Source organism: Mesocricetus auratus, unplaced genomic scaffold (genome assembly GCF_017639785.1).
Source record: "Mesocricetus auratus isolate SY011 unplaced genomic scaffold, BCM_Maur_2.0 Super-Scaffold_15014, whole genome shotgun sequence".
NCBI lineage: Eukaryota > Metazoa > Chordata > Mammalia > Rodentia > Cricetidae > Mesocricetus > Mesocricetus auratus.
In genome coordinates, this window is record NW_024429186.1 from 26254124 (window position 1) to 26398302 (window position 144179).

At 41.6% G+C, this 144179-nt stretch overlaps 1 long non-coding RNA gene across 1 annotated transcript; it reads right to left on the reverse strand.

Annotated features, from left to right (window-relative positions):
• Nucleotides 1-34606: 34606 nt before the first annotated feature.
• Nucleotides 34607-99542, reverse strand: LOC121139282. The gene is made up of 4 exons (XR_005876196.1): nt 99497-99542; nt 83559-83634; nt 58497-58686; nt 34607-34883 (listed from the first exon to the last, which is right to left on the reverse strand). It is a non-coding gene; the product is annotated as an uncharacterized LOC121139282 (long non-coding RNA).
• Nucleotides 99543-144179: the final 44637 nt, after the last annotated feature.

Sequence of the window (144179 nt, forward strand, 5' to 3'; positions counted from 1 at the left end):
TTATACTTGGCAAGTAGAATTCAGCCCCAACCTTGAATAAATGGGGCAGAAATGAGTCCAACATCTAGATTAAGAGAAATTCCACCAGGTGGTCTCATCCATTTTTTATTAGTCCAAATGTGTTTTGCATGTAACAAGCCATGCTCCTATTAACTTCCAGGCATAAAATGGAAACATTTAGGGCAAGCTGTGGACTGGCTGTCAGAATTAAAGAAACTACGGCATTTTGAAATACCCGAGACAGAAAGCTGGCTCTGCTGGCACCAGGAGCTGTCAACAGCAACTGGTCAGTGGGATTGTACAGGGGGCCGGGCTGACCATCTGAGTTCCAGACTTTACAGTCACTCCCAAAGGAGCTATGGTTTTTCCTCACCAGCATGACAAGGAGACAAACGTTCTTTCTCCTCTTTCCGATCATTGTCAGAGCATTCTAGCTAGACATTCCATGGGGCAATAAAAACTCACCATTTGTACTTTTCATCTCTATAGCGAATTTCTTATGGAAGTGTGCCAGAATTTTTATAGAAATAAGGAAGACTGATTGACCTACATCCAGGAAATGAAGCAATGGTTTCATTTATGGGCCATATGTGAAGCCTGCCCATTTCAATATGAATGTCTATCTACAGACAGTCAATAGAGCCCCAAGTCCAAGGATACTAGGGCAGAAATGTTTTGTCAAGACAGCTGAGGAAGACTACTAATCTCAGGCTTCCCTTCAAAAGCAAGGAAATCCCAGGCCAAACCCACTGAAATATCCCTTTGCCACACTGTAATTTGGGACTTGATAATGATGGCAGGTGAGCTTGGAGAGTGACTGTATTTATGAGCCTTTAGAGTAAGAACTTGATATATTTTAATGTGCATTAAACCAAGAATAAATTTTCAATATGATGGAAGGTCTTAGAAAAATGAGAACTTATACCTAAAGAAAAATAGAAGGCAGGAATATAAACTGTAAAACTCTATTTAGAAGACGGTTACACTCACTACTATGCCACCAACACCACCCAGAAGAACCTATTTGAATAATAATTTTCAACCAGAAATTGTATTCCCCAGCTCTGTCATAGATCCAAAAAGGGCACCTTCCATTTTTCCCGACATTAAGGTATTATCCTGTGTAACCATTCAGTCAGTAGCTAGTGTGGCTGGAATCCAAACTGTTCCCTCATGGGCTCACATTTTGAATGCCTAGTCCACAGCTTGTGGAAACCTTCTGAAGACTGTGCCTGCTGTAGCAGGTGGAGCCTGCTTGGTAGAAGAGAGTCAGCAGGAGTGAGCCTTTGAAGATGATACCTGCTTCCCACATGCTTTCTCCGTTTCCCAGTCTTCTGCAATGTAAAAGCCAATGCTACACATTCCTGCCAGCATGTATTGGGGTGTTTCCAGCTGTCATGCCTGCACAACCATGATAGACAGATCTTCTGAAATCATGAATCAAAATAAACAAACCCTTCCTTCTTGTGTTGCTCTGTCTGGTATTCCATCACAGCCATGCCCTTCCAAACTGGTGATTCTAGAAGAACATTGATTTCCAACTGACACTAGTTAGATTATCACAAGTTTAGGATGGAAACAAAACACTGTATATGGTGTAAAAATAACTATAAGCCTTGAAAAAAAGATTCTGGAAAGGCTCTAATAGTAAGGTAAGAATAAGAATAGAAACAAGAATTATAATAGTACTAAAATTATCAATAAGAATAAACATGAGAGTGAGTCTTTAAAGAGGCATGAAAAAGACATTTCCATTCACATTGTTTGCATTGTGGTAATAAGTTTTGTTCTAAGTATAATAATATGTTTACCACTGAGGTATTTTGGGAGCCTTCTGCCTATACGCTAACATGTTTAAAACATTGTCTAAAATTTCCAAATACTTGTGTTCATAATGTAATCAAGAGTTTTAAGGATCTCCCTGGGAGGTGGTGGCGCACGCCTTTAATCCCAGCACTCAGGGGACAGAGGCAGGCGGATCTCTGTGAGTTCGAGGCCAGGCTGGTCCAACAGCTCCAAAACAATACAGAGAAACCCTGTCTCATAAAAACAAAAAAAAGAGTTTTAAGGATCTCAGTGAAGTCTGCAGGTATTTGGAGAAGTTCATTTCATTGTATTATAGGCTTTTTATCATGCTCTATAATAAGTAAATATCTAGAATGATACTTATTATTTCTGCCTTAAAGTCACTGATAGGTTCACAACATCAATAAGTTAGACATGAAGCAAACATCAGGTAGCTAATTTAAAATGTGTTCCTACAAAGATAAGCCTTCAGGTGTAGGGGAAAGTTCACATACTCAAGATGGGATGTGGCCAGGGATATGTGGGACAGGTGGGAGATAAAAGGAGAAAGAAAGTAAAACTCTCTCTCTTGGATCCTGGCAACTGTGGGGACAATAGAGCACCTCTCAGTAACTGATTTTTATATTCAATATAGTATCTTAGACCTCCTTTTCAGGCAGCATTATTTCTATCATCATTCAGGTACTAGAACCCATTTATTTAGTAGTTATACAACAGCTCTACTATAAGGTTTTGTAAGCATTTGACAGCCCCTCTCAGTAGGACTGGTGGAATCCTACTTGGCCCACATGGATGAGGATGCTTCCCTCATTTCTCCTCTCCATCTGCAGGAAGACACGACACTCTATTTCTGTCTGGGGTTTTATTATTTCTATAATATTTCCAAAGTTAGTTCTGTGTAGCTAAATGTATCTGCTTAGCTTTCCCTATCATAATGATCCCCATCATGCTGACTTCCTGGTAAAGATCTTGTCTTTACTGATGCTGAGGCATGAATTGGGGTTTATGGTACCAAAGTGTTCTTTCTTAGTCTATACTCAAACAACCTTCAGCAGAACAAACTTAAACTCTCAACTTATGTGCCCTGCACAGGCAACAATAAAGCTACGCTGACCAGGCAATACATTCAAGTGCTAATGGATCTCATATGTCACTTCTCTTTGATTGTGAGCTTTTATTTCCTGTTATCTTGAACATTCCTCCTCAACACTGTAGCAAGAGTGATTCCCTAGATCAATAGACTCACACTGCCTAGTTTACTAAATCTCAGCTCTGTAAGAGTTCAGCATCTACACTCCACATAAGAGCAGTCTGGTGGAAAGGTAACAATAGTACAATATATGGTTCTGATTCAAGTTCATCATAAAGCAATACAGTTTTTAATTGTTTTACTTTGAAGGTTATAATGTAATTACATTATTTCCCCTTCGCTTTCCTCCCTCCTAACCAAACCATATACTCATAAGTCTTTCTATCTTTCAAACTAATGGCCTATTTTTTTTTCATTAACTGTTGTTACTATACACTGTGGTGGTTTGAACGAAAATGACCCCTGTAAGCTCCATTGAATGCTCAGCCTCCAGTAAGTGGGAAGTTTTAGGAAGTTTAACCAGACGAGAAGGTGTGGTCTTGTTGGAGGAAGTGTGTCACTGGGGGTAGGCTGTGAGATTTCAAAAGCTCACTCCTAGCTCAGTGTTTTTCACTCATCCTGCTGCCTGTGGATCAGAATATAAAGTTTTTAGCTACCACTCCAGTGCTATTCCTGTCTGCTTCCTGCCATAACAATTATTGGACTAACCTTCTGAAACTAGAAGCAAGCCCCAATTAAATGCTTTCTTTGTAAGAGCTGCATTTGTCATAGTGTCTCTTCACGGCAATAGAGCAGTAACTAATACACATGCATATGCATATATGTGTAAGTATATGTGTATGCATATACATATTCCTAAATAGGAAAACACACCCTGCTCTGTCTGTATAGCATTACTTTTACTTGTTTCTCAGAGCTGACCATTTGGTATTGGAGAACCAATCTGTGTGTTCTTCACTGGGGAAGACTATTCCTCCCTAGTCTCAGCATTTCTTAGCTGCCTGTAGTCCTTTGTTTAGGATTGAGTTCTTGTGGGCTTTCTCACATCCTTGTTAGCATGCTCTTGTTTAGCACATGTTTAGGCAGTCATGTTGGTGAGACTTTATGGCTTTAGCTCCCAGCATTCCTAGGAGACGCACTCTCACAGCAAATCCCCTATTCCTCTGGCTCTTGCAATCTTTCTTCCTCCTCTTCCACAATGATGCCTGAAGCTTAGGAGAGAGAACTGTATTACAGAAGTATCAACTTGGGCTGGGATCCATTTTGATTGGTCGTAGTCTTCTGTGATGCCCTTCACCTTTTGCAAAGAGATGATTCCTTGACGCTGGTGAGAGCAATGTTGTTTTCAAAAGTGTATGGTTCATCTAAATTGCTTTCTGTGTATAAATGACAAATTTCTGTTTCTGTGCTACAGTTTAGCCAAAGTCACACATGTCTGGGAAACTAAGAGGTCGGAATGAATTTTGTTGAGCTTTTGACCCTCACATGGCCTACAGATTAATGGCATGAATCAAATTGTGTCCTTTAGCCACATCTTTTTCTCCTGGGCCGTGATTAAAAACTAGACGGACACTTAAGTGTGATCATGCAATGATAAAACTTTAGTGAATTAAGTCTTCAGACTGCTTTATGAATGGAGAGTGGAAGACAATTAAAAAAAAACATGGATATAGAGTAAAACTCTTAAGCATGTGGTGACAAGCCATAGAAACAACCATGAAATGATTATAGTGACCCAGCTAGCTGATGGATGCTAACTGGAAGGTTCATAGATATTTTTACCCAACAGTAATAAAAGTCTTGATAAAACTGAAATTATAACTTTCTTTTCTTTATAGGAAAACTATGTGCCTGGTCCCATCAGTAGACAGAAAGTTTTGCTGTGTGCTTCTGGCTGAGTTATTTTTTTAAATGAAACAAGTAGTTGCTCACTGAGCCAGTATATTACCCAATCTCTGATTTCTTTTAATCAATGTCACACATTTTCTTCCTTCCTTTTTAGGTAATAGCACTCTGTTTCTCACAAGGATTACTTTGGTTTTTTAATAATTTATTTTATATATAGCACTACAATTTACAAATTATATGTATATGTTTTACATTTTTTAATCTAAGCATTTTTAAGTTACCTCATTTTTTAAATGTATGAGTGTTTTGCCCACATGTATGTCTATACACCACATGTGGGCCCGGTGCCAACAGAGACCAGAAGAGGGAGTTACAGACAGTTGTGAGTTACCACGTGGGTGCTGTGAATCAAACCCAGGTCCTCTTGAAGAACAGACAGTGCCTTAACAACTAAGCTGTCTCTGTAATCCCAAGATTCACATATTTAACGACAGAATGATTTGATATAGTTTCAAACAAAAGAAAATTTTCTTCCCACTGGAGCAATTTAAGATGGTTTTTTCCCCTTTTATTGATAATAGACTTTTTCCCACATAATGTATCCTAATTATGGTTTTCCCTCCCTCAGCCCCTCACAGTTCCTCCCTACATTCCCTCCTGTCCAGATTCTTTCCCTTTCTGTTTCTCATTAGAAAAGAACAGGCTCCTGAGGAATAATATAACATAACAAAATAAAATATAATAAGATTAAACAAAAACTATCTCATCAGAGTTGGACAAGACAAACAGAAGGAAAAGAAACCAAAATAAGCATAAGAAGCAGAGATCCAAATATTCACACACTCAGAAATCCAATAAAAGGCCGGGCGTTGGTGGCGCAAACCTTTAATCCCAGCACTCGGGAGGCAGAGGCAGGCGGGTCTCTGTGAGTTCGAGGCCAGCCTGGTCTACAGAGTGAGTTCCAGGACAGCCTCCAAAACAATACAGAGAAACCCTGTCTCGAAAAATCAAAAAAAAAAAAAAGAAATCCAATAAAAATACTAAACTGGAAGTCACAATATATACACAGAAGACCTTGTGAAGACCTGTGCAGGCTCTATGCATACTGGCTCAGGCTCTGTGAGTTCATATGAGCTTAATATGACTTTTTCTAGGGAGATCAAATATATTTAATGACTAGTCATATTTTAATCAATGAAGTCAAAAATAAAGCCTGAATTTTACAATCACTACCTCAAAGAAATAGCACATGTTGGATTGTTTTAGAAAAGAACTTTGTTTCTTGCTACACTTTGTGATGACTTATTCTAATCCACTTCAAACACAGAAGAGGGATATCAGATATAAAGTTTCATACCTTCTAGAAAGTTCCGGAAGCCCCTGAAGCTAAAACTCTTAAGAGCAAATCGTCAAAGCCTTAAATAGCTCATCTTATTCTACCCAACATTCTCATTTTGCCCCACTAGTAAGCATTAAGAGAAGGCTCAATACCAAAGCATATATTTCCAGAACAAGGGAGAAAGCTGGGTGGGTAAAGTATTTTTAGATCAAGCATGAGGATGAGAGCTCAGATTCCCCAATAACCATATGAAAGCCAGGCATGGTGGTAAACACTAGTCCAAGCAGTGGAAGAAACAAGGCATTCTGGGACCAATCTAATGGAAACAGTGGATAGATGTAGGGACTAGTCTAGTCTCAGGGCTAGTGAACAGACACTGTCTCAATAAAATAATGTAGAGAGCAAAAGAAGTAGATACCCAAAAGCAACTTTTGACTTCCATATGCAAACAAAGATACACACAAACACACACACACACACACACACACACACATGCGCGCGCATGCACACAGGTTTCCATGACAAATTAGCATAAGGCAATGATTTTGGCCTAGATCAGGCTCCAGTAAATAAATTGTGTGAAATCCAGGAGCAAAGATGCATTCACATAAAAATTCACGTTTCATTAGATGAGCTCTATTGGGTAAACGGAGCATGCTGAGCAGTAAGGAGAAGGGGAAGGTGGTGAGAATATGAGGAATGGGATGGTCATGTGGGGAGACAGATGCAGTTGAAGAGCAACAAAAGAGATCTTAATAAAGAGAATCACTATGGGGTTAGTGAAAAACCTGGTGCTATAGTAATTCCCCAAGTATCTACAAGGATGACCCTAGCTAAGACTTCTAGCAGTAGTGGAGAGGATTCCTGAACTGGCCTACCCTTATAATCAGATTGGTGAATACCCTAACTAACATCACAGAGCCCTCATCCAGTAATTGGTGGAACTAGATGCAGAGATCTACAACCAAGCATCAAGCTGAGCTCCAGGAATCCATTCGAAGAGAGGGAAGAGAGAGCATATGAGCAAGGGAGGTCAAGATCATGATGGAGAAAAAGGAGGAGAGGAAGAGAGGATGGGAAGGAGGAAGAGAGACAAGTGTGGTGATACCCATTTATAAGCCCACTGCTAGGGAAGCAGAGATGGGCAGATCCCTGCACCTCAATGACCATATAGTCAACTTGGTGAACTCCAGACCAGTGAGAAAATGTGGCTCAGGAAACAAAGTATGTGCAAGAACCTGAGGATCAACATCAAGGTTGGCGCGCACACACACACACACACACACACACACACAGTACTGAAATGAGAAGAAGTAAGTTGACTGAAACATGTTGAAGACGGGAGAGTACATTGAAGGAGTGGGAAATAAAGAGTGTGGGAGAGAGTATATACGACCCCAGGGAGGATAACCCATTACCACCTACAGCCTTCCATTATTACACATATAACAATATGTTATAAAAGTTAATTTACGCTTCTCTCTCTTTGAGTAGACAGTTTCTTAAGTACACTATATCTTATTCATGGTAATAATTATAGCTTCCATTTATTGAGCTATACCAGGCGCTAAGCTAGCTACTTTGCATACATTATCTCCAGTATTCACAACAACCCTGCCAGGTAAGTATTATTAACATAATTCTACAGATGAAAAAAATCACCTAAGTGATTTATTCAAGTCTAAAAGCTAGCTTGTGGCAAAGCCGGTGTTTGAATCTGTTCTGAAATCTGACCTTTTTCACTTTGCCACATCATCTTAACCTTATCTCGATTACTCATTGCTAGTTCTAGCTCCTTTCATGAGGCCTGAGCATGTAAAGCAAGCAAGGATACTCAGTATAAGTGTCCCTAGTACTGAATTGGAGTGAATCAAATGCAAGCCCACACAGTAGGAAACTGAACTCCAAAGACCACAGCTTTGGGGGAAGAGGACTTTGAAACCCACTCAAGAGGCCAATGAACTCACAAGGCCATAGCTCTAGGGAGGCTTTGCATGAGGACAGATGGCAGTGATAGTTGCTTTCTCTCTCAGGAAGAACAGAAAGTATGGTAGAAACTGTCAGGGAAGGGACTGTACTTAATAAAACTAAATGGAAGCTATGGGGTTTCCTGAAAGCTAATGTATGACACAGTGACACAGCTGCATATCGTGTTCTGAAAAAATTAATGGGATTTTAAAGAGAGAGGCTGCTCAGTGTGCTTGCAAAATGGAGATACAGAAGAATGCATTCCGGTGATGAGGAGAGTAGAGCAGAGAGCAAGAGGAGGATGGCACTGTTGTAATTGCCTGTAATTTTTCCCCCTCCTCCTCCTGACTTTAATTAGGACACTTGCGAGACACACACATTTGTAAGAGTGACAGAGCTAATTGAAGAAAACCACATGTCTCATCAACAACCAAATCAGGAATAATAATCAAAGCAGCAGAAGCAAAATTGGGAGCCATGGAGCTGTCAAATTCAGAAGGAACTCAAATACAATGAGGCATGTAATTTAGAAAAAGTGAGAGGGCTATGTGGAAGCATTAAAAATGAGACATGAAATAAAACAGTTAACTCAGTGCAAACTGAAAACATTCACTCCCACAATCTGGTCACAATTAAATTGTGGTCAGAAATTCATCCTGCCCTTTCTGCTTGCTCTGGGATAGGGGAGTGTTATTCCACCTCACTGCCTAGAATGTCCCAGTTAAGTGAAAAGTCATTTCCTCCCTCCCTAAGCTGTTTTCTTAGTCAGGGTCACTATTGCTATGATGCAACACCGACTAAAAGCAACTTGGAGAGGAATGAATTTATTTGGCTATACTTCTACCTCATTGTTCATTTCTGAAGGAAGTCAGGATAGGAACTCAAGCGGATGAGGAACCTGGAGGCAGAGGCCCTGTGGGAATGCTGCATACCAGCTTGCTCCTCATGGCTTGTTCAGCCTGCTTTCTTAGAGAACTTAGAACCACGAACCCAAGGGACAATGGACTGGACCCTCCTCCATCAATCCCTAATCAAGAAAATGTTTGCCTACAGCCCAGTCTTATGCATGCATTTTCTTAATCAGTGTTCCCTCTTCTCAAATAACTGTAGTTTGTGTCTAGTTGACATAAAACCAGCCAGCATAACTGTTCATTCATTCACCCCATTCTTGTCACCACACTGGTCATTTCTGTCCCCAATGGAGCTGGAAAAAGATAGGCTTTTATCCCTAACTCTTACTATTGCTTGCATTCAACTGTCATTGCAGAGTCTTCCTTCATCCTCATTGTCCACACTTAAAAGATGAAGTAGCAACTCCAGTATGGAAAAGATTCTCCTTACTCTCCTAGCTTCTTAAATCACTAGCCATGTGTTCCGTGATCTCCCCATTTACATTCAGCTTCCCTTCTCTCAACAGCTTCCTTTCCATTGCAGCCAGCAGTGTCAAGGCTGGGCTCCATTCTCATCCTGAACCCAGTATATGGAGGGGGAGTAATATTTCCTATAAAGATGTGCAAATGATTTGAGCTGGCCAGCCAGAACCTCAGCACACTCAAATAGCTGGAAGGAGGGATGCTTGCTCTTCTTGTGTAGTGAATCACGAGGCTGTTCACAAGTGATCTTCCTACCGCAGGGAGGTCAGAGGATGATGCCTGGAAGAAAGAAGCTTCCAGAAAGACATAGAGAAGATGATTATATAATGCTCATCACATTATTTAAATGCTGACAAAATTGGCCATTTCTGATGTTTTTCTTGCTTGCAAACAGTATTCTAACCATTCATTGATGTAGCCATAAAGAAAATATCAAAGGAGAAAGGATAGTATCTGACACAGAGGAGCTTATTTTGAGTGTTGGACACACGGTCCTCTTAATACTATAACATTTTCAGTATCACTATTTTTTCTCATTTTATCAACCTAGAAATAGAGAATGAAGAATTTGCATAAGTTTTTCAAATTCTAACAGAAATGAAACCAGAACCAGGATAGCCTGTAGAAGCTCTTGCTCTCAAAAATCTATTGTAATGGTAACGAAAAAGAGTCTATAAGAATCTCATTACTAAATGTATTGCATTGGTCGATGAATAAATAGAGAAAAATGGAGTGATTCCCTACTTCATTCTTCTCAGCAGACCTCTAAATCTTCCTGAGAATTTCATTTAGGCCTTTTTGTCAGGTCTAGTCCCTCACATATTGCTGTGGTCTGAACTTGAAATGTCCCCTAAAGGTCCATATACTCAGGCTCGGTTGCCAACTGATGAGATTTTTTTAAGGTGATTGGCTATGAGGATTCTCATTTCATCCATGGATCAATCTATTGTTGGAATTAGTCTTTTGGCATTATTGAGGGCTTGCAGAGACTTAGAAGGTGGGCCTGACTGAAGTAAACAGGCTGCTCCCTGTCTATTGTACTTGCAGCCTCACTCCTCATGGAGGAAGGTGTGTCTTTAGAGTGTCATGTCCCTACCACCATCCTATCTTCCTCTCTCCACTTCTTGGTGGATGTGAGGTGAACAACCTTTTCTCTCATTGTGACACAGCTACCATGATGTTCTTCTTCTCCACAGGCCCACGGCGATGGAGCAAGCTTACAATGGATTAAATCCAGAAGCCAAAATGGCTCTTCCCACCTTATCTGTTGCTCTATCAGGTCTGTATAAGAAAAGCAAAAAGTCTGACTTGCACACATTTGATATCACAGATTTCCAGAAGTCCTCTGTAAGCACAACTCTGCAATTGATGCACAAGGTTCCCAGTCACCTAAACATGTATGCATAAAAGGAGGTGTGGTCTCTAGCTGAGAAAGAGACCATTCAAAGAAGTAGAGGGTGTTCCACTGAAGTGTATAAACATCCGAAACTAACCACAAAGAGTTACAACTGTGCTACTTTCCAGATCTGGCATCATGACCAGTGCTAAACAGTCATGCTCTGATGCTATCACTGAGGTCAAAAGCTTCTAACTAATTCTTAAACTTTCTTTGCTCACCCATATCACCTGTATTTACACCTGCTCCAAAATCCCCATCACTTTCCATTTCATACACACCCCATCATGCAGGAACTCCAGACCCTGCTGAGTACCACCACGCTACTCTTCAAATGTGAGGCATCATGAAGGTGTGAGCATGAGCTGGGACAAGGAATGTGAACTTTATTTTCCTCTAGGCCATCTCTGTTAGGATGTTTGCGTTTATGTAGACTCACACAGGAAGATGGGAAAGGAAATTATATACAAAAGTTTTGAGAGAATTTTCACAAATTTAACACTGATTTGAAAAATAACAAAGAGAGATTACGCCACCGCCGCTCAGCATCCTTTAGGTAGCTGTTAGGTAGACTTCACCCACATCCCTGCCACCCGAAGCTCTAAAGTCACCTCTTAAATATTTTCACTCTTCCTCTGATAAGGCAGATATCGCAGCAAGAGTGGAAGGGAACCACCCAACAGCTTTACTCCATCACTATGGGCATAAAGAACATAGGTAAAAGAACTTAAGGATGTCCCTAATGAAGTCTGGGAAGATAATTCAGTCACTAAAGTGAGAAACTGAGTTTGGAAGGCCAGTACCCTTGTAAGGTTCAGGCACAGCTGGCCACAACGCTTCTGCAATCATGCAAAGGATTGCTGGGGAGATAGTTCAGTAGATAAGTAAGACTGGCTACATACATCTCTAAGTTAAGGTCTTCATCACCCATATAAAAGTCAAGTGTGGTAGTCAACACATCTGTAACCCCAGTGTTGGTGAGGAATAGGGAAACAGGAGCATTGCAGGGGCTTGTTGGCCAACCAGACTAGCTGAAAATGAGCAAGGTCCATGTTTAGTGAGAGATGCTGCCTCAAAGAGACAAGGTAGAAAATGAGAGAGGAATTTGCACAACCTCCCCCTCTGGTCTTTGCACAGGTGTGTACACACACATACACCATGCTCCATATACTTTCATATGTTTTTTTGTAGGTGATGGTATCCAAACTCATGATGTAATACTTGTACAGTAAGCACTTTATTCATGGAGCCATCCCCCCAGCCTTTAGAGACAGCTCTTCCTTTTAGAAACCTTTAATTTTACTATAGGCATATACGTATTTTCTGCATGTATGTCTGTGCACTATATACTGTGTGTGTATGTGTGTGTGTATGAAGGTGAGAGAGAGAGAGAGAGAGAGAGAGAGAGAGAGAGAGAGAGAGAGAGAGAGAGAGAGAGAGAGAGAGAGACCCTGGAGTTACAGTTATAGACAACTGTGAACCACCAGGTGGGTTTTGGCAATATAACCCAGTTATCTGCAAAGCTAGAAGCAAATGGTCTTAACTCCTGGGCCATCAATCCAATCAATAGAGACTGTTTTTAAGTGCTGCAAAAAGGAAATAATTAAAGGCATTCTCATGATGTGTACATATAAGGAGATGTAGCAAAAGTGACTAAAAATATTCATTTATCGTGCACATTCAAATGTACGCATTTACTTTAGTATTCAGTCTGAGACAATTTCAGATTAAAATGGTGAATAATTACTAATTATGATAGGAAAGTAAAATTAAACCAGGTTTAAAAAAGCAAACCACGACACATGCTCATCCTGCATCTATATGTCTCAACCTAATAGTTCAGAACTGTAAGGATTGTAGGGAGGAAAGATAGGAGGAAATTACTATACTAATGCAAGTAGCAACGGTGGTGATTAGTAGCCTAGACACACAAAAGTAAAAAGGGAGGAAGGAAACAATATATGATAACAGGAATAGCATAGGTTTTCAACTGTTTAGCCAAATTTTAAACATACATTTTCTGTTACACAAACAGGAAAAACACTAAGCAGTATTGCTCACAATCAGATGAATTAATAGAGAAACTGTCACATGGTCAGGCCTATGGTAGCAAGCTCCTACTCTCTGGTACCAATTTCTGCCCTAGCTTTGTTTCTGTTTTCTGTGATGAAACTAATGGCAACTTGAAATTGAGGGGGTGCTTCATTTTACAGGTTACACTCCATCCCTGAGAGAACCCAGTACAGGAACTGAAGCAAAGGCCATGGAGGAACGCTGCTTGTTTGTTTGCTTTATGTGGCTTGCCCAGCCTGATTTCTTATACAATTCAAGACCACCTTCCCAGAGGCAGTATCATCCACAGTAGACTGGGCCCTAGACTGGGCCCTATATCAATCATTAATCAAGAAAATGCCCAATGCCCACAGAAATCCACAGGCCAATCTAATGGTAGCAATTTCTCAATTGAGGTTCTCTCTTCCCAATTAACTTTAATTAGTGCCATATTGACAGAAATTAACAAGTATGGGACTGTTGCATATACACACACATGCACACATACTAAAGCAAGATATAAATCCTTCTAAATTTGTTCCTGGAAAAACAAAAAAAAATTGGAGAATTTGAAAAAAAACAAGTAAGTTGCAACACTGTGGAAGAAAGAAAATGTGATAATCTGCAGACCCAACATAGGCTTCTCAAGCCTCTCAGTATACCAGTGTGATCTACTTACAAAAATTTATCTGATCAACTTTATTCCTGTTTAATCTAACCCTTTTGCTAGCATGGGAGATTCTGAGTCTGTAAAATCAAAACAGTTAATGCTATATTGTTTTCTTACAGAAATAGGTTAAGCATGAAAGACAGGAGGAGAGACAGTTTTGATTTGCTAATGGCTATATTCTTTCTAAGAAACAACCGTATTTGGTTTCAGCATCTTTTTTTTTTTTTGTTTTTTTTTTTTTGTTTTTACGAGACAGGGTTTCTCTGTTTTGGAGGCTGTCGGTCCAGCCTGGCCTCGAACTCACAGAGATCCGCCTTCCTCTGCCTCCCGAGTGCTGGGATTGGTTTCAGCATCTTTTTAACACCAGGGAAGAAATGAAAAATGGAGAAGTTTCTGGGTCTTAAAAAGAAGACTCACAGCCTTGTAATCAATCATATCATCATAAAGTCACTTCTTAGTATTATCTGAAAAAGTTACAAATTTCCATTTACAATATAATATACATTTATATTTTTCAATCAAAAAAGTTACACTTTTGTTCTAGTTGACTTCTCCTTTTTCAAAACCCTAAACTGCCCATCCTTATTTTGTCTAAATGCTAAATTAAGAACAAAACCCAAAACTTAACAGTTTCTTAATAATATAATTAACACACAATACAAAGCCTATATCTTGTTGGTCAAATAAATGAAAAGTCAAGAAAAATGTTTGTAATTGGTGTTTAAATGCAATTTCCTGTGTTAATAGTACATACTTGGAAATCAAAAGAACTGTACTTTAATAATGTAAGATATTGCTCACCATCCACCACCTGAGGACCGCATTCTTGGAAATGTGATAGGTCACCTAGCTTCCTATTCAGGTACACATTAAAGGCTTCCATATATACAAATGTAGTTAACAGTTCATCACAGGAACAATCTGTTTTCTGCACCACTGCCTCTAACTGATATGAAATCTTTAAAGAAAAAAATTCTTTGAAAACATAGGACTATAAATAAATGAAAACATATACCTAGGAAAATTGAAATATATATATTTGTACTACACACACATATATAATGTATATATATACATATATATTACAAACATTCCTCCAACTCATGATGCTAGACCAAATCAGAATATAACTTGACTTTTTTTAAAGTAATGACTGTGGTAAGGTCATGCTCCAACTCCAGACACCTCTTCTGAAATGCAGGCTCAGAGTACAGCAGTGACAGGAGGAGACAATGAAGCTTAACTCAATGTGATAGGTTCAAGCTAAGTTTCTATTTGGGGTTGGCACTGAACTTCGTAGGCTGGGGGCCACAGAGATGGCTCACCGGTTAACAGCACCTGCTTCTCTTGCAGATGACCTGAGCTCTGTTCCCAGCACCCACACTGGGTGACTCACAACTGCCTGTAACTCAAGCTCTAGGCAGAGGCTATACCTTTGGCCTCTATAAGCGCTGCATTCACATGTTCAAAGACTCTCTCAGGTATGCATGCAAGCACATGACTGAAATTTTCTAAAACCTGTTAGAATGCATAGAGTGGTTTAAAACAAAGTTTCTTTTTAAATATTCATTGGGATATTCAAGGAAAAACAAAGGATCAAATAAAACGCTCAACCCATTCACTGTAGAAAGGCTACTCATAGATTATTTATTGTTTTTCCACAGAATACACAACCACCAATGACTGCCAAGAAGCAGAGCCTCCTCCTTGCCTTACCCAAGGCTCTCTGTAAATACTTTTTCCTTGATAGTAGAATAGTCCCACCAGAGGCCAAGGATATAAAGATAGAAAATCAAAAAGGAACAACTCAGAGTCAGCCACCTACCAGCTCAATTCATTTCCTCCATGATGAAGTGAGGCAGCTTCGGGGCAAGAAGTAATGATGCCCCCATCCAATCAAAACTCCAGGGAAAATCAAAACAACCGAATGTGATTATTGGATTGGAGCTGGTTTTCAGCAGTATCTTTCAAATTTAATGTTCTTATCCACAGGGGAACACAGAGAAGCCTCTTGAGGCACAACTCCTTTCCTCTTTCATCCCAAATGAAAATACCACAGTGCTAGAACTGGAGGGAGGTTTAACTCAAGCATAAATTTTAGGAGACACTTGGAAAAGTTCTACCAACCTACTTTGATATGCATGAACTATATTATTTGAGACTATTTTTCTTCCCTCTGTCTTTTTTAATTGAAAATAGATTATTCTATCATATAACATATCCCAGCATGTTTATCCCTCCCTCAACTCCTTCCAAATCCCCCCCACCTCCTTTCCCCCCCCAGTTCCACTCTTCCTCCATTTCCCTTCAGAAAAGAGCAGGCCTCCAAGAGACAAAACCAAACATGACAAAACAAGATACAATAAGACAAAGCAACAGTTCTCATATTAAGTCTAGGCAAGGCAACTCAATAGGAGAAAGGAGTCCCAAGATGAGACAAAAGAATCTGAGACATGCCCATTCCCACCGTTAGGGATACCATTAAACCACCGAGCTAACAGCCATAACATACATGCAGATGACCTTGTACAGTCCCATGTAGGCCCTATGCTTATCACTTCAGTCTCTGTGAGCCCATATGAGGCCTGCTTAGTTGCTTCAGTTGGCCATGTTCTCCTGGTGTCCTCTACCCCTCTGACTCCCACAATCTTTCCTCCCCTCTTCCAAGGGATTCCCTGAGTTCTGACAGGAAGGACCCAATGGAGACCTCCAATTTAGACTCTCTCTGCACAATGTCTGGCTGTGGGTGTCTATACCCACTCACAACTGCTGCTGTAAAGTCTCTATGATGAAAACTGGAAAAGGCACCAATCTGTGAGTATTGCAGACTATCATTAGGAATCATTTCACTGATTCATTATTTTTCAGTCATGTTTGTTTCTACCTAGGGTCTTTGGGCTATTCACTCCATCCAGGCAATGTAGAGCATGGGCTCTCTCTCATAGCATGAGCCTCAGGCTAAACCAGATATTGGTTGGCCACTCCCACAAGTTCTGTGCCATCATTGCCCCAACACATCTTTCAGGCAAAAGATTTCAGGTCAAAGATTTTGTGGCTGAGCTGGGGTCCAGGTTTGTCCTTGTATAACCTTCAGAGTCCTTCTCCATGCCAAAGAGACTAGAACATAGGAGTAAAGTCTCCATGAAAACACCAGCTTGGCCTCTCCACATTCAATGATCTGTGTGAATGTTGCCCTCCACAATGGGGTCCCACTGTCAGCTTTCAGACAGTTTCGGTCCTAGCATCAGCCTGGGTTGTTAAGGAATCTCCATGTGAACCCCTCAGGCAACAACTCAGCTAAATGCAACCCAGTCCCACCACTGGAAACTTTGCCTGGATACAAAAGATGACCAATTCAGACTCCCTATCTGCCATTACTAGGAGTCCTTGAAGTGGGTATGGGAGTATATGGGCAAGCACTTATAAATAAGTGTGTGTGTGTGTGTGTGTGTGTGTGTGTGTGTGTAGAGGCACTCTTGCATGTATATGTGTCAATTAGGAATCAAGAAAGGTTAAAACATACAGTTCCAGACAAGACACCAAAGATGTCTTGATAAGAAAAAGCTCCACCCAATATTTCACCATTTTAAACCTTTATACTATCAGAATAAAAAAATACAAATGAAGTTGGTGCTACAATCATCATCATCATTTTTAAAACACACATTCATTCATTCCTTCTAAAAGATTCTCTATTGATCTCTTACAGCTCAACAGTGTGTCCCTGGCATTCTATTTTTAAAGGTAAATAAAAAAATTGTATGCTATTACTAAAGAAGACAAAGACATTTCTGTTTTCCCTTCCTAAATAGGAACTCAATAAATAGCTACCAACTGCATGAGCAATCATGAGAAATGTTGAAGGGAAAATTCATAAAAGGTAAAACTCTTCATGCCATCCTTTGGAACAATACTTAGCAAAATAAACCCTCCCATACATCAAATAGAAGTCTGTGGTACTGCCTTTCCTTAAGTACAAGCAAAGAAACTTGATGACAGTATAAAAGATGTAAAATACCTCTGCAGATTCGTGTATATGGACATGGAGTCGTCAGCTGGGGGTGCTATTCTGAGAGGCTGTGGAACCTTTAGGTGGCGGGGTGTACATGGAGAAATGGGTCAAGGGAGACAGATCCTTGGGTATGTATTATCCCTGGATGCTCTTGGAATGATCTTTCTGCTTCTTGACCAACCAAGATATGAAGAGTATTTCCCTGTATGTGTTCATGCCACCATCAATTCCACCATGCCCTCTCTGTCTTCCCACCCTTTAAAACCATGAGCCAAAATAAGGCTTTCTTCCCTTAAGTTGCATCTTTAGAGATATTTTGTCTCCATGGCAAGTAACTAATACAAACAATTGAACCAATGATATTACAGAAAGCTCCTGTAGGCCAGATTAAAACTATGCTGAATACAAAAAGTGAATACCATCAGGAAGTAGGATGACTGGTCTCTACTGCTTCTTTGGATATAGACAATTAATGACTCCAGCTACAAGAAGGAAACTACCAAACAATGAAGTCATTGAATTTTCCCACAAAGTGAGAAGTTTCCAGGTAGAGTGTCCAGATGTGAGGCAAGTGTGGAAGAACTTTATCCTTCTGCAAGACTGTCCTTAACATAAAGATCCCTAGGCTTTTAGCCTCGTGCTTTCAAGGTGGCTGTTGTAGCTCCAGTGATAGGTGCCTTAAACACCACTTCATAGTAACAAAACTGGAATCAGTCTCATCACCATTCATGAGCTCATCAGAGAAAACCCCTCCCCATATCACAAAATTTCTTTTGTGTGTGTGTTACTTAGAAGGTGCTCTTAAGCTTATGCCTCAAGGTATGGCCCGAGGAGGACCAGGCTGTGCTGCCTACATTCAACAAAATAGGTTTGTCCTCTAAGGTTGGAAAGTAGTCCATCTGTCTTTCCTGGGGAAGTCAGAGGTGGGGTAATGAGTTCCTAAAAACAAAGAATAGAGTCAGAATCAGGGTTAGACAGTGAGTAAAAGCAATTGGCCGAATTCTGAGTCTCTTTAGAGAACCTATAATAACATCAACATGTACCTTGGTTCTTTTTGTGCCTAAAAGAGCCCCAATTTGCTTAGTGTCTTAGTTCCTTTTGAGTCACAGTGTCAAAAATACCTGACAGAACAATGTAAGCAAGGAAAGATCTGATTTGGCTCACGGCTTCAGAAGTTTCCATCTATCATGGCAAGGAAGGTGTGGTGGAGCAGACCCATCCATGGTGACAGGGATAGCAGGCCGAGGTCATTCACATCTCCACCAAGATGCAGAGAGAGAAGCCAGAACCACAGGACAGCTACAACCTTCAAAGCCTGCCCCCAGTGGCCTTTTTCACCAGTTAGACCACCAGCTGGGAACAAGAGCTCAAAACATGAAGTTGTGGAGAACGTGCCAGATTCAAACCTTAGTACTGAGACCCATGACTGTTATTGAGATGACTGAGTGGACGTTATCCTCACCAAAATTTATAATCTATACAATAGAAATTAGGAAAGGAGTCACATTTTAGTATATTTATATTTGTATTTATAGATGCACACATATATACATACACATGTGGTATATACAGATACGGGAGGGCATTATATACATGTGCATACACATGCACAGAATCACACACACAGGTTTACATCATGTATTCTCAAAAATTCATCAAAACCTTAAACAATTCCATGGAATTATTGTAGAGAAAAGGCCTCCCTTGCTAGGCACTTACTCAATTATTTGACAGGCTGTGAGATGGCTTCAGTCTGTTTGCCCAGAGACTTCCCATCAATAAGCACCACTGAAAATAATTACAGCTTCATTTAAATAAGTGCTAAAGATCCCAAAGCTAACAAAGGATGGAATTAAATGCAATCTTGGCTCCCTTTCCTTGGGTTTGCAAAGAGTACTTTCAACCAGTGCCCAACACCCTGGAAGCCCTCGTTTGGTCTGAAAACCATTAGACCACAGTTATCAGCTAATGAGGCAGCAAGTGTTTGGAAGCAGCTTTAACTACCTCAGCAGATCCAAGTTCAAATAAGGCAAATTAGTAGTAAAATCAAATTGGTTTAAACTGTGAAGTTGGTGTGAAGACTATTCCCCTGAAAAGAAGTAATGGGTCAGATTACTACACTGGGCCACAGGAGATGAGATCAACTTGCAGGAGAAAAATAAAATGCTACTCCTAATGAATTTCATTCTTTAGAAGGTAATGCATCCCATCTTGATTGTCTAAAGGCTTCATTCATGGGGAAGGGGGTGGGAGACGACACCCAGACAGGTAAGTAGCTTTGACTCCTCCATCAAAGAGAGCAAACTAGAACATTTAGGGAAATGAATGTGGATGTAGAGATTACTTATTATGCAGGAATGGCAGGTGCAAAGTGGGGACATCTAAATTTTCTGACCATGTTAGGAAGAATTCCAAAGAACTAATGGGAGAGAGAAATCTGCTCTATCTGTAATACTCATTAAAATCTAGACGTCTGCTTTTGAGGTTTGACTAGAAGAAATATAAGTATTACTTAAATGTGATACTAAGGGCAAATGGTAAAAAAGTATCAACATGGATTGAAATTTGTAATAGATCCATGTCTATTGCCATGCACAAAACTTAAGTTCAAATGGATCAAAGACCTCAACATAAATCAAGCCACACAGAACCTCTTAGAAGAAAAAGTGGGAGGCACCCTTGAACGAACTGGTACAGGAGACCACTTCCTGAACATAACACCAGTGGCACAGACACTGAGATTGACAATTAATAAATGGGACCTCCTGAAACTGAGAAGATTTGGTAAGGCAAAAGACACAGCCAACAAGACAAAAAGGCAGTCCACAGAATGGGAAAAGATATTCACTAACCCCACATCTGACAGAGGGCTGAGCTCCAAAATTTACAAAGAACTCAAGAGGCAAGTCTCCAAAACACAAAAGGATCCAATTAAAAAGTGGGGGACTGAACTAAATAGAGAATTCTCAATAGAGGAGTCTAAAATGGCTGAGAGACACTTAAAGTGTTCAACATCCTTAGCCATTAGGGAAATGCAAATCAAAATAACTCTGAGATATCATCTTACTCCTGTCAGAATGGCTAAAATCAAAAACATCAATGACAGCTTATGCTAGAAAGGATGTGGCTAAAGGAGAACATTCCTCCATTGCTGGTGGGAGTGCAAATTTGTACAACCACTTTGGAGATCGATATAGAGATTCCTCAGGAAAATGGGAATCAATCTACCACAATATCCAGTAATCCCACTCTTAGGTATATACCCAAAAGATGCACATTCATACAACAAGGAAGTCTGTTCCACTATGTTCATAGCAGCATTATTTGTAATAGCCAGATCCTGGAAACAACCTAGATGCCCCACAACTGAAGAGTAGATAGAGAAAATGTGGTACATTTACACAATGGGGTACTACTCAGAGGGAAAAAACAATGGAATTTTGAAATTTGCAGGCAAATGGACAGTACTAGAATAAATCATCCTGAGTGAGGTAACCCAGTCACAAAAAGACAAACATGATATGTACTACTCACATACGGATTCCAGACATAGATCAGGGGAGTGCTACCCTGCAATCCCATTGCCAAACCTTCATCCAGTGGCTGATGGAAGCAGAGGCAGACACCCACAGCTAAACACTGAACTGAACTCCTGGAACCCAGTGACAGAGAGGGAGGAGTGATGAGCCAAGGGGTCAAGACTGTGCTGGTAGAACCCACAGAGACAGTGGACCTGACAAGGAGGAGCTCTTGAACCCCAGACTGATGGCTGAGAGGCCAACATGGGACTGATCCAGAATCCCCTGAATGAGGCCTTGGCAATCTCTGGAGCCTTGGGTAGTAGATCAGTGTTTACTATGACATATGAATGAAGTCTGGGAGCCCATTCCACACAGAGGGAACCTCTCTCAGCCTGGACACAAGAGGGAGGGCCCTGCCCCAGATGAAGTGACAGACTTTGGAGATTCCCCCATGGAAGGTGTCACCCTCCCTGTGTAATGGTGTGGGTATTGGGTGGGGAGTTGGGGGTGCTAGGGAGGGGTAAGGGAGGAGGTGTGGAAGAGGGAGCTGGGATCGACATGTGAAGCAAGCATGTTTCTAATTTAAATAAAAAGTATATTGAGGAAAAAAGAATGAAAAATGAGGTAAGAGGAAATAAAGTTACCATGTTATCCAAAAAAATCAGCTTCACATGTAGTGATTTGAAAACTCAAACTCATGGCCATTCACTGTATCCAGCCCATATAATTTCCCTGTTTCATTCAGATGTCATCCCTTACATTCGAATTTCTTGTCAATATACACAAATCAGTGTGTTTCACTTATACAGTTTCATCTCTTCAAAAATCAAGATCTGACAGGGTCTCTGTACATGACAGAAATCAGCAAAACTGAATGGTTTCTAACCCCTTGTCTGAGATTGTTTTCAGGAATTGAGATGGAGAGTGGCAGACCAAAGGTCGACTAGAATCTGCTCATAGATGATTCAGTATGAGAAAGTGAAGGGAAAATGTGTTTCAGAGAAAATATGCCCTGAATGTACTTTTCTCTAGATTGCCAATCTTATGAGGATCTCTGAAGTAGCCTCAGACTGCCCCACACTAAGACACAGACACATAATCTCAGCATTCTCTCATCTATCTGTCTTAGCAATCACTACAGGGATGAGCAAAAACCTTGAGGCAATTGTCTTGTGTCTTACGATAGCACTTAGTGAGGGATACTTCAGTGAGCCCTTGATGAGCAGGTGTGGAGGAATGGGGTCCCTAAAAAGGGAGATTTCTAGAGGGTACAATTGCACACACTACTCTCCTCTTAAACAGGCTTGTTCTCTGCAGTTCACCAAGACCCAGCAAACTCATATGACTCATATCCCGGGGCCATAGGCATACACCTCTACAGGAACTCATGCTGGATCTCATCTTCATCAAGCATTTCCACAAACTCAAGGCACTACCTTTAGAAATGAAATGTCTTGCAGGTGGGATAGATTATTGGTCAAAGGTTTTGTGGCTGGGCTGGTGTCCCAGTCCCTCCACTGGAAGTTACATGGTTACAGAAGATGACTGATTCAGGCTCTGTATCCTCCATTACTAGGAGTCCTCACTGGAGTCACCCTCATAGAATCCTGGGAGTTTCTACTGTACTAGGTTTCCACATCACCCCCCAAATGCCCTCCAACTCCAGTCATCCCTTCCCATATTCCCTCTAAATTGTACGAGCCAGAGGGGTTAAGGACACCAGGAGGACACTGCCCACAGAATTAACTAAGCAGATATAAGGGGGCCCACAGAGACTAAAGCAGCAGTCATGGAGCCTGTATGGTTCCACACCAGGTCCTCTGCAAATTATGTTATGATTGTCAGCTTGGTGTTCTTGTGGGACTCCTAACAGTGGGAGTGGGGAGAAGTCTGACTCTTTTGCTTACCCTTGGGAGCATTTTTCCTCCTAGTGGGTTTGACTTACCCAGCCCTGATATGAGAGTTTGTACCATGTCATGGTGAGTTTGTTATGCCATCTTCATTTGATATCCCTGAGAAGCCTACTCTTTTCTGAAGGGAAACAGGAGGAGTTAATTTGGGTGGGTGGTGGGGTTACTGGAATGAGAGGATTGAGGGGAAACTATAGTCAGAATGTATTATATGAGAAAATTTTAAAAAATTTAAATACATATTAGTATGCTATATATAACAGACAGCATTGTTATTAGTATGCATAAATAAAATGGTTTGCTCTGAAAAGAGAGAGAAAGACTGAGAGAAAGAGAGGGAGGGAGGAAGGAAGAAGGAAGGAAGGAAGGAAAGAAGGAAGGAAGGAAGAAAGGAAGGAAGGAAGGAAGAAAGAAAGGGAATGTCACCTTCCATTTTCCTAGTTCATTTTTCCTTGCTTTTGGCCTTTTCATATTAACACTAAAGCTCCACTTCTGTAGTCCTGAGACCCTGGAATGATCATATTCATTTGGCATTGCCATTCCTAAAATGCCTCTTATATTCATTTGACCCTCTGGATTCAGACAACATAAGCACAAAATTTTGAGACCAAATACTAAGTTCTACCTCTTGCCCTCTCCCACATGAAAGGGAAGACAATGTATGTTTCCCTGGTAATAAACATCACCGTCTCTTTTACATGCAATGCTTGTTTGCTCTAAGTATGTTAGTGTGTAGGTGTTAAGATATGCATTATATGAATCATCTATTACTACAAACAAAAGGTACTTCACACTTCAACAGCATAAACAATAGACACTTAATCTCATAGTTTCTGTACTTCAGAAACCAAGCTCTGTTGGGGAAGTCCTGTTATTTGCCTGTGCATTTGTCAATAAAGTACTGTCTGGCCAATAGAAAACCTAGATAGGAGGGACTAGGAGTCAAGGAGGATTCTGGGAAGGGGAAACACAAGAGAGTCAACATGTGACGCCATGGGGGTAGGACGCCGGGAACTATTCTCCGGTAAGAAACATACTTAGATTAACAATTATGGGGTAATTACTTAAGGCAGAGCTAGCCAGTAAGGGACAAGCAAGGCCAACAGCTTCATAATTAATATAGCCTCCTGTGTGTTTATTTGGGACTAATGCGGATCTGGAACCAGGCTGGCGCGGCAGAGCCCAGGCGACTGGCGGGGGGAATAAACCAAAGCGGCTAGCAAAAGAAAAAGCTTCTCTTAACAAAATGGTGTCAGGAGTGGGATCATGAATTTCCATGCAGAATGACAAAAGCTTTAAAGGAATTTTAGAAACAGAAGAACAGAGAGAAGCACAGATTTTGGTAGCAGCATTTTTCTCAGGTGTTTTGCTAGCCACAAGCCGAGATTCACACGGCTCGCTTACAGGAGTCTTCCTGACTCGGCATAAAAAAAAAAAATAAAAAAAAAAAAAAACAAGGTTGTTTTAAGAGACTCTGCTAACGATTTAAAGGGGTGTACGTACAGCTGGAAGTGGCAGCTTTTGCTGGAGGTCAGCATGGACTGAGGCGGTAAGCTGGAATCACGCTTACGCCCGCCATCTTGAAACGGCAGTTTAAAACAGCCGCGGTTTTACAGATAAGACACTTGGCCAGAAAAACATAAAGATTTACAGTAAAGTCAGACTTGGATAAAGAAAAACTTCTAAAGGTTTACAGTGTGTTTAAAAAAATATATGTGAGATTGAGAGAGAAACTGAAACGACAAAGTGGTAAATAAATACAAAAGCCGGCGTTGTGGTGGCGCACGCCGGTAGGATTGCTCCAGAGGCAGAGGCAGGCAGGTTTCCAAAGAGAAACCCTGTCTCAGAGAAAAATAAATAAAAGTGAAAGAAATAAAGTAATAATAGATAAATAAATAAGCCACGTAAAGATGGAAAATACACAGAGAGTCTGGATACTGTACGCTATTGTGTTTTTCATTTTTTTGCTTGCTCAGGAAGAAACTGCTACTAAAGTACACTTGCTTATAAATGCTGCTAAATTAATACAACTTATATCTTTTGAAAATACCTTGACTTCAAAATTTAAGCATAAGGATATGTTACTCGGAAAAGGAGTTTTTATTTATGTTTCTACAGAAAATGAAAAGCTAAGGATTCCTTCCAGGCTTTTGTGGTTTGACGAACCAAGACCCCCGGAAGCAGTGGACCAGGTGTTCCAACAATCGAAACAGCGAAGATGATGCAGTCTTACAGACCCCGAAAATATGGACTTACACAGGTTTCTGAGTTTTGTCATGATCCCCATGGTATAAACAGCGCCCCCCTTCCAGCAGGAAGCAGTTTGGAATGAGCGACGTCCCAATTCCCATCTTGTTTATAAATCTTTGTTTTCATTTAAATGGGGTTGTTTATAATTGGCTAATGATCACAGCCGATCTCTTGTTAATGGTAAAAAAGGGAATTATGGTATGGGTATTGTTTTTCATTTATTGATACAAATTCAAGGTCAATTTTATGATGCTTATATTTCTCCTCTTGATTAAGTATTGTGCTTATACTGATCTTTTACAACGTAATGCATAATTGAATACAGACTATAGATAGTTACTTATAATAGAATTTCTAGTTACATAAGTTAGGTTTCTAGATATACAGAAATATATTTGAGATGGACAGTCTTCAAACCTCTCAAAGACCTTCAGAACATGGCATTTAAAATGGTTTAGGGTTTGTCTTGAGAAATGTCTGCTCCTGGCAGCACCAATTACGTCTGAGAGGAAGATGGGCATCGAAGAAACTCGTTATAAAGTTTGCTTTCAACATGGCAAGATTAGCCATTTGGGCAAGAAACTGCTCTTGCCTAGATTGTTTGACTGTTGTTGTATCATCTGGACATGCAGGACCCACAGGAAAGTGACTACTGAACTCAGTCTTACAGGGTTCCTGCTTGATGAAGAGTCTACGAGACTTTCTGCAGGACAAAGAAAAATGACTGACAGACTGCCAACGCACATGGACAGTTTGAAATTTCCTGCTTTGCTGAGAAATCTTCTGGACACATTGTGGCCTATGGGCTGAAGATGGATGCCCCAACGTTACAGAGGAACTTCAGGTGACTGTCCAGGCAGTAAGATGTCTCTGTCAATCCTAGTATTTATATATTATCCTTCTGTGGTCTTTGATGGAGTTGAAGACAGATAGTTATAACTATAGTTTTCCTTAGTTATGATAAAACATAAGCAACATATAGGACTTTGGACTCACAAGGATGGGATGGATGATATTTTCTTTAAATCTTGCTAAAATATTGTAACTATGTTCTTACTTGATAACTGTTCTGTCATATACAATTTGACTATGTTAAAATTAAGACCTTTCTTTTGTTTAAACAGAAAAGAGGAGATGTTGGGGAAGTCCTGTTATTTGCCTGTGCATTTGTCAATAAAGTACTGTCTGGCCAATAGAAAACCTAGATAGGAGGGACTAGGAGTCAAGGAGGATTCTGGGAAGGGGAAACACAAGAGAGTCAACATGTGACGCCATGGGGGTAGGACGCTGGGAACTATTCTCCGGTAAGAAACATACTTAGATTAACAATTATGGGGTAATTACTTAAGGCAGAGCTAGCCAGTAAGGGACAAGCAAGGCCAACAGCTTCATAATTAATATAGCCTCCTGTGTGTTTATTTGGGACTAATGCGGCTCTGGAACCAGGCTGGCGCGGCAGAGCCCAGGCGACTGGCGGGGAATAAACCAAAGCGGCTAGCAAAAGAAAAAGCTTCTCTTAACAAAGCTCAAATACTCTAGAGGATTCTGCCTCAAGGTCTCTCATGAAACTGAAGTCAAGTTGTCATCTAAGGACACTTTCTCTTTTGAAGACCCAACTGCTAAGGGATCTGTTTGTAAATTCACTCACTCAGCTAAGTACTGATAAGAGCCAGTTCCTCAAAGTTGGTTCTTACCTCAGTTTCTTCCTACATACTGACAATAGTTTCCTTCTGTCTTTCACCATAGTTCATCTAAAAACATGGCCAGTAGCATCCATCAATGCCGGTCAGAAGCACATGAACTTGAGAGTTCAAGATAGACAGAAATCGTGAAATTTGGTTACCTAAATAATTTTGCTCATTAAATACAAGTGACCAAGTCTACCCATGATGCAATTAGGAAGAAGGGATGACACAGGGCCATGAATAACAGAGTAATAGGGTCCCCAATGAGCTTCTCAGAGTATCTGTAGCATATGGACCCAAAAATAAGTTGTCTGTCTAGGTGGGAAATAAAAACATCCATAAGCATATTAAGTGGTGAATTGCCAATTTTATGTTGATAAGAGGAAAATACAGTAATTTTCATTTATAAGATAAAACATATATGAACGTCAAATGGAATGGAATGTGTATTGAGTAGCTATGGAATTCAGTGTATTGAATAGCAGGAGTCACTCAGGGAAGCCTGCACAGAGGTGGTATGCCTAGAGAAGAGCCATTTGGAGATTATAGCAGCGATTCTATATAAATAGAGACACGTGACATTAAAATAATCCTCCATTTGCAAAAATTAGCAATGATAAGAAATACAAATGTGACAGAGTATGTGGTTAAATATCAAAAGTTGGCATCACTACATTTATAATTGTAATCACTGTCTTCTTCGTATAACCTCTTAAGCGCAGGATTGAGGAATAATGCCAAAAACATAAATATAAAACACAAATAATTTTCAAAACTAGATTTTATACTTGAGTCACCACCACATTAAAGTATGGATTCTATACATTCATCTCCAAAATGACATGATCCATACCTATCAAGATGCAAACAATAAATAGTTACTGAGAAGTTTGCCATGTGCCAGATACTATGGATAAGTGCCTGGTATCTCACTTTGAAAAGAAAAATGAACAAGAGTGACTCCCCTGGTCCTCCATCATCCCGTCAGCCCTTTCTCTTTCTCCCTGTCTCTCTCTCTCTCCTCTCTCTCTTTCTCTCTGTCTCTATTTCTGTGTCTCTCTATCTCTCTGTGTCTCTCTATCTCTCTCTGTCTCTCTGTCTCTCTGTCTCTCTGTCTCTCTGTCTCTGTCTCTGTCTCTGTCTCTGTCTCTGTCTCTCTCTCTCTCTCTCTCTCTCTCTCTCTCTCTCTCTCTCTCCATCTGAGACAGAGCCTCTTTCTTTCCCCAGACTTTCAGCTTCCTCTCCAGAGAGTCCAGGCCAATCATTCGCACCTCGGTGTGTTCTTCAGTCACACCTAAGATGCTTTCATCATGAACCTATTACTGACTGCTCCATGAAAGACATTTTTTCCTATAAAACACATTTCAGGCATCAGTGGGCACATAGGAGCCATATTTGGCATTTGGGGGATCAAGGGAGTGGTATTTCAATCCTGAAATGAAACCATATGGGGAGTTACCTACCCATCAGGCTGGCCTTGGACTTGACCCATGTAATGGGTATTTAGTTAATAAAGAAGGCCTTTCAGTTACTTTGACCTCTTGATCTAGCCCAAAGGGGACACTGTTTTCCATTCACTAATGGGGCAGACTAGCTTCTTCCTGCCCCAGTCAGAAATGTGTTATATTTTGTTTCTCTTTAAATCCCTAAATTTGGCAAGAACACAGTTGTCAGAAACTCCTACTGGTAAGAAGTGAAGACAACCTGAGCGATTGAAGAAGAATGCATTGTTTTTCTTCATCGCAGGGAAGCTGGTAAGGATTGCATGGCAGGCCAACCAAAGCCCTCACTGTGGCTACAGTTGCTGCCTGTGAATCTGGGCTGACAGAGACTTCCAAGATCCCCATTTTTTCCATTGGACAGGAGACTCCCTACCTATTTGTATCCTTCCCAGAGTCAACTTTTCTATTCTTCTATTTGGAATAGCTGAGTTTTGTTCCAAGAAAAGAACAAAATGAAGAAAAATATCTGCTTCTGCCTGACTTCAGGGCACTGTCAGTATACATCTAATGATCTTCAACAACCTAGTGGCAGAAGCAAAGGTTTACTCACGCTGTGTATATTTGTTATTGAGGACTTCTTACTTTATCATATCTATAATTAAGACTGAGTATGTACAGTCTGGGGAGATGTCCCAGTCCAGGCAATAAAAGTTTTCTGCAAAGGTTGAGGCCCTGAGCTTGGATTCCCATGAAAAACCCAGGTATGGAAGTATACAATTATCACCCCAACAGTGGAGGTCAGAGACAGCGAGGTCACATGAGCTCACTGGACAGCTGGCTGAGCTCAAAACTTAGTGGGTTCAGTAACAGACCATGTCTCTAAAATAAGATGAAAACATCTGAGAAAGAGATCCAACATAGACCTCTCCAGCCTCTATACACAATGTGAGCATGCACTCATATAACATATGTAACACACACAAACACATGTAACATACATACAAATACCTGTGTATATAACATACAGAAATGTATGTCCATTTGTAAATTAAGGAATCTGTCGATCATGAAGGCCCTTTCTGGGCATGCACAACAGCACTGAACTTGGGTGTATAAGATTTTTTTTCTATTCTTATCCTAAGTTATTTCAATTCTGTGAGGCTCAAGTATATCTTTGTTGCTGGTTTATCTGAAGAAATCACCATGGGTGGCAGAGTGCAAAATAAAACTCGTTATTTTAATTTGATTTTATATCTTTTAAGATAGGAAATTTGAAGGTGGCTACCTCCAGCATACCCAGAATGCAAAGCAGAGTAGTTACTTTGATTCCACTGTTTGGATCAAATTATTTTACAACCTATTATTTTGGATTAATTCCTGTCTGTTAGCCCTAGTTTGTCTTGCCAAAATGGTTCCCCAAACCTGAAAACACAGATTCATAACTGGAAACATGTACATATGTCCACACTCTTTGTTTGGTTGGTTGGGTGGGTGATTTTGTTTTGGTTGGTTGGTTGGTTGGTTTGGTTAGTTTGGTTTGGTTTGGTTTGGTTTGGTTTGGTTTGGTTTGGTGGGTTTGATTTTTTCAAGACAGGGTTTCTCTGTGGAATAGACCTAGCTGTCCTGGAACTTCCTTTGTAAACCAGGTTGGCCTCGAACTCACAGAAATCCATCTGCCACTGCCTCCAGAGTGTTAGGATTAAAGGTGTGTGCTGCCACCACCCAACTCACACTATCATTTCTAGGTAATAGTCCTCACCTTGACTTGTATAGTTTCCAAGCTCCTCCCAAGTTGGAAGGGGAGGTGGCAGCAATCTCACCCTTTTTTCAACAGCAGAGCTTCTCCACTCCTCTGTAGAAGTTAATCATCATACAGTGTGTAAGAGGATCCTTTACAATCATCCTCGTGTTTTCCTAACCAAGGAAAAGAAAGGCTGAAAGAAACTTGGGGAGAGGAGAAACTGCATCTGGTAGCCAGGTATATTGAGAAAAAGAATTGGCTTTTCTGATTGCCTACTATGTGCCAGATACTTTGTTTTCATTTTCATGTTTCAAGAGAGGTTCTCTGTGAAGTATGTTTATTTAACTGTCCATTGGTGTGTGACAGTCTTCAGAGAACCTCAGATAGCACTGTTCTCCCCTCTTAGGGTCACATGGAAATGATTATCCACTCACAAGTGCATTGGCCTTGACTACCTTATTTGGAGAAAGGAATGAGTGCAGAATGTTAGTAATACTAGAAAGAGGGAAGGCATTGTAGAATTTGTAAGAGATTTGTAGTCATGAATTTTTGATTAATCGTAAGCTAATGCTGCCTGCTTCTCATAAAAATTCACATTTCTATTTATAACCTAGAATAACCCAGACTTCTGCCAAGGGAATCCAGGGTACAGCTAACAAATATAAATCAGTAAGAAGACAGTCTGTGTTACAGTCCCTTTCAGTCAGTATAAGAATGACCAAGGAAAGCACAGCTCAAGACAATTCTCTACAGTCTAAGAATCACTGAAATGTGGCATAACATTCTTTTTCCATATGTAACTGTGTCAGATACTGTTTTAAGCATGCCAAAATGTCATATTTAATAATAAAATAAATAGTAGTATTTTCACAGATTTATAGATAAGAAAATTGAGAACAGATATTAAACTGACAGTGTCCAGGGTGCTACATGCTTGTGCTAGGATTAGGACCAGTCATTAGGACTAGAATATCTATACACTGACCTACCTACTGCAAAACATAAACACACCAGCACTCAAAACTCTGTGTTTACAGGTCTGTGTGTCTGAATATGACAGAAGCAGAGATCTGAAAACTAGGACAAATATTTAGGTGCCTGAGAAATATGCCTGGCCTTCCTAAAATCAAGAGTTAAATTCAACAGCCAGAAAATTAAGAGACCATCACAGAAACCACAGAGAAAGTATTTTGTTTTGGTTTTCATGCTTTAGTGCAAAATAAAATAGAGAATTAAATAAATCCTAAAATGGGCCAAAAATTAAAGATTTTGTAGCAAGGGGTAAGCAAGGAAGATGAGACCCCCTTAGGACTGAGAAGAAAAGCAAATCAAACATATTTGAAGACAGAATAGAGAAACTAAGGAAGATTCTCCTTCCCTAAGAATACTAATCTTCTCAGTGTGTAACTCAGGAAACAGCAATCTGAAAACACAAGGATTTGAAAAGCAAATATAGTAAGAAGAGTTCAAATGCACAGGTAACACATTAATGGTGTTTGTAGCTTGCTTGTAGTTCTAGAGAAGTCTCTGGGATCGAAAGGGTCCATTCATTGCCTTATTGGGAATGTTCTTACTCCATTAGGTCACACACCTGATTAAATGATATTCTTGTAGTCCCTCAACATGCTCATCCATATTGCATTCTAAACACTTATCCTTATACCCACAGATAGGTGTAGCCTCTCACCTCTCATCAGAGAAGTTTCCTTTGCAGCAGATGGGAACCATTGCAGAGAGATACAACTGATGAAAAGGCAGAGAACAACAGACTATGTGGTTTGTAATGCAACATTTATAACGCAACCCCTACACCTAAGCTTCTGAGATCAACACAGAAGAGGAGTCCAAATGACGGCAAGAGCCAGAGAAGCAAATGGGGCAAGATAGTGTCTTCTACAAATGGCAGGGAGCTGTACTCATGAAATTTTGACAATGTAGTGGTCCAAACTAGACCTGCAGTTGATACGCCAAGTGGATAGGGGAAATCTCATACAGCACCACCCACAAATAAGAGTTACAGACAACTGATGGCTGCTGAGAAAGGGACAATCAGTCTTTTCCAGAAACAAGCCCCTGATAGGCTATCCAAACCCAGGTGATCAGCTCAAAACATACAGACACATGACTGACATTAACTGGACTCACATGTTTCTGCACTCACACATGTTTACAACAATAATAACTGAAGAAAAAGTGATCAATAATTTGAAGGGTGTGGGAGGAATGAGAATAGGAAAGAGGGAATAGAAATTATGTAAATACAGTATTCGTGTTTGAAATTCTCAAAAAGAAATTCATGCATATACTGTAGGCAGATTTATCTGTAAAAAGCATGGGATGAAAATGGCACCACCAGGCCTGGCTGTGATGGCACACACCTTTAATCCCAGCAGTCGGGAGGCAGAGGCAGACAGATCTCTGAGTTCAAGGCACCCTAGTCTACGGACTGAGTTCCAGGACAGCTGAGGCTACACAGAGAACCCCTCTCTTGAAAAACCATAAAAAAACAAGATGGAGGGAGGGAGAAGAAGGAAGGAAGGAAGGAAGGAAGGAAGGAAGGAAGGAAGGAAGGAAGAGAAGAAAAAGAAAGAAGGAACAGAAAGAAGGAAAGATGAAATCCCAGCACCAAAGTCAGTATACAAGATTTTACATCCAACAATATTTCATTCTTGACTCACAAATTTACATGCCCATAAGTCTATCATATGTCATCCTCATGACATCTAAATTATCCTACTTCCCAAGAAATTCAATCAACTAATATATATATATGTATATATATATATACTTGGTGGATTATCTACAAAGCATGAACATGAAAGTTATAATCATACATGTTACAGAAATATAGAAATATGAAGTAGGATTTGGATTCAGATGTCCAAACTGTAAAACCCCTGCTTTCAATATTCACCACACTGCCTGTCGTACAGACTTCACTGTTTAGCACTTACACCAATGGTTCAGACTGTGCCTCTCACGGCTCATAAATCTATCTACACTTTGTAGGGCAATCAATAAAAATCCCTCACAGTTCAAGGCAAGGAGATTAAACAGAAGAAAAGAACGGCTATCATAATCCGCTTATAACTCTCATGCAGAAGAACTCACAGGGTCTATGGCATGTAGTGGAGAGAACAGCTCTTGCTAGGAAGATGCATTCACAAGGTGACCATCAACTGGCATCTAGGATTTGAATCTCAAGATGGCCCCCATCATTCCACAAATTGACAAGAATAACTCACTATGCCTGCAGCATGTGCACACATGGCATGGCTTTTTCTGGATACCCGTGCTGCAGTGTAAAACTCTGGTACTCACCCAGGACAGGGGCGGGGGGTAACTCAAATGAGCAGCCTCAGACTTCCTTGGTAGAAACCTTACCATGACTTTTCAACATGAGAGTTAGATACAAACTATGTGTCTAGTCTCCCCCAGACGCCATCCACACACTGCTTCCTTTGCTGATTTAGCTTCATGTGCTTTCTGTATAACAAATTAATTTCCATGAGTGGCATTGTATTGTGAGTTCCTTAAGTCTTTCCAGCGGATGATGCAAAGTAGGGATTGTCTTGAAGGATCTACAACAGACCCTTTATCACACCTCTGCTGAAGAAGCTCTTGGGAAAAGATGGGAAAAAAGGACCTGGAATTTGAGAATCTAGAAATTCCTGGGTTTCCCTTTTCCAAGAGCCATTCAGGGTTGTTTATGTGCGTGTTGTGCTATATATTGTGTCTACAAGAGAAGATCCTGTTAGCTAAAAGCTCAAGACTCATCCTCCATCCCCTCCCTTCTACCCCTCTCCCAGTTTACCCAGGAGATCTTAACTATTTTCCTTTCCTGAGGCCCTCCATGTATGTGCCACTTAGGGTACCCTTTTTTACCTAGCTTCTCTGGGGTTGTGGATTGTAACCTGGTTATTCAATCCAGTCCCTATGGTGGGATGCCTTGCTCAGTCTTAATACAGAAGGAGGGGCTTAGTCCTGACTCAACTTGAAATGCCAGACTTTGTTGACTCCCCATGGAAGGCCTTGCCCCCTATGAGGAGTGGACCCGGAGAGTGGGAAGAGAAGAGTCTGCAGAGCAGGAGAAGGGGAGGAAGGGGAGACAGGGGTTGGTATGCAAAATGAAAAATAAAATTTTTAAATCAAATTTGAAAAATCACAACTCATTTTCTTAACTGTAAACTAAGGTTTTGTTGACACTCTATAGAGGCCAGAAAGCATAAAAATCCATGTCTAGGACCAGTCCTTGAATAGTCAGGCAACATAAGTGCTCTAAAAGATGGCTTCAGAGTGTTTAGGAACCACTGCACCCTCTGGGACAGAAAGACTCTCCATACACAAAAGCTGCTTTGCCTGCACTTTGCGCATCTACTACCAGATTGGCAAGCCTTTGTCAAAAATATTTCCTTTCGACGTAGTTAATTACGGTATCCTAGTTCTGTAAAGCATCTTGAACAGGACCCAGTGAGAAACTGAGGCAACAGATTCTGTTATTTATTTCATTGAAAATTTTATTGTTGTGCATGTGGCTGTGTGTGTATACATGTATTTGTGTGGTATACACACCTTTAAAGAAGTGTAAAATAAAGAAATTAGCAAATTTAGACAATTAAATATTTCTTATAAAAATATTTCCTTTCTTGATAGCAAAAAGTATTCCAGGAGTTTCCTTTTCTTCCACACCCCCTGATGAAAATAATCATGTATCTAGATTTGTATTTCTAAAAGCAGATACATGTGTCCATCTGCAGTATCTCCGGCACCAGAACACCTCCTAGGGAACAAGATGGAGCAATGAACAGCAGAGCCAGAACCCTGCAGAGAATGAAACTCTATCTGCAAGGAGTAGGAGACTCTACAAACATCTTCCACACAAATATGAAATTGGAAGGAGCTAACAGATAAGCATCTACATTCAGAGTTTGATTTCTTCATGAGTGCTGTTGCATTAAGATTTGATGTTATTGCTTTTTGTGGAGAACTTTTTTTTTAAATCGGTTTTCTGTACTGCAATAAGGTTTGCATGGAATTTATCCAAACCAGGCTGGAATCAGTGCCTTGCCACATAAGATCCTTGCCTAATAAGTGAGTTTGTGTATCTTGAATGCAGCAGTTGACGCCAGAGAATTTCTTCCTGTTGGCTTCTCTGGAGTGGGGAGATTAGGTAGGGGAGAGGAAGAAAATTGGGGAGTTGGGTTTATTACTCCCAATATGCTCTGTGCTGTTGTGCCTGACTGCACATATGCCTGGGACTCACAGCATATGGCCTGGGGGCCATCTGTGGCCCGCTTAGCAGCTGTCTCCACCATATTTTGACATAAAAGCCATTATATTTCTGGCTGGCTAATTGCTTTTTATTAAACAATTGTTGGAAGTTGGTTGATAACTTTTATGAATTTAAAATGAAAGCCTCGCTGAGAACTTCTGAAAGCAAACAGTGTTTGGTCCACCTGGGAAAATTTCAAAGGGCTGGTGTTCCATCTGCCAAAAAGAACTCATATCGCGCATTTACTGAGAAGCAGAGTGTTAGCTGTTTCATTTTTCATAGTACTAAGTTCTCATACAAATTCCTGAGAAAAAGAAAAGCAAAATTTTCTCTCTTCAAGATCTATAGGGGAGATATAATAAGCATCCTTTTCAAGTCTGGGAATTATTTCTGCAAGTGTAGTGGAGTAAGTTTAATAAATACTAACCCAGGAAATCTGTTACTTTTTGATATAAATTCTTATTGATTGTTTTAGCATTATTCTACATTTAAAATTTTTTGTTGAACAAACATTATGGGACAAGAAATACTAACTTTTGAAAACAAAATGAATATAATTACACAAATTATGAGCCTTCTTTCTAGTAAAAATGTATTATTCAAAAATAAATACTAAGAATTCTTGACATACATCACAGGTAATATGTCAAGAAATTTAAAGAAATTCAATATAATTCATTTTACAGATGTTTTCAGATAAATATTACTTAGTCCTCAAGTAAGAAGACTGAATAACACCATGGATCACACATGAATTATCCTAAGTTTACCTGGTAATCAAGGAGAAATCTCTTGGCTAAATGGGGCAGGGAGTTCTTTAAGGCAAGAAGGAGAATCTCTTATAGCAAGCACTAAAATTAGACTTCTAATATCCCAGAGAAAAAGTGAAATGGAGATGTTGACTCCCCTGGTGTTACATATGCAAGAGATGGATCTGTGGTCTGTAGGTCATCACGCTGACAAAAGGCTTAGTTTCTAAAAGAAACATTTCAAAAAGGCAGAGAAAGCAGCTACATTCACAAGTTTTCAAAAGTAAATGCTCAGATATTTTTTAATGGAAAGCAGTTTCTTATTTTCAACAGAAAAAAAATCAGCTTCTTGTCTCTTAATTCTTCTTTTCCTTGACAAATCTAATTTTCAAATGATTTGTATTCATGTTTCCTTGGGGGCCTATGCTCCAGCTCCAATCCACTGAAGATAAAAGTAAATGCAATGAACTATTTTGTCAATTGTTATGTCTAATTGTCATTCTAAAATAGGGGGAGAGAAAAGGACAGGAAGAAACAAGAGGTGACTGGAAGAGAAGGGAGGAAAAGATTGAATCACAGAAATGAAGATGTAATAGATCTCTTTCCATTAGTATCATTTTACTCCCAGGATGATCATCAGCTCTTCCCCTAACTCCAGCTGAGATCTTCCAATGTTGGCTACTAGGGAAATCAGCAAGGAGAGTGAAAAACTCTTTGAAATTATTCCTCCCCAACTTAAAAGTAATTTTTCAAATGGCTGTTGAGATTATCATGCCAGGCATACAGAATTCCATACCCACCCTTCTTTTTAGGCTTTGTCCACCTGAAATAACCCATGCCCACTCCCATCTACAACACTGATTAGTTCCTTTTCATCCTTTGGGGACTAGTTTCCAGGCATTTACTCTGAAATACACTTTCAAAGTACTGTGTGCATTCTGGGTGTCATAGGGCACCTGAATCCACAAACAAGGCACATTCTATGTAAACTTGTGCATGGCAGGAGTAGTTGAAGACCACCATGCACTAATGAACGTTGCTGATGAACTAATTCCACAAAGAGGTTGTGGAGCTATGACCAAACATAAAAACAAAAAAACAACATCAACAACATCCAGCAAGCAATAAGAAGGCAAATGTTAGTCAAGTAGCAAGAGTTAAGAGAAAGACTCTCCTGGAAATTGCAGGGCTCATCCAGAAGGAAGATTATGATCCTGCATTATCTCATCATTCCTCAGAAACTGTGCACAGATAAGAAAAAACGCTTTCATCCTGCTGGTCTACCTTCTCGGTGTAAGCCTTGGCAGAAGAAGAGGGGATGGAATGCAGGTAGGCACTCAGAGAGGAATGGATACCAGTTCTGTAGAATTGTCTGAGAGTGCCAGCTGTACCACCTGGCAACATTGTAAGAAGGGAGATGTATATGCTACCCGAGTGCACTAAGCAGATTTTCTATGTACTGTGCCTTCCTCTGGGAAGGAAAAGGCCTTTTCCCAGGCACTGTGAGGTTCTGAGAGCTTTTATCCATCTTCTTTATCTCTTTCACTCTGGAACAGCACCATATACCCAGATTGTTCAGGGGCTTTTCCCTCTGTTATATAGAATCACTTGTCTTCGTGAGTTTTCATTCTTGAAGATGCAAGGCCTAGCATATAGTAGGCACTTTAAAATACATTGTTTAGTAAGTGAAGAATTATCTCTACAATTCACAGAAGTATCCTAGTTTCCAGAGACTGCAGTCTAGATTCCCTGCTGCCTCCCAAAGCCTCTCATCTAAAAGACACTAGCCCAGGGAGCCGGAGTAAAGGCACGTGGTCAGCTGACTGTTGTGCTTCCCTCACACTCTTCTCCTCTTGGTCAAGACTCCTTTATTCTATAGGGCTTCACTATACTTCATTAACATTAATATTGTTTCTAACCTTCCCTCAGCTCTCTTTGGGCTTGGGAACGTCGGTTCCACTACCTAATCGCTCTTAGTGTTAATCTTTCAAAATGTCCACCCTAAACTTTTTCCCTCTTTAGCTTCAGGCCATTTTGTGCCTCTTCTGAGACTTAATCATCTTTCCCTTTGCCTGGTTTTGCTGAGAGAAGTAGATGAAAAATTCAGAAGGGCTTTAGAAAAGAAGTGAAAAATTCTGCATCAGGAATAGTCTTATAAACAGTAAAGGGGTCATTCATCACATGTTCTCCCTTTACACTGGGAGTTGGGATCCTTCTGGTGGTCAATTTGATGTCAAGCCATGGGCTGGGGTGTAGACAGATCTGAGTGCCAACCTGACCCCAGAATAAAATTAGATCAGAGTTCTGGCCATTTCTTCTAATGACCTACCTGTCTTGCAAAAGACAGTAGCTTCATATCAAGGTCACCCTCCCTTCAAGTCAATAAGCAAAGGGAATATCAAATCTCTAGGTCCCTTTTTGGTAGAGTTAAGACCACAGGGAAACATGAAGAGGTAAGAGATTAAAAGCTCTGGTTTACAAGCATTTCCATCTCAAATGTTTCTGGGCATAAAGCAAAAGCATTTTGCTTACTCCAACGGCAACTTCATTTAGGCTACTTGAGTCTGGAAAAAACGATTAAGCAAACCATCACAAAAGGATATGACTGTTACCACGACCTAGGTGCCACCATTATTACTAAATGCTTGAGTTGAGACACTCAGGGGCATTTGAGAATGGGACAGAGTAGGGCCAGTGATCAGATGTGAACCATTCAGTCAGGGAGCAACTTCAGATTGCTCACAGTCTGATTAGCAGCTCAAAGAATGAAGTTCTAACTTTATATTCTGTGCCTCAGTGTGAATCATGATTGCCCCTTAAAGTGTCCCTACCATGCATGTGGGAGGAAAATTAATAAGCTCAGGGAATGACTGAGATGACTCCAGGAAAGCAAGAAAAGAGTCTCTCAAATAGAACTTCTGAGGTCAGGACAAGAGGTAGGTAATAGATATCAACATTCTTAATCATGCTCAAGAAGTCCATCCCAGAATAAAAAGGGAAAGAGTCGTGAGCAGCAATTGTGGGGGAGGACCAGAAAGAACCAATGGAATTAAAAAATTAGTTGCTTCCACTTTTATCTAAAAGTCCGTGTCAATGGTCTTGATGAACAATGCCTCAAAAGAAACAATGGCCATACGCAGGGACTACTGTATTTGTTACTGAATTTCTCTTCCCCCAAAAGATTGCTAAAGGCTGCACTCTGAGCTCACCTTCAAGGAATGCAACACAAAAAGTCAATTTCAGAACAGCAGGGCATGGCTTCTGACGTCTGATAGACAGCCTAAATGCATTTTATCTTATCAGTCTTGCCTCGCTCCCTCTCTCTTCATTTTTCATTATTCCCCATCGCAGCCGTCTTATGCTCTTCTTCAACTCCCAGATTCCCACCTCGCTCATGAAAGATTTTAAGAGACAAGCATGTTTTTTATTAAAGTCATATACAAAACAACACTGTGTCTCTCGCCCTCTGGCAAGGATACATATTGGTTTGCTTTGTTTGCCAGGTGGGGATTGGTGGCATGGCTTTTCATGGTTGTTGTTTGTTTTATCCCTATCTGGATGCCAAGATAATTAAACCAGATATCTTCCCATTAGCTAATGAGCTTTACAAACAACCATGCAAATCAGGGTGGTAGGTTTTTACTTTCTGTGTACTTTGAATATGAATATTTTAAAATGTTTTCAGACCTATATATCTACAGAAAAATAGTTTTATTCTTATTTCTAAATTATTATTAATTGTATATGTGTTGATATGTGCATGCTCACACACACTTATATACATGTAGTGTCCACAAAGGTATCAGTTCTCACAAGAGCTAAAGTTAAAAGTAATTGTTAGACTCCCATCAGATTTGGGTCCTCGGGAACAACAGTGCTAACTTTTCACTAATGAATCATCTCTGCAGCCCCCAGAAAAAATAATTTGGGATGTGAAAAAAATTTAATTAAGTTTAGATAAGTTAAAAAATTGTGATCAAAGAGCTCTGAAAGGAAAGTGGAGTGGGGAAATAACTAAATTAATTACCCAAATTATATAGAAAAACAGAAAATTGGGGAAGGGGGATAATATAGCCCAAGTAGAAAAAGAAAGGGGAAGAGGGTAGATGGAGGGATATGGAGAAAGAAGGGGAGAGAGGATGAGGGGTTTAGGAAGAAATAAGAAAGAGAAGGAGGAGACATGGGAGGGGAGGGAAGGATAAAATGATAGGAAGAAAGAAAAGGAAAGAGTGAGAACACACGAGAGGAGAAAGTAGCATAACCGAGACACTGTTACCAAATTACCAAGCAACACCTCAGGTGCATTTTCTTACTATCTTCCAGCCAAGGGTTAATTTAATCACTGTCATCATGAGTGAACAGCAACAAAGCTAAGCAATGTCTTATTAAATGTGACATAAAATAGATACTGTGCCATTGTTGACTAGTTTGTTCCCATAAATAGCTGGAAAGAGAAAAGATGCGCATGGATAAATGTTAGGATCACAGGTGTGAAGTCGGACCACTAAGGCTGAAATCACAGTGATACTGTTTCCTAGGTTTGAAATGCAGCCCTCCGGGCCTTAGTTCCCCACGTATAAAACTCGATAATAATATCTCCTTCCTCACAGAGCAGAATTAAATAATAAATTAATCTCTGACAGCTCTTTGCAGAGCTCCTGGTGTATACATGTGCACATTCAGGCATGGCACCACTCGGCACATGCTTGCTACTGTCATTGCCATTGTTAGCCCTTCCAAATGTAAAATTCTTGAGGATAAGGACATGCCCAGGGAACTCTGAATAAACAAATCATCAGAACCATCACAGAAACATCGACCTCTACCGAGTCCCACGTACACTAAATTGGAAGAGTATTTCTCACATGTAAGGCAGGAGTGTGCACGAGCATTTGTTCTCCGTAAATTGACTGAACAGAGAATTCCTCTACCAGATTGTCTCTATGTACAGAAATAAATCATTTCAGCAACCTCATCAGATAATGAGCCATTTGTTGCATGAAAGAATTTGCCAACTCGGAAACAATGAGATGGGGGGAGAGACAGAGAACATTTTAATGAGAATCGTTTTTAAGAAAATAAGTACTTACCTGGGTACTTTTTTTAAAAAATGTAACTTTTCAGAATGACAAGTCACTGATACCAACATGAGCTATTGCTCCATGCTGGCTCCTATTTTCCATATAGATGCCCCATGATGCAGTAGAGTGTGGTATAGAGGCTCTGCCTGTGTCTAGAGCATTCTCCAGCTGCTGTCCTGTTTGAATTCTTTCAGGACCTTCTGTCACCCTGGTCTTTTGTTCTCATTTGTTTGTTTAGGTAGTGTTTATAGAACACAGTGTTACTAGGGCTGAGGAAGACACAGAAATGACAGGACATTGTAAACTACCCTAAAGGAGAATATATAATATTATTACAATATTATGTCTCATTCTACATGATAGATACTCCTTCCTCAGCTCTCAGCCCTCCAATCCCTCTCTCTCTCTCTGTTTCTCTCTCCCTCTCTCTCTCTCTCTCTCTCTCTCTCTCTCTCTCTCTCTCTCTCTCTCTCTCCCCTTCCTCCCTTCCTCCCTCCCTCCCTCCCTCCCTCCCTCCCTTCCTCCCTTTCATTAAAGGAAACCAGAAATTCAATTATCCAAACTGGTTTAAATTATTTTTAATGGAATCAAGCAAGCTCTGAATCAGGAGTTCTCCTTTTAGCAAAACATATGAAATTTATTTTAATGACCTTGATACTTATAGTTCAGCTGTGTAGAAGTGATTTACTTCATTATTGTTTCCTCTAGCATTCCAAATAGATGGGGCTGTCAGAGTAATTACATCTGGATAAATGAGAAATTGGTTTATCATAGTAAATAAAAGCCAAAGCAGTTAGCCAACACTTCAGTGTGACTGTATCATAAAAGCTGAATCCTAAGCAAAGCTTGTGGTTTGTGTGTAATAGCTTTGGAAATGAAAACTGCCCTTCAAATTCTCATTTTACAAATTGGTATTTGACTCATCATTTACCTCAGATAATAAAGACACATATTTAAGAATTAGGATATAGAGAGACAAAATAAGAGGAAGTGTGGTAGTTTGAATGAAAATGGCCCCATAGGATCACAGGACTGGCACTGTTGGGAGGTGTGGCATTGTTGTAGGTGTGTCCCTTGGAGCAGGCTTTGAGATCTCAGATGCTCAAGCCGGGCTAGGGTCTCATTCTCTTCCTGCTGGATATAGGACTCTCAGCTACCTCTCCAGCACCATGCCCTGTCTGTATGAGCCATGCTTCCTGTCATGACAATAATAACTAACCTCTGAACTGTAATCCAGCCCCAGTTAAGTGTTTTCCTTTATAAGAGTTGCCATGGTCATGGTGTCTCTCTTTAGCAATAAAACTAACAAGATAAAAGTGTTACTTCCCCTACCTGATGATAAGGTTGATGTCTACCTTATTAGAACCTTCACCCAGTGACTGATGGAAACAGAGACAGATACGCACAGCTAAATACAGAACTGACCCCCTGAAACCCAGTGACAGAGATGGAGGAGTGATGAGCAAAGGGGTCAAGACTGTGCTGGTGAAACCCACAAAGAAAGCTGACTGGACAAGGGGGAGCTCTTGAACCCCAGACTGATGGCTGAGAGGCCAACTGGGGACTTATCCAGACTCCATGAATGTAGCGTCAGTGAGGAGGCCTCAGAAATCTCTGGGGCCTTGGGTAATAGATTAGTGTTCACCATGGCATACAAATGAACTTTGGGAGCCCATTCCACATGGAGGGATGCTCTCTCAGCCTGGACACATGAGAAAGGACCTAGGTCCTGCCCAAGGAAGGCCTCTCCCTCCCTGGGGAATTATGTGGGGATTGGGCTGGGGACAGGGGCGGGGTGTGGGAAGGACAGGGGGGCGTGCAAGGACAAGGGAGGAGTGGTGGGAGAGGGGCTGAGATTGACATTTGAAGCATGCATGTTTCTAATTTAATTAAACACATATTTTTAAAGTGTTACTTCATGCAACAAACATGGCATGAATCTCATCACCCCAAAGAACTACATAAACTACATGTATAACTAGGTTCATATCCTGTAAAGAAAGAGAGCAGGATGGCATATGCTAAACTTTACAGTCTATCAAAAAAAACACAGAAAAACAAAAAACTCATGGCACCATTATAATAGCAAGCCTACCCAAAAATATGGATATAGTAAGACCCTTCTTACTTTTGTTTCAAAACTTTTGAAAAGACACAATTAAAGAAAGTTTGATGATAATAAACATGGGATGTGTAACACATACAGAAACAAAGCATGGGGTATTGAAAGCACAAAGACAGTGAAGAGTATTTTAAGGGAGATTCAAGTAAGTGAGGGTTATACATTGTGATTCCCAGAGCAGTCACTGAGGATTAAAACAACAGTGGCACTTACATCTCAGGAGTAAGGAACAGCTGTCTAATTGGTCCTAATGGCCATCATAATAGAAAGGAATTCATGTACTACTGTAAACCTAGTTAACTACCAGATATTAGTGAGGTTATGGACCTCTCCTAAAGGAGAATCTACTACTTAGGATAATTTCTAGCTGCATTCTAAGCATTTATCCTCACATCCAAAGATACATGTAGCTCTCGCCCTTCATCAAAGAAGCATATTTGTGCAAAAGGTGGAGACCATTACAGAAAGAAATAACTGGTCCAAATGTGGAGAAAAACTGACCGTGAGGTGCCCAACCCCAACTGTTACATGTATAACACTACATGTGTCAGGGAACATTGCAGAAGAGAGAATGGAAAGACTGTAAGAACCAGAGAGCAGGGACATCTGCTTCAAGGCAGTGTCTTCTGTAATGTGATAGAGAAGCTACACCCATGAAATCTCAATGATACAATTGCCTAAACCATTCCTAAGCAATAGCAACACCATGTGATATGGCAGTGTGGGTTGGAGAAACTCATAAGGTTCTATGCCAGACCCTGCATAATAACATACAGAGTTTTTAATCATTCCACACAAGAAGCTGAGTTGGGTTGGAGAAACTCATAAGGTTCTATCCCAGACCCTGCATTCCACAACACACAGAGATTTTATCATTCCACACAAGAAGCTGAGTTTTAGTTAAGAAACAACTCTTCTATTTTTTATGCCAGATTTATGCAGTTCATATTATTCACAAAACAAATTCATTTATCATAATTAAATATAAGTAACTTCTCCCACTCAAAATATTCTATTGATAAGGGCTCAGTAGGTAAAATCACCATTAGCCTATTTTCCCAAAGACTCATCTAGCATGTTTACAAGGAAACTGAATCATTTATATCATCTTTTCCCTAGGTGCATCCCTTTAGTTAGGAAAGAAATAGATCACATGCCCCATATATGCATGAAATAATTCTGACCTAAACATAGAAAACTATTAAAATTTAGTTATACCTGAAAGGAAAGCCTGGGGAATGTAAAACATAGGGAAAATTTTAGAACTATATAATTCTTTGATACTTTCTCAGTATAATAAATCTATTTATAAATTTGCTGGTTTTGAAAAGATGTGAGGTTTCTTGTTTGTTTCTCTGTTGCTATGACAAACCATTGACCCAAACCGACTTGGGGTGGCTCTCTTTGGCTTACAGATTACACCTTATCACAGAAGGAAGCCAAAGTAGTAACCGGAGACAGGAACTGACATAGTGCTTCCTGGCTTGTTCAGGTATCTTCCTTACATAATTCAGGACTACCTGCAAGGGACTAGTATTATCCACAGTACTGGGCCTTCCTGTATCAATTGTCAGTCAAGAATATGCTCCACAGATATTCCTATAGGTCAAATTGATGGAGACAATGCCTCAGCTGAGGTTCTTTCTTCACAAGTATGTCAAGTTGACAACTGAAACTAATTTTGAAACATGCCATGACTATTATGGAGGTAACTAAATGATTTCTGATTGGATTTGAGGTCTACCACAGAAGAGAACTTATAACTGGTATTATATCTCCAGACAGGATTCCATGGGTGGTAGAGTGTCACTGGTACTAGAGGAAATCTATTACTGTTATTTTGTTAAATATCCATAGTATCAAACTTTTTTCTGAAATATTTTTATGTTTATACACATAGACTACTTCATTGAAGAAGAGTGACTTTTGCACAGAATGGCAGCAACTCATAAGCTGTTGAAAGTGCTAAAAATAAGTCACTGTCAAGCGCTCAGCTATATACAGCACATGTAGGCTTAGGGAACATCACAGAACAGGGGACATCAAAACAATCTGAAAACTGGATGTTGAAAAGTAGTGTTCTATGACATCTGTTCAACTATGTTCATAGCAGCATTATTTGTAATAGCCAGAACTTGTAAGCAACCTAGATGCCCCTCAACTGAAGAATGGATAGAGAAAATGCGGTACATTCGTACAATGGAGTACTACTCGGCCAGGGAAAAAAAAAAAACATTGGAATCTTAAAATTTGTAGGCAAATGCCGGGCGTTGGTGGCGCACACCTTTAATCCCAGCACTCGGGAGGCAGAGGCAGGCAGATCTCTATGAGTTCGAGGCCAGCCTGGTCTACAGAGCGAGTGCCAGGACAGCCTCCAAAACTACACACAGAAACCCTGTCTCGAAAAAAAAGAAAAAAAAAAACAAAAAAAAATTGTAGGCAAATGGATGGAACTAGGAGAAATCATCCTGAGAGAGGTAACCCAATCACAAAAAGACAAACATGGTATGTACTCACTCATATATGGATTCTAGACATAGAACAAATAACTTCCAGCCTACAATCCACACCACCACAGAAACTAGAAAACAAGGAAGACCCTAAGAGAGTCATCCATGGTCCCCTGGAGAAGGGGAAAGGGACAATCTCCTGAGCAAATTGGGAACATGGGGGAGGGGAAAGGGAGTTAGGATAAAGAGAAGGGGAGAAGATGAGGGGTGAGGGGACATGAGGGAGCAGGAAGATTGAGTCAGAGGAAGAATAGAGGAGAGCAAGTTAAGACATACCGTAATAGAAAGCACTATTATATGTTTAAATAGAAATCTGACACTAGGGAAATGTTCAAAGATCTACAAGGATGACATCAACTAACAATCTAAGCAATAGTGGAGAGGCTACCTTAAATGCCCTTCCCCAATAATGAGATTAATGACTGCCTTATATGCCATCCTAGAGTCTTCATGCAGTAGCTGATGGAAGCAGAAGCAAACACCCATAGCTAAACACTGAAATGAACTCCTGGAATCCAGCTTCAGAGATGGAGAAGTGTTGAGCAAAGGGGTCAAGACCAGGCTGGTGAAACGCACAGAAATAGCTGACCTGAACAAGGGGGAGCTCATGGACCCCAGACTGATAGTGGGAAACCAGCATAGGACTGATCCATACCCCCAAACATGAGTGTCAATGAGGAGACCTCAGCAATCTATGGGGCTTCTGGTAGTAGATCAGTATTTGTCCCTAGTACATGAATGGAACTTGAGAGACCATTCCACATAGAGGGTTACTCTCTCAGCCTAGACACACAGGGGAGGGACTAGGCCCTGCTCCAAATGATATGACAGACTGTGAAGATCCCCCATGGAAGGCCTTACTCTCCCTGGGGAGCAGAAAGAGGATGGGATAGGGGGTTAGTCGGGGACAGGGGAGGAGGGGAGGTAGAGGAAACTGGGATTGACATGTAAGCAAACTTGTTTATGATTTAAATAAAAAAGCAGTGTTGCAAAGCAATGTCTTCTAAACACAGCAGTGGCACTCATAACTACCTGCAGCAGACCTGCATAAGATTAGACCTAACCACATTCCATCATGGCTGTGGGAAGGGCACATGAGGACCACCAATTATGGAGGAATATTGTCAGTTAACGGTTGCTAGGAGAACACATAACATTTTCTTTAGTGGTGTAGCCACTGGTGCGTTGCCCATACTCCAGTAACTGAATCCCCCCACCCACATTCATAAAAGAAGAACTGATTAAACTTGCACATAAACACATTCACACAAACAAACAAAGAAGACATGAAAGTAAGAGGAAGATTTATTAGGGAAAAGAAAGGGTATCAGCAGGAGATGCAAAGTGGAGGAAAGAGGGTACAGAAGACCAGAACTCACTATACACATATAGGAAACTGTCAAAGAATAAAACAGAAAACCACTATGGACAACCATCCTTTGAATTAAAGATCACATAAAAATAAAAATGCTATACTGTTTTCAAATGCATTCAATCTTAAAAGAATAATTTAGGAAAATTAGTGAGTTATTAAGTCTATGGTGAGTTAGAATGAGAAGACGTAATACATCTGGATAAAATGCCTAGTATTTCAAAGAAAGCTAGCACCTTTGTCAACATGTAGCCTTAGTAGAAGCATAAGAAATAAGGTTTCAAACACTGGACTCTTGGGGTTAATCCACTGTAACAACCCAGGCTCTTGAAATATTCTTCCTATCCTCATTTTCCCCAAGCATTACATACATGGAGTTTTTTCAGTGCTGGGAATTGAATCTCTGACCTTACACATACTAGGTAAACACTCTTCTGCTGAAATAGATCCCCAGCCCTCTTTATCCTTCAAGATGAAATCTCTGTAGCATAAGCCAACCTGGAATTTATGATCTTCCTGCCTGAGCCTCCTCTGGAATAGTTATGATCACAGGTCACCACCACCAGGCCTGGCTAATAAGGATTCTTTTAGTCTCTTCTTAAATATGGATATTGAACATGCTTCCTATTCCTTTGTCCTAGCCTGGATCCCTTGTTTTACAACCTATAGGTATATAACTACAAAGTTGTCATTACCTACAACTACGCTGAATATACTTTTCCAAAGAAATTGTTTGTTTCCCTCTTTGCAGAGTTTAACCTTTAGCTATTTCTGCCAAGGTCACACTCATATTCGCATTCATTCCTAAAAGGCAGAGAATGCCATTGTTACAAACAACCATCAGTGCATCAAATTAAAAGTTCTAGGACTTCTGTATCCTAGTTATTGGTAGCATGACTTTAAGAAAATGTTTTAACAATGTGTAAAAGATAAGAATAAATAAAAAACAATGAGAACCCAGTTTACATATGTAGTTTCATTTTTGTAAGTCCTTAGACTGTTCTCTCAAGATATAACACATTTTCAATGCAAAATAACTACGGAAATTGGCAGTGTCCACATGTGATTCCATGAGGGCCTATAACTCTACTAGAAGAGAGACCTGAGTTTCAAATTATGTTTTCATTAAATGTTCCTGTAGGATATAGTTCCTTGTAAGTGCTACAAAGCTTAGCATGTTTTATTCTTTAAATAAGAACTTAAGCAATGCAAGTTAAAGTGTGACGATTGTTTGAAATATGCTAAAAATATCATAATTTTGGAAACTGTGAGTATATCTGAAAATGCTGATTTAATGTCCCTGAATCTCACAGAGGAATTGAAAACACTGATAAACTTGTTTGTTTTTTCACTGTGTGTTTTAATTCTAAGTTGTATAGTTGTTTACAGAAGCACATTTTGTGTTTTTTAAAGAAGATCTAAATATTCCACTCCTTTAATAAAAATAGCATACTTCATAGAATTGTTATGAATATCCATAGAAATATTTGTGCAAATATATAGTGTCTTCTATGGCCATTATTTTCTCGAAATAGATGGATGAATAGCATGGCAGTCATGATCACATTATTATCCTAATTAACACTATTTCCACAAAGGTCACATGGAAGCTAGCCCTAGTCTTCTAACCCCTAGAGCTCAGCAGGAGAATCCCAGATAGGTCCTGAAATAAAATTAAACTTGATAGCATCATCTTTACTTGCTTGATTCCCTATCAAGCCAGTAGCCATTATGACCTATGCTTCCAAAACACTTGAGAATTGACAAAGCAATTCCCTATTGCTTTGGGATGAGGGTTTCAATGACCTGGAGTTCCAACAAAGGAGTTGCAACCATGCAGGTAAATCCCTGGATGGAATCACAACATCTGCCAAAGGCACCTAACGTCATCACTAAAGGAGCCAAAATAGGGCTTCTGTGTCTTGGAATGATTCCCTTCTCACTAGAAGAGCACTGACAATGACAAGACAAGCCCTCTCTGAGTCAAGAAGGGATTTTGCTAAAGAGAGTACTTTGTTTCAAAGGACTTCTCTCTCGTGGTATGAATACCAAAAGCAAAGATGGTCTGGGAGTAGGTGGGAACACAGGAAGAAGGATCAGGAAGGAGAGTGGAGACCTGGGAAAGCATTGTTGTCTTTCTCCCTCTCTCCCTCTCTCCCTCTATCTATCTATCTATCTATCTATCTATCTATCTCTCCCCGTCTCTCCCTCCCTCCCTATGTGTGTGTGTGTAAGAGAGAGAGAGAGAGAGAGAGAGAGAGAGAGAGAGAAAGAAAATGAGAAAGAGAAGGGTGTGTGTGTATGTGAGAGAGAGAGAGAGGGAGGGAGGGAGGGAGGGAGGGAGGGAGGGAGGGAGGGAGATGAGGGGGAATAAGTATTTGTTTAAACTGAAGAAACCTCATCTTTCTCCTATTTCCAGAAAAAAAAAGTTTGTGCACACATACAATAAATACACCTTCTCCCGCCCTCTGTTAATTTCTAGTGTCCCTTAGGCTCAATTAAAGTTCACTTGCATTATCACTAATGTGAAAATGAACTCTAACCATAGAAATTTAAAGAAATCTACTCATGTTAAGTATTTTTGTGAGTTTGGGGTATTGCAAAGAAGACTTAGTGTCATTGCTGAGTGCCGGGATTATTTTACCATTACTCTTCTGCTCCCAAAGTATTCTACAAGCCTCCATATGCATCTCTCCTCCACAATGCATAGCTCCTTTAAAATCTTAAACACCCAAGAGGTCAATGCACCCAAAACTAAGAATTCTCAACATTGTTCAGGATACTCCTTTCTCAAAAAGTCCATTTAAGTGTTGCCATAAAGCCAATTGGTTTGTTGTTTCATTTGCACAATGGGATGAATAAGTAAACAAACATGAATAATTCAAAGACCCTTGACTTTTCCCCATGTCTCTATCCAGGCACCAGTCAAGAACTTCCTTTCTTCTCTACACCTGGCTGCCATACAAAGGAAACTACAAAGACACTTCCAGGCTCCCCTAGATAGCTCAACAACTGCCACACCTGATGACCCTACTCAGCTCTAATAAACAAGATAGAGTGGTGGTCAAAATCCATAAGTGACAGGTAGGATTACCTCTGCAGAAGGAAAATGGTAAAAAAAAAAAAAAGGAGTTAGGAACTGGTAAGGACCCAGAGAGCAACCATGGGAGATATTGTCTTAGGTCAACAGTAAGAAAAGACAGAAGGGAGCTCCAGTTCCTCCTTTTTCTTTTCTTTTCTAAAAACTATTTTTGTTCATATTTTCCCTTTTATTGAAATAGATTCTTTTCTCATACAATATATCCTTATTACAGTTTCCCCTGCCTGTACTCTTTCCAATTGCTCTCCACCTCCCTTCCCATCTGGATCCACTCCTTTTTTGTCTCTTATTAGAAACAAAAGGATTCTAAGGGATAACAACAAAGCATAACAAAACAAATATAATAAGATAAAACTAAAACGATCACATCAAAGTTGGACAAGGCAACCCAACAGAAGGAAAAGAGTCCAAGGGAAGTTCCACACAAGAATCAGAGACCAGTCATTCACTTACTCAAGAGTCTAATAAAAACACTAAACTGAAAGCTGTAATATATATATATATATAAATATATATATATATATGAAGATTACCTGGAGCAGACCCATGTGGCCCTGTGATTGCTGCTTCCATCTCTGTGAGTTCCCATGACCCTTAGTCAACTAATAAAGAAGGTCTTCTTCTCCTGGTGTCCTACATCCCCTCTGGCTCTTACATGCTTATTGTTTCTTCTTTCAGAGTTCCCTGATGTCTTAGACAAGGATTTGATGGAAATCCCATTCTTTAGCCTGTATTCATTACCTTCATTAAGCTACAATTTTTGTCTCCTGGGAGTAAGAAGAAGTTTAAAGTACCTTTGGAGCTACTGATCTGGGACCCCTTGACACATAGAATCTTTACCATCAGTAAACACCTAGAAGTGAAAATGAAAAGGGCTCTAGTTAAAAAGTGGGGTACAGAACTAAATAGAGAATTCTCAAAAGAGGAGTCTAAAATGGCTGAGAGACACTTAAAAAAGGACTCAGCATCCTTAGCCATCAGGGAAGCACAAATCAAAAAAACTCTGAAATACAATCTTACTCCTGTCAGAATGGCTAAAATCAAAAACTCCAATGACAGTTTATGCTGGAGGGGATGTGGAGAAAGGGGAACACTCCTCCACTGCTGGTGGGAGTGCAAACTCACAGAGCCACTTTGGAAATCAGTATAGAGATTCCTCAGGAAAATGGAAATCAGTCTACCACAAGACCCAGTAATTCCACTCCTAGGTATATACCCAAAAGATGCACATTCATACAATAAGGACATCTGTTCAACTATGTTCATAGCAGCATTATTTTAATAGCCAGAACCTGGAAGCAACCTAGATGCCACTCAACTGAAAAATGAATAGAGAAAATGTGGTACATTCATACAATGGAGTACTACTAAGTGGAAAAAAAACAATGGAATCTTGAAATTCACAGGTAAATGGATGGAACTAGAAGAACCATCATGAGAGAGCTAACCCAGTCACAAAAAGACAAACATGGCATGTACTCACTCATATATGGATTCTAGACATAGAACAAATGACTTCCAGCCTACAACCCACACTGCCACAAAAAAGATAGGAAACAAGGAAGACCCTAAGAGAGGCATACATGGTCTCCCAGAGAAGGGGAAAGGGACAAGATCTCCTGAGCAAATTGGGAGAATGGTGGGTGGGGAGAGGGAGATAGGAGGAAGAGAGAGGGAGAAGATGAGGGGTGAGGGGGACATGAGGGAGCAGGAAGATTGAGTCAGGGGAAGAATAGAGGAGATCAGGATGATAGATACTGTAATAGAGAGTCATTATAGGTTTAAAGAGAAATCTGGCACTAGGGAAATGTTCAAAGATCTACAAGGATGACATCAACTAACAATCTAAGCAATAGTGGAGAGGATACCTTAAATGCCCTTCCCCAATAATGAGATTGATGACTACCTTATATGCCATCCTAGAGTCTTAATTCAGTAGCTGATGGAAGCAGAAGCAGACACTCATAGCTACACACTGAAATGAACTCCTGGAATCCAGCTTCAGAGATGGAGGAGTGTTGAGCAAAGGGGCCAAGACCAGGCTGGTGAAACACACAGAAATAGCTGACCTGAACAAGGGGGAGCTTATGGTCCCCAGACTGATAGCTAGGAAACAAGCATAGGACTGATCCAGACCCCCTGAACATGGGTGTCAGTAAGGAGACTTCAGCAATCTATTGGGCCTCTAGTAGTAGATCAATATTTATCCCTAGCATACAGATGGGTATGGGATAGGGGGTTGGGGAGGCAGAGAAGGAGAGAAGGGATAAGGAACTGGGATTGACATGTAAAAGAAGCTTGATTCTAATTTAAATTTAAAAAAGAGAAAGAAAAAAACCAAAAAAAATGGAAAGGCTTGTCTAGGAGATTTTCTTCTCAGAGAGAAACTTTTCTTTTCTGAAAGGCACAGATTCACCAACAAAAAAAAAATGCATGGGGTAAATAGAATGAATTCATGTCTTTCTTGTTTTTTCTAATAAACCTAAAATTAACCACAACATCTCTTGTCTAGCTTTGCTAACTCTTATCACATGGGCAACCAAGTACCATCCCACCTTTATTATCAAAGCTAAATCAGTATGAAGTTCAGTCAATAAAACACTTGCCTTGCAAGTTTAAGGACCTGATTTGTGTCTCAGAAACCACATAAAGATGCTAAGCAGGGTGTCCCAAACTTGTAACCAGGACTGGAAAGGCAGAAAGACATGTAGACTCCTTGAGCTGGATTTCCACTAGTCTAGACTAATTTGGTGAGCTTTAAGCCAATAACAGACCCTGTTTTAAAGTATATAAATAGTGTTCATGAAGATGACATCTGAGGTTTTCCTCTGGGCTCCATGGGCACAATAAAACACACACACACACACACACACATACACACACACACACACAGGCAGAGAGAGACAGAGAGAGAGAAAGAGAGAGAGACTTTCAAAAGATAAATACAACACAGCAGTGCTCTTCTTTGCAGAAATCTTGATGGTGAACATAGAAACCACAGAAGGAGCACAAGTCTGAGTGACAACTAGCATGATAAAATCTAGAAAGTAGCCTTTCCACTCAGAAAAGCACATGTTCAGATCTTAACTCTTATAGACATTGCCCTGATAAAAATTACATAAATAAGTCATTAAATCTCCCCCACCTCCTTTTTCTCACCTGTAAAAAAGAGAGAAAATGACTATCAGTCATTTGGGAGAAGGGATTAGAGGCATGCAAAGACTTTAGAAATATGGTCAATAAGAGATAGATAATACTAGCATCATTGCTACATTCTTAATTTAATACTATTTTAAAGTAAGAACAGAATAGGCTATTAAGTATTCGGGACACACCTGCCAATCTTAGAGATAATAAAAGGGAAGAAGGAAAAAATAAAGGCTTGGCATGAGGGAGGGGTGAGTGGGATGGTACAAGGAACAAACTTCTATGAAAGTTCAACATTTGGGCATCTTACCCCCCAAATCCTGGGGCTATAGAGGACAGCCAACGTAGCCACATGTTGGTCCAGCAACATCCATCAGCTCTAGACCTGTGACTGCTAATGCTGCCTGGCTCTCTCCCATCAATTCCACTGCTTCATTTTAAATACATTCCTTATTGAGGATGAGGACAGCTTCTCCCCCAAAGAATATCCCCATGACTCTCCACTCCACTCTTATCACCTTGTCCACAACTTTTATTCCCAGCCTAACTCCTGAATAGGAAGTGATGCAAGAGAATGAAGAATAACAAAACTGGTTCTGCGTGGCCTTTTCTCCCCGCCCCCCCATAAGCTGTGGTGGAAGAGAAGAAAGGCTCCTGAAAAACACAGAAGGTTGCAGAGCTGAGCACATCAAGCAAGTTAGAAGCATCTGCACGGTCAAGCAAGTTAGAAGCACCTGCACGGTCAAGCAAGTTAGAAGCATCTGCACGGTCAAGCAAGTTAGAAACATCTGCACGGTACTGCGGCTTATTTGGAAACTGGTGCTACACACTGTGTGATTGCTATGGGAATAAAGCCAGAAACCAGTGTTGTTTTACAATAAATTTTCACATGCACAATCATATTTACATACCCAGAAGAAAAAAATACATTCTAAGTATAAAGACAAAGAACCCTTGTAAATCCCTCCTTCTTTGGTTAGTGACATTGTTGTTCTTTGTTCCGGAGTCTCCCAGAATGACACTGGAAGAAAATCTCCAGGTTGGCTGAACTATCATTCTCTGCTTTTCTGCCAAACTCTTTTCTTTAAATTTGCATGCCTTGGAATAAACTTTCTTGTTAGGTATATTTCCACCAAAACTGAAAAGTCTGGAAGTTGTTTTATTCTTGAGCAGTTTTATTCCCTCCCAGTTGCTTCCTTATTATCCCTACTGAGAATTTTAGTGTTCTCTCTATTAAAACTCAATCTGCTGCCTTAGAGGTTAATGATTAACTTTAATATGTCTGTGCCTTTAATTGTCATCAAGATTCTGGAATTAAATCAAATGTAACCAAAAGAATAGAACTAGAACAACTGGGCCCTAGTCCCAGTGCTACCAATAAAGTGTCCGACCTTGGGAAAGCTTTCAACTTCTCTGGAACTCCATCTATAAAACAAGAAGGTTGGAAGACAAGGTATCTGTGGCTCTAAAACTCTGAACTCCTAGAAACAAGGAGCCCTCAAATTTTAACATTAACTAGTTGGTGAGAATAATTTACTTGTTACTTAATTCAGTGCTAACAGACAAGAACTCAGTACACTGCTTTCCCTTAGTTCACAACTGGCTTTTGGGAAAGTAACAGAAGAAAGTAGATTCTTCTCTAACAGAGCAGTGAGGTTCAGAGAAGCCAGCTGTGGGGGGAGGAGGGCAAGAACAACAGATGATGACAAGATGAATGAACTATCACTCAGCCCACTGACTCCTCCAGGAAAAAAAAAACAGCAGTAAGAAGGGAAAATGGCAAGATGCCAAGTTGTGGAGTCCAGTCCCAATTAAAAATAAAAACAATGGAATCTTGAAATTCACAGGTAAATGGATAGCACTAGAAGAAACCATCCTGGGTGAGGTAACCTGTTGGGGGAAGTCCTGTGCATTTGTCAATAAAGACTGTCTGGCCAATAGAAAACCTAGATAGGAGGGACTAGGAGTCAAGGAGGATTCTGGGAAGGGGAAACACAAGAGAGTCAACATGTGACGCCATGGGGGTAGGACGCTGGGAACTATTCTCCGGTAAGAAACATACTTAGATTAACAATTATGGGGTAATTACTTAAGGCAGAGCTAGCCAGTAAGAGACAAACAAGGCCAACAGCTTCATAATTAATATAGCCTCCTGTGTGTTTATTTGGGACTGATGCGGGGCTCTAGAACCAGGCTGGCACGGCAGAGCCCAGGCGGCTGGCGGGACGGCCCCTCTCAAAGAAAAAGCTTCTCTTAACAGTAACCCAGTCACAAAAAGACAAACATGGTATGTACTCACTCATATATGGATTTTAGACATGGATCAGGATAGTGCCAGTCTGCACTTCCACTGACAGAGAGTCTGGGGAACAGGAAAGAACCTAAGAGAGATATGCATGGTACCCCAGAGAAGAGGAATGAAGCAAGATCTTCTGAACAGATTGGGAAGGGGTGGGGGTGGGAGCTGGGAAGAAGAGAAGGGGAGAAAAGGAAGAGAGAGTAGGTCATGGGGGAATAGGAAGGTTGAGTGGGGGGTAAAATGGGGGAGATCAGGATGAGAAATGCCATAAAAGAGGGAGTCATAGGTTAGAAGACAGATCTGGCACCAGTGAGACCTCTAGTGATCTAAAGGGATGACACCAACTGGCAAGTTAAGCCACCTTAAATGCCCATTCCTGATAATGAACTTGATGTCTACCCTATATGCCATCCTAAAACCTTCATCCAGTGACTGATGGAAGCAGAGGCAAACACCCACAGTTAAACACTGAACTGAACCCATGGAACCCAGTCACAGAGAGAGAGGAGCGATGAGCAAATTAGCAAAGAATGGGCTGGCAAAACCAGCAGAGACAGCTGATCTGAACAAGGGGGAGCTCTTGGACCCCAGACCGACAGCTGGGAGGCCAGCATGGGACTGATCCAGACCCCCTGAGTGTGAGTGTCAGTGAGGAGGCCTGGGCAACCTATGGGGCCCTGGGCTGTGGATCAGTGTTTATCCCTGGCATACAAACAGACTTCGTGTGTCCATAACACAAAGAGGGATGCTCTTTCAGTCTGGACTCTTAGGGGAGTGCTTGGACCCTGCCCTGAGTGAAATGACAGACTCTGGATATCCCCTATGTGGAAGGAAGTGGTGGTAGGGTGGGAGGCTGGGGTGAATGGTGGGGGGGGCAGAGTGCGGGAGGAGGGAAGGGAGAGGGAACTGGGATTGACATGTGAAGCAAGCTTTTTAAAATTAATGTAATAAATAAAAAAAAAAACCTACAAAACACACACCTGAGGTTCAGGGAACAGTGCAGAAGATGGGGCAGAAAGAGTATAAGAGCCAGAGGAAGAGGGGCTTAGCTATAAGATTGTGTCTTTGTAGCAGCAGAAGCTATGACCCATCAAGTCTTAGCTATAAGACCACCCAGATGGGAGCTGAACAAGAAGCACACCAACAAGCATGCCAAACTGGATCAGGGGAAAACACACAAGACTCAATCCTACACAAAGAACCACCGGCAACTGAATAAAGCCGGGTGTGGGAAGAAGTGGCTCTTCCCGGGGAAAAAAGCACCAACTGGTTGTTCAGTACCAAATGATCAGTCCAGAAAACACATATACAAGGGGCTCAATAGGACCCCATAGGTTATATTTAGGAATATGTATACATATATGAATGCATATATGCCTGCAACACAAATGGTGAAAAAATAGACCATGAATTTTAAGGAGAGCAGGGAAGGGTCTATGGAAAGTTTAGGGACAAAAGGGAAGGCAGAAATGTTATCATTAAAATAGAATCTGAAAAACAAAAATCACTCAGCAAAAAAATTTAAAATGGAATGAAGACAAGATTGGAAATAATAATGAAGCCACACAGAGCTGAGTGAGGCCCTGGCAGGTGGGTGTCATCCATCACTGCAATGCATTCACCTAATTCCCTCAACTTCATCTTGCCTTCCCTTAAAAATACCTCATGATATAGAGAACAAAAACAAATAAACAAACAAAAAAACAAAACTGGCCCTCCAGTAAAGGCTTCTATGAAAAAGAAAAAGAAGCCGGAGAGGAAATAAAACTTCTGTTTGAGGAAAATAAATGAGGAGAATGGCAGACTCATTTAAAATTGACTGTGGCTGCTGCACCTGCTAAAAGCCAGCAGTTTGCAAACATTCAGATCTGAGAGGGAAGCACCTTGGGTTTGAGAGGCATCTGCAAGCTGGAGGAAAGCTGAGGTATACACCGGGCTTGGGGTTGTTGCTTTTATGTGTGCTTTTGAGTTTCCCTAATGGAGTCTATTTTTAAAATGTAGGAAATGGGCACTGAACTTTCTGGTTCAACGGTTGACAGCCTTTGGCAATAGAAGGCTCTCTCCCTTCCACTGCCTGATTTCTTTATGGAGGCAGAGGTGATGCGAAAGGCCGAGGTCAGTGTTGCTTCACCTAAGAGCTTTAGCAGGTGTGATGCTCTAGAAGTCAATCAGATGTGGTTTCTCTTCTACGAAGTGAGATAAGTAAGACTCGAGAATATGGATCGGTTGCCTGTAAGCAGGGTCAATTCTACTCAAAGCTCATATGTAAATGCAGAGTTAAGTAATGACCCTTTAGAAAAACATAGGATTGACCTTAATGTTCTGGGTGGATTTCAAATAACTAAATTCCCTTAGCTCCTCTTTGCCTTTTCCAGAGATGGGGGAGGAGATGAATTATTTTGGAAATTACAGTATGTGGGAGAATTCCATTTTAACTGTTATGTGACTTCAGGACCCTGTGCTCATATAATAGGCTGAGTTCATGAACCGCCTCTCTCAGGTGTATTGCCCTAATTTACAGTAACAATGAACTACAATTCTTAAACTAAGATGGCACCTGTATGTATATGTCCATGAATATATACATGCTCCTTGCAGATTAGAGAAGACTGATTGCATTGTAGTTGAGCAAATATTCTGGGATTCAGGATTTGCTCCACCCCTCCCTGCAACAAAAGACTTCTCCCACCTGAATGAGGAGCTTGGCTACTGAGATTGTGAGAAGACTCTATCTAACATACCTTTGAGGCCTATATTTAAATGTGCTTGCCTAGTCTTTTGTGGCTGCTTGTGTGTGTCTGACTTGCTTCTTGAGAAATCCTGGCCTGAGGTAGCCACTGCTCCTTCACCCAAGTCACAGAAGGAAAATCAGCAGAACAAACTTGAACATCTACAGCCTGGAGCACAGCTGCTGTAGTCAACGGCACTGACCTGTGAAGAAAATAAGCAAATGTTTGTTGTTGTAAGTCACAGAGACTGGAGTGGGGTGGGGCGACCATTGTGAAAAGTACTTCAGCAAAACCTGACTTGCACAAAGAATGCGTCTACAAAAATACAGAGAGAAACAATATAAACAACTTCAAATTCCATGTTAGACACCCATGTTTTTAGACTTCTTAAATGCTTCATTGCCATGTATTTATTCTAACAATGAATTTCACTATGATTTTCATGTACATATACACTTCTTTTTTTTAATTATTTACTATGCATACAGTTTTTTCTTTTTATTTATTGTGCATACAGCCTTTTGTCTGCAAGCCAGCAGAAGGTACCGGATCTCATTCAAGGTGGTTGTGAGCCACCATATGGTTGCCGGGAATTGAACTCAGGACCTCTGGAAGAACAGTCAGTGCTCTTAACCGCTGAGCCATCTCTCCAGCTCCATATACACTTCTTATTTATGCCTCCTGTTACTCCCTACTTCACCCTACCACTAAGACTTTGTCACTTGTTAGTCGTTTCAACCCTTAAAATTAGTCTTGATATTCCAAAGGAATTGCATTGATCTCTTCATAGTCTTACACTTTGCCTCTAAACACTGCTCCTCAGTCCTCCCATCTCTACAGTCTTCATATTACAGAGAATTGGTCAGTTTTCCAGGCCATGGATCCAGCAAAAAGAATGGTCCTCTCCCGTGGTAGAAGCATCTTCACAGAGGGGGAGCATGATGGCTGTCTCACAATAATGTTCCTCTGTGTCACATTCTCACACATGCAAGAGTCAAGAACATAATATTCTAATCAAAACCAGGAAAGTCATGTAATCCCTGACATGAAGTCAATTTATAATCTCCTATCTACTCTGTGCACTCATATTCTCTCTGTGTCTCTCTTTCTCTGTCTCTCTCTGTGTCTGTGTCTGTCTCTCTGTCTTTTTCTGTCTCTTTCTCTGTCTCTCTGACTCTCTGCCTCTGTCTCTGTAATGCAAACCTGGTATCTTCCTATGGCTATGAGGAAAGCGATGCAATGTGCTACCAATTAACAAGGAAAACTCTCTCCTGTTTCCCCTCAAAGTTCAGATTCCATTAAGCAATGAGTACTTGGCCATCAATAATTAAGACCTATCCCTGGGAAACATTCCCACCAAAGAAGCTAACAGCGCTGCCTTCTGAATAATAAAGCAGAAAAAGATTTTTCCAAACCACAATGATTTTCTTTTTATATTTTTGCAATCCTCCAAGGAAAAAGAAGTAGCCATTTTATCAGACCCCACAGCAATTCCATCCCTCTAGGTAGCACAATTACCACAAAATACTCTGTAGCTTTGCCCAGAGTCAGTCAACTACAAATAATATATCGCTTTTTGAAATAGGTGGCATAATGGCCTTTGGAATTAAAAGTCACTTGAATTTGATTCTAAGAAAGAAGAATGTGTGTCCTTAATTTCCTTATCAGAGGATGCATCACCACTACCCACTATGCTCTGCAAACAGGGAGAGGAAGTACATTGCTGATGTCTGTTATGCACAAAGAATTCCAGAATCATGGACGGTGGAAGCATCTTCTGCCTTAACCTGTTGACTTCTTAATTTACCTGATTCATAAAAGCATGGAAGAGTTTTGCAAACCAAGAGCTGGAGAGACAGCTCAATGGTTAAGAGGACTGCCTGCTCTTCCAAGGGACCGGAGTTCAATTCCTAAGCACCCACATGGTAGCTAACAACCATCTGTAACTCCGGTCCCCAGGGAGTCTGATGTATCTTTCTGGTTTCCGCAGGCACCAGGCACTTGTGTAGTGCACATAGACACCGCAAGCAAAACATGCTACACAGAACCTAATTGTTGGAATCATTTTTGCAAACATAAAAACCACAGTGTAGCCCACCACCTCAAGCATCAAAAATCAAATTCTGAGTTCTTAAGCCAACCACATGCAAAGGGCAATTAACTATGGGTGCTGCTAGAGAAAAGAGGCAAATAGAAGAGAAAGCAAGCACTGTGTCAAGAACACGCCAGAAGATTTCACCTTCAGCTGTGGTGAAAAATGATTAAGTGAACATGATTGAACTGGACAATTCACCTTAACCATAATCCATGGCTGTCATTTACCAGACATCTGGTCTTAGAGGTGTTTGTTTGTTTGCTTGTTTGTTGAAAAACAAACTTCTTTAATGCAATATATTCTGATCACTGAAGAGTTTTCCTTGTTAATTGGTAGCACATTGCATCACTTTCCTCGCAGCCATAGGAAGATACCAGCTTTGCATTAGAGAGACAGAGGCAGAAAGTCAGAAAGACAAAGAGACAGAAAAAGACACAGAGACAGACACAGACACACACAGAGAGACAAAGAGACAGATGCTCCCGAACTCCTCCCAGATGCTCCTCACCTCTTCTTCCAATCTGCTTCACACATTTTCTTTTTCTCTTTAGATAAGAGACACCAAATAAAAGAGAGAGAGAGAGAAAACACAAGAAACACACATACACAAACAAAACCCATAAAAAAACAAAATTGGAAGTCATGATACATAGAGGAAAAACCAGTAAGAAAAAAAAAGGTCCAAACAAAGCAACATGAGACAAAAAGTCTATAAAAATACCACAGAGTTTGTTTTGTGATAGCCATCTACTGCCCTTAAGTGTGGTTAATAGGCCCAGTGAGATTCCATTGGAGAAAACTCATCCTTTTCTTTGCAAGAGGATGTCAGCTGGAGACAGCTTAGAGAGACTTATATTTTTTTAAGTGAGGGGCATAGTATTAGTAACTTTTGCATCAATGTAACCACAGTGCCTGACAGGAACAGAATAAGTGAGGAAAGACTTAACACTAACTCTTGATTTCAGAGAGTCTCAGTCCATCATTGCAGGAAACCACAGTCTTACTAGGGCCCATACTTTGGACTATCATATGGGGTTCTCTCTGGAATGTGATGGAGACTGACTCCATAACTTAGGGGAGGAAATGCTATCCAGTATCTTAATGGATGAACAAAAGCTAGCCAAAAACAGAGGGTCACCAAGCAAAGAGTACCTGGAAGTGTGAGGATGCTAAAGTTGTCAAATGACACTGAGAAAGGATTTCCTTGCTGCCATTTTTCAATATGTTTTGTCCCAAAGAAAAAGTAGTAAGAATAAAATCAATAACTAGGGGGTTCACTTTTATGCTTATACTGCAATTAATTTACTAAATCACTATGAAACCAATTTCACTTAATACCTTAATAACTAGGTAATTTTCCCATTAGGAAGCCAGACCTACAGACAGACACATTTCAAGGTGATTGAGATGATGGTGGTCACTCAGAATGGCCCCTAATGTCAGAGAAAAACATAAACAAAGGGAATAGGAAACTATGGCACCAAAACAGATAAAGTAAGTTTTCCCAGTTCAAAAATACCATTGCCACACATTTAACCAACTAGATATTCAGCTGCACCAATGTCCTTCACTTTATTTTGTGTGTGGGGGGGTGCCATTGGAGGGTCTCACATAGTCCAAGTAGAGTTTGAATACCCTATGTAGCTGAGGAGGTCTTTACCTCCTGAGTCTCCTGCCTCAGCCTCTCAAATGTTGAGACTACAGGTGTATATTACTGTCTTAGTTTTATTCCTATTGTTTTCATAAATACCATGACCAAAAGCAAGCTGAAGAAGAAATGGTTTGTTTCAGCTTCTAGTTGTCATCCATTGTGAAGAGAAGTTAAGACAGGAACTGAAGCAGAAGGCATGGAGAAATATTCTGACTGGCTTGCTTCCCATGACTTGCTCAGCCTGCTTTCTTATACCCAAGCCTATGTGCCCAGGGATGGCAGCACTCAAAGTGGTCCTGACCCTCCCATATCGATCATTAATCAAGAAAAATGCCCCCACGGGCTTACATACAGGCCAATCTAACAGAAGCATTTTCTCCATTGAAATTTTCTCTTCACAGGTGACCCTAGCTTGTCAATTTGACAAAAAGTGTATGAGCACAACCACCATGCCCTGCCCTTCTATCTGATAGCAGAGAATAGAGTAAGTAACACTAATCATGTACTCCTTTGGGTTTTCTTCATTTTAATCAGTAGGTTTTAAATTAGATTGTTTTTAATTTAAATAAAAATTTATATTAAAAAATTAGTAGGGCATTACTCTCCAATTCTAAGCTTTTGGGCTTCTCTTTAATCCCTATCCCCTTCCCCCCATACCTGAACGTATGGGTGTTGTCTTGGTTTGTTTCCTGTAATAAAATATGATGGCAAAAGCAACCTAAGTGAGAAAGGGTCTATTTTAGTTCTAATTTATGATATAGTCCATTATGGTGGTGAACTCACAGTAGCAGAAGTTTGATGTCATACCATATCCACAACTGGGAAAAAGAGAAGGATAAATAAAAACTTGTTTGTGTTCATCTCTTCTCTGTTTTATATAGTCCAGGATCCCCTGCCCAAAAAGTAATCCCACCACAACAAGAAGGGTTTTCCCACATCAGTTAACATAATAAAAGTAATTCCTAGACTGTATGCCCAGAAATCCACCTCCCAGATGATTCTAAATTCTGTCAGGGTAACAGTTAACATTAACCATCACAAGTGCTGTCTTGGATCATACAGAATTGTTTATAGAAGACATCAAGAATGAATGTGGCTGTTTGAAGGAGGAACCACAGTTTTTTTAAACTGACTTTTCCTTTCTCAGCTTCTCCACTAATGTCACTAAAACAGTAGAGACTGAGCACTCTAAACACTCATTAAATATAGTACTCAGTCCCCACATTTCTATTCAATTAGTTGACCATAACACTCATCTTCAGGTACTAGGGTTTAAACCTAAGTCAGCTGGGCCTTCTAGCAAATCTCCGGATAAGGGAAAGATACAACTGGTGCCTAACTTTGCCCCCCTTAACTGTGCCTTGACAGAGACCACAACCTAAGAAAATGCCGAGACTGACAAACAGCCTTGGCACTGTCAACTACTGAACAAATGTCAATAGCTAGTGAAGTCCAGATTTCGCCTTTTATAGAGAGAGGCAGGAAAAAATTGCTTACAGCACTATTGAGTCTATTTTCTGTTATTGTAATGAAAGAACCCCCAACTGACACATTTCCTGACTCGTTGGGATAGTTCAAGTGTAAGCAGCCAACACTAATGCCTGAAAGCACACTATGGAGCTAGTCAGGTAAGAACCATCAATATACTAGATTCTACTGCCACTTCTGAAACAAAATCTTATTACAACTAACTCCAGACCACCATCCCTGACACTTCTTGGTCAGATCCCTTGCCTTGTAGCTCCATATACCATTACTGTAACTAGATTCGTACTCTACAGTGGTTACAAGTAGTTGGTGGAAGATGGGTCCCATACACGTCTTCCTACAAGTGAAGCTTAAGTTTTTTGGCACTTTCATCCCCTATGTATTTATAAGGTAAGGTTCACCCATGCATAGGTAATGGGCTGCTGTGTCATCCAAAAGGACTGTACCTCATCTGGTCAATCCTGTGACCTCTCCAGACCATTCTTTGTTCACTAATCTCCAGCCACTGTATTTGACATGATCCCTGGGGAATGCCTCTGAAATCTAAAATTCTAAACTGGATTCCTATTCTGGCAGCTCTTTTCATACATTACTTTCCCTTGATGTTCCTGTAAATGGACTTGGAAAATAATAGATAGTGTGTAAGATGTTAAATGTGTAAAATTGGCAGAAGTTGATGATAAATGGGTTGGGAGAACACAATAACATGAACCAAGAATGGTACCCAAGTTGTGGGTATGGATATCAGTAAATATAATTACTCAAGGGGAAAATTAAACTTGAGGGAACAATTCAGAAAGTACCAGCCCTCCCATTTACAAATATGCTGGGTTTTAGAAGCAGGTGGGCCATATGGAATCAATCTGCAAAGAACAGAGGGTGTGGCTATAGAAGACAGAGAAAGACAGACTGGAAGGATACATTTGGGAATTATCAACTTACGGGTTATAAATGAATCGCGACTTATTCTCATCTGCCTGTATCTTCTACCTCAATGAAGGGCACTCCAGAAGTTCACCATCCTACCATCACGCTGAACCTCCTTCTGAACCTCCTTCTAAGCGAAAGTATACCCAGCTACCAGGAACCAATCACGGCAGTCACTAAGAACGGCCTCCTGGATTACACCCAACTTTACTTCAGCTGCCTTCATTTGGCTCTCACCATCTTTCACCTGGAAACCCCCAATCTGTCTCTCATCACACACAAGCACACCGGGAGAGAAAGAGACACACAGAGAGACAGAGACACAGAGAGAAACAGACAGTAACAGAGAGTAAAAGGATTTATGCTAATCCTTGGAGTAAAGACTGTCAGCAACTCCACATTACAAAAAAGATGAGGTCTCATTGTCAAATTAGATGCATAAGAGCTGATCTCTCTGTGGGTCTCCGACTATGTCTCACAATCTGGTTCATCCAAAATAGGTTCAGCTTAATGGAGACTATACCCATTCCAGTCTTTATTTTATCTTGCATAGATTCTGTGAAAAGGATGTTGAGCTTCAACCTACATACAACATATATCAGAAAGGGAGGATTCCCTTCTCAAACATACACTAGAAATGTGGTTGCCACAATTTGCAAAGTGCCCATTTATATTCGTAGACAAAGCAATTTTAAAGTAGTGGTGTATTTCTTTTAAATGAATAAATGTGCTTTTAAAAAAACCCATTCAGTAAAGGCATAGTGGTCCTCACAATGAGTTTCTACATGATACCCTTGGGTCCCTCTTGTTTATTATCCATCTGCTTCATTTTGTTCCCGTCTGTGCAGGTCTTCCTCAGCTCAGTGAGTGTTCTACAGTGTTTGCATGTAAATGCAGAGGTCTTTAAGAAACCTTGCTCCAAAGATCAGGAAGCAGCAGTCAGCCTAAACCAATCCATCCTCGGGGAGACAGTGGGAGGTAGAAGGCTAAGCACTTGAACTGGAAGCTATGAGGTAAGAATGCAAAGGTTAAGCCTCTTGAATCAAAGGCTTTGCTCTCTTATCAGTTGAGACAACTTGCTTTGATGATGCTACACAGACACATCAACCCCCTAGTTATTTCTTGCACTCTATTGAAACTTCTCATTTCCTTGCACTGGCTAATGATTGAGCTTAGTGCGGGCTATGAAACATCAGACTGTATTTATCTTCAAAAACCTGATTCATAATAGTTATGATTTAATGGCTCAAATGCTCTGAGGCCTTGCTATTGCGCATGTTAAGGGGCTGAATCTTTACAATTACTTTATGGAACAGATTCCATTGCCACCTTAATTTGTGCATAGAGAAACTGAGGCTAGATTTAATCAGGTCACCAAGACCCAAGCTGTTTCAAGGGACAAATAAAAATTTTTAAAGGGATTAAAACATGCTTAGTTAGTAGCAAATATCTTCAAGTGAATAAAATGAGTGAAAAGCCTGAAGCATAAAAACTGCTGTGGTGAGAGAAGAAAGACAATAATAATAATTCTGGGGTGATGAGGATACTACTGGAGGTAATAATAAACTTCTGGGAATAGAAAGACACTATCATCGCATTACGCTGGGCATGGCACATTTCATAGCACATCTAAGGTGAAGAATCTAAACAGAACTTTTTCTCTCCCAGAGACAAAAAAAAATTCAGTGTAGTCTCTAAGTAGCACTTTGCCTATGGCTATGAGGATGAGAAACTAGAAGGCAAAAATCTCAGATTATATGCTGTAAACTGCTGCTGTAATAAACTATGCTAAGGTGAATTGAGAGATTCACTCGGAATCAAATAGTCGTTCCCTTTCTACTGTATGCCAGGGTCTGTGCTAGACACAGAGACTGCATAAGGGGAAAAAGAAAAACACAAATTGCGTACAAAGATCTTTTAAAAGGGTTTAGGTTCAGCTGACCTGACAAGGGGGAGCTCTTCAATCCCAGACTGATGGCTGGGAATCCAGCATGGGACTGATCCAGACCCCCTGAATGTGGGCGTCAGTGAGGAGGTCTAGGCAATCTATTGGGCCTTGGGTAATAGATCAGTATTTATCCCTGGCATACAAATGGACTTTGGGTGCCCATCCAACAATGAGAGATGCACTCTCACCCTGAACTCTTGGGGGAGGGTCTAGGCCCTGTCCTGGATGAAATGACAGATTATGGACATCCCCATGGAGGGTCTCACCCTCCCTGGGGAAATGAGAGGGGTTGGGGGGTTGGTGGGAGGGAGGGTGTGCGAAGAGGGGAGGGAAAGGGTGAGGGACCTGGGATTGACATGTGATGCAACCTTGTTTCTAATTTAAATTTAAATTTAAATTTAAAAATAAAAACTTTAAAAAGGGTTTAGGTTAGTCCCTTAAAAAAAATGAGGTTCAGGGGATGGCTCAGTGGATACCATGCCGGCTGTGCGAACAAGAGAAGCTGAGTTGAGGTTCACAGGATCCATGTGAAATCTGAGAGTAGCAGCTCAGATCTGTAACACCAGTGCTGGACTGGGGGCTAGGGCTGAGTTGCCAATTTAGCCAAATTAGTAAGTTCCAGGTACAGTGAGAGACTCTGTTTCAAAAAACTAAAGTGAGTCAGACTAGAGAGATGGCTCGACAGATAAGAGGGCTTGCTGCTCTTATAGAGGACCAGAGTTCTGTTCCTATCACACACAACCAGCTCACCACTGCCTGTAACTCTAGCTCCAGGTGATCCAACACCCACTTCTGACCTCCACATGTGCCTTCATATGCACATGCAAGTGCACATGTGTAATCGCACATATACCACATACACAAATTAAAAATTAGGAAAAGGCTATAGTTACATGCATTTAACAGCACATTTAAACTATATTTTGCTTTGTTTATATTCGTGGGTGATTTTGAAACTTAATCAAACCTTTAATTGGAAAACTAGTAGAGGAAACAATAGAGAGAAGGAACAGAGAGAGAGAGAGATCAAGGGCAAATGCCTGGCAGGCTCTACGAAAGAAATATTCAGCTCCTCTGAGAAACAGCTTGAGAAATAAGATGAGCAGCAGAAAACCAGAGAATAATTCATCTAGATAAAGCCACAGGGCAACTACATCTCAGATGTAACACACTGGTTGCTTCCATAGCTGTTCTTGCCCTTCTCAAATTAGAAAGCTCTTGGGACCAGGCGAAGCAGGGTGAGTCCCCATGAGTGATTTCCAGAAAACTTAGATGTTCTCAGCACATCTGTAAAAGCAGTTCCTTCATCTCTAATTATCATCTCTGAACTTGCCAGATGAGACTCCAGACCCTACCCAGTCTTAGAATACAAGAACTCTGTGAACCACACAGGACCATCTTTCATATTATATTCCAATTATGCTTCTAGAATACTTGCTACTCTTGCAGAAGATCTGGGTTCCGTTGCCAGCACCTTCATGGCTGTTCACAATGGTCAAGCAGCTTTCTTTCTCTATAAGGTGCTACATTGTGTTCTCATAATGAGGAAAAAAATAGAGACAAAATTTAGTGTAGACAACAAAAATCTGCTTGGTGTTACCAGGTTTTGTTTTTCTTTTATCTTAGGTTTGGTGTGTGTGTGTGTGTGTGTGTGTGTGTGTGTGTGTGTGTGTGTGGGTGGGTGGGTGTGTGGGTGGGTGTGTGTGTGTGTGTGTGTCTGTGTCTGTGTCTGTGTCTGTGTGTGCATTGATTTTCTTTATACTTTCTATAGCCTTTGAGTAAGGCATTTCTGCCAGATAATGACCATCTAATGTTAAACAGTTCACCTTCTCCAGCTGTTATGCACTTACCAGAAGTGACATTTTATGCATGCAATAGTTATTGTTTATTATTTCTTATTGCTTAACGATTTCTCCTTTGGAAAAAATAAGTATCTGTCTCACCTCAGGAAAAGTGGAGCTTATTAGAAACAAAGTGAATCCTGACTTCCTTGAGGAGTCAGGATGGCCTGAAGAAGTTAACTTACTCCAAAGTAAATGTGGGCTATTTTTTACAGGCAGATATTGGCGAGTTTAGCAGCTTACAAGAGACCACATAATCACATTCAGTCCTGGGGTACTTTCCCAGTCACATCCTCACACATTCTCACAGTGCTAGACTGAACCGCTAACTTTACTGCGTAGGCAGTCTCCCCTCCTCCACTGGAAAACGATTCATTCATGTCCACCTTGAAGAAGGCTGCGATGCCTTTTACTATAGGGCTCCAAGGAGATGACAACAATGACTTTAAGCACATTTAGAGCAAAGTGCATAGCACATTAGAGAGGCACAATAACTACCTAATGCCAGTAAACATTTTCTATGGAGAACCAGATGGTAAATATTCCAAAGTTTGCCAGCCATATAGCCCAAACTGAAAACTTTCAACTGCTTTGCTAGTATACATGCATTGTAGCCCCAAAGGAGTCACAAATGATATAGAAAATGGGGTGGGGTGGCCCAATTAGACCCACTCACCAGATTTTGTTCACCATGGTATAAAGAATTAATACATTAAAGAATTCATTTTTCTATATATTAAAAATTCCAGCTACATTAAACTCTCTTCTTTAAGCCAGTAAAGGTTATATTTTATTTGTATTTAATTAAATTTTCTACTGAGAGTATAAATTTATATTGGCCCGCCTTTTCAAGGGTTTTATTGATTTTTATTTTATGTTTATAAGTGGTTTGCCTACACGTATGTATGTGTGTCATGTGTGTACAGTGCCTGCAGAGGCCAACAGAACAGAGGGCATCAGAAACCCTGGAACTAGAGTTACAAACTGTTGTTAAGATGCCATGAAGATGCTGGGAACAAAATCCAGGTTGTCTGCAAGAACAGGAAGTTCTGTTCACTGCTTCATCGTCTCTTCAGCCCCAGCACCTACCTTCCTTGAAAATCGTATTCAAAACATAACTGTTGGAACAAGAAGTTATCTGCAACTGATGTCTGCTGGCAAAGGAAAAATTGGTTTCCTCCAACAGAGTCTCACTGGGTATATTAACTACACTTGACGGTAGGCCCCATGCCTAGGCGTACTCAGCCAACACTGAGCAAACTCAATGATCGACCATGGATGGCTGTGGCTGCCGACACCCTGAGGACCTAGGAGCAGCTTCGAGGAACCTCAGAGACCCATAAAAGCCCCAAGGGAGATGTGGAAGAGGAGGAGTCTGCAGAGCCCTCAGCATCTCCAGAACAGCTGAAAAAAGGGGCGGGTCTTATGGAAAGACACTTTTCAATCGAGGACTCATGAAACTGGAAGGAAAGACGGTGGAGCAGAGCCACGTGCCTCACAGAGAACAGCAAAACTGGAGACGTGGTGCCTGATGGAGAACGGCAAACTCGGAGACGTGGTGGCAAAGGGTATGGGAGCCATATGAAAGTGTGGACATAGCTGTTCACCCTGCTGGCAGGAGGTGGGGCACAGCATTGCCCACAAGCTGGTCTTGCCCAGTGAGCCTCGGGATTCTGCCTCCGGAAGCCCCGCCTAGTCACAAGATCACCCTGACTCTGAACAACAGCAGGATATCCAGGTCGAGTCTCCGTGGTGGTCCAGTATTTCTGGTACTTCAGAAAGAGAAACCTTGAATCAGACCCCATTGCAAGGAGTATTTGTATGTAAAGCAGTTTGGGCAAATATACATATACATATGCATATGCATATGCATATATATACATATACATATACAATGGGACATACTACAGTTTGCAGCTGGATGAATAAATATTGTGATGGAGAAGTGGGGAAGATGGAGGAATGGGGTGAGCATGCACTGTGGAGGGAGGTGGAACTAGAGACAACCACAATGACAAGTGAGCGAGAAGGCTGCAGTAGACAGGGGGGGGGCATGCCAATGCCAAGTAGGGCTATCAGCACAGTGTGCAGCAGCTTGCTTGTGCAGACTCGCCCACCCTCACCCCCGACGCGCTGCCCAGCCCCACAATTGCCCTGGCTCTAAACAATGACAGGATGTCCAAGATGGAGAATGTTCATTTTCTGGATTGGGCCTCCTCAAAAGATCTCCATGGTCCGTGCTGCCCCCCTGGGTGCTATGTTGCTGTCCATGGTCCCTGCTACCACCCAGGACCGTATTGATGCCCGAGGGCCATGTTGGTGTCTGTGGTCCTGATGAACCCAGGGGCTGTGTGGATGCCCATGGTCTGTGCTGCCACCAGAAACCATTCTGAGGTCTGTGATCCATGCTGCCACTAGAGGAAATGTGGAAGCCCGTGATCTGTGCTGCCTTTGACTGTAAAGAGCAAAGAAGCTTCATCTGCAGTGGTATTGATGAATGCAGACTCACAATTGAGAATGAGAGACACAGAAAGCTTCTGTGATTTCTCCCCCCACTCCCTCCACGACCTCCCATCCCCCCAAAATAAACAGTCTATGACAGGAAGTCATTGAATAGAACTCTTAAAATTTGTGATAGGGCTGCTGAAGTATAGCTCTTCACAGTTGATGGTTTCTGGAAGGGGTTTGGGTGGGGAAGGATTCAATTTTCTTTAAGGGGCTGGCCATCGGGAGTTTGACCACGCTCCAGTGCAACACAAATTGGACTTTGTATATTTTTTTTTACTTTTTTCCTTCTTTTGGTGGGGAGAGAGGTCACAAGGGTAGGAGCGGACCTGGGAGAACTGGGAAGTGTGATTAGGATGCAATGTGTGAAATTCCCAAATAATCAATAAAAATATTATGTTGGAAAAGACATTTTTCACTAAAAATAGATAATTGTTTTCTTCACCTGACTCAGAATCATTATTGAAGAAGTGGTATTTACAATGTTGTAATTTACTCTCATCCTTTGTGAGTTTGGGACTGGAAGGCCCTTGAACTCATACTCAGGAACTTGATCTATGAGAATTCCCCAGCATTATGATATAGTTATGTGAACATATACCTTCAGAGCTCATTAAATAAAAAGACAGATAAATAAGCCACTTGAGCTGACATGCAAAATGCCAAAGCTGCATTACTTAAACACTGGAAGTTTGGTTTATTTTTCCTTCCACAGTTCTAGAAGCTGTGAATCCATAACCAACATGGTCAAGTTTTGAAGAGGGTATTTTCCCTGCTTTTCAAAATGCCCAACCTCTTGCTTTATCCCCACACAGAAGATGGAGAAGGGAAGGGAAATTCCCCTTGTAAGGTCACAGTATGGCCTGATAAGGGCTCCAACATCATGACCCAATTTTATCTTTATCACTTCACTAAAGACAAAAAATCTCCAAATACAGTTAAACCAGGAGTATCAACATATGAGAGGGGTCACATATTAGTCCCTGGAACAAGCTTACCCCCAGAAGGGACCCTTCGTGTATCTTTTGGCAAAGGAAGTCACACAGCCATGCTTAAAGTCAAAGGATGGAAACTTTTTCATATTCATGGAAGGAAAAGAGATGTGGGAATGCTGAAGCAATACCTACCCAGAAGCACCAGCAGGTTTTATGCATATTTGTGGCATAATTGTCTATGCCTCACAGAAAGATCCCTCTTGAACCATGTGGAGAATGGAATAGAGCTTTACAATCCAAAAAGGTTGTATTTGGGGTGACTACATGGTTCATCAGGTAAAGATGCTTGCCACTAAGCCTGAATATCTAAGTTTGATCTCTAGAATACACACGATAGAAAGAGAAAAGGTTTCTAACCTCTACTCTCTCTCTCTCTCTCTCTCTCTCTCATGCACGCACACATGCATGCACACACACACACACACACACACACACACACACACACACAAATTAAACCTTTAAAGGCTATCTTGAAATTCTTCCTATAGTCTAAGGGAAGAAAAACCTCACTATAGAGCTATGGTGGTAGGAATGAAAGAAACCAGTGCTTAGAGACTTTCACAAAGTATGCCCACTTTGACTTCCTTCTGCAAAATGAAGACTCAAGAAGTACAAATACTACAAGGTCAGTCAGACAAAAGTCTCAGAAATGTGCTTGCAGCTACAACTAGAGGTTCCAGATCACTACAGTTTGGTTCTTTGGATTGAAAACATGTTTAATTGTCTAGAAACACAAATCTCTATATGTACTTAAACTGAAAACATGCTTAATTAGCTGCCTAGAAATTTAAAATATATATATTTATATAACCAGAGTACATGGAAACGGTTTGGGTTACTCTCAAACTGCTATTATGAATACCATTTGCATAGCGATCTTTAGTCAAGGGGACACTTTATGTTCCTGCAGGACAACAGATACAACTGCCTACACACATTTCTCTCTTTTTCATGCTTTTCGTAATCTCACTCCACCAAAACAAAAACAAAACAAAACAAAAAAAGATGATGGAGGAAGACACATCAATATCATTCGGAGAACTTCATGAAAGCGAATCCCCAAGCATTATCAACTCAAGATGCAGCCCATGTATTATAAAAGCACTTTGAAAATCAAATTGAACCTTTCATGCAAGTTAAAGAAAGCTACAGGCTAAACATATCCAAGGAAAGAATGCTTTAATGAGGTGGAAATTATTTGCAAGACTGTTTAAAAAAGAGACTATCCAAAGGCTTGGAATGTTCCCTTCTTCTGGCTCTGCCCTAAACCAAACCGTGTGCTCTGGTTTATCTAGATGCATGGTCTTCTTCATAAATTAATATTTATAATTACAGTTATATGGTTTGATCTGGGGGTGGAGGCCTGACAATGGCACCAGAACCTATGCCAGGTGCATGAACTTGCTTTTTGGAGCCCTTTCCCTATGGTGGGATACCTTACACAGCCTTGATACAGGGGAGATAAGCTTGGTCCTGCCTCAACTTGGTATGCCAGACTTTGTTGACTCCCAAGGAAGGCCTTACTCACTCTGAGAAGTGGATGAGGTGGGAAAGGGGGGAGAGGAGTGGAGGATGGGAAAAGGGGAAGGAGGTGAAACTGAAGTTGGTATGTAAAATGAAAAATAATTTTTAAATAAAAAATGTCATTAATGTTTATATAGTAATCTCATCAGAATTTAGTTAAGGTAGTTCTAAGAAGTTAATCCACCCTTCTTGTGATGAGAATTCTGCTGCTCGCCTATACAGACACCTTCATTTGGATTCTCCTGTAAGCAAAGCCTGGGGAAAAATATAACCTAAGTCATTACTTTCAGAGATAATCTCAGGAACAGAAATCAGAGAATGGGAAATACGATCTAAGAATAGATAGGAAATGCTGCGTGGTAAAAAGCATGTCTCTAAAATCTACAGAGGACTTCCATGACTTGGGCAAATGGGTCTTAACATGAGCTGAACTCAAGGAACCCAGTGACAGACAGGTAGGACTGACGAGCATAGGGGTCAAGACTGAGCTTGTTTAACACCCATAAACAGCTGACCTGACAAGGGGGGAGCTCTTGAACCCCAGACTGATGTCTGGGAATCCAGCATAGGACTGATCCAGAGCCCCTGAATGTGTGTGTCAGTGAGGAGGCCTAGGCAATCTATGGAGCCTTGGGTAGTAGATCAGTATTTATCCCTGGCATACAAATGGACTTTGGGTGCCCATCTCACAAGGAGAGATGCTCTCTCAGCCTGGACTCTTGGGGGAGGGCCTAGGCCCTGCCCTGGATGAAATGACAAACTATGGACACCCTCCATGGAGGGCCTCACCCTCTCTGGGGAAAGGAGTGGGGATTGGGAGAGGGGAGTATGGGGGGTTTGGTGGGAGGGTGTGGGAGGAGGGGAGGGAGAGGCAGCTGGGATTGACATGTGAAGCAACCTTGTTTCTAATTTAAATTTAAAAATAAAAAAAGACTTAAAAAAAAGAATTGCCCAACTGAAGGACAGGAACCTGGAGCCCTTATCTACTAGATCTCAGTCACTATTCGGTGACTGTCCTCAAGGTGTTCTCTCTATTTCTATCTCTATCTGTTCTTTACTTCTCTTGGCACCAAGGAAGTCCCTGACAGAAAGCAGAGATACATGGATTACACTTGAAGCATTCTTAGCCTAGTAGACCAAGATCATCTTGGCTTGAATAGAACTAACTACCCAGGGCAGCAAGGGCTGAAATCAAATGTGGTATAACGGGGTGATGACTTAGGACCAAAGATACTGGTATGCTGGGAAAGGAGAAAACCTTGAACCTCAGCCCTCATAGTGCCGAAGTAGCCAGCAGGCATGAACATGAAGACATTTTTTGTCTTAATTTTCAAAACGTTATATCTAATCTTTAATTTGGAATTTACCTCTTCTATCATCAAAGTTGCAACTGCAATTACCAAGTTATCCAACTGGCATGAAGCAGTGGCTACAAGAGCATGTCAGCCAAAGAAGCTGAGCAATACCAAATCCACAGGTCTAATTAGAGTAAAACAATTCCTAAAACCACTTTCTCTTTGAGCTGGGAAAAAAAATAGAGGTTACAAGATGAAACGGAAACCCGAGCATCAGCAAAGCACGGACAAGAGGCAGCAAATGATTGTCGGACACCCGTGCGGCCTGAAGACGCACTGGAAGAACTGGGAAGATATGAGGGAGTTTGGCTCTCCTTCCTTAAGTCTCTCCAGTGAACGTTAATCTGTGTTTACCCCCATAGGCTTGAAAAGAAAGCAAATCAGAATTCTAATTCCACCATTACTACCTGTTCCTCATGTGACCTCGAGCCACGTGGTCAATTACTCTAAACCTCTAAGATCTCATCAGTAAGAGATAATAATTTATAATATCCAGAACCCTGATGAAAATTAAAAGAACAGAAGGTGTAAAACACTTTGGACAGAACCAGAATAATTGTATGTCCTTGACAAATGGCTGCAAGGGCTGTTCTGACACTGAAAACCACAAGCTGTAGGACACCCAGGAAGTGCTCAGCATGAAGTCCGGGCCAGTGCTTCCTAAATATTGGTTCTCCTTTCAGCCATGTTTCACAAAAGTTGAGAACTTGCCCCACAAAAAATGCTGTAACATTAGGCAATGATCCCTACTCTGAAGTAAGAGTTAAAAGATGAATAGTGTGAAGGATGTTTTTCTCTAGAAAATTCGCAGCGAATGAGACAAACTATTTTCCTAGCAAAGCTATGTTTAAGGTTGGAGGTAAAATGGTGGAGCTCTGACCTCCTGTCTTGTCTTGTTAAGCTCAGCTTTGACCTTCTCACACACCAGGACACCATTCCACACAATGAAAGCAAGCATCATGTCTGTTTGCTTCTCCATGTTTATTTGATTGGCTTCCCCTGACACTGGGTAACTTTACTTCACTTCAAGCTAGTACTTAGTAAATAAGACTTGCTATAAAAATTTTAAAAAGAGACCCATTATATGAAATCATGGATAATAGCACCATAACACAGTCTAGTCAATATAAGATGCCCTTCTGTGTTGTGCCCTCATCTTTTAAGCCCAATGTATTTCCCTGCTGCTTCCACTGACCAATTTCTATGTCAATCAGGGTGTAGATGTCCACCACCCTTCTAATCTCTAATAACCACAGGAAAAGTGACTACTTGTTCCCAGACAGCAATCATTTCAAATGATAGCCTCCAGACTCAGCAGGTTCTAAAAATGTAGATTTTAATTGACTTGATTGAGAAATTATGTGAGTTCATCAGAGGATTCTGACCTCTATTTGCTTCTCTGGTGGCATTCCAGGAGAATGGACATGCCCGATGTATAAAGCAGCCACATCGTGTTGAACCAGACAGGAACCCACCAAGACTGTTGCAATGACTATAGCTGATCATACACACCTCCTTTGCTTTTGTAAGTCAGAGATGTTAGGAAAGTGCCTTTAATTTTAGGCACCTGTGTGTGTGAAAAAAAAAAAACAGCCCTCTTGCACCAGAGTTAAGCTATACAATGAAATTTGGATTCTGTTCCCTGGCAACCTGCTAGCTCTCACACCATAAATCTGAATCATAAACTTCTTTCCTCTTCTATATCCAATCAGTGTCTAAAGTAATTAACCCAATGTATTAACATTGCATAGTTTTCCTTTCTTTCCCACCCCAACTTATTTCAGATTCATCTTACCTCCTAGTGGGTCCTTTTATCATGACGCATGACCTCAATCTCTAACTCTCCACACGTTCCCTCATGTGGTCACCAGAGCAGCCTTCCTGAGAGTTAAGCTTTCTCTTATTGCTGTTTCCTTGGAAGGAATTTGGTGTCAGTTCATTCCTTAAAGGATAAAGACTAAATGTAATCTGATAAACAATAATCTGATCTCACCTGTGACCCCTTACTTGACCTTCCCGGAAGAGCATGAATGTGAACTGCTTACAAATCATTTATCTCTTCCTCTGACATGAACTGATTTTCCTCCCAAATCCCATTGCTTATCTGCAGTTTACTCATCACCTGCCAACCCACGGCCATCTTCACAGCTAGGGCATTGTGTCATTTTTTTTTATGCCTCACATTTGGTTTTGCAGGTAGCAACCCTGGAGTACCAGTACTGTTATTTGAGAAGAATCACTGAACAAGTGAAAAGAATAAATCAAATGCCTGGTACCAGAACAATATATTAACCAAGCCATATTCTCCTCTTTATTACTACCACTCATTATTAAAACTCTAATAAACAGGGTCATTCCCATAATCTCAGTTTTCAGGTTCTATAATCAGACTTCCAAGTTCAATTTCTGGCTCCTTCACTTGATAACTCCATAGCATTGGACCATTTACCAAAAAAAAAAAAAAAAGTCTGTATGCCGGGGATCCTTCCTCATCTCTGAAAGAGTGATTATAATGACAATTTCTCCCTCCTAGGGTCACTATGAGGTTAAACAAACTCATCAGTGTAGACGCCAGCATGGGGCATATAAATAGCATTTGGCAATCTTGAAAAGTAATAGTATGCTAAACAGGAATTTTTGTGTGTAGTCAAAACTAGCAACAAACGTCTGTACAAAGCAGCTGTACAAACCCCACATTTTAAAACAGATCTGCCAACACCCGGGGCACAGTGACTCCCCCAGAGATCATGAGCCTAAGCCACATTCTTCTACCTTCAGTCACCACCATAAATCTCTCTTCCTTCACAGTCCATAAATGATAGTGCTGGAGGGGGCATGCTGGGAGGAAGCAGAGTCATCAGCGATGGTCCTGGCTTCGTCATGGTTCCTGGAGTCTTTGATAAAATTCTAGGACCCCACATCCAAGGAAATAAACAAATGGCTTACTGGACAATAGTTAAGGTGGTACAGAATGGGTGCCAGAGGGGGGGTGTGAGCATTCCCTGACAGTTTTCAGAGGCCCACACCAAGTTCTCTGTGCTTATCATACACAAAGAGTTACCTTCAGTGAGAGGTAATATTCTCTTTTTAAAGATTTTTTTAATTATGCATTTTACATAGATGAGTGCTCTACTTGCATATATGCCTGCATGACAAAGGAGGGCATCGGATCCCATTACAGACTGTTGTGAATCACCATGTGGTTGCTGGGTATGGAACTCATGATCTCTGGAAGAGCAGCCAGTGCTCTTAACCTGTGAGCCATCTCTCCAGACCCCAAAAGGTGATATTCTTAAAGTGTTTAGTGCCTACTTAACCCTGTAAAATTTTTCCAAAGAGGCCCATTCCATCAAGGTGAGAAGGGCTGTGTGGCACAATGCCTGAGAGCAAAAGAATGGCAGCTCCTCCTCCCTAACATCCTGCAACAGCAATCTCAGCATCTCCCTCCTATGAAAGAACACCGAGCAGAGGCAGAAACCTGAGGGCCACCAAAGGAAAAGCTACTTTCCTAGAAGGGTGACTGAAACATGGCCCAATCTTAGGCACCTAGAAGAGGGGTTGTCCTCCCTGGACAAACCTACAGATGTAGAGGATTCCTGGGAGCTTGTCTCACTCAGTTCACCAACCATGAAAGTCATTGAAAGAAGGTGGAACCACACTATCCCTCCCAAGCCTGACATGCAGAATATTAACATGAAATAAAGCCTGATGCCACCATCTCCCTCCAGACTTCCAAAGCCCTCCAATGCGGGCAAAGTTAATCCTTCAAAGGGTAAGAAGTGGGGGCATATCTATGAAAGCAATTCTCAATCAACCAAGTGCAATGACAGATGAAAGTGCTTTAGAACCCAAGCAATAGATTAGAATGTGCCAGGGAAGGATAGGGGAGGGTACTATCTATAAGATTTGAGTCACATTAAAGACCCAAATTTAAATGGAGCTCTTTTTTAATATCTATAAATATCTAGGAAACTAAAGAATCTGTCTTCAGGATTTGTGGGACTTTTATCATTGCACAGTTACAGGTTTAGAGAGAAAAATTGTTTCATGTTTATGCCCCAAAGAGTAATTACAATGAGAATTACATCCTAGAGAAAACTGCATGTTGACAGCAGGGAGACCAATATGCCCAGGCCCAAGGCTGCACATAAGACCAAAGAAGAAAGATGAAGTCTTGAAAGTGTCTACCCCTAGAGCTCTATGTGGAGCAAATTAGGGAAGATCAAGGTGGGAACTAACCTGGGAAGGCCAAGGAAATTACCAACAACAGAGCTGGAGGGCTCCCCCCACTAGTTCTAATTGACAACAGTAAGGGACAAAATAGGTTGACTGAGTTTAAAGGCACAGTGCTAATGCACATTCCTGGAGCCACTGGGGGTCTGCTGGGTCTTACCTTAGTGGAGATAACATTATCTTTAAAAATTATTATTGCCTCCCAGTTACTTCCTGCTTCTCTGGTTGCCTCTGTTACCATGAAGTAAAAAGTTAAGTCCCATTGTGCTTCCTTCCCATGTGGTGAGAAGGTGATGTAGGGAGGGGCTTTCATCCCTGCATTGACGCCGGAAGTCCAAGCCAAACAGGTAGCTCTGAAAACTCTTTGTCAGTTCTAAAGAGGGTGAGCAGGACTCATCCCCTTTAGGCTAAACAGCTGTGCAACTGCCACAGGCATTTGCTAAGGCTTTCAGAATAAAGTAAGAATAGTGTGATAGTGTTAGACCTCACACTAGAAAGCTGTTCCCACCCCTACACACACACAGACAGACACAGACAGCAGACACACAGACAGACACACACACACACACACACACACCACACCACACCACACCACAACACACAGCAGCAGCTTCTTTCCAAGAGAATAGCCTACAAAGAATCAACTCTGTGGGTGATTCCAAAGTGATCCTGTACACTGGCAAAAACTCCTGAGACAAGCTATGCAGGTGCCTGAGATGTTGCCAGCCAGCCCTGACCATAGGAAAGGAAGTATGGGAACTCTTATAGCTGCTAACAATCTCAACACGCCCTGAACAAAACCCCACCCTAGGGCAACTCTTCACTACCCTCCAGTGCACCACATCTGCAAAACAGTCATCAGGCTTGCCTCCCTTGGGATGGAATGTCATCAGGAGGGGTGTGCAGCTGAGTACATCCTGCCACAGGATGCCCTCAGAGAAAATGGCCATGCAACAGCAAAAGAGGAGGCGCTTGCTTTTCAAGTGAGTTGCATCCGAGAAATGCCAGCCTTCCACCATCTGCGATGCCCTGGGGTAAGTTGTGATGTCAATCAAGATGAATTCAGCTAGAGGGCAGTTACTAGTGCACCTGGAAGGAACATCAATCCCAGGTGGTCATTTGTCACCTCTCTCCCAAAATATACTCTCAGAACAAGAGAAGACCCAGGTTCTCAAATACTCCCCTCGCTCACAGATCATCCTCCTACCCCACTCAAATTTCCAAACTTTTATATAACATCCAATTAAAAAGTAATTTAGAAAAAACAAAAGCTTAAGAAAGTCCCCCCAAAAAAATATCACCCTTACTATATTACCCAGACTGGCCAATGGATTTGCTGCCTCAGTTTTATATTAGGTTAATTATGAGTAAACACATGTGTGCATAATATAATAAAATTAAAACATAGAAAAAGCGGGTCTACATTGGTAGAAGCTGGGGAATCAGTTGCTTGGGTATAAATCCTAGTCCTATCTCTAGCTGCAAGTGGGTATGCTCTACTAGGTAAATGGTTGTTCAGGAAGTTGTTAAGAAATAGACTAAGGGGCTGGAGAGAGAGATCAGTGATTGAGAGAACATACTGTTCTTACCAAGAATTGGTACTTGGCTCCCAGTTCCATGTCTCCATATCCAGGAGCTTCAACAACTCCTGGTTTCCATGGGCACCTGCACTCATGTGCACAAAGCAACACACAGACATACTCACACATACACACAGCTAACGAAGTCTTTTTAAATGGCAGAGTAAATAATATAGGTCAAATTTACGTGGTGGGACCTAGCACATATAGAGTGAACACCTGAAAGTTGCATGTTGGTGTTATCAGTTGCATTTTTCTGTTTTATACAATATGCAAGATTTTGCTTTTCCGTGTTGCCTGTGAAGCCCTCTATAGGAATTGTCACTGCTCATGTGTCCCAGACAACACAGAAGTGTCTGCTTTGATACCACTCTCAAAAGAAGGCAATGACATTGCCAGTACCTTCCTGCAAGAGGTTGATGAGACAGCATGGCAGGGGCCAGCTTGAATACCTGAAGGGGCAAGGGAAGGTTGTCGAGGTCTCAGCCGTGCCAGCCTCACAGCTGTCCTCAATTACCACAAACAGATGTTGGCAGCTCAACTCATTAGGAATGCAATCCAATCACCTTGGCAGTCGCATCCTCTTATTGGAAACTCTGGAGACGAAGTTCCCAGTCCCCGATTCCAGCAGCCATGTCAGTGAAGGTCATTTTCCAAGCAAAGACTTCATGTGGCAAATCTCCACAGGGACGAGAGCAGTAATTCTCAAGCAGGGTTGACTGAACTCCCCCCACACGATGTTTGGCAAAGACTAGAGAAGTGTTTTGGGTGTCGAACCCTGAAGGAAGAAATGGGTGCTACTGGTATGGGTCAGATAGCCCCTTGATGCTGCTAAATCGTCCATAAGGCACAGAATGGCAACCCCACCAAAACAATAAATAAAAGAAAATGCAATGAGTGACATCTACCCCTAAATGTCACCAGTGCTGAGATTAAAAAAAAATAACAAACAAAAAAAAACTTAGTTGGAGGGAGCCCACATAAGTTAAGTACAGACTTAGATTAGAGGAAGTGTCTGGTCTGAATGGACTGGGAAGTGTTGGGAGTCTGTAGCCGAGATCAGACATGAGCAGATGGGTTGTATCCTTAAGTAAGTATAATGATATGCATTTTCCTCAGAGTGAGTAGAGAGGAAAAAGCAGTTAGAGGATGCACACTTCCTAAATAGGAGCTACTACAGTAATCATCCCAACTCTATATCACCTAGAGGACAATGAGCCCTGTGGGAACCTCAGACTTAGACAATCTAATGTCCCACTGAAGGGGATATGTAGTTCCTCCTGGTGCTATGTGGATAATTAGTTGTCATTCTTCACAACAATTCTAGCCCAGCATTCCTCAGTCCCCCTTTCCCTGCCTACCTGACCCTGCCTCCTTCTCATCTTCTGCCAATCTTTGCTTGCTTCCTTCCTTTATCAGAATCTCGATGCTCTAGCTCACAGTTCTGTACCCATGGCCCAGTGCGGTGTCTGTCACACTAGATAGAAGGCAAACACCTGCTGGATGGTGTCTGATGGAATAAGGCAATGAATAAACCCATGTGGATCTTGCCCTGGTTCAATTGTTTGGTTTTCATTGCACCCAAAGCTTCTAGTTGAAAACTCTTCTAGTTTACAATATGCCAAGGCACTTTTAAATCGGACCGTTTATCTTTAAGATAGGAGCTATTGGACTTGTTCATGAATCAGGACAGAAAGCCTGGAGAAGATTGCAAAAGCCCTCAATTGTGCTGTTTGAAGAGCAGAGGCAAAAACGAAGCCGGGGCCTAACTTGAGAATCCTCTGCCTTTGTCATGGAGTACACTAATCACATGTCTAGAAGGTACATGTATGCCTGTGGTCAAAGCTCCCATTGAGCTGATAAGCCAAGGTATGAACCATTTGAAATCAATAGCGTGTAGTCACAAGGCAACTTCCCAGCAGTGCTTGGAGAAGTGTTTCCAACTGCAAAAATGCAGAGAGAACTCGAGTCAAGAAAATGGAAAGAGGTGAGATTCCTCTGGAAAATGTTTGCTGCAGCTAATTCTGGTCATGGGCATTGAAGTGAACTTGGCAGGGTTTGAGTGACAGTTCCAGCTTCCCCTGATGAACTGGTCAAAGCTACTGACAATGCCTGAATCAAGGCTGTCATCAATTCAATGCTTATACCTAGTTACTGTGTAACCAGCAAAGGGGTGGCAGCATCAGTTAAACTTATAGGTGATTTGGAAGCCAGGTTATGACAGCCATCCTAATTTCTGAGATGCTAAGATGTATAAAGTTAAGCCTATTAAGACCATGATACATTGAACATAATCTCTTGAAACATCAGTTTTCTTACCTACAGACCAGGGTTATAATGCTCAAGCCACATGGTTATTATAGACAGGTCCACCTGAAACATTTGCGGGACCCAGGGCAAGAATACCAACAGATGCTCACTTACCACATATTTATATTTATAAATTACCAAGTCAAGTCAATAAACTATGAAGAGATTAACCTCTTATCTAGACAAATACATCTTTATACCAACCTGAAGGCCAGACTCAGATTAAAGATCTCCAGGGCCTCAAAGTTGTATGCTAGCACATGATAGCACTGGCAGTGCTGGCCTTGCTCCTGCCTGCTTCACCTTCAACTATCATTTCTGTTTTTGAACTGTTTGAGACCTCACACATCTACAAATGGCCAACTTGGTCCAAGACTTTACTACAGATGCTTCCAACCTACAAACAACTGTTTATTAGTTGCTCCTTGGGCCTGCAGATATACAGTCTTACTCTGGCCAAGAAACTCAGGCAAGTCACAAACAAGAGTATTTGGACAAAGAATTCCAGAGGTCCTCTAACTGGATGGAGGTATAGGCTTGGCATGAATAGACTGAAGACCTCTGGATGCATGGTGTTGGATACAGGTAAAGAAAAGCAGTTAGTTACTGAAGCTAACCTTACCTTATTTCCAAATTGGATGGGCTCAGATGATAATAATAGGGCATAGCTTGTCAGCAACCAGTGTCTAGTTGAAGCTCTGCACCACAGGAAAAGAAAATGAGAAACTACACAGATCCCATGGATATATCAGCAACTACATATTAGCACCTGTAGCATGACAGAAAGATGGAAGGTTATGGGAATACAAGAAAGGAAAGGGCCCCTCCTTCATACAGTCTTGGATCTGACTGACCTCTCTCGCTTACTCAATCAAGAGTTTCAACATAGGGGGATAGAGATATGCTTCTAGAGAGATGTTCCATAGTTAAGAGCACATACTCTTTTGCAGAAGACCCAAGATCAGCAGCCCTCATGATCTGATTCAATGAGAAAGGGTTTCTCTGTGTAGACCTGACTGTCCTAGAACTCACTCTATAGACCAGACTGGTCTCAAACTCAGAGATCTGCCTGCCCCTGCCTGAGTGTTGGCTTTAAAGATATGTGCCACAACCTGTCATAACTAAGGGTATACAGCATCTGGCTTTGCTCATTGAGACCCATACACAATTGTTTTAGTAAAAGATGTTCACCATAGGGGCTAAGGAGATGACTCAGTGGGTATGTGTACCTACTGTACAAGCATGAAGACACCAATGCAATTCCCAGCACACACATCAAAAACAAACGAAACAAAAAACCTTGTGCAGTCTCATATCGCATGTGCCTATAATCACATCATGGAGACGGATGAAGACAGTAAACTCACTAGAACTTGCTGTCCTGCCAATCTAGCTGATCAGTGAGTCCCAGGTTCAGTGTGAGATCTGTCTCAAAGGAATGGGGTGGAGAGTGATTGGGCATAACACCTACCATCTTCCTCTGGCATCTACATACATTCAGGGACATGCACGTTCACATATACACATATGCATACAACACACATACTTTTTAATTTTTTCATACTTTTTAATTTTTTTTTTTTTTGGTTTTTACGAGACAGGGTTTCTCTGTATTGTTTTGGAGGCTATCGGTCCAGCCCGGCCTCGAACTCACAGAGATCCGCCTGCCTCTGCCTCCCGAGTGCTGGGATTAAAGGCGTGCGCCACCACCGCCCGGCTACTTTTTAATTTTTAAGGAAAAAGAATTACCACATAGCCAATGGGAAGCCCCTCTACACATAAACTGCATCCCCTTTCTAGAATAACACAAACAAAACTAGCATAGCAGTCAGTGAACCATGCTTGGGCAAAAGTCATATGTCATAACCTCTTTGTATGACCTAGCTATAGCAAAATTATTTTGATTTTTTTATTTTACCCATAGTTTGTCCTAATTATATTTCTTCCTCAAATATAAACCTGCCCAGTACCCTTATTCTCAAATGTCATTTAAAGAAAAAAACTTTCAGTAAGGAAATGAGCATACTGAAATATTTTTCCTCTGTTTCCTCAATCGTATACATCACTTCCTTTTACACAGTGTAACTCCAGAAGCCCCTGAGTTGCTTACACAGCTGTTACTGAGGTGCTGTGGTGAATTCCCCCCTTGTCATCAGCCCTGGCACTCTCCAAATGCAGTGTGGTGGTCCTTCCTCCTAATCAATAAATTCACTAATTTTGCTTCACCAAGCCTTCCTAAAACTCTTTTGGGTAACATTAAAAACCACGGCTGTCCCCAAGTAGAGAGACTGCCAAGGTTCTGAGGGGGGGCTCATCAGGCTTCACAGCCATGGATGCCGAGCTGAGTTCCCCGCTGCTGGTCGCACACATATGTGACCTATGGAGAGTACACATTCTCCATCTGTGTTTTTATTTAATTAGGCGAACTGAAGATAAGTCTAAAAAGGAGATTTTGTTCAGACCTGGGAGGTCCTGGCTTGGCATCCAGGACCTCTCATTCACCTGGGAGGCACCACCTTAAGAGCACAGCACTTGGGGAATGAAGATGAGCCCTGTCAAGGACTCAATCCAGCAACACAGTTCCCAGAGTATGTAAACAGTGGAGACCTCAACCAAGATTTTGGTGGTGAAAACGAAAACCAAACTATGGCAGGGAAAGGAATTTTAGAGCATGAATAATTGTAGGCCTTGAAAGGTACGAGGATTAAAAAAAATGATGAAACTACATTTTCTTGGGGGGCTAAGAACAGAAAAGTACTACAGGCAGAAATGGGGACATTTTGAGGAAACCTGGTTTTCAAGGAAGAAGATAAAGTCAGCTGGCTTGAAGTGATAAGTGCATAGTCTAGGTGTTCAAAGTCATTCAGTGAATGTGCTAGATAGTTCCTCTTTCTCCGCCCCTGCCTGCCTCTAGCGTCCTCCAGAAATCGTCCCTATTGGCACCACCACAGTGTCCCTGGAAGCAGAGAGACCATTCTTTTAATTCCATAATCTCCAACTAGACATTATTTTTCAGTCTGTCAGTAAAGCCAGTCATTAGTGTATTACCAGGAAAACTACTCTTTTATGATACTCCTAAAGTTTAAACTAGGTTTTAGGGCCCACACTAATAAAATGGATGCATAATATTTGCTTATCTCCCCACCCTGCCCTTGTACCAGCACCTGGAAATTCTGGGTAGTATAACAGTGTCGTTCCTGAACTTTTCAAAAACCAGAACCAGAAACTAGAAAACTCTAATACAACAGTGCCATCTAGTGAGTGACCTGTTTCTTTGCAAAAAAAAAAAAATGCATAGGCACAAGCAGACAAACAGGACCAATACAAATCATCAGGCTTCAAAATAACCCTCGCATGTCAGGTTAGACTGTCATGTTTGGGAAGAAATCTTCACGTACCTCATATAAATAAGAGAAATTGGTGTTGAGTCTGTCTGTGGTTTTTCTAGAGTCAAATGTTAGAATACTGGAACCTAACACTGATTAATGATAGGGTCATCAATAGATTCTAATCTCCTGGGGCTGAGCTCAATATCTTCTCTGTGATCCTGCTTTGATGAAGCTGTAGCTCAAACTGAAAGACCACACACCTGTCCTAGACTATGCACAGTGCCTGGGTAAGAGTGTCCACTCATGGGAAGTACAGTCTGAAGGAGGCATTTTAGGGAAAAACATTGAGTTTAATTAACATTAGTTCTTGTCTACTCCGTTCCTTGCCTTTATCTACATGTTTCCCCAAAGGAGAATGAGAGACTCGCCGAACTTCTTTGAAACCAAGCATTCACATTTTCCGTCAACAAATGTTGAGTGCATGTGCTGAGTACCATTTCAGGTCCAAAAGATGAACGAAGTTCCTTCATGATGAAACAAATGCAATAAGAAGGACTCTTAGTAGGAAAATAACACTCAATCATGGCATGAGAAATCGTGGTCTGATTTAGCTATGAGAGAGTAGAGCACCTCTCGGAATAAACTTTTATTTCACTAAAAGAAGATCAAGAACAAATACTGACACTGAGGAACATTCTCACTACTTACCTAGCTGTTTGTTGCCTAACAGAGTCCCCTCATAAAGGTAGGAGCTGTCTGAAGTAAAGGAGAGGTGTTTGCCTGCCCAATCCAGCATCTTACCCCCTCGGCCATGGCCCCCTTACCAGCATCCTATGCCTCAACCACAATCCCAATGCCAGCATCCTATCCTCTGGGTCAACCCCACAGCAGTCATATGACCCCAGCAACCCTACCATCTCCATTCAAAGTCCAGGTTCCATTTCAGGGCTTAACCACACTGACAGATGGAAAGTACTAAACTAAGCGTGTCCTCTAGCTTTCCCCCTCCTCTTCACACCCAGTTTCCCAAAGAGACCTTGAAGCCTTTCCTCAGGATGGATCCATGTCCTTAATAAGATGGCAGCACTGTCCATGTTCTGCTATGTCTTCTTTAGGATTTGTTGCCCATCATGTGGGCCTGCTTCTCCTTGCATTCTTCCCCGAACTTCCCATTACCCAAATCTCAGCTGCCTGCCAAGATCTACCAGCCTGTTTGTGTCTCCAAAATCCTACATTACAGTATCCAAAAAAATTACTCTTTTCTCAGAAATTTTTATTTCAAGCCTCTATAATCCCACACTCTTGCTGGATGGTATAAGTTAAGCAGATTTCTTTTTGAAGAGTTTCCCAGAGTCCTCAATATTCCAATAAGAGTATAAAATTATAATATAGTGCCTGCTATGTTTCACAAAATTATTTGACCATAGAAATGCTGCTCTGTCATTTTTCATGGTAATTCTCTTTACAAAAAGTCTAATTTTAGATCTATCTGTGCCTGCTCTTACTTCAGACCTTCCCAGGACCTTGTTATCTTATGATGCTTTTTCTACTGCATCAAAGCCTTGGTCTGCTTTGATGACATAGCCAAATGACTAACACTATCCTGTCTTTCAACTCTCCACTCTGCAGATGCATATACCACAGCCTCCAGAACACTTTGGCACCATTCATTTATTTTGTGGTTTTTCTCTTTTTGCTTTATCACGGACCCCTGTAGAACATGAATCTTGTCTTACATGAGAGTTTCCAGGGCCAGTCTTTGGGGCTTGCACGTGTGGCACACAATGCTAATGCAGGAAAGGAAGACAACAGGGAACAAGTTGAGAGCAGAGTGAATCCTGAGTAGAAAACATATAGCCCAAACTAATGAAGATGACTCAGTCCATAATGTACTTACATAGCACTTGCCTCACAAGTATGGGGACCTTAATTTGACACACACACACCAGTACCCACAGCAAAAAGCCAAGCATGCTGGCATGCCTGTAGCCCCGGTACTAAGAAGGTAGAGACAAGAGGTACTCTGGAATATGCTGAGCAGTCAGTAATTCAGATTAAACCAATTCTATCGAATACTTAGGTATAAAGATATGCCAAATAGCCTCAAATAAGACACAAGCATATTTGTAGCTGCTCAAAAACTCTAACCATTAGGGAAACGCACATTATAAAATAAGAAAACTAAAACCAGACCTAACTTGGAATTCAAGCAAAAAATAATATTTTTTTAAAAAGGAGACACTGAATATTACAATCACTTAGTAAAGTCACGCTAGCTGTCTGGTTATCAAAATGCGAGTCGCTTCCGTAATTGTTTCTACTGTTAATAAATTCCATCCAGTTCGAGTAAGGCTATCAACATGCTAATGTGAATTTAGATTTTGAAAGAGAGAACTAGGTGATAGTCACAAATAGGTGTCTGGATTTCTCCCAATTACTGCCCCCAATTATATCCACACCTATTGCTGACATGTTTAATCTCTTTCTCCAGGCCTTACCGACAGCTCACGAGGAGGAAGAATGCTAGCTACTGCACTGCTCAGCAAAGTGTGGGTCCAATTTAAATAATTAGAAGCCCATTGCATTCCTTCTCTCTCTCTTGGTAAATGTACTTGAAAGGAAACTGCACGCCTGGGCTTGATGCCTTTAACTTGTCCAAGGATGACTTATTGACCTTCTTTAAGTCTTTTTTTTCCTTACCACCTCCTCTCTCTCTATGTGTCCTCTTGGACACAGAGGATAATTTAAAGCTAGTGGATGATAATCAATAAGTCAGGGTCATCTCTATTGGCTGACTTAAAGGTCTTTGATTGAGTAAATCATTAATTTCTGCTGTCTGTTTGAGCCTTCCGGTTAACCATGTGACCTGGCTGAACCTCTTATATTCTCTAAGTAGATGAGGACAGGAGCCCCACAGACGTTTCAGCTGATGAAGTGAACTAAAGTTCACTCAGGCTTGGGCACTGTCTCCAGTTTCTCGACAAAGTAACTTCCCCCAATCTCTTCAAGTAAAGTTGCTTCCCATTTGGCAAAAGCTTAAGCCATAATTTTATGGCTTGACATGGAGACATTCACATGTGTCATTCTCATCGATTACATGCCCGCTCATGCCAGATTTTGTAGGGTGCAAGTAAGTCTGCGCACTCTCCACTGTTCTGGTTTTTGTTTGGAGCACAGTTCCACTGCATTTGTGACAGATGACGATCCTCTGCTCAAAAACCCCTGCTTCCGTATATTCGAAACTCTTGGGAATCCACTCTTCACTGCTGACTCGCTCTGGGAGTAACACCATCAAGGTGAGGTGTTTTTAGGATCTGCATTTTTAACAAGCTGAGTAACTCTTGTGCACACAGATATTTGGGGTCTCTGGTCAACAAGAGATATAAACAAGTAAAGAATGGCCTTGGTTCTCAAGTGAAGACTTGAGCAGGGGATGAAAAAAGCAGCAGGAACTGTGCTTCAGGAAGAGGGAAGAACAGAAAGACATTAGGGACCACTTGAGGTGTCCATCACCTATGAAGGTGACTAAAGGGTAACAGGCAGGAGGGAATGATAATGTTCCACCAGCAGAAGCAGCAGACACTAAAACCCCTACAACAGGAGTTCAGTGTCCTCAGGAACCTGTAAAGAGCGCAATGAATAAACACCTCAGATGCACACTTAAGACGGAGGCACAATGAGAGTTAATTATATGGGAGTTGGGGGTTAAGCCAGAAAGGTAATTTGTGGGTGAATCTGGCCTGATGTTTAAGAATAATTTATAAAAGCATGTATTAGAGAAGTGTGGGGGGAAAAGTGGAAAGATGATCAGAAGTGTCCAACAGCCAATTCTGTCTGTGACTACTTCATGCCATGTAATTTAGAATTTTAACATGGTTGTGTGGCTAAGACACTGTCTATCCGGTTTATTCACAATAAAGTTACTACTTTCGCTTTAAAACCAATAGGTATCATGGGAATGGCATTTTTAGAGTATTCCTTAGTATACTAGTATGCTAATACTATTTTTTCTCAATATTTGACCACTAACTTTAGCATCTGTATGTAGAACATTCTTGAAAGAATTACTAATAAATCACCATTGTTACCTAATAGTGACATTGTAATTCCCTCGAATCTCTACATTTACTGAGTGGAATTCTTCCATAACAAAGAAACTAAGCTCAGTAGAAGAGTACTTGGCAACATGCTATAAGGCCCAGGTTTAAGCTTACGGCAAATACATGTGCAAGTGTATATACACATATAAAAGTGTGTGTGTGTGTATGTAAGAAAAAGAGGAGGACTGAAGAAGTTAGCTCAAAAAACACTGGCTATTCTTCCTGAGGACCCCAGTCTGATACCCAGCATCCACAAAGTGGCTCACAACCATCTGTAAATCCACTTCCGGGGAATCTGTGGTCTCTGGCCTTCACAGGCACTGCACTCATGTGGCGAACACACATACATACATGGCTAAGCATCCCTACACATAAAATATGCATAAGTATTCTTTTCAAGATTTAAAAGAAGATCTGAATGCTCACTGCTACTGAAGCATTATTGTTCCCTGGTCCTATAAGCAGACGTAATCGAGAAATAGAAGTGATATTCTAATCCATGCATGCACACTCATACCTATTCCTTTATCAGTTTTCCTAACTATGCTCTAAAAATTATGTGCTTGTATTGATGCTTCCAGTTCCAACCAGAAGGTTGATTCTAGCCTCTCTTCTCCTTATCTACATATTCACATACTTGCTTAGTACTAGTATGGATGAATGGTTCAGTTATAGAATTATTAAACCATAGTCTAGTAGCAAAAAAGATCACCTAGACTATATCTTTGTATACAATTCATTTTTACCATAATAACATCTAATCAAAATGTCATTTTCCAAAGTTACATACTGTAGTTTATGTTTTCCCATTCACTTCACTGTTAATGACAATTTTAATTTGCATATAATTGATATTATTTGATCCTGTTTTAATCTATTTTGCCCAATGCCAAGACTCTGATTGGTGTATACTTTGAGAGGTATGTAAGCCATCATTGTTCATAATTTCCTTTTGACCAATTTAGAGATACAGACATCTAGAAGATTTCGAAGACAATTTGGGCATTATATGTGACTATAAAATATTCCTTTTTACTAGTGAAGAGTTGAGTTATGCAATTTTATTCAGGATTAGAATGTTGATTTACTTTACTCTCTGCCCAAACATGATTATGTCTCTTCTCTTCTTCATCTTTGTGTGTGTAGGCCAAACATCAATGTGAAGTATCTTCCTCCAATTTTCTCTAATTTCCTTTTTTTGAGACCAGGTCTCTCATTGAATCTTGAGCTATTTTGCCTAGACTGGCTGGCCAGTCAGTCCCTGCGATCATCATGTCTCCACAATTCCAGACATGCAACCATCTGTGACTCCAGTTCTAGTGGAGTTAGACCCTCCTTCTGGTCTCCAAGGGCATCAGGCACAGGCATGCATGTAAGAAATGCACACAGGTAGACAGACGACAGACAGACAGACAGACAGACATTATTAGAGTTATTTGCAGGTTATGGTCCAACTATTCCAACAAACGCTGTCTCCTGATGAAAAGGCCAAGAATCCAGTAGTTGTTCAGTCCACAAGGCTGACTGTCTCAGCTGGTCTTCAGTATATGCCAGAATCCTGAAGAAGTAGACTCTAATGCAGGCGAAGGAATGAACTTGTCAGTGAGAGTGAGGGGAAACAGACAAAGATCAAAAGCTTCTTTGTTCCATATCCTTTCTATAGGCTGCCTGCCACCAGAATATGTGGCCTAGACTAAAGGTGGGGCTTCTCAAATCAAAAGATCAAGATTCAGGGTGAGTCTTCCCACTTCAAATAATTCCAAAAAGAAAACTCCTTCACAGATGTATCCAGGCACTTGGCTTTTAGTTAATTCCAGACGTAGACAAGTAGACCACCAAGAATAGCCATTACACTATCACAGTCCAGTTAAGGTGGGCCCTAGATTTAAGATGGGTGGATTAATAAGAAGAGAACATATTGAAAAATAGAGAGGGAAGAAGGTGACATCAGATGTAGATATGACAAAGGTCAGAGTGAGGCAGCAAAGAGATGTCAGAAGGCACCTGCAGGAAGAAGGGAGGAAGAGTCTTCCAAAGGGCTATCAGAGGATCATGGGCCACTGATGCTTTAATATGGAACTTCCTGCTTCCAGAACTGAGAGGCGCTCTTTCTCTGTTCTTTTAAGCCACCTGGTTTGTAGTTGTCTGTTGTGACAGGCCTAGAAAACTAATACCTTAAGGTCTGTCCAGAAATACCTAGCATGTGCATGGATGCCATGTGCCTTCAGAATACACTAGAATTATCCTAACATTGCAGGATGCAGAAAGCCGTGGCTATTCACAGTGGATGCAATCAGATGAGCAAGAAGCTCTAGACTCTGCTGGGGGTTCACAGAAACAAGCAGCTGGCAGGAATCCAGGCTTGCCTAATGTCACTTCTCATCACTTCATTTCCCTTCCATTAGCATCAGTGGAGGACATGACTTTCATGTTTATAGTCGAAAATACTAAAAGAATGAACTTTCACTGGTTAAATTACTAAAGCCCCCATTGCCTTCTTTCTAATCATCTCTCCTCTTTTCTATGGTTTCTGGGCAGGTCCCATTTTTTTTCATATTTACTCTCATTTCTTCTTCTGCATCAGACAGATGGAGAGACAGCTGAAATGTCTGAGAAGTCAGTCTTGCTCCCCACAAGCAACAGCTGTTTCCACAAAACAGCCCTGTAAATATCACCATACGATCCATACATCTTGAAATGGGGTTGGTCCTATATCAGATCTCACAAGTGAATCATCAGTAGTATAGGAATCCAGGACACATTGATAACCCCTGGTCTTTCCCAACCCTCATCACTAGCTGAACATCCTGGAAGGCAGGAACAACGGGTAAACTTAACATTAAACAGTCCCCCAATCCTCCCACATAGGCCCTTGTTACAATCATTCATGACTGAGGATCATTTTACCTACTGTGATTCACGGACCATTAGCTTTTTCCAGCCTTAAATCTCAGTTCACTGAAGAAAAACTATTTCCCCAAACTACAAGTTCTGACAAGATGGACTTGGTTTTGTTGTCTTAAAAACCAAAGCTTTATATTAATCATTATTCCAGGAATGTAATAGATAGAATTCCTCATGGAAGACAATGATCTGACCTAGCCTGTTACTGCTGTATGTGAGGGTGGATTCTGGCACAGGTCCACACAATCACAGTCATATGCCACTGAATGGAACAGATACACTCTAAGAAATGCACCATTAGGTGATTTCTATTTTTGGATTTTGTTTTAAGGATGGTTTTATTAAAATAACTTTTTTTCATTTATTTTACATACCAACCAATTTCCCCTCACTCCTCCCCTCCTATCTCTTTCCCATCTACCTCCCTCCCCTTCCACCCCTCCTCCATCTCCATTCAGAAAAGGACAGGCCTCCCACAGGAGGCTGAGCAACCTGAGTCAGGACTGAGCTCCTCCCCTTACACTGAGGCTGGGCCAGGTAATCCAGCGTGGGAAGCAGGTTACCAAAAGCCAGCTAAGTGCCAGTCCACTTTTAGAAGCCTTACTAAGATATCAAGCTACATGATTGTCACACACATACAGAGGGCCTAGGTTGGTCTCTTACAGTTGGTCCACCATCCATGAGCTCCCACAAGCTCAGGTCAGCTATCTCTGTGGGTTTCCCCATCATGACCTCCTGGCTGGTACAATTCCTCCTCCCTTTCTTCCACAAGATTCTTGGAGCTCAGTGAAGTGCTTGTCTGTGGATCTCCACCTCTACTTCCATCAGCTACTGAATAGAGAATCTCTGATGGCAACTAGGGAAGTCACCTCATTGGGTGATTTCTTCACAGTGTACGGTCACACACACCTAGATGGTAGGCACCTGCTGACCAAGTCTATAACCTACTATTTCTAAGTCCATGGGGGAAAAAACAGCACAAGAGTAAATGACCGAAAGGGAAAACGATGTGATCAAGACATGGTATCTGAAGCACATACTCTAAGAACGTTATATCATACAATAGACATATGCAGCCATTCTTCTTGCTACATTAATCATAATATTAACAAAATGGAACCAGGATAGATCTCCAGCAACAGATGAATGGAAAATTAAAATGTCACACATGTGCAATGGAGTTTTATTTGGCTATAAATAAAAATAAAATTTGCAAGAAAATAGATGGGTCTGAAAATAATTATGCCACTCAAGGTGATGCAGATTCAGAAAGACAAATACTGTATGTTCTCATTCATGTGAGGATTCTATCTTTTAAAGATATAGAAATGATAGATAGGTAGGTAGGTAGATAGATAGATAGATAGATAGATAGATAGATAGATAGATAGATAGATGATAGATACATAGATAGATGCATAGCTAGATACACAGATGATAGATACATGTATAGATGATAGATAAATGGATGACAGATAGATACATAGATACATGGATGACAGATAGATGGATACATAAATGATAGATAGATGCAAGTATGAATATAAGTCATGAAACTTAAAAATGAGACCCAAAGAGGAAAAAGTATTGAAGAGGAGGAAGATGACCCAACACATATGACATATATGAGGGAAGATATGAAGCTACTGGGAATGGAAGGGTACAAGGAAGGACAGATAGATGAGGGAGAAAGAAAAAGGAGGGAGATCAACAAAATAAATTATATTTTAAAATTCCAAAATAAAATCTAATACATAGTATGGCCTGTGAAGACTTATCAGCCTGACAACCTGAGTTCAAAATGCAGAACCCACATAAAAGAGCAAACTGACCCTGCAAAGGGATCCTAGGAACTCCATGTTCATGTTGTAGAACATGCATGTTCACACATGTCCATAATAAAAATAAATATGTACATAAAGGCATTGTAAACAGAATAGTCTGCTAACTGTGTAACAGGAGACTTCACACAGTAAAAATTCCTTTGAAAAGGAATACATGCTAAAATGGAAATATAGCAGCTTACATAAATCAGTAAGAGAATTTGTTATCAAGGACAATGCATTTTATGTAGTTGTATGTGCTATATATTGCATGACAGACCATGAAACAGGCATGGTTACATGATCACCACCACTAACACATGACAGCATACTTTACTATGACATTGTGGTGTCTTTGTCTCTAGATGTTAGGAATTTTTCACCTCTATTTAATCTTATAGGGTCATATCATCATACAAGAGATCTGTCAGTTACTGAAACGTATTTTGAAGCACTTGATTATATTTCAAACATCTCTCTTCCTTGTTAACATAGTTAGTCAAGAATTGAAATAACAGTAAGAGAATTCTTCCTCCCCTTCACACTTCACAGAAATGTAGCCATGTGGTTCCCAAGATTATACATACTTAAGAACCTTTTAAAAGACTTGATGCCCAGTTCATCAGCCAGAAAAGTTGACATCTGGGCAGGCATCCATACACCTGAAAAGCTTCAGGTAATGTCAATATGCAGGAAAGTTTGCAGTACATAACAGTTACCATAGCTACAAGTCTTACACCAAGAATCTCACCTGATCACATAAGCTAAACTGAGTCAGACCTGGTTAGTACTTGGTTGGGAGACAAATTGGTTATCACAATGACCAAATATTTAGAACCTACCATGGCTCTCAGACTCTGAAAAAAATGTGGCCAATAATTACTCCCTATCAAGAATAGATTTTCAAAGACAAAGGGCTTTGAGATTTCTAGAAAAAGACATTATGCAAATATCAGCAATTATTATTGCAAGTTGGCAGGTGTCTGGGACATATATTTCCTTCTCTTTAATCATCCAAATGAGGCCAAATATCCCAGGGATGTGGAATCAACCATCATTATGCCTAATGGGTACCAAGAATCCAAATGCAGGTGTTGTGAGAGGTTGCAGAGCAATCACTGAGTTTACTTCACTACTGGGACAACCTTCAGCCTCCTGCTTTATTTGCAGCACCCCCCCCCCACCTCCTGCAAGGTTCTGAATCCAGAACTATTCACTTACAGGTCAGCAATGTGTGTTGCAGAACAAGCGACTTTTTCTTCACTGACTGATGAGTAGAAGAAAATAAATAAATAAACCTTATCCTTTTCTCCCAGGCACATCGGCCTCATCAAGCAAAATGAGAGTTTAATATTAAATCGCTCATCTGAGTCTAATTCAACATAAAGCATAACTCAATCTAATGGCAAAGTCTAGAACTGCTGAGATACCACACTGTAGCCTCCTGAGTCGTCAGGGTTTTTTTCCTTCAGAAGCAACTGTAGCAATAAAAGATTGGGAGACAGTATAAATATTTAAGGACCAAAATAAATCTTTAAATGTTGAACAACCAGGTTATGCAGTAAGTAAACTGGAAGCTAGTCCCGAGTTGGCAGCTCATCGAATAATGATAGAAACGGCAAGACCTTGGTCATTCCTCTCTGATCAGCACAGCATTGGTGTTTGTCAAGCTTTGTGGTAGCTTAACTGGCCAGCTCCAGCAGATGGTATTTTTATGGCTCCACATAAACAGTATTAAGTCATTTTAACTCTTTCTCCATAACTCTTTTCCAATCGAGGCTGCACTTGTCCACCTCTCATTCTCTAAGATGCTCACAAGAAAGAGCACTAACATTTATGGGACACCTATTATGTGCCCGAAACTACTCATGGGGATTTATTAGCCTCCATTTACAGAGAACAGCTAACTAAAGGCAGAGGCAGGATTTAACTGATTGTTTGGTTTCCCCGTGGCAGCTCCTCCCACAATTGCCCTCAAATTCTGAACCTCTATTTTCATTGATTAAACACACATGGAGTAAAATCACCAGCTGAAGAATGGTCCTCATCTTAGTCCACAACCAAACGCATCCAAATTAAGTCTGGCTTGTTCCGGTTTGAAATTACCACTCCTTGGGGTTTTTTACATGTTGTTTGATCTATCAGTTATTCTGCTTGGCATCTGTAAGATGTATTGTCTATTCAAATGTTAAACTTTATTACCTGCTGTTGTGTGACACTATTTCTGGGGAGGGCACTAAAATCCAACTTGATGAAACAATGAATTTTTCTGGCTTTACTTAGAGGAACATGGGTGAGGAGTTACTTGCATGAACAGAATTGATTCAAAGATAGCTGTATCAATGGAAGCCCACCCCAGCATGGGTGACAGCTCACAAAAGCTTAAAACCTAGAGCACACTGCACAGCCAGCAGGCAATTCAATGGGGGGGGATTTCCTTCTGTGTATATATTTGTCTTATTGGTTGATAAATAAAGCACTGTTGGCCAATGGGGAAGCAAAATAGGTGGGACTAGGAATTAAGGAGGAGTCTGGGAAATGTAGTCTAAAGCAGAGAGTCACCATGTGATCCCAGGAAGAGGGGACATATGAGACTGGTGTCCTCAGAAAGATTAAGTCCTTGTAAAAATATAGATTAGTAATTATAGTTTAATAATTAAGTCAGAGCTAGCCAACAAGAAACCATAGCAAAAGGCCGACAGCTTCATAATTAATATAGCATCTTGCATGTTCATTTGGCACTGATGCAGCTCAGGGACCAGGGTGGTGGGAGGAATGCTCATCACAGTTGTGAAGTGTACTTTTTCAGGTGATTCAATTGGTCTCTACTTCTTCCAGGCAGTCGGGTTTGTCTGAGAGTGTCTCTCATTTGGCTTTATTGCTTTATAAATAGTTGTAGATGACAGGTCCTAGTAAATTTGGTCAGTTTCAGGGGCATCCTGAAGCTACTAAGTGTTGGGGAAGTCCTGTGCATTTGTCAATAAAGAACTGTCTGGCCAATAGGGAATCTAGATATGAGGGACTAGGAGTCCAGAAGGACTCTGGGTAAGAGAAACACAGAGAGTCGACATGTAACGCCATGGGGTAGGAAGCCCGGAACTATTCTTCGGTAAGAGACATACTTAGATTAACAATTATGGGGTAATTACTTAAGTCAGAGCTAGCCAGTAAGAAACAAGCAAGGCCAACAGCTTCATAATTAATATAGCCTCCTGTGTGTTTATTTGGGACTGATGCGGCTCTAGAACCAGGCTGGCGGGAAGGCTCCTCTCAAAGAAAAAAATCTCTCTTTACAACTAAGTTGTATACTTCCTGAGTTTAACATGCTTCCCAGCAGAAAGAAATGTTTCACATCCCTTCACAACACCCTGTTGCTTTATCTTCCTCCTAGAATCATGTGTCTTGACAAGCTTCACTCCAAGGTGAATAGTTTTATTTCAGAGGAAATTAATACACAGCACCTGTTTCACAAACCTAATTAGTTTTACAATACATTGATTCTTTAATCATTTAAAGCATTTCAGGAACTTCAAACATATTTTAAAGAGGTAAAGTTATGGCTCATGTAGTTGATATATGGCAAACATTTTATTCAATTCATTAATTGATGAGGAGAAGGTGTGATATATAAACCCAATTAATAAATGTTAAAATAAGACTACTGGTCCACATACAAAATTAACTAATGTCTTACAGGGCAGTGAACCATAATCTTTGGGGCTATCCCTTCCCGGAAAGTTATTATTTTCACCTCCACTGGATAAATTTGATGTTAGCCTATGCCCCTATAGAGTTGTAAAACAAGCCAGTCTATAGAAAATGAAGTCAAATTAGGTCTACCACAGAGAAGTTTTGTGTTTTTGCTTATTTCTGTTTGGAATAATATCTTGACATTTTTAAGACACTGAAAGAGAAGAGGTACTATAGTGTGTCTATAAACGTGTGGAGTCAAAGTCTTGAAGTTAAAAAGAAAATGGGCATTTCGCACACAATATCTGATGGTCTCACAACTGTGGGAAGAAAGGTTTACTGTGGTTCACGATTTCAGAGGGCTTCAGTCTGCACAAAAAGGAAGATAGGGCTGAACAGCTCAATTCATGGCCATGGAAGAATGCAAGAGTATAGCTAAGCCCCATTACTGGAGAACAGGCAGCAGAGAGCCAGGCATCAACCAAGGCTATAACCTGCAATGGCCAACCCCTAGTGATTAGTTCTTCCTGTTAGGTACTACAACCTCCCAAAATAGTGCTAGCAACTGCAACAAAACAAAAAACAAAACCAAACAAACAAAAACACCACTCAAAATACAAGCCTGAGGCTGGGGATATAGTTTAGTTGGTGTCTTACTTAGGATTTCTATTGCTGTGATAAGAAAAAACATGACCAAAAATCAAGTTGGCTTACACTTCAGCATGGCTGTTCATCACTGAAGGAAATCAAGGCAGGAACTCAAACAGAACAGGGTCCAAGAGGCAGGAGCTGATGCAGAGACCATGGAGGAGGTACTGCTTACTGGCTTGCTTACCATGGTTTGCTCAGCCCACCTTCTTATAGAACTCAGGACCAGCAGCCTGGGGATGGTATCATCCACCATGGGCTGGCCCCTCCCTCATTGATCACTAAGTGAGAAAATGTCTTACAGCTGGATCTGACTGAGGCATTTCCTCAACTGAGGTTCCTTTCTCTGATGACTCTAGCTTGTGTCAAGTCGACACACAAAAGCAGCCAGTACATTTGGTAAAATGCTTGCCTAGCATGAACAAAACCCTGGATTTTATCCCCAACACCATGAAGACTAGGTGTTATGGCACTTGCCTTCAACCTAAGCCCTGAGAAGATGAAGTCAGGAGAAGCAGATGTTCAAGGTCATCTTCAGTTATAAAGATTACAAGTTTGTTCCAGACCAGCCTAGACCAAATGACACCTTATCTCAAGGAACTAAAAACAAAGAGCCTTGGGAGGAAATTCCATATTTAAACCACAACAGATATGTTCATGATCAGAAAAGCATTAAGTAACTGCATGATTATGTAGTATAAAGTATGCACCTTTGTGCCAGAATAAGTCAAAATTAGAGGAAGGTCATGTTCAGCTGAACTGATTGATGAGCTTGGAAGAGGAAATCATCTTCTGGATTGAGCTTGAGAGAAATTAGAGCTTCAATGAACATGAAGAAGGGTAATCTGAATGGAAAAGAACATCTTGACCTCAGACATGGAGATAAACCTACACCACACCAGTTCTCAATCAGCAGCACACTGCTGTTACTTGGTGAGCCTTTCAAAGTCCTGATTCCCCAAGCTATGTGTAGACTGATTAAATCAGACTTCCGAGGCATGGGACCAAAGCCGCCAAACGTTGTAAAGATTCTCATGTTATTCAGTCGGTGTCCTTTGGCTACTCAAGTACTACTCAGGAAACCCAAGACTTCTCTTCAGATTAACCCTCCCTCTCTCCTTCCACTCAACCAGAAACTGTACATCAGTAAGGTCTCCCAGGTAACTCCATTCTATAAAGATAGCCTGTAGATAAGAAACATCTAGAGCACTTGATTACAGCTTCTCAGACTCATCACTTAGAGAACTAGTCATCCTGAGACAGAGTCTAGAGAAGAAAGGGTTAACTGTTGTTCTCCTGGAGGTTTGAAAAACACTGAAAAGTCTAGAATATCAGGCAGAGGGAAGTGTGGCTTAATTTAATAGGGTTCCCTTCCCTAGTCTCACATAGAATGACCTGAGTGAGCTTTTCCCAAATTACTCCTGCGTCCCACCCTTGGAGACTACATAATTATTGAGGAATTCTTGATTTGAATGTACAGTCAGAGTCAAAATTCAACATTTTCTTGAAAGAGTATCACATCTGAAGAAATTATATTTTAGAAAATGTAACCTGAAAAAATTGACAAATACAAGAAAGTCCTGGAGGAACCTGTGAATTGAATACAGGAGACCAAGCAGAAAATGTGTCTGTAAAATGGAGAGTAAGGGGCTAATTGTGAGACTAAAGACCAGAAGTTAATTACTAAGATTTGAGGATGGTGGAAATACGGAGGAGAGTTGTTGAAATTCACCTGTGAGCTTGGTGGAGGTGAGAATCTGTTCCATGAAAGACAGTTGAAAAGGGAATGCATTCGATGGATAAATGTACTATGTTTGGCTTTAGAAATAATGGTTTACTATGAAAGCACAAGTAAAAATAAGCAAAGGCTGAGGACAAATACTTTGGGAAGTGTTAAAGCAAGAAAGCTGCCCACTACCACTTGAATGGAAGTTGAAAACTGGGAGAGGGACTCATGTAGTGCCACCCTTCACTGAGGATTTTTTTTTATAGTTAATGGTTGATGATGGACAGAGAGAGATTTTCTCCAATGGAATAGCCACTGATGAAATTCCTAAACTGAGCCAGGTGTGGTAGCCCACACCTTTAATCCCAGCACTCACGAGGCAGAGGCAAGCAGATCTCTGTGAGCTCAGAGGCAAGCAGATCTCTGTGAGCTCAGGACCAACCTACTCTACAAAGGGAATTCCAGGACAGCCAGGGCTACACCAAGAAACTCTATCCAGAAAAAAAAAGGTGCTTAAGTTCCTGTACCAAACGCTTCACCCATGTTTCTATAAGAATCTCAAACATAACTCACTGTATCACACACACACACACACACACACACACACACAAAGTATTACTAAGATAACTATAACTATTTGGGAAGAAGAAAGGGATTAGCAGAAGTGGGAAGAGATTTTTTTAAAAAGTATAAGGGAAGGCTTTTGATCAAAATGCATTATACAAATTATGAAAATACAATGAAACCCATTTCATCTATAATTAATATAGATTATAATTATAATATAATTAATAAATACAAAAAGAGGAAGGGGGGAGGAGAAGGAGGAAGGAATGAATGAAGATTACACTTGAAACAGAGCATAGACAAGGTAAAGGTTGACTAACTGGATCAGGACATCCTATATGATTGAAGTTACTCTAAGTTGGAGACAGGAAGAAAAAAATGGGCAAGCTGACCATCATTGGCCCACTGCTGGCTCTTCTAGGTCAATTACTGCAGTGTCTGTTGAGCAAAATACATACTCTAGTCATTGCCCATACATATGTCCACTCAACCAACTCTCCAATGGATAATCTAAACCTGAGATCCCCACTTCCAAGATTTCTTTGTTAGTGACTCTTCCTCTGGCTTCATTTGTTATATATGGCTTAGCCGTATTTACATCCATAGATGCCTTCCTCAGCACTGCTTTAAAAGATGGAAACAGTGTGAAACTTAGGCTTTGTTTTTATCTGAGTGTGGTCAATATGCAGCTGCCATTGAACAGAAAGCTTGTGACACTCACAGGTGCAGAGAGGAGGAACCATGCAGACAAGTACCTGGTTATTACAGTTCCCACTTAAACAAGCAGGTGAGACAAGATAAAGTGGCAAAGACTTGGCCGTATTGAATAGCTTCAGTGGGCACTGGAGAATAAACTGTCTCTGGCTGCCCAGTACCCAGCCCTAGAGTGGTTAAGAGGGGGAAATTATAGTGCCAAGTGTGAGATCCCCTTATTGGAAGATAGAGGTCCAGAGGGTTCTTCCTTGCTTGCTTCATAATGGCAAGCATTACTGAAGGTACTCAAGGACAAGCTGTTAACCATCTCGAGGAACATGCCAGCCTTGGAATGGGCAATCCATCAAGGGTCAGCAAGCCCCTTGACATCAAAATAACAGAAATCCTATAGTAAAGGACATGGGTAATGCCAGACATATAATTAGAAATATAAATTCAGAGCCCTCACCCTCTATCACTGCAACTTCGCAGCAGTTATGACAGCAACCGAGTTACTTAATGCGACATTTAAGACTCCAATAGCATTTGACAACATCATGAATCATGCCTTCCCTGCTGCCTGGAGTGTTAACAGCAGTGCTAAAACACAGGGACCACTAGCCATCTCTCCTGTCAGGCTTTAGCAGGAAGCATTTCACTTATAAGCCTCGATACTTGAGAACTAATCAAGGAGACACTCCCACTTCACCATGTAGCTAGGACACTGGAGAGTTACTTAAACCCTTGACTGTCCATCATAGGATCCCTTTCCATGGTACCTGATCTGGGGGAAATATTGTTTTGCCTGTTTCCACAGGCACTAGGGATTTCTCCTTCACACAGTCTGCCTTAGTCCTTTGTAAGAGAAAGCTTGGGTCATCCTGGTTCACTTATCTGAAGTTCATTTTGATATACACATATATACCTTCAAGGCTTAAGGTTAGTATTCGACTTAGAATATGCTAAGGAAACTCCTTATAAAAAGAAGGCAGTGAACTTCTCTCAACGGCAGGATGAAAGGGGAAGAACGGCCGTGTGTTGTTAAGTAGACTGCACAACTACTATCCTGATTTGAATATGGACTGCCTCCCAGTGCTTAGCCTCCAGCTGGCGATACTATTTTGTAAGGTTATGGAAGCTCTGGGAGGTGGGGGCCTTACTGGAGGAAGCAGGTCACTAGGGGCATCCTTAGAATGTTATGTATAACAGAACACCCATCTGCTTCTCTCGCTTTCTCCCTGCCCTCTGCTTCCAATGCCCAAAGAAATGGATACTCTCTGCTACATACTCCAGGTACCAGGACGTTCTGGCCAAAAAGCATGAGGCCAAACAACCATGGGTTCGACCCTCTGACAACACAAGCCAATTTAAAGCTGCCTTCCCTTAGGTGGTTTTGTTAGGTATTTGGGCTGTGGTGATGACTAACACAGATAGGTACCTGTGTGACAGACACTTAGAACTCTCTTTCTACCTGTAGAGCAATCCCATTGTGTCGACAGAAAGTAAGAGAGAGACTCCCCAAACTCAGAAAAGGAATATTCTAGGGAGACAGTATCCTGAAACACAGTGCGGTGGGGGAGGGGGAGGAACCAATAACAACATCAGAGGAGGCGAAACCAGATGCCTTTATTGCAAGCCAGTTGTGTGCCAGGCACTGTTCTCAGCAGCTCCCATGTATTACCCATCTTCACTCAGTTTCCCTGGAAACTGCCTCCTGGCTGCCTTTGTGAGCCACTGACTTCAGATGGGTCATCTGTCTCCGCCCACTTCTAGGTCCCTCTATACATTGTAATTCCTTTCCTTAAAGTCCTCTTTTGAAAACTGCAACCATGACTGCATTTGCAAAAAGTCTTTGCTTTATTACATTTTTTCTACCTAATATCTGTGAAGACAGATGAAGAACAAAATTAAATATGTGTTAGATACAAGGATTGGGAGCAAGGTCAGAAGCAACTAAGCGTGGAAAATGAAGAAGCTTGTCCTGTCTCTGTACAGCAATAGTGCCCTCAGGCTTTATCTCTGACTCCAGATCCAGGAAACAATGATGAATCCTTTGCTTGTATTTGCTTGGCCCCTGACTATCTGTGCCAATGTTTTTCTCATCCCTAAACTGAACAATGAACAGCAGGGGAGAAGGGGAAAGGGAGACAGGTCTCTTTGGGGGTGCAGTGCAGATCTGAGCTTAAGTGCAGAGTCTGTCTCTAGGGCTTTGCTCTGAGCAACAAAGAGTTTTGTAAGCAATGGCTGATGCATCCTCACAGCAAAAATGCAAGGGACGTATCCAGTATTATTCTCTCCATTCAACCAAATGGGAAACAGAGAAGCTTATGACGGTCTGAAGGGCTCTGCCAAAGTCATGGTCAAGTTCTGAATGCCTTAGGAGGAAAAAAATGAGACCTTTGGAGGCTAAACCATGGACCTCCTGCTCCTAGAAGCATGGATTTATTGGGGAACACTATACTTGTCCACTGCCATTCATTAGGATTAGTGCTAGGTAAATCCAAGTGAAGGAGCTAGTATTTGCCAATTCAAAAGCAAATGCAGCTATTTTATTATGAAACAGACAGTTGCATCACCCAGACTGGCCTCAAACTCCCCATGTACAATAGGATGACCTTAAACTCCCAATCCTGCCTTAGCCTTTCTAGTGCTGGGACTACAGGCATCCTTCCAGGATACCTGGAAGCAGATGCAACTTTAATAGATCCTGCCTACCTCAACACTAGGGATTAGACTCTAAACATTCAGTCCTTTCTCTGCACGCCCTATCTTACTAGCCCTTCTGTATGAGTAAGTTAACAAATGTGGAAGTGGGCATGCAGTGTCTGGTGCACTTAATGTAGCATGCATTCCTCTTGCCTCAGGATATCCTGATGCTAGGGCTAACCCGAGCCGCCACCTGCATTAAGATAATATTTCAGGAGCACAAGAAACATCTAGGTTAATAGCTGAGAAATTGCACCTGTCCTCCCTACACTGCCAAAGTGCTCAATAGAACTCACATAGAGAAATCCTTTAACCTATTACTGAAACTCAGTCAACAGTAGCAAATAGTAGTCTTTAGGCAGAGCCCTGCACAGAGCGGGAAATTGTATTCCCGATACCTGGAGATTTGACTGGTGAAAAACACGGTATTCAGGAATGAGTTGATAGATACCAGAAGCCTGGTTTTTGACAGGTGGCATAACTGGTTGCACTCTCTGGAAGCAGTAAGGGGTCTTTAATTTTTATATCTCTAGAATGGCAGGCCTCTTCTACCTATAAGACATCAGCACCATCATTAACATCTATGTTGGACCAGACAATGGGTCTGTGTCTCAATTTTACAGGGTCTTATAATCATAGCTATACTACATTGACACTAATAGAAGAGTGCCTTGTTCAGCCAACAGCATAAAAGCTTCTTCGTGGAGCATATGGGAGCAAATACAGAGACCCATCACCAGATATTGTACAGAGAGCAAGAGATCTTTCAGCATTCAGCCCTAAGTGGGATGTCTTCATCAGGGCTCAGGGTATCCTGAGGAAGTAGAGGTAGAAGTAGTGTTATACTCAGAAGGAATGGAGGCCACCAAGACAAGGCCCTCTAAATCAACAAGATCAATACACATAATGAACTCACAGAGACTAAGGCAACATACACAGGGCCTACATGGGTCTGCACCAGATGGAGTCCTAGAGCTGAAAGAAGTGGACACATGCCCTGATCAATAAACCAGAAGTTATCTCCAGTTGATAACCACTTGCAAATGAAACTTTGGTTTCCTTTAAGGGAGTCTCACTGGGAAACAAACTACTCTTAAGGATAGCTGCATGCCCAGCACTAGATGGTCAACTGAAAATAAACTCAATGACATCTTTGGAGGGTTCTTATCACATAATGTCATATCAGGGCATTTCCCTTTTTAATTTCATAATATTATTTTTGTTTTTATTTTATTTTATTTATATTTTTCTTCTCTTTTTACTGTATAAATCTTTTGCACATATATTATGGCTTTCAGTTCAGTGTATTTATGGGATTCTTGGTGTATGAACAAGTAGGTCTCTGTTTTCATGCCTTTTCTTGGGCTCTATGCTTTCTGTTTATTTGTTTTGTCCTGTTCCAATGCTTTATCTTATTTATTTTATTTTACTATTATCCCTTAGCAGTCGGTTTGTTTTCTAATGGGGGACACAAAGGAGGTGGATCCAGATGGGAGGGGAGTTAGAGAGGCATTGGGAGTACCAGAGGGAGGAGAACCATAACCCAGATATATATTATGTGAGAAGAAAAATCTATATTTGATAAAAGGGGGGAAGAAAAATATACAACTGTAATGAAAACCTAGACCTGCATAGGAAATTATAGGAATACAAACTTGTGATCAAAATAATTGAGTGATGGAGGATGAAGTTAGAGTAAAAAATTTTATTTTCAGACTGGTAACAGGATAAGACACCAAGCATACAGAGTGAGTAAACACTGAAAAACACTCTGTTGATTATTCGGTGTTGCCACATATTCAGAAGTGTGGTGTCAAAACATTTGTGTGACTGAATAGTCACTGACTAGCCTGAATTTTATATAATTATGCCACTTTGAAAACCACTTTCTCAAGGAGAAAGTGCTTGAGGAGTCCTTCAAATGCTAGAAAGAATAAATAAATACAGCTAATCTCCACAAAGCAAGCTATGTCCTCAATTGTCTTGTAGGAAATACCTAGACCATAGTGGTTGAAGGGAAGCACAGATATTCATAGACCACAAGGATTGAGGGGAGGCAGAAGAAAGTAGGCATTCAGAGACCACAGGGATTGGGGAGAAACAGGGATAAGTATGCATTACAGGCTCAATGAAAGAGGAGTGTGATGTTTGCAAGCAGGAAAGAAATTATCAGACTAATGAAAGTTTATCCTGGTACAAATAATGGAGCCATCTATTCACTGAAAACAAAAAAAGTTACCATTGTTCTTACTAACCGAAGGAAAACAGAAGATAGTGAGCCTATGTACCTGACCCAATTTGACAGCAAATTGCCAAAGAAGAAAAGTGGGTATGAAGAAACGGAACATCGCACAAATTCAGATACCTTCTATAAAGCATCTCCCCTACTATTACAAGAACAAAAATCAGCCAGGGACACCTCTGCCAGTGCAAGGTGTAGATGTGTTTATACATACATACCCTTTCCACACTGCAAAATTAAATTTTCTGGACTTCTTGGTCCCAAGCAAAACAACCCCATGGAGTGGGGTGATTCTTGTGGATAACTCCATTTTTCCAGCTGTGCACAGACCCCTCACTTCCTGATAGACTTTAAGGAATCCTCCACTGTATCATAAAAATACTCTCTGCTATAGAAGCTGAAGGAACCAGAGCCTCCCTCTTTCCTGCCCTTGAATAAGCTGAGAGGAAATGACTTGAACGAGGTCAAATGACTTGGGATAGATCAGTAGTTGATGATTGCCAAAGCATACACTGCTGTGGGGGTCACAGAGATGCTGCAACAGTGGAAGCCACTCTTAAGAAATATAATAGCAAGATGCAGACTAAATGACTTCTAAGGGATAATAGTAAATGGTCCTCAGGACCATTACCTCCAATGCTGCACATACGACCCCCACCCCAAGTCTACTTGGTTCCTACTTGTCTTCAAAGACCAGGCTTTGACTCTGCTCTTGAATCCAGATGTTCCTAACACCCTCCCAACAAACTACCTTTTTGTTTACACAAGCCTGAGGTGATTTCTGCTACTTGAAACTAAGAAGACTGGCACACAATTATAGATTCTTCAATGTCCATTTCACACCCCTCTAGATCCTGGCTCAGCGTGTCTACAGGAACCATCCTCGCCATGGCCCAGCTCCCACATAGCTGCTGAGAAATGCACCAAATAAGCAGAGAAGGCCCCCCTAAGTTCACCCTTTGTGTTTCGTTGTCTGTAATTGATTTACTGGTGTAGCCAAAGCTTGCTATTTCTCTGAAACTCTAGCTTGTCAAGTATTCCTGTAACACCAAATTCATCATGCAACGATTTGGATGCTCTGGGAGACATTGAAGAATGAACAGTCAGACAAAATGCAAACTTTTTTGATGTTTTAAATCCAGTGCATCCTTACTATGTACCCGGAGCTGTTTTATTTAGTTAGCTTTGGAGGGAACCGGGCTTCTATTTGTCAGGTTTATGGTGTTAATACTTCCCTCTCACGCGGAGGTGTTTGGAGTCTTAATTAGACAGCGAGTATAAAGTGCTTTGACAGCATCAGATGAAAAGCGCTAGAGAAATCCCTAGAGGCTGGCTTCATTTTGGGTAGAAAGACACAAGAAAATTAGAAAGCCTTAACAGTCGAGCTGAGGTTTACAAGTAAACTTTCCGGGTTTCCTGATGTGTCTGTGAGCACTAAGGCACACAGTTTGGACTTTTATCATTATCTTCTGAATTTTTATCCTTCTAAGTAAAAATGAAAGAGTCACACTAAAAGCCCCTGTAGGTGGGGTTCAAGGTAATCCCTGATGGGTCTGTGAGATGTAAATAGTCTAGTCATTGTATGAGGATCTAGATCCTTAGAGCAAAGGGGACCCTACCAAGACTCCAATGTTCTGTTAACATTTCCAAGAGGAAATTGAGGATTTAAATCTAAGCAGAGTTGTAAGAGGAAACATCCCTTAAAACATCATGATTCCTGAATAAGGAGTCCCCTTTCCTTAACTGAGACACTGAGTCCTATGTTTCTTTTTTTATTTAATTTAGAAACAATCTTGCTTTACATATCAACCCCAGTTCCCTCTCCCTCCCATCCTACCATGATCTCCACTGACCCCCCCATACTACCCTCCATCTACTCCCCAGGGAGGGTGAGGCCTTCCATGGGGGCATCATCAAAGTCGGTCACATCTTTTGGGGCAGGTCCTAGGCCCTACCCCTATGTATCTAGGATGAAAGAGTATCCCTCCACGGGGAATGGGCTCCCAAAGTCCATTTGTGCACTAGGGATAAATACTGGTTCCACTGCCAGAAGTCCCATAGATTATCCAGGCCTCCTAACTGGCATCCATGTTCAAATCCTAGGACCGAACCAAGTGCTACGTTTCTTACAGAAAGCTGATTTAGTTACTTCTCCGTATCCTTGGCTCTCAGGCAAACAGATGATGGTAGGATAAACAGTAGCAATGTGAATCAAAACCCTTTGGTTTTAAAATGAAACACTGTGAGGAGGCAGCTGACAAATCTGAGCCAAACTCCCCAACCAGAAAAAGAGGCTCAAGACAGAAAGTTAACCGTCCAGACTTACTGTATATACATCAATCTAGCATATTCCACCTGTGAAAACATAAATGTGCATGAGAGGTAGACTCTCTGACGATTTAGAAAGAAACACAAGAATTCTCATTGTGATTTTTTCCTTGGAAACTACAAACTTCATTTCCACTTTTACTCTTCCGTGCTCTCAGTTTTGACCATGACCTTACTTTTATTTTACAATGAAAATCTATTTTTTAAAAACAAAAGTCTCATCTGCCACTTAAAATCAACCACATCAAAAGTTATTTTAAAATGAATGGGGCTAGACAGATGGTTCAAAGCACTGGCTGCTCTTTCAGAGGTCCTGAGTTCAATTTCTGGTCCTGAGTTCAATTTCACAACCATCTATAATGAGGTCTTGTGCCCTCTTCTGGCATGTAGGCATACATGCAGGTAGAACACTTTATACATAATAATAACTAAATCTTTTTTTAATTAATGTCTTCATATTATAATCTCCAGACTCTGAAGATACAAACTTGAAAGTCAAGCCCCACACTTCTGTCTGCTTTATGTCTAGGATAGAGAACAGGAACTGAACACCCACTAAAGGAACTGCTCACCTTGATGAGCAGATTAGGAATGACCTTATCCTTCAAGATACCTAATGCTTTCATTAGCAGGACTCCAAACCTGCCCAGACTGAACTCACTGTCACAAACCACAACCCTTCTTATGATTCAGAGTAAATTCTGACCCCCTGGGGGTGTAGGGTCTTCTCCCCTCTCCCAGGAACTTTGAAAGGCTTTCTCAGTCACTCAGTGAAACATTCACCTTTGGAATGCATTCCTCCAACAACCTGGGTCATGGGATGCAGGTCTCATACATGAGCCCATGCTCCACAGGAACCGCAAGTCTATTAAGCCACAGATACTGAGTAATTACGAGGAAGAGGGAATAGGAATGCCTGAGACTTTCATGATAGGCAAAGGTATCTCCCCTATGGCTGTATAATAAGTATTATTCTCCAAGCATCATTGCCCCTTTCTCCAACCCCTTCTTTAATGTGAACACCCAGCTGCTGCCAAAGAGCATGTTTGATAATTCGACAGAGAGCTCAGAGGTAGAGCAATTTCCCAGCTTTCCACACTTCCTGCTAGCGGGAGTCCAGAATCGACATTATCCCCCCAAGCCCCTGATAAAGGGAGAAAATTTGAGGTCAAGGAACGATATTTCATGCAGAGACAAACCTGCTCCTTTAGAGCTCTGAGCCCTGAGTGGTCTTTACCCAAAGACCCTTGGTAGGTACACCTCTACTGTGAAGATCAGCAAGGGGGACTAACGAGAGGGTGTGACCTGATCCCACTGGGAAGACAGCCCTGCAGAGAGACCCAAATCAAACATTTTTTGACACCCAGGTAGAAATTAAAGGTGAGGACCATTCTGGAAGGTTAAACAGGGGAGCATGTCAGCTTCTCTCAGCAGCAGACCCGAGTTAGCAGAGCTGCAATGAATAGCTCTGGTTCTCCTTTTTTTTTTTTTTTTTTTGTCTGTGAGTTGTCCCAATGGGTCCTCCAGAAGGGCTCTCTGCTTAAGAGGAGTAAGAAGCAGGCTCTTCACCTTCACAGTAACAGCCATTCAGCCACTCAGAAATACCTGGCAGATCACAAATCCAATAGGAGATGGTGGCAGGGGCCCCTTGCTATTTTCCAATAGCAGTAGATCTGAGTAAAAGACTGTATTAGTCACTGTGACCTTACAAGAAGTAACTTAAGTGGGGAGGGTTTATTTTAGATCATGGTTTGAGGGACTCACAGTCCATGGAGGTAGGAAAAGCACAGTTCTCATATCTAGTCAGACCAGGAAGCAGACAGTAACCAGGAAGGGGGTGGACTTTAAAACCTCAACGGCCGACCTCAATAGACCACTTTTCCTGATTTAATGCTTCCACAATCTCCCAACACAACACTACCAGTTGGGGACTGTGTGTACAAAACCATGCACCCATTGGAGGCCATCAAGTCACAACAATGACTGAAGAGATGGAGGAAGAAACCTGATCTCATGGATTTCTGCCATCTGATCTCACACAATTCTCTCACAGTTTCTCTAGGACAGAGACATCTTATTAAAGAAAAATGCTACCACCTTCAAACCTAGAAATGAAGTGATTCAAGACAATAGTGAGTTTGCAAATGAGTGGCGTATGTGTCTTGCTCAAACTCAGCAAACCTCCCCCACTCTTAGAAAGAGTTACTGTTTCTGGGATTCATAGTCCAGAAGTAGGGAGGGTCAGCTAGTATGTCCTGCAAATGTGCAATGAGTAAGCAAATTTTGCATATGTTAACTTCAAGAGACGTTAAGACAATAACAAGTGAAATACTTGTTTTCCAATTTCACAATTCTTTTTATTTAAATTAGAAACAAGCTTGTTTTACATGTCAATCCCAGTTCCCTCTCCCTCCCCTCCTCCCCTGTTCCCCATCAACTCCCTATCCCATCCCCTTTCTGCTCCCCAGGGAAGGTGAGGTCTTTCATGGGGGTTCTTCAAAGTCTGCCATATCATTTGGACCAAGGTTTAGACCCTCTTCTGTGTGTCTATGCTGAGAGAGTAACACTCTTTGTGGAATGGGCTCCCAAAGTCCATTCCTATACTAGGGATAAATACTGATCCACTGCCAGAGGCCCCATAGATTGCCGAAGCCTCCTGACACCTGCATTCAAGGGGTCAGAGGGTCTGAGTTCAATTCCCAGCAACAACATGGTGGCTCACAACCATCTACAATGAGATTTGATGACCTCTTCTAGTGTACAAGCATGGAAACAGAACACTGTATACACAATAAATAAATAAATCTTGCTTTCAGTTTAAAAAAACAAAAACAGAAAAAGGCAGATTTGGCCATTTTTAATCTAGCCTTACTCAAATTTTCAGGACATAAGCAAATTGTAGACAAATTCTTTGCCATACTATAACATGAACAGCCTCTAATTCAATTTCCAATATAGTACTTAAGTTCTGTTTTTGCAATTAATATTTCTAGCAGTGTTGTTGTCCTTTAAGCTCCTGACAGAATCACCCATTAAATTCTGCTTACAGCAGATCAGTACCCATCCCAAGTATACACACGGTCTCTGGACTCCCATAGAACAATGTGAGGTGCACTCTCACCCTGAACTCTTGGGGAAGGGTCTAGGCCCTGCCCTATATGAAATGACAGACTATGGATACCCCCATGGAGGGCCTCACCCTCCCTGGGGGAATGAGGGGATAACGGGGGGGGGATGGGGGGGAGGGCACGGGAGGAGGGGAGGGAAAGGGAGAGGGACCTCGTACTGACTTGTGAAGCAACCTTGTTTCTTATCTAAATTTAAAATGGAAAATAAAAAAAATTAATAAAAAAAAATTCTGCTTACAGTATTTTAGGACTTTTCTAACCTACATCTTCAAACTTCTCAATATCTTTACCTCAAGTCATATCCGTAAGTCTAAGAACCACATGATCAGATTTAGTCAGCAATAACCCTACTCCTGGTACAGATTTTTAGTATTAGTTACTTTTCACAGCATAGTGACAAATTTTCTGACAGAAATAACTTTAGGAGGGAAAGTTTTGATTAGGTTCACAGTTTGTCATTCTTAATGGAGTAGATATGGGGAAACAACTCAGTTCAGGACAACAGGAGCATGTGTCAGGAGCAAGTCAGAAAACAAGGCAGGAACACATGCCTGATCATAGTGACCTGCCCCTGCCAGCAAGGCCCTATTCCTAAAGTACACACACACACACACACACACACACACACACACACACACACACACACACACACAAATAGCTGAGGAACAGCCTTCAAATCATGAAACTCTGGTGGATATTTCAGACTGCACATGTACTAGTAACATTTACTCATCGTTGTTATCAAGTATTATACATTATACATAATTATATTGCCACACATAGGTTTGTTTACACCTCCACAAACACTTTATGTGTTGTGTTATGATATTGCTATGGCTACTGTGTCACTGAAGCAATACAATTTTTCAGCTTTGTCACAGTCTTGCAAAAATAACACCACCTCCTCTCATTGCTGCATATGCAATGTGTTATTGATCAACCACATCATTCTTCCACACCACCATCAACAGTTTCCCGGAGGCCCCAAGATAACACAAAACATTGGATGCAGGAAAAGTCATGCAGCTCCTAAACTTGGATGTCTCTAAATTTTAATTAAGCCTGGCGCATCCTAAGAAATCCCTCTCCTTGGGCAGAAAAATCTCCCTCCTCCCGCCATGCTTAAGATACGAACTTGTTCTGTAATAATCAGGACCATTGGCTAAAGCTCAGAGAGCCCCAAGCTAAGACCTACCTTGTAAGTGATCATATTCCTGTGTCCAATGAGCATGTTAAAAATGTCAAACTCCTCTCAAGGATACCAATCACTTCCTGGAAGAATGAGAACAGATCCACTCACCACCAGGAAAACTGAGCCACAGTTAAGCCTGAGCTATTCCAAACAGCTACTCTATTTTGGTGAAGGCTACAGTCCTGAGTGTTGACTTCCCCAGATATACCTTGCTCCATTGTTAGAGTCCTATAGCTCTTTCTGGTCTCTTTCATTACTCAGACATCCACACTAGCAAATTAATGCCCCTCAACCATAGCCCCCTCTTCACAGCACAGAAAAAAAGATAGCATTTCCCTAAAACCACAAGTGTTCAGATACAAAACCTGACAACACAAATATTCACGGTTTGCTTCCTCAGAGCCACAGCCTCTACAGCACATTTCATTCTCTGATTACACTGTGACTGAAGTTACCTCATAAAAGTATGTTCAATTGGTATTTCCAGAGAGCAGAAGCAGGCTGCTTCTAATGTCTACTCTAGCCATTATATTATGCATGAAAAAAAATAGCTTAGGGTTTAGAGACACGCCCATTTTTCTACTTCTGTCACTTCTTTATATGTTTTGAGAAACTTGGGGCCAAGGTTTAGCCAAAACTCGGGCTCCCAGCATCCAGTGTTTCTCGTCTGGCCAAGGAAGACAAACTGAAGATTGGGGCCTCAGATCTGTCGTTACTGCATCAGAAGTTCTCTCTTCTTTCTCCATGAATTGCTACACAACTAGTTGCCTTTTCCCTTTGCAGAGAACAGGACTTTCAGGAAAACCCTGGGCTTCTGTTACTGTGCTGCTTTGGAACACAAGAAGTTCCTACTCCTGTGTAGTCTTCACAGCATCCTGACACTGGAGAAGGCAAGGTCTCCCTGGCCCTGAATGCAGAGTGCCTCACAGAAATGTCCATTCTCTTTCCAAATGAATCTCTCACTTTGACACAAATTATGTAGAAAGGGTGGGGGAGGAAGACCCAGAGAAACAAACGAGCAACTTCTTTAAAAGCTTTCAAAATCAAATGTAAAATTCATTAAGAAAAGTAATGGAAATTTTATGGCTGGTGCACAGATAAATTCATTGCTGCGTCTAAATTCATCAAGCATACATATGAGAGTGTATACCAAATTAATTGGAACTAACAGCCTCAGAGAAACTCTAACCAGCTGCAGATTTGAGGTAAACTAGTTGGAACAAAACAAAGAACTCCCCCTCCCCCTCCTCCTCCTTCCATATCCCTGATTGAATTAAAGGCTAAGCTCTCTCGACTCTAAAGATGTGGCTAAACGTTATTCTTCCATAATTGCCAAGCCATCTTCTGCTGTTTGAGCCCAAGCAGGGTCAGAACTAGATACAAACAAGAGGTCTTTGGATATAAGGAACTCCAGTTATGGTCACATAGCTATAGGGATACTGTTAGGGAACACTTGAAAAGAAAGATGCTTTAATGCTTATGTCACATGCTGTTCTTATACAGGTACATGGGCTAAGTAAGGAAAGGAAGACTGGATTGAATTAACTTTCTGTTACTTTGTACATGTTAGAGAGAAAGTTCTTGACTTCAGCAGTCTACTAATATTATAGCTCTCTGTAATGGTTTCCAAATAGGCCACCCAATGGGTAAAACAGTAAAACCAAAGGTATTCTGGATATGTCTTTATAATGATTGATTTGAAAAAAAACAATATGGAAACTGTTATAGAATCTCTAATACACTCTCTAATATATCCCCCAAGACCCATGTATTGAAAGCTTGGTACCCAACTCACATCACTATAGAGAAATGGTCGAACCTTGAGGAAATAAGTTCCAGTGATAGGCACTTAGTCTACTGGGCACTTAGTCTACTGGGAATATGCCTTTGAAGGAGACACCCAGAATCCAGACTCTGCTGCACAGGTACTGGAAAGTGAGTAGGGATCCTTCACCTCACATTCCCACAAGGATGTGTTGCCTTGACACCAGCCGCCCAGCCACAGAACAAAGCTTTGCAAACCATAAGGTAGAATAATATTAACCTTTTCTCTCTATAAAGTAAGTGTGTGTGTGTGTGTCCAGAGATAAACCACAGGTGTTGTTCCTCAGTAGCCATCCACTTGTCTTTTGAGATGGGGTCTCTCATTGGCCTCAAACTAGCACAGGAGGGTGGGCTACACAGCAATCCCCCAGGGATGCTCCTGGATCCACTTTCCCAGTTTTGACATTACAAGTGTGTGCCGCCATGATAGGCTGTTTTCATGTGAGTCATCTGGATCAAGCTCAATTCTTTATGTTTATAAGGTAAGCACTCACCATCACCCAGCCTTCCCTCCCTCTTTATACATCAATTTATCCCAAGTGTCTGCCACAGTGACAGAAAACTAATGACCAAACCATGTGCTCCTAAAGACAAGTCAACTTCACCTACCCTAATCTACAATAAATTCTTCCTTTCCATCTCCCCTCACATACAGATCTACACCCTTTCTGTCTCTCATTAGAAAATCAATGGGCATCTAAGGAATGATAACAAAATAAAGCGACCAGATCAGAATAGACCAAACCAGAAAAAGAACCGAAGAAAAGAAGCAGAAAAACCACATACAGATGTAGAGACACACACAAGAATCACATAAAGACACAAAACTAGAAGCCATAATACATAGCAAAGGACATATAAAGTTAACAAAAAAACCCTAACTTTACATCATGAGACAAATGCCATTGACTTCATTTTGTGTTGGCCATCTACTGTTGGGCATTCAGCATACCTTTAAGAGTAGCTTTGAGATTCCCTTGGAGGAAACTAATTTTTCATTTGCACATAGCTATCAGTTGGAGATAACTTCTGGATTAAGGATGGGACATGTGTCCACTTCTCCTTTCAGCCAGCTCTAGGACCCCATTGGAGTCCCTGTACATGCTGCAGACCATTGGAGGCTCTGTACATGTTGCCTCAATCTCTTTGTGTTGATATATATGCCAGCCCTGTCAAAAAGACCATTTCTTATTTACAGGCATTAGAGGTCCGGTGCTGGACAGGTCTTCAGAGACAAACTCCCTAGTTTGAAAGTTTCACCCCTTCCGTCTCTATTCCTGTTGGGGAAGGGAAAGATCAGCCAACCTCCAGAGGACATCATTAAAGTGTGTGCAGTCTAGTGTGATACTGTCCACTGACCAGGCCAGCCTGTGGAAAGTCAGAAGGTTTTCCCATCATGGATGGAAATAAACAAATCCCAATTTTGTTTACACAGTGTTCCGAGTATCCATATAATAAGTATTTACTGATCCCCTCTGTGTTCCAGGCTTACTGAAGACCTGAAGACCCAAATCTGAGTGACTTTAAATGATCTCCATCCCCTTTAAATGAAGAGAGAGGTGTTCCAAAGAAGAACTTGCAGTAATTTTAAATAAGGGAATTCTGGGCAAGAGTATGAAGGTAACTCTTTGATAGTTTATACTTTTTCAAAGATGTAAAGTATCTAATTAGGTCTCCTGAGAACTGTCAACTTCAGATTTGCAGCGTTTTATGTATGTGTATTTGTTTACTCTAATTGTGTTTCTGGATAACTGCTTAATTAGCTACTTGTAGGGAGTATGAAGAAAGCAATTGCGCCCTGAGTTTTGTCCAGTGGTAGATCTGGGAAGGCCTCCCCACCTCAAACAGAAATTCATTTCTGTGCATATAAGGAAATTAATTAATAGTGGCTTACATACATAACGCATCATCTGCCTTACAAAAAATTCTGGAAGACCTTCCAAGCCTGGCAAAGTCCAAGATTCATTCATTATAACTCATCTCCTCCACCTTCTTTGTGCCGTCTCTAACATGCTTAACATGCTGACCTTCATCCTCATGATGGTTGCTTCCTAATCACTGAATGGTTGCCACATCACCAGAAAGAAAGTGAGTTCCAGGAAGGAAGTAGAGAAAGAAAAGGCGCCAGCCAATTCATTGTGTTAGCCAGCTCTTTCTCATGGCCACAGCTAAACTGCAAGAAAACTGAGAAAATCAATGTATTATATGGGTTTTGTTGTGCTTTAGCAGATAGCCTACTAGAGACAGAAAGAAAATTAGCATGTTTAGGGCGAGAGCTTGATCAGTTAAGGCTACCCACCACTGCTATCAACCACAGAAAGGCATAGCCATTGTTCAGAGTGTCTACAGAATTTGTAAAGGAAGAGCTATGAAAGAGGGGAAAGGTATCAAAACTGTGAATAACAGTTATGCAGCCTGGTCTGTTTATGGGGCCCCTGGCAGAGGATCCAGGATATATCTATCCCTGCTGCATGAACTGGCTTTTTGGAGCCCATTCCCTGTAATGGGATACCTTGCTCAGCCTTGATGCAGGGGAGGAGGGGCTTAGTCCTGCTTCATCTTGATCTGCCAGACTTTGTTGACTCACCATGGGAGGCCTTACCTTTCTGAGGAGTGGATAGTAGGTGTCTTGTCTGTGAACCTCAGGCAGATGGAAGTGGAAAGAGAGGAACTTGAGGTTTGGCTTCCCTTGGTCCCTTCCTTCTGGTGGGTGGGTCAGCAGATCCAGTAGGAAGATCAGGGAAATGCTCCAGCGGTTCTTTGTATTTTTCTTTGTAATTGTTCCCCCAATAAACACCCATTTATCATTCATCCTGGGCCTAGTGATATAAGTACTTCCTTGCCTTCAATTGGCACCTCGTGAGTGTGGGTGGTTTCCCACAACTAGCCCAAGCTGGCCTTGAACTTGTGATCCTCCTGCCTCTTTCAGCAAATCTTACTGGTGTAGACCACCACAACCTTCTTACAAAGAGTGAGCAAAGGAAAGCCATGCCTGAGGCCATGCCCAAGGAGGTGTGGCCACTATTACAAGTTCGTTGACAAGATGCCTACAGTGAATGGGAGGGGTGAGGGGGGAAATTGGAGGCAGGAGAGCAGGGTGGAGGGGGAACTGTGGTTGGTATGTAAAATGAATTAAAAAATTAAAAACTGTGGTCTGCTTCAAATATACAACACATATATAAAATTAAGATTTTTAATGCAGAATTAGAAGGCAGAACTTGATTTGTCATTACCAACCTTTGAAAGACCATGTCAAACGGTGCCTCTGCCTTCCCATTGCTCTTCAGAGCTTCCTGAGAAGCCGTGGTGATGGACGTTCTATACTAATCAGGGTGAGAGAGTCTACAGGCTTCTCTTACCAGTATCCTAAAGAAAATGAACCGTGGCAGACTTCACATAAATCAGAAGAAGAAAATGTAAAATCAGAAGCACAGAGAACATTCTCAAAAAAAAAAAAAATCCACAGAGTTCCAAAGGACTCTGTTCGATGATGTTCACAGAATAACGAAGGACGACCTGGAACTATCCATACAGACTGTGGCTTGCATATTATTCTGAAGACAATCACAGATGCTTTTATGACTTTCTCCATGAAGATCTTGCTTGTGCTTCCCCTCGCTGTATTGCCCAAACAGTAGCCAAGATCCACTTGCAGATACTGAGCACTAAAATGGAACTAGGCCAGAGGAAGATGTGCTCTAAATGAAAAACGCAGGCTAGGTTTCAAAGATTTGGAGTAGAAAAGTGATGTGTGACAATTCGTAAATGATTTCTTCCCATTGAGTGTGTGCTGAAACAAATAATATTTTAGAAGCTCACTAAGTTAATTTTGATTCTTTTAGTGTTTTATTGTGTCTAATAAAAAAATGGAAGTTAACCAAGGATCTTATATTTGTGGTTTACGTCTTATTGTCCTGTACAAGGTTATTATTAAAGTTACCTATGATAGATAGTGTTATACTTTGCATCATGTCTTCTAGACTTATTTCTAAGTACGCCAACACTCCAAGGACAACTATAAACTTGTCAAGATTTCCCAGATCCCCTTCTCTGGGACATCTCTCCACCTCTCTGCATGAAAGCCCTCTCCAGCACCTTGAGAGCTTGCCAGGACAACTTGACTCAAACATGCCTGGGAGTCAATGCTGTCATAGAAACCTTCACCCAACAAGAAATACTTAACAAGACTTCAGCAGCCCCTCGGCAAGAGCACGTTATGGCCTGCTGTACACATTCTCTCGGAAGCCCCCCAGTAGGATGGAGTCCCAATTGCCAGGCTAGATCGTTGAATGTTGACAACGACATTATTATTCTCTTACCTTCTATCCTTTCCCCCTTGTGCTTTCTGGGACCACTTTGCAAGTAAACTACTTCTGCCAACTTTTTATCTCACTCATGCTTGAAGGAGCCAAAATTAAGACTAACACAAATATGTTCACCATCAACCTCCTTGCATCCTGCATGCCAACCTCCATGCATCCTGCATGCCTAGTGTCCTTGACAACTCATACTTATCCCCCTCCCCAGGCCATTATTGGAGGAAATGTGTTTAATTACTACTTTTTTAGAAGCAATTCATTTAGGGCTTCATTGTCAGTGGCTTTATATAAAACAAGATTCTGTTCTAATTAAACAAATAGCTGATCATTTGAAAGAGCTCAGGCTTTTTTTCCCCTAAGTAATTTGCTTACATTTAAATCGTGCTTATGCAATGTCGTTTTAATTATCAAGTCATTAAAGATATTGTTTTGGCTTTTTGAAATATTTGTTCTGCTGTGGCAGGTTCTTTGACTCAACAGAACAAACTCTAAAAGACTGTTCAATGTGTTTCTTATCAGGTCTATGAGAAAACTCACAACCAGAAATACAGCAGAATTGGTGGGAAGTGGAGCGGGGAGCAGCCACCATTCCCTAGACTCTACAAATAAAGGTTAAACAGTTGTAGGAATGACTATCACTTTCTGGATACCTTACCCTGCAAACATAGCCTATACTATCTCATCCTCTGCATACTTGGACAATGTGGAGTGGCTAAAAAAGAAAATAAAAGCAACTTCAGTAGATCCCAGTTTAAATCCTTTCTTTACCATCTACTAGCACAAACTCCTTCAGGTCTTTTATTCTTTGAGTCTCAGCTCTCCCAGGGACCATAGGAGCATTTGGCTAGGACCTTACATTTAATACAATCCCACATATAGATTATTTACATTGACTTAAAACAAAATGCATGTGTATGCATGTGTGTAAAAAAAATTCAAACACGGTTTTAACCAAAGCCCTTGTATTTTACATTCTTTTCTGATGCCTTGAATCTTTATCTAGTAGCACTCTGAGACATAGAGTCTTTTTTTTTGAAGACAGGGCTTCTTTGTATCTTTGGAGCCTCTCCAGTAACTCACTCTGTAGACCAAGATGACCTGGAACTCACAGAGATCTACTTGTCTCTGCCTCCCAGGTACTGGGATTAAAGGTGTGTGCCACCACCGCTCAGCTGAGTGTCTTTGTTTTGTGTTCCAAAACTGTGTGGCCCATTAGAGTAACCATGAATCACACATGAACTAACTCAAATGAAGACACAGCCCTCTTGACTCAGACCCTGCTAAGAACAATAATGCCTGTCCTATGTACCTCCTCATTGGAGCAGAACATTAGAAATCTATTTCATGATTTCTTTATTACTTCTTGACCAGCTCTCTATTGGGCCTTCCCATTGCAAGCCCTTTGTATACCTGGACTTTCCAGCCCCACATCTGTTATCCCATGCCTCATTCTCACACTGGGTATTTGCATAAACTGCTGTTCTAGAAACCAACACTTAACGTGACCTCATAAGACTCTTGCCTATGACATATCTCTATGGGGGACACTGAACATGTTTTTCAAAGTCCCCAGTTCTAGCCGTAGGATCATCCAGCAGAACCATTAGATAACACAAGCTACATCATATGGTGCATATAGCTCTCAGCTGTTGCTAGCTTTCACCTCTCCTACATTCAGTTTTCTTGCCAGAAAATCTACTAAAGCTGGGACTTTTGCTCGGCATTGTCTTCTATTTGGAACAACTGTAACGCACCTACAGAATGCCTGGTGCTCGTCTACATTCTAAAATAGGGAGGAAAAGAGGAAAGTTGTGAAGAAGCTTAAGATGCAGTTTCTGCCCATCCATAAATACGTAAGGTATCACAACTAGTAAGAAAACTACAGTGAACATTCAGGAGATGTTCTTGAAATGGATGGGATACAACAAAAAAAAAAACTAAAACGTTAAGGTTTAAGAGTCTTAGTAGGGCTGGGGAGATGACTCAGAGGTTAAGAGCACTGTCTGCTCTTCCAGGGGTCCTGATTCAATTCCCAGCAACCACATGGTGGCTCACAACCATCTGGTGCCCTCTTCTGGTGTGTAGATATGAATGCCAGAATACTGTATACATAATAAATAAATCTTTTTTTAAAAAAGAGTCTTAGTGGTTAATGCCACCAAGAAATTCTCAGGTCCTGCCTTAGCCAGACTCCCTTTCATATTGTGACTTCTCCCACACAGGAACAGTGTCAAGAAGAAGTGAACAACTATTTCCTTTTTAATTGCCCAGAATACCTCAAACCCTTCATGTTGGCTGGCCTGGTTGGGCATGTTGTGATCTACCTGAACATCAATTGGATCTTTTCTCTCTCTCTAAAGCCCAAACACAAAGCTTAGGATTGTGCCACCAGCTGACATTGTAAATGGCAGGGTGGCAGAAATGCACACTGGACAACCCCAAGGGAGCAAGGGAGTGAATAAAGACACCTGGGCCGGTTAACAGTGGACTGTCCAAATACTGGTTAAGTCACAGAGGACACTGGAAAGGGGCCATACTGTGAGTTAATCTTGAATAAACGAGTGTCCTGAACATGTGTAAATATAGCTCAAGAAGTGGATAGGAAATTGGCTTTATTTGAAGCAACCTACCATTAATAAATTAATGAGATAGCAGGCATAAAATGCTAAAAACTCAAATACTGATGATAGCATTGAAGGAAAACATTTTTTAAAGGTAACAAAATTTACTTTCGAAACTTTGTAATCCTCCTGCCTCAGCCTCCTGAGTGCTGGGATTATGATATGACTGTGCTCTGCTAACAGGGTACCATTTGAGTGGTTTTTACTTTAAACACAGAAAAGTACAACACCAAATAGGATCAGACACAGATTCACCCCTCCCTTTCTTTGCCCTGGAACTTTCTAGAGCTTCTTACAAGGGAGCCTGTTATGCATTGCAGTTTCAATAACCTGCTTTCTCAACAGACCACCCAATTGTGTGGTCAATTACCAGCAAGTTCACACGCTGATCCCTCTTTAAAATACATATAAGCGGGGACCTATTTGGCTGCTTGATAATATGCTTTTCACAACTTCTTTCTGGGTATTTTCCATAATTGAATTGTCTACAAACAAAGCAAGTGCCGTGGCTTCTAATAGCGTGTGCCATTTTGGAGATACATTTGAATGGAATGCAGCAAATCACTCTGACCGAATGTTCATTAACTGTGGAGCTCTGTCTAAGGAAAGGATATTGTGTTTCCAAGATGAGAGAGCTTGAACAAGGTGAGCATGCCTAAGAAGAGACGAGGAAATCTGCTTCCCTGAGTCAGGCAGAAAATGCTAGGCATTGGCTGAAATTGGTAAAATACTGATCTCATTTGAATGATACAATATTTAGACAAGTGTTCTGTTTATGTCAGTTTTAGAAATGACTTAGAACCCATGTTGCCTGCCCTATACCATCCTGTTACCTATTCCTATTTCTACTTTCATCCTGTCCCCCCTCTCTCTGTCTGTCTCTCTCTGTCTCTCTCTCTCTTTCACTGCTTTTTAGCTCAAATCTATAACAAAATGTGCTCCCTCATCTCTGCCTACATGAACCTATAAAAAATATAAAGCAATGATAAACAGAGAGCAAGCCATGAACCCCTCTTTCCTATGACCAGTCAGCCCCCTTCCTGTGTAAATCACACAAATAAGAATCTTTAATCACAATAATCTTGACAAAATAACAAATCCACAAAATCAAAGATAAAAAAAGAAAGTGTTCTGCCACTTACGACCTATTTGGACCTGTTAATATTTGGTTATCCCATTATACTCCAACTTTAAGAGAAGCATGACACATAAAAGTAGACAAGGCCAAGAGTGATAGCATCTATCTCTAATTCCAGGATTCAGGAGACAGGGGCAGGAAGATTTCTGTGAGTTCAAGGCCAGCCTGGTCTCCATAGAAAGTTCTTGACTAGCCAGGGCAGCATAGTGAGACATGAGGAAGGGTGAGTGTGCTGACGCATTAGAAATCGTGGGTGCTCTAGTCAGCTCCAGCTTCCACATCTTACCTGTGTTAGTTACTTTTCTGTTGCTGGAATAGCATATCTTGACAAAAAGGGTTGATTTTGGCCTAAAGATCCAGAGACAACCCATCATGGTAAGAAAGGCACAGCAGTCAAGAAGCACAGAGTCACATCTCATCCCCACACAGACAGAGGACAGGAAGTGGAGGCAGACTAAAAAACCCCAAAGCCCATCCCCAGTAATGTGCTCACACCAGCAAGTTCCCACCTCCTAAAGGCTCCCTACCCCTCCTTACCAACACAGCCATCTGGAGAGCAAATTCCATGAACCTCCAGGAAGCATTACATAGTCAAACCACAACATTACCCATGATGCTTGGGGGGAAATATCAAAGCAAATGTTTTATCATTCTCTATATATGTTGCTATCCAAAATTTTCCAAGAATTCTGAAATTTATTTATCTAGGTCATCATACCCCAAAGCATGTAGGAATCATATACAAATTTTTACATAATTAAATTTAGTTATAGTCTAGGGAAACTGGGATGTCAATAAACTACAGGGATGAGACTTGTTCGTGTTTACTCTACTATTAATCAATTGGTACATACAGTGTACTTCCAAATACAGCCACACTGAACCTCTTAGAAGATAAAGTAGATAGTACCCTTGAATGAATTGGTACAGGAAACCACTTCCTGAATATAACACCAGTAACACAGACACTGAGATCAAAAATTAATAAATAGAAGCTGAGAAGCTTCTGTAAGGCAAAGGACACAGTCAACAAGACAAAATGGCAGCCCACAGAATGGGAAAAGATATTCACCAACCCCACATCTGACAGAGGGCTGATTTCCAAAATATATAAAGAACTCAAGAAGCTAGTCACCAAAACACCAATGATCTAATAAAAAAAGTGGGGTACAGAACTAAATAGAGAATTCTCAATAGAGGAATCTAAAATGGCTGAAAGACACTTAAGAAAGAGTTCAACATCCTTAGCCATTAGGGAAATGCAAATCAAAACAACTCTGAGATACCATCTGACTCCTGTCAGAATGACTAAAATCAAAAACACCAATGACAGTTTATACTAGAGGAGATGTGGAGAAAGAGGAACCTTTCTCCATTGCTGGCGGGAATGCAAACTCATACAGCCACTTTGGAAATCAGTATGGCAGTTCCTCGGGAAAAGGGAAGTCTACCTCATGATGCAGCAATTCCACTCTTAGGCATATATACAAAAGATGCACATTCATACAGCAAGGATGTCTGTTCCACTATATTCATAACAGCATTATTTGTAATAACCTGAACCTGGAAACAGCTTAGATGCTCCTCACCTGAAGAGTGGATAAGGAAATGTGGTACATTTACACAATGGAGTACTACTCAGTGGAAAAAAAAACCAGAATCTTGAAATTGGCAGGCAAATGGATGGAACTAAAAGAAACCATCCTGAGTGAAGTAACTCAGTCACAAAAAGACTAACATGGTATGTAGTCACTCATATATGGATTTTAGATATAAAGCAAAGGATTACCAGCCTACAATCCACACCACCAGAGAAGCTAGGAAACAAGGTGGACAAGGAAGACCCTAAAAGAGACACATACATTGTCCCTCAGAGAAGGGGAAAGGGACAAGATCTCCTGAGCAAATTGGGAGCATGGAGGGAGGGGAGAGGGAGTTAGGAGAAAGAGAAGGGGAGAAGAGGAAGGGAGAGGAGGACATGAGGGAGCAGGAAGATTGAGTCGGGGGAAGAATAGAGGAGAACAAGAAAAGAGATACCATAACAGAAGAAGCCATTATAGGTTTAAAGAGAAATCTGGCACTAGGGAAATGTCCAGAGATCTACAAGGATGACCCCAACTAAGAATCTAAGCAATAGTGGAGAGGCTACCTTAAACGCCCTTCCTGGATAATGAGAATGATGACTGCCTTACATGCTATCCTAGAGCCTTCATCCAATGGCTGATGGAAGCAGAATTAGCCACCCACAGCTAAACACTGAGATGAACTCAATTGCAGAAAAGGAGGAGTGATGAGCAAAGGAGTCAAGACCAGGCTGTAAAAACCCACAGAAACAGCTGACCTGAACAAGGGGGAGCTCATGGATCCCAGACTGATAGCTGGGAAACCAGCATAGGACTAACCAAAGCCCATTGATCATGGTGTCAGTGAGGAGGCGTGGGCAATCTATGGGCCTATGGCAGTGGATCAGTATTTATCTCTACTATACAAATGGACTGTGGGAGCCCATTCCACATAGAGGGATACTCTCTCAGCCTAGACACAGAGGGGAGGACCTAGGCCGTGCTCCAAATATGACAGACTTTGAAGATCCCCTATGGAAGGCCTCACCCTCCCTGGGGAGCAGAAAGCGGATGGGATAGAGGGTTGGTGGGGGACAGGGGAGGAGGGGAGGGAGAGGGAACTGGGATTGACATGTACAATAAGCTTGTTTCTAATTTAAATTTAAAAAGGAAAAAAGAGACTTCTTAAATGTGTAAAATAAGAAGTCTAACATGATTTAAGGGAAATAACACCATGCTATATATCACAGGAAGTGGGGAAGAGAAAAATTCAAACTATCTATAGAAAGAAAAATCTAGTAAATGATTAATCTGGTTTTTGTGATTAATCTTAGTATATTAGTGAGAATTCTCCAAAGAGACAGAACCAATAGGCTAATATATAGATCTCTGAGAAGGAATAGAAGGAATTTTTGATTGGAGAATGGCTCGTGCAATCATGACAGTTACGAGTTCCCTTGATAACCCATCTATAAACTAGAAACACTAGATGCTTGTCAGAGTGGCCCAGGCCAACACTAAAGGCCTTAGAACCAGGGAGGCTGATGATGTAAATCTCATTGCAAAGTTGAAATCCTGAAACCCTTGGGACCACTGGTTGAAGTTGTAGAATCTAAAAGCCAGAGAGCCTGGAGTTCTGATGTCTGGTGCAGCAAATAAAGAAAAATACATTCCCAGCTTGTGTGTGTTCTCCCTCAGTCCATGACTCACTGGATGTTGTCCATTCACAATGAGAACAGATCTTCCCCACCTAGGCCACTCAACTTCACAAGATGGTCTCCTCTTGAAACAATCAGTTGCCCCTTTGCTTACAAACAGCAGTGGGTCTCAAAGGTGGCCCACACTATTGGCAGCAGCTCCTGAGCATTTGCTACAAACATGAATTTACACATACACACACACAAACACAGAGGGGGAGAGACACTATCTGGGTGCAGGGAGAGATCTGCTACAAGATGTCCAACCGGGACTGCTAATGACAATATGTAGGAAGAGCTGCCCCAGAGCAAGTGACTCCAAATTACACTGTGGTATGATTTTTCTATCTCACTAGTGGAAATAATTAAAAATTTCCCTAACTATCCCATCCAGAGAAATGCATTACTTTAGTGTTCCCTAAACTTCTGTCCATGCACAGCAATATCAACCATACTGACAAAATATTTCACCAGTTCTTAGTAAAATGAACTAAATTATCACGAGTCTCTCACAAAGTTAAAATTATATTCATTGAACAAAATTAAATTCCTTTGGGGGATTATGTTGCTTCTACCTTTATATTATTAAATCTTCATTCTTTTTATTGAATCATGATAATAACACAGAAGGGATTTTAATATATTTAATTGGTAAAATAAATTATTGTAACATTACATTGATCCCCAAAAGACTTTTCAAGACAATGTTTTGGTCCAAGGAATCCAGACATCTGTAAATCACTGAAATTTGCAGAAAATAAAGCTTTTCCAGGGAAAAAAGACAGCTGAATATATTTTTCAACTTGAGAATAATGTTAGTAACTATGATTTTGTCTATTGATATTCCAGAAATGTCCAAATTGACTTGAAATTCATTGAACTAATTTTTAGTAGTATTTAAATTTAGTGAATGTTTTCCATTTCTAAGGATTCTTATTTTAAGGTTGCCATTTTGCTTACTTTCTTATTTGTGGGTAAAATTCATGTATTTATATAAATATGTAAATAATATATATTTGTATGTGTGTGTATATATATCTCAGTGTATATCCTTGGCAGATTTTTTTGAGATCCCCAAATACCTTACTAAGAAAGTAGAAAGGGTGAGTTAGAGACAATATCATAAATAAACTATTATTATTTATAATGTACATTTTTGTTCTCATGCACTAATACACAATGTAATTTGTTAGTTTAAACGCTGTTGTAAAAAATGTTATTATTATTTCATGAAATAAAACAGAAAGTAGAAATTGGAAAAGAGAAAAGAAAAGATAGATTGTATCTTGAGGACATGTAATGTTTCCTTGGTCTAATCTACACGTAGACAAACAGCCCACTCATCAGTTCATTAAATTGCCTCCTAACCCAGAAACCACTAGAGTGTTAGTGACCATGGAAACACAGTTCTCATCATCTCCCACATCCTTGCCATCACTGTTAATCTAACCCCTACCGTGTTACCCCTAGACGCCAATATCCTGAGTCTCATATTATTTCAGAGCTCAGTATACAGAAGCCAGGGAAGGTTGAGGGAGATACCACAGCCTTGGTGGAAAGAGGACAAATGGGGAACAAGATAAAAGCAAAGCTGATTCCGATAAAAGGTCACTGAGGCCAGTGATGCCCAACCAAGTCCACACCACATTCTTCTGTGAGTCTCTCCAACAGACATGGCTGACACTAATGTCTGCTAGCTCCATTCTCTCAATAAATTCCAAGAACACTCTCCAAATGTAAGGAGAATCCAAGCAAATATGGTCCGAATCAAAAATTGCAATCCGTTGAAAAGCAAAAAGTAACTCTGAGAGTTGGTCTTTCAATCTGCTGATTCCCTTAGAAGGTAGGGCCCAGAGGCAAAGACTACTTTATTCCCAATTTGGTTTAGCTAGCTCCCCCCACAGGTACTTGTCTCGTTGGCTCTCAAACTATGCTGTTAGCATGAACTTCCCAGGCCTAGGGTAAATAAGCATCCCCCTTCTATGAGATCATGTCTCCTTCCTATAAAACATTTTTTGTTCCATTCTCCAGGAATTTCGAAATGTGTGCTTTCTCCATTTTACAAGTAGAAAGACCCCGGAGAAAGGAAAAGACAGTGAAGGAGGAAGAGGCCAGCAAAGGCTTAAGATAAAAACATGGCAAAGCACAAATCTCAGCCGGTGCTGTCAGAGCATCCGCCTGGGGCTTTTCTTGAAAGCAGCATATGCTTCCAAGACACATTCGTTGGTCCCCACAGAAGGGAAACATGGTCAGCAAATCCACTGGCTTCAGGCTAGACACATCTAACAAGTTAGAAGCAGCAACCGCGGCTCCCTCCTGCTATTTGGCCTCCGTGGACTGACATGCGTAATTTTTTTTGCACTGCTTTATGGCTGAACTTTTTCCAGGGGCTGTGAAATAAAGGCCTGCAGTTCCAACAATAGTGGACAGGGACCAATCTTAGTTCTTGACCGTGCTACCACCAATCTGGAGCTTTTCCTTTGGTCTCTAACTTCCTGATGTCAACTAGGGGACAGGGATGATCACATTTCAGTCTTTTCAATGCCTATCCTGAGGACATATCTTAGAGAAGAGCCATTAACCAATGATGCTTCCGCAAGTAGACAATATACTGGTCCTTGTGTGGATGGAGGGGAGGGAAAGATAGCAAAGCACTCTGGAAACGTGAAGTGAGAATTTCACTACAGGTAGGAGAGATGGGGATAAGGCAACGCCCTAAGGGAATCATGGCATCTTCAGAGATGACCCACAGCTGATGGCAGAGGGTTCTATGGCCAATATATTATCTCTACTGCTTACTGTTGTTATTAGATAAGTGTGTGTGTGTGTGTGTGTGTGTGTGTGTGTGCACACGCATGCATGGATGCGTACATCTGTCTGTCTGTCTGTTTGGGCACATGCATGCCGCAGTTCGTATGTGGAAATCAGAAGGCAACCAGACAACCTTGGGTGTCAGTCCTTGACATCTACAGTTTACGATAGGGCTTCTTGTTGGTCACAACATATCTCAAGCTAGCTAACAAGCTTCCAGTTCTCCTGTCTCCATTTCTCATCTCAAAATAGAAGTGCTGCAATTGAACACCTGCACTACCATGCCCAACTTTAAATGGGTCCTGAGGATCCAAACTCAGACCTTCTTGCCTGCATGGAAAGCATTTAACCCACTCAGCCATCCACTTGGCCCTCCAGTCTATTTTGAAATGCTATGCTTCTCTCTATATAACCCAGTCTTGTTAAGGGGCACCTAATATTCCACAGTGTGGGTGATTATTCTAAACCAGGAAGCTTAGTTCTTTTATCACAGCATTACTATTTACTAGTAAGACAGGCAAGTCTTTGCCACTTTGTATCTCAACATCGTTTCCTGCAATGGGAAGATGCTGCATCATCACTGGATCTCTCCTGATCTCAGTACACAAGATGGTTGCTTAGTCTCTTTGAGCTTTGTAGTATGATGCTTAACTCTTTTGGCATTTGTGGGGAGGGGCACAACCCAGCTCCCAAATAAAACACACAGAGTCTTATTGTTTGTTATAAATGCCCAACCTTAACTTGGCTTGTTTTTTCCAGCTTCTCTTATCTTTAAATTAACCCATCTACTTTTCCCCTCTGGGTTTTAATCTTTCTTACTTCTGAATATCTTTCTTTCTTACTCCATGGATGAATGGGTGGCTGGGTGCCTGGCTCCTGATGTCCTCTTCTCCTTGGTCTCTTGTTGCTCTCTTCTTGATCCTCCTTGTTTCTCCTCCTATTTATACTCTCTGCCTACCAACCCCACCTATCCTTGCTTCTGCCTCACTATTGGCCATTCAGCTCTTTATTAGACCATCAGGTGTTTTAGACAAGCAAAGAATCACAGCTTCACCAAGTTAAACAAATGCAGCATAAACAAAAGTCACAAACCTTAAAATAATATTCTACCACAGAGATTTAGAGTCATTGTTTCAGCAATCTCTCCCCTCCCTAAATTTTAATTCATATTTAACTTCATAGGGTCCCAGAGGGATCCCTGTGTGAATTGGGAAATGATCAAATTGGAAATAGGCAAAATAGCACAATGTCATAATCACAGTCAGGTTCATGATCAGCCTTGAGAAGTGGTGGAGACCGAACCCTACTTTGTATTTGAGGAGTGATTTTCCCACTGAAGTACTCATTGCATTTTACATCCACGCCATTATTATGTAACCAATAGTCATATGATCTCCAATTTCTGAAGAAGGAAGCTTCTTCCGAAGCTTCAGAAGCTAGGAGCTGAAATTTGACTTCAAAGTCCATGCTCTTTGGGCCACTCTGTGTGTGTTAGTTACTTTTCTATTACTGTGACAAAACATCATGACCAAGGAAACCTAGAAAAGAAAGCATAGGGACTTACAGTTTTGGTGGGCTAGAGTCTATGATGGTGGAGCAAAGGCAGGACAGCAAGAAGAGCTGTCATCCTGAGGGCGCACATCCTGTCCACAAACAAGAGGCAGAAAGAAACAGAGTAGGGATGGAGCAATTCTTCTGAAACCAGAAATGCCACCCCCCCCCCGTGACACACCTCCTCCAACAAGGCCTTCCCAAACAGTTTCACCAAGTATTCAAACATTTAAGCCTATGGGGACTATTCTCATTCAACTCACCACACTATGTTTCCCTGTCTCTGGGTACCAAGGAAAGAATAGAGGAAGGTATGGATAGGATATCACTATCCTGCAGCAAATTATCAACCTTGCTGATTCTCTTCTCTCCCCACTATTGTCTGAACACCATACCCTCTTGATATAAATGTTATCCCATAATCTTCACAAAACTTTGCCATAAAATTATTGTCTCATTAGTTTTCATGAACATACTTCCATCCTGGTTAGATGCTTAATGAGTAGAATAAAATTTCATCCTGGTTAAATGAATGAAAAAAAAACTAACACCTATGAATGTTCTCAGACTTTACTAGGTGTTAGCTTTGAGGGAAAAATTGAGTGGGCCACAGTTAAGTGTATTCACTGATGAATGGGTCTCATTGTTCTCTTGTTTCTCATAGAGCCGTGAAAGAAACCTGGAGTTGCTAACAGACACAACAGATGCTGTCAGTTTTCCTTGTGACCACCTGAAAGTAGCCATGTGCCACACCAGCCTGCCATATAGCCAACTAATTATACAGATCCAAGAGAACCACTCTGGCCAGCCACTTACTCTCCTAACCTGTCCTTTGGTGTCTTAGGCAGCCTGGAAGCATGAGTGCAATCCAATTGGTATAAAGCAGATAATCTAAACATCTTCCTTATCTTTCCCTATACAATTTTAAGTGTGTGTGTGTGTGTGTGTGAGTGCAGATACGTCATAACACATGAGTAGTGATCAGAGGACACCTGCAGAGTCAGTTCTTTCTTTCCACAATGTGGTTCCTGGAGATTGAACTCAGATCATCAGGCTAGATAAGAAGTGCCCGCACCTAGAGAACTGTCTTCCCAAAACACTCTACAAATACTTCTTGTAAGCTAAAAGTACAAAGTAAGAAGGAAAAAACTAATAATTATCCAATTGTGCCTTGTCCAGAATTGACCACTACTTATTACTTAATTTCTAATATTTATACATTGGCTTATTTATTTATCATGTGAAAGGGAGTTGTCTTGTTTTGTTTTCTTGTTTTATAAATTTGTTTTGTTTTGTCTGAGACAGAGTCTCCTATAGCCAATGCTGGCCTAAAACTTACTATATAGCCAAAGATGACTTTAAGTTTCTGGTCCTCCTACCTCAACCTCTCAAGCACTAGTGTTACAGGTGTGCCCCACGATGCCCAGTTGCATTTAGTTTTTATGGAGGGAGGGTATTTATGCTTTTAATCCCCTGTTTGTGTAAAACAATTCATGCCCAGGGAACGGCGAAACTGAAATAGTTGAAGCACTTACCACCAAAGCCTACGGACCCGAGTTTAGATCCCCAGCACCTAGACCTGCAGAGATGAAGGCAGGAAGATGCCTCGGCCTTAGTGACTGGATAGTCTAGCTGACTGATGAGCTCCAGGTTCAATAAGAGACCCTGTCTCAGGAAAATTCAGGTGGAAAAGCAATTGAGAAAGACTCCTAACATCAGCCTGGAGTTTCCACAAACACATGCATGAACGTGCACACGGAAATACGCGTCTATTATAAACATTCGAATGCAGAAAATTACAAAGTCAAATGTAATAAACAAGAATCTGAACCAAGAATAATTCCGCTTCATATTAGGTTTAAGTGATCCCACATAGCTTTTCATGCCTAAGTGCAGCAATGAAAAAAGATAAGTGCAAAACAGAGGGGGAAAGGAAATTTCACTTATAAAAAGGGGCTTATACTTACATACGCAGTTTTCATTAAAAATACTCATTTTAAATTTACTTTGGCTTTAAAAGAAGTAAAAGAAAATTATAGTAATGCTAAAGAAACTGTTGAACTTCAAATACATGCTTCCCCACTTTTTAATATTTAAAGGATACCTCTGGGGTTCAGGAGTGAGTTTTTAAAACACTAAGGACTGGTATTTTGTGAAAGCCAGTCATCTCAATATGGACATTTCTTATTACTCCCTGCTGCTTGCTAAGAAGGCTGAAGAGCTAGTCTCACATTTCCTGAAGATACAGCTCACTTTGGAGAGTTCTTACCTAGTATGTACAAAGTCCTGGGCTCAGCCCCAGAATGCTATAAACCTATGTGTGGCCTACAAAACTCAGTACTTGGCAGGTTCATCAGAAAGATTTGGAGTTCGAGGTCATCCCTAGCTACCCGATGAGTTCAAGCAAGACTACTACAGGCTCTGTGTTCCCTGGGTAAAGAGCTTGCTCCATAAACATGGGGACAGGTTTGGATGCCCAGCACTTGTGTACAAGCCCAGTGTGGTAGTCCATATCTATCACCACCATACTGGGGAGAAGGGGGCTCAAGACAGGCCAATTGCTGGAGCTTGAGACCATGTCTCAAAACAGAAGGTGGAGAATGACTAATGTCAGCTTCTAGCCTCCACATACATGTGCAGACGTGTACAAGCACACACATAAACACACACCACACACACACAAAAAAAAGAAGTAATAAATAACATTTGTGGCCCTTTCTTCCCCCTTCTATTTATAATTATGTTACGTGTTTACATTGTCGGTTTTGTAACGGTCTCATTTTGTTCATCAGACATAATCCCCATAGTTGCTTAGAATTCTCTGCCCATTTTTATGGAGTCAGTGCCCACCAGCTGTGTTTACCAAGACTGTGTTCCCATTTCAGTTCATACCTTAAGAGGTTTTATTTGCTTGTAGTTCCCTCCAAGATCTTATAACTGCTGCATTCCTTGGAGCTTTTGTTCTTTTCTTATTAGGCTAAAAACATTTAACATGTGGTCTGTCCTTTTAAATGGCATGTAATGCCCCACTATCTCTGGGTAATGTGGTGTACACCTGATCTCAAGATTAATCACCTCCCATAACTGGAACCTTACTGATAGCCCCTCCCTCTTTCCTTTTCCTTCCTGCCACCATGGTCACCACTGTGCTGGCCACATCCACAGAGCCGACTGTCTTCCATGCCTCATATTCTTGACATCAGCGCATACGTCCTCCAGAAGATGGTTTATTTCCTCCGGGCCAATTATGCTAATGTGCAACACTCAACAACACTTACTGTTGGCCTGTGATGGACGCTGGAGTTGCTTCCACGACTTAGCTGCTGTGGAAACAGCTTAACCCTGCAATGTCATTTCCTCAGGACACTGGTGTCAGTCCTTTTGGATAGGCATCTCGAGGGAACTCGTGTGATCATATGGTCCTTCTAAGATGTCACTTCGAGTAACTTACATATTTTCTCTAGTGTTCCCATCGATTGGCACTCCCACTGGAAGGAAGGCCTGAGGACTGACTCTGCAGACTAGCCTCTCATGCAGCAAAGTGTTTCTGTTGCTTCCTTGAATGCTTCTCTCCCGAACGCCCAGGACTGGGTCGGGGAGCTGTTTCCTTGGGTTATGTCGGGATGTGTTTCCTTGTGCTTGCAGCCCTGGGACTGACAGCCAGGGAGGTTACCAGGGGACAACCCTAGGCCCTCTCCATGTGCATGACAGTTGTGTAGCTTGGCCTTTTGTTAGGCTCCTCGCAGTGGGATCAGAACCCATCCCTGGCACTTGAACTGACTTTTGGGAACCCATTCTCCATTCTGTGTTGCCTTTGACCAACCTTGGTGCAGGAGGAGGAGCTTTGTCCGGCCTCAGCTAGATGCGCCCTGTTTTGTTGAATCCCATGGGAGGCCTGTCCCTTTCTGAATGGAGATGGAGGAGTGGATGGGGAGGGGATAGAAGGGAGGTGTGGAAAGGGAATGGAAGGAGAGGAAACTCTAGTCAGCGTGTATAATAAATGAAAAAAATTAAAAAGAAAGAAAACTGTCTTCGCTCTTCCTTGCAAGCTACATGGACACATCTGTGCTGTGTGACATATCTTTGTACCCTACATACTTGCTCATGGTTGAGTCTTGTTCCTACTGCCCAGAAACTCTGGGCTCTAGTGGACGGCTCCAACTCTGGGCCAGGCCATGGAGGACCTATCATGTACAGTTCCTTGGGCAGATGAAGCATACATATGACACCAGGTTGTTCAACTTTCTTCCGTTCCAATGTGAACTCCTAATGATGAGTCTCGAGGTTGTTTTGTTGTATCCTTAGTTCAGCTTCGAGAGGTCAGGCTAGATTCCCCTCTGTTCCAGTATCTCACGAGCCTCTCCATCACATCCAGATCGGTCCTTGTGTGTGTTTCTCTCTCTCTCTCTCTCTCTCTCTCTCTCTCTCTCTCTCTCTCTCTCTCTCTCTCTCTCTCTCTCTCTCTCTCTGCTAAGTTCCTACTTGAATTTTTCTTTGTTGTTATTGTTGCTTTCCTCTCTCTTTGGGGCAGATTTCACTATTTCATTATATTTAGGAGACAGGGATGCAGAAGAGTGTGTAGTTAGAATATGCAGAACTTCCCCATGGGTATCCAGGGTGGTGAGCCTCTTTCCCCTCTCCTGCCATCCCATAATGAGCATACAGGAGTCCAGGGGAGAGCTGCCCCCTGGTGGTAATGAGCTAGCATTTGGTGGTAGGCGCTGTACCAGACACTAAAGCAGAGATGAGAAGAAGAGGGAGCTATCTCAGTCCTGCTGCAACCTTAGCACCTCCCGGGACAGGCAGACACGAATCAGGGTTACTCAGATGACAACGTTAAAAGTGACCTTACCTCCCAGCAGGAAGAATCTCCAAAGCTGCGTGTTGGTGACAGAGCAGAGCTTCGAGCAAAGTGTGTGATGTGGCTATATGTTAAAGGAGATGAAGACAGCCCAGCGTGGGGATGCCTGCCTGTAATCCCAGCATTCCAGAGGCTGGGGAAGGGATTTGTGTGAGCTTGAGGCCAGCCTGGTCTACATAACAAGGTCCTGGCCAGTCAAAGCTACATCATGAGACCTTGTCTCACAAGCAACGTGGCTAGGGGTGAATTCCATTCTTCATAGGCTGCCGCCACAGTTTTACAAAATGAGATCCAGTATTACAGGAGGCAGAGGAAGAGACATCAGTAGGGGTCGTTTGGAAGATTCTTCCCTGGGGGGGAGATGAAATACAATGGAATAATGGGATGGAAAATGTTGCAGGATAACCTTGAAACCACTCCAATTTATAAAGAAAATGAATCATTCACAAATGTGGATACTTTATAATTGGTGTGGCAAGGTAACACATTTAAAATATGAACCAATTTTCCCCCTGTATTTGCTGTCTCCTCCCTGACCTTCCTCTCATGTGCATCCGGAAACCCAGACTGTTCGTTAGGGTGAGAAAAAGCAGAGACATGAGAGTCAAACAGCCTGGAAAAGTCTTCCCGGGTTTGTTACTTCCAAAAGATAAGGCGTTTAGGTGAAACAGAAAACTTGAGGAATGGGTTCTTAGACACAAATCATGAATAAAAGAGCAAGAATTCCTTCAATGTCTAGATTTGAGAGGATTTTCCAAGTCTGTCCCACAAAGCCTTAGAGAGTGTGGAGAGAGGATGCTGAGGGCCAGGTTCACTGAATGAGCCCCCAAATCCCCAGGCAGATATTTGAAAGCAAAAAAAGACATTCTTTTCTTGGGAAGCAGCAAGACATAAAGAGGCAGTGACTGCCTGGTGTTTCTGGGATAGGGTGTTCATAGGCAGAAATTACTCATAGATCCTGCTGAACTCCTGGGAAAGGAATGATTCATGCGCCGCACCCATGCCCAGCCAGGGCCAGAAGGTAGTGCAAGGAGCTAATGAGTTTCAAGCTGTAAGATGATAGCTGTCCCTTCTGCAAGCTAAATAAACTGTAACCAGGGACTAAATGAATAACAGACGTCTCCAGGGATGCCTGTGAGGCCAGATAATGTCAAGAATTAAAAGACCTTCCTGCACACACCCCATCACCCTTACGTCACCCTCTGCCCCTTGCCATACCATCAGCTCTAGAACAAGAAACACAAGTTGATCCAGGCCATGCTCTGCCGTCCTAGCAGAATCAGGGGACAAGATTAAGTTAGCATGACTCACAGGATGATAACGCAAGCTACAACCTTGCTCATTCCTAGCTGAGATTCGTGGGAAAAGAAAATTGCCTGACAGACTCCACAGAGGGCTTAGTAAGGCACCTGTGTCGGGCTGGAAGGCTGAGAAGCAGGGGTGTAAGTCTTCCCCCGTGGGAGGCAATGCTAGCAGAGCCCTGTCCTGCAGCCGTGGGTGGGGCTGGAGCTGGGACTCTCCCCCAAAGGGACTTGACGGGGTTGCAGGTCAGTCGTGCCTGCTACAGCATAAGCAGACCCTACTCTGTTGCTCCGAAACATCAAAACACTGTCCCTTTGTCCTCTGTCACTTTTCATTTAGAAATTTTGGTGACGCTCATATCTTAAATTCTATCCCGTCCTTCCTCTCCCCCTCCCTCCTTGTCCCCATCTCTCTCTTCCTCTCCTATGCCCCCTCCCTTTTCTCCTAAACTGAATCTGAAGATACAAAAGGAAACACATAGTAAGCACTCAATAAATAAGGGTCTGGTTTTTGTTTGTTTGTTTTATCCTCTACTTACCAAAATGTTTCCTGCTGAGCTAAGCAGGGTTTAGGATTTAGAATGAACTCACCCTTGCTTCAGGGAAGCCTAAGTTGAATGGCTCAGCCAACTCTTCAGAAAATTCTCAATGCTCAAAGACAGCCTCATGTTTTTAGATAACCTGGATTAATGTTTAAGACTCAAAAAAAAAATCAAATCCAGCTGCATTCTCATTTCAATAATATTTTCAACATCTGGGATGAAGAATGTTTAATAGATTGTTCCCATCGATACCCAGCTGAATAGAAAAGCCTGGAGGTTAGACTCTGCCATTTTTAAAATATTAGACTAAGCTGTTTAGGCCTCTGAATGTGTGAAATTCCTACCCAAGGAGCACTGTGTTTGACACTATGGAGACATCTGTGTGAAAAGAAGCTGATGTCAAACAGTGGGCTCATGCTGCCCTCTAGTGGAAATGAAACCTATAACACATTCTGAAGCTTTTTTTTTTTTAGCTTAGCAATGGTGCACAAGGCACTTTTTTTTAATTAACTTTTTTTTCATTTATTTTACAAAATGCCCACAGTTTCCCCTCCTTCCTCTCCTCTCATTTCCTTCCCCCGACTCCCATGTAGCCCTCTCCTCATCCGCCCTGCTTCCTTCTCCATTCAGAAAGGGACAGGCCTCCTCCCATGGGCTTGAACGGGGGACGGAGCTCCTCCCTTTGGGTCAAGCCTGGGCGAAGTGTTCCAGCATGGGGAACAGGTTCCCAAAGGCCAGCTAAGGGCCAGGGACAGCTCCTGATCTCACTTCTAGGAGCCTTACAAAGACACCAAGCCACACAACTGTCACACACATGCAGAGGGCCTAGGTAGGCCCATGCAGGCTCCCTAACTGTTGGTCCAGTGAGCTCCTTGGAGTACAAGAACTCTGAGCTTTTTTTTTCCTCAAGGTAAACCTTTCTATGTTATTACCAGTAATCATTAGAACCAAATTACTATTGGCAATAAAATAGAAAAGCCCTCTGGGTGTCTGTAATATCTAAAAACGTTACTTATTCCACTTAATCATTCATTACAAGTAATATTTGCAAACTACTGTTAACCCAAAGCCACAGATGAAAAACCGGGAGGACGTTAGCCTGTTCAGCGCTACAGCCAGCAAGTGCAGCAGCTGGTATAGAAGCCAGATGCATCAGTCTCATTCCCCAGCGTGGAAATCTCCCGTTACAGCCACGATGCTTTCTTCAGGGATGCTTCTCTGGTATCTCACCCTTAGCAACCACTCACGGCTGCACTCTGGATCTGAGATGCTCCCCCTAAGACCTATGTGTTAAATGAAGGCTTGTGTGCCAGGTTTCGATACTGCTCTTGTACAGTGGCCCTTTGAGACGAGGGACTTAGTGGTGGGAAGGAAGCTGGGTCACCAGGAGCGCGTTCTTGAAAGGAGGCATTTGCCCTAAAAGGACATACTGAGACCTCAGCCATTTCCTGTCCCCTTTCTTTGCTTCCCGCCTGGCCTGAGATGAAGTGGTGCCCTCTAAAACCACGAGCCAAAATAAACCTTTCTGCCTTTTGAGTTAATTGTTTCAGGTGTTTTCACAAAGACAGCTGAATGGTGCACTCGCTAACTTGCATACACATTCCGGTCAGCCAGGGAGGGGTTAAGGCTAATCCTGATACCTCCTTCAGCTTACTGGTGAAAGGCTTCTCACATACCCTCCATCTGAAAATAAAGGAGGCATGCACTATTCAGCAAGTGATTTTCGAGGACCTGTCATGTGCCAAACAGCATGCAAGTTACAGTGGCGTTTGAACACTTGGAGTCTTGCTTCTGAAGGCTCACAGTTGGGTCTGCTGACTCTGCCCATCACTTCTGAGAGCTGAAACCGCACAACCATTCTTCATCTCCTTGTTCCGTGCCATTGGAACACGGACTGCACTCGTGAACGCCCCAGACTGTTTAAGTCTAACAGCTGGTAGCATGGATTGGCTTCTCAAAGTGGGGTGGGAAGAGTCCATGTGTTTCGTCTGCTAGCCGTGTTCCTCGAAGCAGCCAGGACAGAATTGTCATGACTTGGAAATCAGAATCACGGGCTGTTTTTGAAACTCTCAAGGGACCTTGCTTCAAAAGGCCGTGGCAAGACCCAGGATTGAAGCTTAAAGACCCCAGAGCCACAGTCTGGTTCCCGGCTTAATGAGCCATTCCACAGCCTCATGTTCAGGAAACATGAGTGTGGAATGGGAAATTTGAGAGAAGGGCATTTGGGGTATCCATGCGGGAGATGTCCTACTCATTTTGAAGATGAAAATATTTGCATATGTTTATTGAATCAAAGTTCAAACAGCGAGGAACGCTTGTCATTAACTTCCCATTTGTACAACAACAAGGAAGCCAAACAATCGCTGGGACCCTTTCCATCTCCAAAATATTCTGATAGGAAAATTGCTTTTCTGCTCCTTTTTCCCTCCGAGGTCAGACAATCAATTTTAAAGAGGCCCCATCTGGTTCTAAAGCTTCGGTCTTCCTTTGGGGACCTCGCGTTCCTATTCACTCCGTGAAGATCTGCTGAACAAGGCCGGAGCCCCGTAAGACAGCTTCGGGTTGGACGTTTGAAGGAGGGGAAGCCCGCATCACAGTTTCTTTTCAATCGAAAGGAGGAAAGGAGGTCACAGCAGGCAAGCCGGTGTGCTGAGGCTGAAGACCCAGAACAGGAGAGACGATGGGATGGATACTGCTGTGGCCCGGGTGGTGGGGTTAGCCTTGAAGAGCACACGATAAGGAGTCTAACAGGAAGGGCCACCCCCCCCAACCAGACACAGCTGATCACGTGACATCAGGTCTCTCCTCTCCGGAACGCTAAGGACAGGAAAACAGCACGCGAGCCTTTGGAGTTTCCGAACAGCTACCAGCTCACGGGGCACTTCTGTGAGGCTCGTCAGTCCTCTTGGGGTTTCTCTGGGGCCATCCTGTGGGTGTCCTAAGAGCCGAGGATTCCCATCATACTTAGATGTGAGGACGAGCCAGTAGAAGGATGTGAGGGCACACTACGGGTGCCTGGCCACCAGCATGCTCCTAAGTTGGGAAATTCCCTCATACGCCAGGCTAGCCCAAGCAGTCTTCGAGTTAAGGTGACTGGAAGTCCCACTGGCTGCTAGCAACCTTTAACAAATCCTGATGCCCCTGAGTCTTGTCGTCTTGGGGGGGCATAAAAGGATCTGGTTGAGATTTGACCTGCAGAGACAGATCCAGTCTGAAATCTTCCCTTTTTTAAAACCATAGCAAAAGTGAACTGTCAGCCTCATGTTCCCTTAGTCTTCAACACCAAACACATCAGAAGCCTCCAGTCTGCAAACCCTTTCTGGTGTCCACCTGACTCACTGCACAGACTGTGTGAAATTTGCTTGGCTAGGACCTACATGTCTAAAGGTCACTCTGTCCCTACGGCTCAACTTGTCAGATCTCCTAATACAATCCTTACACAGTGGAAACCAAAGTAAAACTAGACAAACAAATGCAGAACTGACTGGAGTCCCAGTGCGGACAGAGTGGTTTACTTAGCGCTGCCTGGTTCTCGGGGAGCTTCGTTTCAGTGTGTGTGTTGAAATACGCTCTTTAAAGCGAATCCTACAAGCCACACATACCGTTGATTGGAGCCAGTGTTTCTTAGGGTTCAAACCCATGAAATGCTCTTCCGAACAGCAACCTCACCCACAGACCAGGGAAGTTTGGGCTCACATTTCTCCTAGCTGTGGATCTTGACTTAGCTCCTGATGGAGTGAAGTAAACAGCTGCAACAAACCAGCAGCGGTCCCAAGATGAGCTATAGGATCCTGAGTTTCCCAAGTCAGTTTAGTTAAGACAATGGCATTTTTTCCCTCTTTTTCTGTAAACCAAGTGTATTGGTTAGTTACATTTCTCAATGTCGTGATAAGAATACCGGCAAGAATCAACTTAAGGAACAAAGGGTTTACAGTTCAAGGAGGTCCACTCCATCATGGCAGAGAAAGCAGAGGAGCAGGAGGTCAGCATTCATCTTGACATTCATCCATAGTCAGGAAGTCCAATGGGAACAGGAAGAGGAACTAAGCCATACGCCATGTTTCCATGACTCCCTTCCTCCAGTGAGGCTCCGCCTCCTAAAGGTTCCATGGCCTCCCAAACAATACCACCGTGTAAGAGCCAAGTTCAAACACCTGAGTCTGTTGGAGACACATTACACATTCAAATCACAAACTCTGCAGAGCCCATCACATCCTCCTACACCTCCATTAACTAACCCGTCATAACACTACATGGAGGGTCACCTCGAACTCCTTGCCCCCGGGGCTTAGCTAGCACCCATTCTTTCCCACCCATGATCTCACTTTAAGAATTAATCTGGGAGGCTCCCTGATGCCATGTGGCTTGGGCAGGAGAAAGACACCCATGGAGCAGCCTGGGTCATCACTGTCTGAGCTCCGTGAAGGATCCAAAGGCCTGCCTGGTGCTTTTGGGGGTGTGCCAATATGATGAGCAAGTATACGATGGAGAAATGGGAAAGAGAGGCAGGATGGATTTGAATGTGGTGGTATGAGGCAGTTCTGAAGAAACAGGGCAGTGAGGAATGGGCTGGTGTTGGTAGCCTGCTTGCCACGGGGCACGAGGTCTGGGTCCATGGCCCTGCAGCAGCCAGGATCTGTGCTGATGTCCATGGTTACTGAAGCTCATGCAGAAGATCTGGGTCTGGTCAAACACCTGAGTCCACATTGGTCTCTGAGACCCATGCTTCCACCAGGGCCATGCTAATTCGGATGCCCTGTGCTGCCACCTGGGGCCAAGGTGACATCTGAGACCAGGCTTATGGCAAGGGGCCATGTTTGGGTCTGTGCTCCTACTTAGCCAGGGTCTGGGTTGATATCCATGATGCTTGATACCACCGAAGGCCATGCAAATACCCAGGGTCTGGGCTACCACCTGAGGTCAGGGTATCTGAGGGTCTTGCTGCAGTCAGAGCCATATAGACTGCACTGCCACAAGGTGCCATGGAGATGCCTGGGCCATGTCTCCGTGCATAGCCTTTCTGCAGCCAGAGTCTGTTGACGCCTGTGGCTCATGATACCATCGAAGGCTATGCCAATGCCAGGATTCTGGGCCACCACCTGGGCCCTGTTGGTATCTGAATGCCACACTACCACTGGAGTTTTACCAATCAGAGTGGCCTGTACTGCTGCCTGGGGCCACAGTGACCTCTGAATCTGGGCTGCTGCCAGGGACCATGTCTCCATCCACGGTCCTATCACGGTCAGGGTCTGTGATCTGTGTGTCTTATTGTGTGTCTTTTTCTCTGTGTCTTTCTTACTTTGCATCTTTCTCTTTGTCTCTCTCCCTCTCTCTGCTTCCATGCTCAACTTCTCCACCATTATCTCCAAGAATGCTCTAGTGCTCCCATGAGTGACCTGTGCCACTTATTAGTGCATTGATTCCTAACTATTGTAGGAACAGGAAGGTAACAATTCCTTTACCTAGGAGGCTCTGACACTAAACTATAAACTGGATAACCAGTTTGAGCTAGTGTGAAATTGGTTTTCATAAGATCCTAATGCTAACATAGAGAGACAAATAGTATGTCCTAGCTTCTTTGACAACTACCACACAGTTCCAACAACAAAGAGCTTAAGGCCATTGCATGACACTTTGGGTTTGCAAAATGGGTTCAAAAAATGACTTTCACAGCTCCTTCACCAAGCAGAACTGAACAATCAAATCTCTGGTTATATTACCATGAAAAATTTAAAGATTCCCAAAAGGCCATGAAGCCTGTGAGGTCCATGACTGAAACAAGAGGGGATGGAAACCCAAGGAAACATCAAAGAATAGGAAAAAAAAGCACCAGGGAAGGCATGAATAAAGGTTGTGATGATCCTTTGGTTACCAACCAAGCAGTCCCTGCAGGTCTAAGAACTTAGGAGAACTTCCCAGAGAGGAGAAGTTCAACTGGAA